Source organism: Zonotrichia leucophrys, chromosome 4 (assembly GCF_028769735.1).
Source record: "Zonotrichia leucophrys gambelii isolate GWCS_2022_RI chromosome 4, RI_Zleu_2.0, whole genome shotgun sequence".
Taxonomy (NCBI): domain Eukaryota; kingdom Metazoa; phylum Chordata; class Aves; order Passeriformes; family Passerellidae; genus Zonotrichia; species Zonotrichia leucophrys.
In genome coordinates this window covers 24,507,551-24,614,570 of record NC_088173.1, presented here as the reverse complement: position 1 = coordinate 24,614,570, position 107,020 = coordinate 24,507,551, and the positions used below count along the sequence as shown (strand labels likewise).

The 107,020-nt window shown below is 39.6% G+C and overlaps 1 protein-coding gene across 15 annotated transcripts; it reads left to right on the top strand.

The window, feature by feature from the left end:
- Positions 1-16,733: 16,733 nt before the first annotated feature.
- On the top strand, positions 16,734-104,453 carry TRIM2 (tripartite motif containing 2). 15 transcript variants are annotated; one of them, XM_064710824.1, is made up of 13 exons: positions 16,798-16,988; positions 65,413-65,470; positions 66,284-66,462; positions 68,593-68,830; positions 75,058-75,209; positions 75,895-76,075; positions 79,096-79,819; positions 86,530-86,633; positions 87,733-87,900; positions 94,676-94,856; positions 96,490-96,560; positions 98,923-99,063; positions 100,058-104,453. In XM_064710824.1, the coding sequence occupies exons 3-13, from the start codon at positions 66,329-66,331 to the stop codon at positions 100,208-100,210; spliced, it is 2,247 nt and encodes a 748-aa protein (XP_064566894.1). In that variant the 5' UTR covers positions 16,798-16,988; positions 65,413-65,470; positions 66,284-66,328; the 3' UTR covers positions 100,211-104,453. The 15 variants fall into 15 exon arrangements, with proteins under 15 accessions (XP_064566906.1, XP_064566901.1, XP_064566894.1 ...); XM_064710822.1 differs by having other exon boundaries at positions 66,281-66,462; XM_064710828.1 differs by lacking the exon at positions 16,798-16,988 and adding an exon at positions 17,534-17,670 and having other exon boundaries at positions 66,281-66,462.
- The last annotated feature ends 2,567 nt before the right edge of the window (positions 104,454-107,020 follow it).

The window sequence follows — 107,020 nt, the reverse complement described above, 5'->3', positions numbered from 1 at the left end:
GAATGCAAAACTATAAAGAATTGGGTATTTTGACTAGCTTAAGGCAAAGCACAAGTTCTGGCAACAAGGGAAATGAAATTCTTTAGAAGAAGGAAAAAGTAGATTTTCAAATCGAATAGAACTGACACAGATTTGGAGTTAATTTCGAGTGTTATTCTATTGAAAGTTGGTTGATCAGATATTTTACTAAAATACTTATATTTGATACTCCTGGGAAGCAAAATCATGGAGAAGCTTGCTGTAATTTTTTAATAGCTTTTTCTACAAAGGTCTGATGTTTTCATTATCGCTACTGGATGATATGGTGAATGATCCAGAGAGCTGACACCCAAAGGTTTGTATTTTCCTCAATATGGATATGCCTGCATCATAAAGGAAAGATGCCCCAGACAACCTGAGGCAGGCTGAATGTAGGTGTTGTATAGTGGTTGAAGCAGCACAAGACTGTGTTCTGCATGTGCCTGAGTAATGTCAGAGCTGAAGCCTCTGCTGTTGTCATTGCTCTTCTTTCATGCATACATCACGGCAGTCAGGTGCACAACTGTGGTGCAGATATGTCAGGATTGGACCTCAGAGATGTCACAACAATGTCAACACTTACAGTAATGAAAAACATTCAGTGTTCTATGTACTGGCTTCTGCTTTTCTACCCACTGACACAGCTTTCAGTCTCACTAGTCCTGATTACTGCTAAGAAATTAAATGCCAGAGGCAAACACTCCATTTTAGCAGGGATGGCTACTGAAAGCCTTCACTCAGTTTAAATGGGTGCTCTAATTTTTGCTGGCAGGAACAAGGTTACAGTTAGATGATAATCCTATTCTCCAGCACAGTGAAGGCCATAGAAAGAATGGTTTTGGAAATGGCTTCCTCTGTTGCTAGCTGAAAAATGAAATTTCTTTAGAAGAGGAGTTGCTTTTTCAGATAAGTTTTCATTGAGACCAAAAGATTTCTTTTACTCATACATCTTAGCATAAATGGTTATGAAAAGACCTTTTCAGAACAAGACTTGCAATATAACAATATTGTTTTAAGTAAAAAGGTAAAACTCCAGTTTAGTCCTTCATGAGTGTGGTAAGTGGTGTTTCAAATTTTTAAAGTAACTTTCTTAGAGTATCTTATCCTCATGCAGGAAAATAAACCCTGTCAATTCAAACTGGTACTGACCTCCTTTCAGGCAGTTGTAGTGGGAAGTAAGGTCATCCTTGAGCCTCCTTTTCTCCAGACTAAGCAACCCCAGCTCCCTCAGCTGCTCCTCATAGGACTTATTCTCTAGACCCTTCTCCATCTCCATTGCCCTTCTCTGGACATGAAAAGTGATAAAAGTAAGATGATTTCTGCTTGTGTGCTCAATTCCTAACAATGCAGTTGCTGGCAAATTAAAAGCCAGGTAGAGTATGGGAAAAAGACATGCTCTGGGAGGAGGTATAAGATGAAATATCCAATAGAGCCTGCTGGAGCACTCCAGACATGTGAAATAATAGGGCTGAGATAATGTGTAAGAAATTGCACAGACCCTGTGTAGTGGGATGTTTCTTAAATTATACACAACTTTATCCATAGGCACTCATAGGTATCACTTTGGGTATTGAAACCCCAGTGCCGATATTCATTACCAAATAGAACTTTCTATGATGTTATGGTTTTTGTAATTCACTCTGTTTTTTTTAATAGAGACTGTGGAAGTGACATGTTAATAGGATAAAACAAATACACAGATATTGGAAGCTAGAGTGCTTTCACCATACAGGATGTTCACCACTGTGTAAGCATGGAACAAAAATTTGCATATCCCAGACAGGGCTGTTCTGTTTCTTCTTTGAATGTTTCATTGCTTGGCTAAGTTAATTGAACACAAGCACAGCATGATCTTCCCTAGCTGCTTCCTTTCGAGCTGAGAGAAAACACTTGATAAAGGACAAAAAGACTAGTTTGCAGCAGATCAGTCAAAGTAAATCCCTTTTTAATTGGAAAATGTAGAGCCATTTATTCTTATTTAGTCATGTTGCCAGCCAAATATTGCCTTCTATCTCCAGCCACTTCAGCACAAGTCTCTTTAACGTTCTTTGTGTGTATGTTTAGTAATGGAAAAGTTTGTGTTTATTTTTCATACTGCAGAGTTACTGAACTGCTTTAGCTTAGATTTGATACTTATCTTTTTACTTTAGCTGGAAATTACCACCTTGAAATGTGAGTTTCAAAGGTGCTCACAAACTGGAGAGTTATCAGGAGATAAGGAGAGATGAAAGGAACTTTCAAGAGAATGTTTATTAATTTTGCTTCTTACCTTTGATTATTAGTTACTTATAAGGACTCTTTCCATAGGACACTATGCTAGCATTTTGGACATCTCCAGACTGTTGTCCCTGAATAGTATTCTGTCAGTAACTTCCAGTGGCTTACTTGTCTTTTATTTACTGGAAACTACCTTACCTTTACTTGTGTGGCTGACTTGAAACCTTCTGGGAAACATTGAATTTAAAAATGAAATAAAATATGTTCACGCTCCACTAGGGCCAACCCTTTTTGCAAATCCATTTTGGAGTGCAGTTTCATGAGTTGCTGGATTGTGCAGGATATAAACCTCTGTCATGTGGATGTAGCTGTGAGAGGCAGAGCTAGGAACCTGTGCCAGTGGATATTCTGTTAAAGGAGCAATGACAAGGAGCAACTGCCTGAATATACAGATTCTCTTTAGAATTAAAAGTATAGTATTCGTGCCATTTCTGCAGAGGGTCCTCTATGTGTTTTTTCTCTGATTATATTAAAGGAGATAAAATTACATAAAAAAGGGACTAAGTTCCAATTTTACTAAGAGTGTGTTCTATGTGCCCTGCATGTCCTGAAGGAGTTGAACTGGTTGTACTTAAATTTGGAAGAGAATGCATAAATAGATGGTGCTTGTTCTTTTAGCATCTGATTCAAAGATCTTTTAAATGTAGTAGAAGGTCATGGCCAACCTCAGTGAACACGATACGGTCATTGCAGGACTGTAATCAAGTGGATACCGATCATCTCATGGCTCAGCCTGACTTCTTATCTCGGCTCCCTCATCAGCATGACTGCTTTCATCTTTTTGCCTAGCTTTGCAATAGCCTGAAGCCTCAGAAAATCCCTCAACTCTATGCCCTTTGTTACATATAAGTGTATTCTTTGACAGACTGCCTGGAAACAGACACACTTCAGCTAGTATTGAAGTCTATGTAAATAGGAGTGTTTTGAGGTTCTTTGTTGCTGTTGTTTTTGTTTTGTGTAGGAGGTTGGTATGTTTTGTTGATTTAAGATGTTTCGGGAATTTCAGAGACCACTTTTTAGTGGTGCATTTGGTGTTTGAAAGCAGCTGGATTATTTTCTCTCTAAACTTGCCAAATGGAATTTATTCCACAAACCCTTTGGCATTTTCCAGAATATGGTGTCAACCCTGATGTTCTAAAATAACTGTAGCTTTCTTCCCTTATGCTGTCATCTTGTTTTCCAGGTATTTTTGGTATAGAATAATAGCTTGAAAGCATATGCATAAGGTGGGCACATTTCAAAAAGAAGTTTGAGTTTTTGAAGAAAAATGGGATGAGAGACAAAGGCATATCTTTTGCGCAGACCTGCCAGGCAGGCAGGATCAAATGTAGATCATCTCTTTCATGCTGTGGCGTGTAGGGAAATCTCAGAATTCACTTGTAGCTGGTAACGGAGCATGCAAAAAGTGTTTCTGTGAAAATGAAAACTCATGAAATATTGCTGTCCATGCAATGAACACTGGTATTTTGTGGATCACTTTTCTATGCAAATGATTTTTATTTTGCTTGTATTGGTCTTTTCAACAGGAGTCTAATATAGAGTTCTTATTGAAATAGGAAGGAGTACTCATTTTGAGCACTTTCAAATGTCACCACAAATATTTCTGCTGAGTAATGTAAATGGAAAGTCCAAAACTATTAGAAAAGACTTCTCTAATCAAACATGAGACAGAGTATACAGCTGCAACTCATGAAGCCTACAACATATAACTTTACAAAACTTTATTTTTGTCTGAATGCTTGTACTGTATTGAAAAAATCTTAGGAAAGAACAGTGATGATAAATAAGCAAGCTAATAATGCCCCTAAAGAAGCTATGCATGGGAAATTGTTGCCTGCTTTGCAGTCTTGTCCTACATTGGAGTTAGGAGTGCTAACTACTCTTTCAGAGAGAGAAGTATCTCTTGTCATTGGTGAGCAAGGAACAGGAACATTCAGTCTCAGGGGATGTGCCAAACATTTCTGATGCAGTTTAGGAGTGTACATGTACATATCAGGTTCTTGCTTAGTGCTGCCTGGCCCAGATAGAGTAATTTGTCATGAATCATTGATGAGGTTTGATTCATGGTCCTGGCATTCTCCCTACAGGTCTCTTGCATGCTGGGATATCTCCAGCCAGTGCTAATCTTTGGGAATGACATTTTCTCCACACTAACACTGGATTGCCAGCTTCCCAGCAGGCAGAACAGCTTAGAAAAAGGAAATCCTCCTAACTTTTTCTTGACTCAGTATGATTAATAGTGGTGGGGACTGGGCACTTTGAAAATGGCTCCAATACCCATGTCTTAATGATCATCCACACCCATCAGAGCAGAATGTTGTATTTATTGCCAGTTAACCTAAATCCCTCATAAGATAAATCAAAGGATAATATATTTACATAAGCCAAATATGGACAGCAAACTTAGTAGGTGCATCAGCAAACCAGAAGAAATAAAAGCAATTCTTGATATCCACCTTTACTTAAGCTCATCTTCAGCTAGCAAGCAGTCAGAATACTTTGGTGCTTTATGGCTGGGATCTAATTCTTGGACAAAGCCCACTACTTTGCATTTCAATGTCACTGAAAAACCCCCTATATTTATGGGTTACAGGCATGTGGTAAGTAGCCAAACTTTTCTTGGAATTCTGTTCAGATTCAAGCATTCTGTCTCTTTTCCTTAATGTTTTCCTGTAATTCATCACTTTCTTTGGGGTCAGTTTAAATATTCTCATACAGGACATGTAACCATTCACCTTATTGTAGAAATGTTGATGTATTTCACATGTTAGCTAGACAGTATTCTCCTTTCCAGATGACATTCAGGCTGGTTCCTTCACTGGGGTCTTACAAATCATTATCTCATTACGAGATAAGCATTCTTTCATCTGACTGATGATGCACAAACCTCAGTACGTGGCTTTTCACAAAGCCATATCCTTATACCAGCAGTACTACCAGGTACAGGCATGTAAGAGAGATCAAAAGTTAGGTCCATTTCCTATTCTTGAGGTTCGTCATGTCAATAACCTTCATCTTTGGTAAAACAGTAGATTTGAGATAAAGGGTTCCCAGGCCTTGAGAGATCCAGTGACAAGTTATTTTCTGAACCAGCAGATGGAAAGGATTTACTACACTGATCAACTTTTTAGGTGCTGTGTACAACTAAAGAAACATTGTTACTAGTTACAGAAAAGCTATTTTTCATGCTCTATTTATAGATACCCAGGATAAAAGTGGATTCTGTGTAATTTAAGGGAGTCATGTGGGAGAGAAGGAGTGCTTTCATTGCTACTGAGGAGTATGGAATATACAAGATGCTTTTGGATAAAAAGTGATGTTGTTGAATTATTTAGCAGTGATGCATTCCCTCCATCCAGCAGGAATAAGTGCTGAGTCTGTGCCCTGGTTTTCCAGTGTGAGGGAGCTGGGTACTTCAGTACTGTGGTATATGATCTCCTACAGAGGGTCTAACTCAAAGATCAGAATGAAAAGTCACTGTGACACCCCTCACCACTATTTTGTAAGTTCAATAACATTACGTGTGAGAACAAAAAGAGGTCTTTGAATTAGTACCTCTACTCTGTTCTTTATTACCCTATGTAATTCTAGCAACCCACATGGGAATGAGTATTAGTGGATCTATGCTTGTGGGAGAAGGGAATGGAAAACAGCACCTCTCTTGACTTTTTTAGCCTATGTACATGTATGTACTGTTTTCCAATTTCTTTGCGTATGTACATTGATAAATTGATTGAGAGTTGCTTAAAAACTGCGTACAGCATGGCATAATTGATAGGGGGGAAAAAATCTTACCAAAAACTTTGATTTTACCCATTAGTGTTAATTGTGACCTTTTTGTTTGTAATGGAAAAAAACCCCAAACTTTTCTACTTTCTCCTTTCCTCTTCCTCAGACCACAGCCCCTTTTCTTAAATATTAGGTATGAAAGCCCAAATCCATGGAGCCCTTTAGCAAATATCCCATTGGCTTCTCTGAAACCAAAATTTTTCCTGAATTTATAAAATGGCTAAACACTACTAAGCCACACATGCCATAATGCACACCCAAAATGCCAGTGGTTTCTTTTCAGAGACTGGCAAAAACGCTGTTGTTAGATCACAGGGTATTAAACCAGTGTTTCTGTTGTCAGATATCCAGCAGAACCATTGTTGCTATGCAGAGGAATGTTATTAAACACTCCACTCCCCAAACTGTTCTTAATGTCAAAAGGAAGGTGTACCTTTTAACTTATTGCTTTGGATTTTAAATATGTTTGCTTATTTGCAGTGCTTTGGAATTTACCTTTTATAAATACATGAAATGCATCTGTAATTGCATATAAATATCAGTATTGTCTTTTAACTCTGCTTCAAAATATCCCAATTTTGTGTACAAGCACTGAGTAGGATAACCAACCTCTGAATACCTCTTATGAGCATCTCCAAAGTGTTTTTGATTTGTTCCAGAAGAACTTTGTCTAGGCATAGAAATGTAAGAATCCTTGGTTCTAAGACTTTCAGTAAGGACAGTTAACTGTTTCGGTACGAAACCTCCCTAGGAACTGTAATAATTTTGCATAGATCACTGTACATTTCCATAAGTGGTACTGTCTGTCACTTCTGAATGGCTGTAGATATAAACTGCTCAATGATCATCGAGTCTGTATTTAATACCAACTTCAATCTGTACTGATCTGCCCAAGAAGTGAGCACATTGTAGTCCAGGCTGGAAGTGCCAAAAGAAACATGGAGCTGTCATAATGGGCTGCTTCCAAGCAGTTTGCTAGGACATGTGACATGGACACAGATGCACCAGAGCCGACACATATAAGACTGTTAATGTATTTTTTCTTGGGTATACATAGATTGCCCAAAATTAGGGGCCTTCTTAAGAATATATTCAAACCAGATTGCTTTTTTTAAAGGACTTTGCTCACACACTACAATGTTTATCTTGTGTCTTCACATTTAAATGGATTTTATGTTTCATTCACTGGATGAAAGATTACTTTCTGCAGGGACTTAATATACAAGGGAGGCTTCCTAAAGGTGTAGTTCTCCTTACAGTCAAAAGATGGTGGTACAATTTCTGTTCCAAGCGGCCCAGCAACACAGAGTAATAGCTATGTATGCATTGCTTGCACTTATAAAAAGAGATAAGGCAAGAAAAGAAAGGTGGGGCTCTGTAGATGAGATCCTAGCAGTCAGGCATTGGTTATGACCATGACTTTCTCTGGCAGTCAGTAATCCTGAATGTGGCCAAGATGGCCAGGTTTAATTGACTCTAGTACAGCCATCAAGCCACCTGGTGCCAGAATGGACATCTGTAGTGAAGGGATTATTGCAAGGCTTAGGGGGTTGAGAGAGCATGAAATGAAAGTGTCCTTATCATCTCTGATGTTTTTTATAAAGTCTCTAAAAGCAACAACTTATGTAATTAAAGTAAAAAGTTTAATTAGACCTAACTATTGATTAGTTCAGTGTAAATCTCAAAGTATTTTATGCTGAGGTGCAGATAGTTCATAGCAAGAAAATGATGCTTCTCTGGAAAATAGAACTAGAGTTTCCTTAATTTAAAAAGGAGAGAAGTTGCCACTAACTGCTCAAAACAGAGATTTAATATGGGCTGTTACCTGACAAATGTGTATTCTTCCCAGCACATCTAATTTTCTAGGAATACAAAGCAAATAAGATGCTCATGCTGAATAAAATGGAGTTTGTTTTTTTCCACTAATCAACAATGGAATTTCAATCTCATTTTGTCTGTAATGAGTCCTGTTAGAGCAGTTGTTTGCTTGGGCAGACTGCTGATTGTAGCAGAATCAGGGAAACTAATTTTACACAGAGGATACACGATGTTCTTCAGCAAAGTAGCATCAGTAAGGATCTAATATTCCTAGGACATGGATATTTAGATGCATATGGTGCTACATCTGAGCTGAGAAAGCAGAAACATGTCTGCATGTGGCATGTGCAAAGATTGTACATGGAAAATTTATATCCTTGAGTAAGGATATAAATATACAGTGTTTCTGTGTACACTGAAATGCTGCTGTGAATCTGCTTAGAGGTAAGACAAATAATTTGAGACAAGTGCTCAAATATCAATACAAGTGCTCTGCTTTTAGGTGTGTAATATCTGTTTCAGGAATTCCAGTTCTGCCAGTGCCTGTAAAAATTGTGCTTGGTCCTAACAAGTTAAGTTCAGGCACCAGTATTAGGCACTGTATGGGGTCAGTGAAGTGCCTTCAGGCTCAACATAGAAGTAGCCAAAAGAAAACAGTGAGTGTAGGAGCTTGTCAAAATTTTCTTGCTTTTAGGAACCAAGGTACAGTTGAAAGCCACACATTATCACATTTTTCTACCAAGGACTCCCTTATGGATGTCATCCACTGCACTAGGACTGTATTTGGGGAAGGCAGAACAAGTAGTGGTATTTTTCAATTCTCTGGCTTCAGATTGAAGAACACAATGAGAGGTATTGCCAAAAAAAAAAAAAAAAAAAAAAAAAAAGAAAATACTTGCAGATAAGGCAGAATCCTATCTCTGGAGTGGACATGAGAGCATTATGCTGCAAACCCAAGTATTTACTTTCTGTTCCCTGATTTCAGGCTCAACCTGGGAACGGGAGGAAGTTTGTGATTTTTAAGAATTGAAATTTTAGTTTCAGGCACTGAGGTTATCTGAGATGCGTCTAAATAATTATCTCTATTCTCTGTATTATCTCTAGGAAATTATTGTAGAAGCAGACTGACATTTTTGGTTAATTCCCACCAATCTAGGGCCCATTTGCCCCTAGAAATCAAGGTGCATGGAGAATGACTTCTGCAAAGCCTGAAAGAGATAAAAGATACTGCTAACATAGATCTTGCAGCTCTTTCTTCCCTCTTGCAACAATCTTTGTCTTAATTCAGTGGTTTCTGAAGCATTCTAGTTATCTCTAGGAATTTATTTTTTAGGCATGACATAGTGTGTGGTTCCTAAATTATAAGTAATCCACTGAAATAGATGATTTGGACTGGACTACTGGAAAAGATTGCTGATGAATGTTTTGAATGAGTGCTTTTATAAATTCCATTACCCTTGGAACCCTTACGTGCCCAGAAAGTTGCTCAACTCATTCTAAATTGGAAGTAAAGCCATAAAAAAGTGTAACTAGCTGGATGTGTCATTTGCATTGGAATATAATTGTCTTAGTAGATAGTTTTGGGTTGTGTGTTTTGTTTCCTTGTATTTAACAATTATAAAGACATTGCAAATAAGCAGTGCTGTAGGAGTTCCCTCTGGGTGTCCCTGGAGTCTGGCGACATCCATTTCAGTTCAGAACTTCTAGGGCACAAATGGTGTCAGAGCAAATGACAAGCTGTCTCCATGCTGAGTTGATGAAGCAGGAGACATAAAGGTAACTATTTCTTGTTCTTTTTTGGGCTCCCTGGTCTGAAAGGGTTAAGTGGAGAAGTTGTGAATACTGGTTATGGTGATAAAGTAAATGCAGGGAGGATGGGGACAGTGGACAACTCTGACTTCCCTTGTACAGGTCCACCTTTCCCTGTGTATAGCAGCAGCTCAGTTTCACCTGCTGCCTCTTACTATGTCCTGCTGTAACTGTAGCAAACCAAACCATTTTATTTAATAATAAAGGCAGGATAGACCACTTCAAACAGGACATTGCATGTACTGTGTTGAAGAGACTCTTGCTAGATATAATGGCTTTTCCAGATGTGGTTGAAGTCACTAATGGATGTTAAAGGCAGAACCTGCAGCACTGAAAAACAGGTCTTCCATGAGACAGCTTAGAAGCCATGCTGTGCCTCTTGGTTGCAGTGCTCTCTGGCCATGAGACACATTTTTCACTCTTCCAAAATTATGTCAGGTCTTATCAGAGAAACATGGAAATTCATATAATTTTCTGCTGGAATTAGAAACTGTCTGTTCTATGGGAGCTTGCAGAATTGTTTCAACTTTTTGATTATAATGCTGGTGATTATGTATCTGGATTTCCTGCCTTTCTGGATAAAGTAGTGAGGCACAGATGAGGTTATTACTTTTCATTTCAATGGGTCAAGGCCACCTGTATGAGTTTCAGTTGTGCAAACTGCTGAGTCTGCACTTCATTCACAGCAACCTGAGGCAGTGCTACAGGTTATGGGCAGAGTGGCTGGAAAGCTGCCTGATGGTGAATGACCTGGAGATGTTGGTCCCTGGTCAGATGTGTTCCCAGGTGGCTAAGAAGTTCAGTGATATCCTGGTCTGTATCAGCAATAGTGTGGCCAGCAGGAGCAGGGCAGGGATTGTCCCTCTGTGCTCATCGCTGGTGAGGCTGCACCTCAAATCCTGTGTTCAGTTCTGGGCCCCTCACTGCAGAGAGGACATTGAGGGGCTGGAGCATGTCCAGAGAAGGGAAATGAGGCTGATAAAGGCTCTGGAGCACAGGTCCTGTGAGGAGCAGCTGAGGGAGGTGAGGGTGTTTAGCCTGGAGAAAAGGAGACTTAAGGGGTAATATCAGTCTCTACAACTGCTTGAAAGGAGGCTGTAGAGAGGTGGGAGTTGATCTCTTCTCTCAGGCAACCAGTGACAGGAAAAGAGGAAATAGCCTCAAGTTTTGCCATGAGAGGTTTGGTTGGGTATTAGAAAAAATTTCTTCACTGAAAGGGTTTAAGCATTGGAACAGGCTCCCCAGGGAAGTGGTAGAGTCACTATCTCTAGAAATAATTAAAAAACAGGTAGACTTAGTGCTATTGGTTTAGTGGTCATGGTGCTATTTGGTCAAAGGTTGGACTTGGGGCCTTGAAGATCTTTTCCAGCCTTTGTGATTCTATGATTTCTATACTGCTAGAATTCTAATTTCAGATGCTCAGTGACAAATTTGACTCTTCTGGGTATCATTATCTTAATGCAGCCTCCTCTCCTGTGTATAGAACCAGTGAATCTTCTTTCTACTCTACCTACTCTGGATCTACAAAGAAAGATTGATGGATAACATCATTTTGATGTTAAGTGGTAACTTTTCTAGTAGGAACAATTTATTTGGTGATGCAAAAAAAAACTCTGAAAGTGTTTGGAATATTATGGATTGAAAAGGGAAATGCAGTCATGCAATTTTGTCATTAGAAGCTTCCAAACCCACCATCCTGGCAGAGCAAGAAAAATCATGAGGTTACTAGAAGACAGTAGAACTAGGAGACCATTCAAGACAACCTTGCCATAAGCACAGACAACTCAGAGACTTCTTGACATTCTGATATAATAGTGTTTGATCATTCTGAAATATTTCTTGAAAAAAAAAATCCTAAATTATGAGAGCTGTGGTGTTTGCATAGGAAAAAAGGCAAGATATCCTATCTGGGATAGACTGTTAAATTCCTGTGTTGGCCTTTTGCAGGTCTGTTGATTCTTTTTCTACATTGCTTAGCCATCTTTGCAATAGACAGGCTTTTCTTTAGCTAGTCACAAGGTTTACTTGAGGTGAAGCACCTTGTTCAAAGATGGTGCTTTGTATCTTACACTGTTGTACCATGTAATTTCACAGAGTAGTCTCTGGTCCACTCTCCAGGCAGTTGAACATCATCTCTGGTTCTCACCCTAGGGAGTGACTAGTTCATTGGCCATGTCATGCAATCATATCACAAAAACCTTGGGGACTGTCAATGTTTAATCTGCCCTTAACGAAGCCTGCCAGATCAGCTTACGCTATTTGTCACTATTTTCTGGCCTGGCTGCCAAAGTCTTGGCAATGATTTGTGCTTCTAAAACAAGGAAAGAAATAGGAAGGCTTACAGTTGTAAGTGTTAACTAAAATTGAAATCCATGAAAAACCCAGGCAGAAATCCACCTTTTATGTGTTTCCTGTGTGTTCTAGGCTAGATGAAATCAGTTTGGTTTTAATCCCCATAATGACTATTCCTTGGCTGAACTCAGGCAAGATCCATGCGGGGACTGAGGCCAGATGTAGGGACTGAGGCCAGATGTAGGGCCTGCTTACTCTCTGGGGTAGACTAGAGTTCAGGAACCCTCAATCTGGAACAGTTACAATGGAGTGCAGGCTTGTGCACAGCACAAAGGCTTGTTAGTGGCCATGCACAGAGCCAGATTGTGTGTTTGTGCACTGAGCTCCCTGGCATTTCTGTTTTATGAGTCACTATGCAGATCCCTGCCAGCTCAGGTGGCCCTGCACCCACATTTATAGACACGGCCTTAAATGCCTAATGGCCACCTTAAATACTTCAGGCAGGAATGTCAGCCTTCAAAACCTGCCACGTAACCCAGGTGTCTGGAGATGCTAAGCAGCAGCAAGGGCTGAGCAGCTGGGCATCTCCATCATACTTAGGCACAGAAGACACTGTGCCTGTCCTCTCTGAAGCATTTAGTCTGACAGAGCTCAGAAAGCACCTGTTGAACCCCAGCAAAACAGCTCCTGCCGTCGGGGACACAGAAACCTGATTCTACGCCTAATGAACAGCCAATTACCGAGGCAGAGATTGGACTTTCAAGGTTAGTGCCTTAAACAACAGCCTGACTACACGCTATGCAGTGGTCTTTGTTCCCTCCCACATTCCCTTTGCTATTTGCTAATAGCAAGACAGCAGCTTTAGGAGGAATCCAAAGTTACAATAACCTAAAAAGATACAATTAAATAAGGGAATGTTGGTTATGCTTTTATCTGGCTGCTAGGAGATTTGAGCCCAAATCTGTCATCCCTTGAGTTCAGTAACTGGCTCTCATCTCTTCCCCAGTCAGCTTTTTTAAGAAAGGGAACTTAAAAGAATGAGTATGAATGTATGAATCCCATTTGGTCATGGGCATTTTCCTGCAGTCCAGATGAGGACACCAAGTTCATGGAGAGAATTTAATATCTTGCCATTCACAGTAGCCAAGTTAGACAGCTCTGTGCTAATGTGCTGGCTTTTGTGGGTGTCATTCCTGTGGATTGCTTAAGCACAGATATCTTGGCAGGAGGATCTGCAGACTGCAAGGCACCTTGTGGTTAGGAGCTGACACCCCTGCCTGTGCCTCTTTGTGAATCTGTCTCTTCCTTTGTTTACTGCTAAGATTTCTTTTCTTCATCCAAAGCACGTCAATTGAAGTAGATGGGGAGTGGGACTTTTTCACTATAATATGACCATGAAAGAGAGGAGACTGTAGTATGAAAAGCAGCGCAAATCTGATGAGCAGTCAGTGCCCTAGAAATAGAAGTAACCTGTCTGTGTAAAAGCCTGGTATGGAGTTAACTGAGGTGGTGTGACAACAAGAGATTCCCTTTGGAATGAGTGATGTAATATTGTACAAAGGGTTTCTATTGACACTTCTATCTCTGACCAAAGTCATATATTATATTGTGTTGTTAATATATTTTTTCATAGACCTGATGTAATGGCATGGGAAAAGATGTGGAAAACATAATAAATACTGATGGAATTGATAAAAGACATTTAAAATAACATTTTAAATAACCACTGAAAGTCTGCCTTTCTCAGCTGTATGGTAGACTGTAGAGCTGCTATCATGTTCCATGAGGTGTGCCAAACAATGTGCAGATCATAACAACTCAATTATTTTTTTTCTGATTCTATTTGCTGAGAGGCCATTTTTGCAGATCTTAGGCTGTCAAGAGAAGCTTGAGCTCCTAGAGTGATCTAACTCCCTGCTGGAAGGAAACTAACAGCAAGTTCACAGGTTACAGCTGCATCTTTGTGTGTCTGAGTCCTGCTATGAATGCAGATCTTTCTTTTTGTTAGTCTAACTGCCTTCTCAGCAGTATCTCAGCCAGGTCCCTTACAGCATGATTGGAGTTTGAGCTAAGAAGCGTAAGTGCTGGATGTTAACTTACTGGAAGCACAGTGGCACCAGTGAAATGTCCCCTTCTGAGCTGTGTGCCCTGTCCTTTGCCTGAGGAAGCCACAGGTGCCCACGAGTTGGATACTCACAGACTGTCAACACAGATAAAGGAGAGGACTCCAAGTTCATGTTGCTTCCACACTGCAAGTTGGGTAGATGTTGCTGAGCTCAATCCAGAAGTCATGTAACCATGTTGGCTCTGTGCTGTGGTTTTTTGTGTTGGAAGACTTGGCACAGCTATAAAACATAGTTGAGCCTTCTCATTCTATGTCAGATGTTTTCTGCTTTTTAAAAAATAAGCTATTAGGTTCATTGCTTTACCTTGTTGTAATATTCATTTCTCAATTTGTCCCTGTTGCTGTCTTTGTGTAATGTACTCTTTGAAGTTCAAGGTTTTACATAGCAAAATGTCAGAACTACATGAGTTTAGGTGACAGCTTAGCTCTTTCTAATCTGCTTAAGGAATCTTTTCATTTTATTGCTTTTCTTTTTGAATATATTGACTTTCCTAGAGCCACTAAATATATATTTCACTAGAAATTGTCTAATTATTCTTTAATTTTGTATATAAGATTAATTCAGAAATTGATGCAGACATTTTGTTGCAAATATTTTCCAATTTTTTTTTTTTAATTTTAAAAAGGAAGAGATTGATTGTAATGCTTTGTGGTTGTATGTCCTGTGGATAGAACATGAGAGCCCTAGGGTTTAAAAGTGAAATGCCAGAGAGGCCTGACTCCTGTGTAATGTTTGTCTAGGAATGTGATACTTGATAAATCATAAAATTTTCAGTCATGTAAATTTTAGACTGTATCCTGCTGATGCTGAACTTCCTCAAACCCAATTGAACTTAACACAATGCATCAAATCTTCCATTTTCTGTGTAAAGAAGAGAGAATGTTTAATGGTTTCACATCTTCATACAACCCCTGAGTTTCACAGACAAAAATGTGTTTGTGTGCACAGCCTCTGGTAAAATACTGCTCTGTGTGATTGTCAGAGTAAATCTCCTGTATAGGGCAGTTTGGGTGTTCAGTGCAATTTTTGGAACAGTTTTCTTCTTTAATTTATAAGTCCAGTGTCTTTTGCCTATTGCAGTGAAACCTTTTTGAGGGATTTTGTATTACAATATGTCCGATCACTTGTGGCACCAGCAAGTTTTTTGTGAAACCCTGGCCTTGAACACCTGTTTGGAGAAGCCACATCCCAAACAACACTTCACCTTCAGGCAGTATGAGTCTCTTTTGTAAAAGTAGGTCCACCACACAAGAAAGATAAAGGCTGTGAGCTTTGAAGCAATGCTTCATGCCTGCTTTGTCCCACCTGGAGAGGCTCCTTTGCACTGCAGAATGTAGGAAGGAGGACCTTGCTTAAGTTTTGGGAAAATGTTCTGTAGGCCAGGTGCTCTCTCTTGTTCATCTTCTGAATAGAAGGAGGGAAGAAAAATCAATCTTCTGTGTGTATTAATGTGGTTCATGCTAATAACAGTTGCTAGGCTGACAGGTCAGGAGAGATACCAATCCACTGAGTCACTACACAGATATTGCCAAGGTAGTATTCTAGCAAAGTTTCCCCAACAGTGTTGTTCAAGCTGAAATCACCAGTTTTATGTCATGTTGATCTGGTAGCTTTGCCTTCTTAACCATTTGACTTTTGATTAGTGTAACCAGGATAAGGGTTATCTGCAAGGGTTGCTGCAGGTAGAGGAGGGATGGGAGACATCTACCTACCTGTTTCACCAGGGTCACAAAACATTGATGTCCTCCCCAGCCAGGCAGATCTTTACTTGCTGGCTTAGGAGGCTCACCCTGCCCAGCCCCATTGCTGGGGCCCTAACATTCCCCTGTCCCTAATATCATCTGACAGACCTGCCCTGCCCTCCCCACCAGGGCTGTGCGTCTCTGAGCTGAGAAGAAAGTCATATAAACAGCAGTGTGCCTTCTCTTTTCTGCTGTACTGCTCGCTACACCTCACTGACTCACACAGTTCCTTTCAGGCACTTCCTCGAGTTTTGACGTAGTATGATTTCATAGTGTAGGGTAAGTGACTTTGAAGCTGATATTTCAGTTTTGAGTGGGGTGGATGTAAGCAGTATTTGGGCTTACATCATTAAATGAGGTCCTGGTTACTGGAAGAATAAACATAGAGAGAAAATTTTGACTCTGCAAGATGCAATATTGATTGCTGCAGTGAGCCATGATGTCAAGTATATGCTTCCCTTCCTCCTTGCTTCCCACAAGTGCTAAATAATAGACTTGTTTACTGGCATTTGCAAATTATTTTGCCTTTGTGAATGATGCAATAACATGCCCTCTATACTCTCATTTAATTTGTAACACCATTTGGATTTTTTTTATCCTACATTTCTAATGGAATTTTTAAATAACTGTATTTCCTGCCCCCCAGACAAATCAGCTCCAATTTTATAATGAGAATTTCAGGGTTAGAATATTTTTAAAAGAATCTAGGCCATATACATTATGTAAGGTTACCATAGTAACAGTTTCTCCGAGGGGAAAACCGACTGTCCGTAGTTTCCACAGAAACCACTCCCTGCTGAGAAGGTGCCTCCAAGGGAAGTGAAAGGAATATAAATGAGAGAGAGAAAAAGACGCGCACAGATGTCATATGACCTCTGCGGCATCCCTGCACTGTTGCAGATCCAACCCAGCGTTTCTGGGTTTGTTTTCAGTTTGTTGTTTTTGACTGCATGAGTGGCACCTTCTCTTGTCATGTAAAGTCTGGCTGCCCTTCCCTGGCGTGGAACTGGTTTTACAGCTGGAGGTACGGCGATGCTCCACCTTGGCAGTGAACTGACCACAGCCGATACTAAAGTCCAGTGCTCTAGGAACCACTGTGCATGGGAGAATTTAAATGGTAAAAGAGAATTTCCCCTCTTTTTTATTAACTTTTTTTTTGCCTGAAAGAAGTCAGCAAAGACAAACAGGTATGGAAATGCTTCCTTCCAGAGAGAAACAGGAGAGAAGGGAAGCTCAACTAATTTGTCAGTTAATGGTTTTGTTCTTTTGGGGTACGAGCATACACTGCTAGGAAAAATGTATTCTGAAAGGAATAAAAAACCCTCAAGTCCTAGGATTTGTTAACTGATAGGGGAAAAAAAAGGTGAAATGTCTTTAATGTACTTTAATATCATGGGGGCAAGTATGGACTAACATTTATGAAATCCTTTTGCTCTTATTTTTTTCACAAACAGCATTGATTTGTTTTGGTTTTTTTTCTTCAAAGGCAATAAAACTGTGACATTCATTCAAGGCTTAGTGCAGCCATAACTACAGATTAACGCTCTGGCTACTTCATCCTGTCATCTCTCTGCTGCTTTCTGGGGAAAGCAGGCTGACATGGTTATTAAATCTGGCAGCTGTGTTGTATGCACATGGGAAGCAAGTAGAGCACAGCATATAGAAAATGAGTAGCTTTCAGATAGCAGCCTTCATTTCACTGCTGCAAGACTTGAAAGGCAGCCTAAAAAGCTCTTTCTCTTCTTTGTAATCACCAGTCGCTGGATCAGTGCGCAAATATCACAAATACAGTTGCAAATGTAAGTATTCCTTGCCTGTGTGGTGCTTTCAGATTGCTAATTAAGGTTTCTACCTTAGTCTTCTGCTTGAAAAAGCAGAGAGATGAAAGCTGAAAACATCCTGACAGGGGAAGCTTTTCTGCAGTATTGTTCTGGCTTTCAGTGGAAGAGCTGCTGAGGGAAAGGGATGCTTGAAAGCTTTCCAGAACAAGTAGTTTGCAGTTGTGTTTGTTGATTTTGGGGATGTCTGCTTGCTATTTTTTCTGTGAGGGGAGAAGTCCAGCAAATGCTGGTACTTATAGAGAGATGTTTTTCTGCTTAGAATAGATATACAACAAGAAAGATACTTTAGCAGGAATAGATAGTTTGGGAGTACATAGAAGAAAAATTTTCCACAGTATTTTTCACTTGGAATATTTTTTAAAAAAATCCATAAATGCCGACCCGGACTTCTCATTAAGGAACTCAACAGTACCTTATTTTCAGAAGCAGAAACAAATAGTCATCATAAGGGGCACCAGTAAGTCTGCATCTGACCTGATAAGAACAATGAACATAGCACGGTGAGCAATGCATGTTTTTCACCCATCTCATTCTGTCTGTACATGAAACGATCTTTATCTGCCACAGTGGCATCAAGACAGGATAGAAAGGTGGTTGGGAATCAGTGGAGCTGAAGGTTTCTCAGTAATGTGGTGATATTGTAAGGAAGAAAATTGATACTTGTCAGTTTATTTTTGGTCTCATAGTGCTGAAGAAGTAGTATGTTGGTTTTTATTCTCCTTTCTAATTCAAAGCTTCTGTATTGCCATTGTCCTATCGAGTTTATGGCTAATGAATTCTTACTGTGCTGTGCACGAAATCTGCTTCTTGAAAACAGCCTGTGATCATTACCAATTATAAATAGTAGTCAGATAACTACACAAGAAATGCAGGCTGTAGGAAATTTGTTTCAATTGCTATGTCATGTTTCTTGCTTTATTTACAGTTTTTGTCATTTCCTGGGGACCAGTGGCACTGTCAGTTTTTCATGAGCCATGTGAGAATGCCGCTTGCACAGTTAACAGGTGACTGCCATTAAGTGAATAGGGAGAGAATATGTGTGTAGTTTGCTGCAATAGAGGACTAAACATATTCATGGTATAACCCATAATGATGCTGTAACACAGGTATTTGGTGACTGTTGTGTTATAAGCTGCTTTTGAAATATTTCAGCCTCATCTTACAGATGTATATGTATAAATGTCTGTCTTCACTGTAGCAAGTAAAAGCTGATTTTGAAGCTTCCTTTTCCTTCCTCTTGTCTCCTTTTTCCCCTCACAGACATAAATTCATAGCTTCTCTGAAACTTAGTTGTGAAGATGGTCATTTTTAATGACAGCTGCGGAGCTCAGCTCCCCGAGCCTCAGTGGCAGCCAGCCAGCTGCTGAGACAAGTGGTGACCTTTCAGGACAATGTCTCTCACAAAAATGTCAAAATATTAAAATGGCAGACATCAAATGCCATGTGTGTGGAGAAGGGCAGTCTCTGGCAGGCTTTCAGCTGAAGACAGTTAATCCACTGCTTGTTTGGATTATACATTGAAAGCCCCTGCCTAAGTCTCTCAAATATAGAGAAATTATTCATATGTGTCCTGAATAATTTCAGAAATTTTTCTGGGAAGATTTGGGACATGGATGGAAAATTTCAGAGCTGTTTTATTTAAAACCTATTCAGGCATCTTCCTGACAGATATCCTGAAAAGAAGGTTTTGGCCTTTAACTTTGCTCTTTACATCATACGCCAGTTTTGCTCCCCAATCTCTTATCCAGAATGTAAATGGATCCTGATGAAGCTTAAGCAAAGTTCATTGATGTGCACAGGATGCTGAAATTCTGATAGCATGTGCACTGACTTTTTAGGCATATGCTCACCGAATATTAGCAATCCCCTGCAGTTTTTGGTGCTGCAGCCCTGAGCTGAAATCTCATTTGCTACTACATGCATCAATGCTTTGTAACTTTCTCTGAAGGCACTGAGGTGTGAGCGCTCCCGTGCTCACTGGTGTGTCAGATTCTCAGATACCTTTACCCCTGGTAACAGATCAGTGACACTGATAGGGTACCTCAGTGGTTTCAGCCCTGCTGCATAAATATTTCTGGGAGGTGTGAAACCTTGGCCTGTAGGAAAGGCAGGCAGAGTGCATGGCTGATCAGGGAACAAACCTGTTCACCTTGTGTTGACCTCTCTTGGAGAGTAGGAAGGGGAACACCAGTAACTGCTCCAGACAAGTCTTGTCCAGCCGGTTTGCAACTGGCCACAGTTCAAGAGAATTTTCAGTATTCTCCTTGCAAAGCACAGGGTGAGCTGCCAACACGGATAACCCCTGCAAAGCATTAAATATTTAGATTTAATAGTGCCAAATCCATTGCTACTTACCAAGACACCGAAAAGGAAAATAGTTTTTTCCAGTATTTCTTTCCTTTTTTCCTCCTGTTTCAAGGTAGGAGTTCTATGTCACGCCAAGTTTTTTGTCTTACTACAAGCAAGCAGCTTTTTTAAATTTTGGTTTAGTGTTCTTCCCTTCTATTCATAGATGAAGTGTTTCCTCCCCCCTCTGCTCTTTAAAACTGGGAACACTGCATTCCATGATCACCTTCTCTCTACTGTAGTATAGGAAAGGCTGTGTATCTGTGTTGGTCTTTTCTTTCCAGTTAGTATTCTGTGATCCCTTCTCTTTTCTCCTAATTCTCTACAAGAAGAATTCTGAGGCAAATGAACTAGGTAAGGACAAATTCCCATAAACATCTTACAGTAGTTAACTCCTCCTTCCCTTCCTTTCTTCTTTCCCTTTTCTTCCAAATTTTACCTGCTTTCATACAAACATTTCTGTTATTTGAGAATTACTAAGATATAAAAATCTGTTAGGAAGAACAACACTATGCTCATTTAGTTGAGGAATAAAAAGTGAGCTAAGGCATCAGTTAATGTAACTTAACATAGCTCAGATACCTAGACTGAGTTTTGGATTTTGATTTTCAAATGAGAAGCCACACGTAAGCCCAATCTATTTAATAATCTGATAATGTTAAAGAAAAAAATAAATAGGGGTGCTGCTATTTTCTGTGAGCTTTGCTTGAAGAAAAAATCTGAGAAAAATAACTGCAGCAGCCATAATTTCTTTTAAATCAAATTATTCAGGACTTGGTTGTTTCCCAAGAACTGTGCAGTGTCAAATTGATTCAGTGTAGTTCATTAAACATCTGTCAGTATACCTCATATGAAATTCTCACTTGCATCAATTGCATTATCATTTCATTCTGCATTTATTTTACAATTACTTTTTTCTATTTCTGCAGCATCTAGGGGTACTGATTTTTGTTACTGAGCTAGGTATTGTACAGAAACAGAAGGTAATCCTTGCTCCCAGACTGCTTACAAGCTCTATTACAAATAAATTGAAACCTTCTTTGCACTCACTTACTACCTTTCTTATTTGGCTCTTTATCTGCATTCAGAACACAGATGTTGGTACTGTGTTATCTGAACTGATCTTTAGGATACCAGAATTTGCTTAGACATAGGCTTGAAATTACAAGTAATTAAAATTAGGGAATGACATACACTTACTGTGACCTTATTTTAAAGCTGTCATACTGGTTCACTGAAAGTATCTCCCTTAGGCTGTTAGTATTTAGGTATTAAGTTAATGAATTATATTAATTGAAATTAACTCAACTGACCAAAACATGGTTATAATTGCAAAATATTTCTGGACCACCAACAAAGATTTTCCTTAAAATTAAGATGCTATTGCCAATTACTAAGTTAATAAGATTCATTATAAACTTAATTACTAAGGTAATAATATTCATTATTAAGTTTAATGAAGTATGTTTACTTTTGATTATTTACAGAATCTTAATTTCAATGTTGATTATTCACATGAAATAGCAGCAGCATGAAACATGACCATCACACACTAATTGACTCATGGAAGATGTACTGTGATTTGGGGTGGACAGTGAGGTTCACAATATGGGTGAGATGAGAGTCTCACAGATGAGAATCTTCATTTGCATTTTCTGTAAGACCAATTCTCCCCATCACTCTACTTCTTATCCATCTTACAAGTAGATTTCAGGAGCAGTCACACATCTGTTAACATCACCTTTTCTACTACCTTTTGTTTGAATGATATGGTGTAAGGTATTCACTAGTTTTTATACTCATAAACTAGGACTAAACTGCCATCTGAAATCAGTCAGGAACAACTCTGTAGTTCACAAAGCCCCATTAAAACACACTATTTCATGCTGAAGGTACTTTATGTGTTCAATTTGTACTCTCTTCAGATCATCTTTCACAAAGCGAGGCTGTAGCATGTGAATACAAGCTGTAACTTAACTGAGTAATGTAATCAACATATCTGAGCCCAAAGGCAAATTTATTCTTTCTGGAAATGTGTATCACATAAACCACTATGATTTCTAAGAGTAATTTTTATTTTGAGGTGATAAACCTAGTTGTATTTGCAGGAATAAAAAATCTGAAGGATCCAAGAGGGCCAAATCACAGTTGAAAAGATATTCTACTTTGAATTTCCTAGGATTTTTATATTTCATTTTGAAATTATAATTCATGATATCTCTTTTTGCACTGACACCACAATTTGTATCACTTTAGTGACATATTAAAAATGAAATTTAAATTTATTCTGACAGTGTCACTGTTGTTCCTTCCATAAAGCAGTTGAAAGGATTTACACAAATGCAAGCTAACAAACATGAAGGGATGTTGTACTCCTCAACTGACTTTTTCTTTTTTCATACAGGGAATGATGAATAAAAGTCTGAAAGATTATTTCCAAGCATGCAATTAATCATAAATCCAGCTTGATCTGGATGGATAAAACAGTAGTATTTCAATCTGGTTAGTATTTTAAAAGGATTTTGCGGAACTCATTAGGCTAGGAATATTAGGATGGGTACCTCTTTTCTTATGAGACAATAATGTGATTCCCAAAGAGATAAACTAGAAGGTCAAAGACAAAACAGTTTATCCCTAGGAATGGTATGGATTACTGTTAAGAACATTCTGAAATCCTCTCCTGCCATTCATTTATTTCAAAGCATTCCTAAAAGTAATGACCTAATTTTAAAGATAGTAAATCAGAAATAACCAAATTACTAAAGCTTGTTTGTCTTTTTGAAACACGGGTTGTCTTAATTTAAAGGCTTCAGTACTTTTGAGTCTCCTTTACCTAACTAGAGGAGCAATTGAAAAATGGGTTTTTTCTGGTTTTTGCTATTCTGTTTTCCCCCTACTCTTCAATTCAGTGGGAATCAAAGGGCCCTTTTTAAGAAAGTAGAGAGTTTGCAGACTGATCTTGAGCTACCTCTGTTGAATACTTTGTAATCAACCAGCTTCTGTTGTTATTTGGAAATAGGTTCACTGAAATATGTGATTTTAGCAGAATGCAGAGTAGATCCTGCTGGATGTCATGGCTACATTTCTGAAAGAGGAAGTTGACATCAACTCCCTTGGCATTCTGAGTGTTGCCCTACTGACGTACCTGAAATCCATAGGTTGCCACAGCTTTGTTACAGTATGTGTGGCCCTCAGATTTTTAATTAGTCAGTAGTAATTGCTATGTAAAAGTAAAGCAATGAGGCTGAAAATTGATTAAAGAGTTAGATAACTAACAGCCAAATTATTTTAGTATGTTTGGAGTTCCCAGGACAATATGCTTACTAACCTTGGGCCAAGATATAGCCATCCTAAAAGTGAATGCAACTCATACTGCATATTCCCATGGCAAAATTTTACCCCAAATGGGCTTCCAGCCATCAGTGTCCCTACTAGGTGGATTGGCCAAAGTACTCTTTTTCTCTATGAAATTAATAGTGTATGCTTTAAAATGAGAAATCGAGAATTTGTTCAGCTTTTCTTTTGTTTTCGAGAACATGTTGAGAGTAAACATATAGATGCCATTGTATAATGCTTATAATGAATAACATGCTATGACATCAGAGGTCTTCTAGGAATCAATAATTATTGATGAGGAAATAAGTAATTATTTTCACTGTAATTATCAGGAGACACGTGATGATTTGCTTTGGTTCTGACCTTGATTGTTTATGCACTGAAATCATATTTGCAGTTAATTACTTCTTTTCCAGAAATGTTCATAGCTTGTTCAGCATCAGAGAGTGTAGGTAGGGGAGGACCACCATGTAAAATACTTCTGTTTTTTGGGAAGTGTGAGTTTGTCCTTTTGGGAAAACAAAAGGCCTCACCATTGGGTTACAGTAATGCTTTTTAAAATTGTTCTGTGCTTGAAATGTTTTCTGAAAGGTTTTTTTTTTTGCTTTATTCTTGAAGATGTGAGGGCAGATAGACACATCTGAGTGCAAGTGCTATGGAGAGCAGAAAGCAAAAATCTCTATTTGATGTTCCTTGATGCTCAGCCAGCTAACTCTAGCAGAAACCAGAGCTGATGTTATGATTTATGGAGCTGGGAAAAAGTAGCTTAGATCCTTGAGCAACAGAGACCCCACCCTACTCTGATCCTATCATATAGAAAGCATTTTCCTGTAAATATTTTTCCCCCCTGTCACTGAGGAAAGTTTGAGTGTTGTCAAAGCAACAAGTGGTACAACATCACTATGTCATTTGGGATTCTGATGAACTATCTAAATAAAGGTGTTAATATAGTGCCTTTATAAAGAGATCCCTTCAGCTGATTGCTTTTATCAGATATGAGGATTAAAAGTAGGTATAGGGCTGCCTGTCACTGTCAGGGCAATTCCCTAGGTCAGTGGGTCACTGTCTCTTCACAGGACTGTTTGTCAGTGGGTATGTGTAATACCATAGTCCATAGCACTTTGTTTATCTGATTCAGAACAGATGCTCAAATCACACAATTTCCATGAAGGAGGAATTGACAAAGAGTGCAGCTGGGGTGAGGATGGTACAAGAAACTCCATCCATCATTCCCCAAGAGGCACAATGAATGGCTTAATTGTTGCTGCTAACAATTGTTGGCCATTTTTATTTGCTGTAGCCAAAGTATGATCCCACTAAGAGCCAGCTTGGGGAAATATAGTGACAGGGCAGTCTCTTTGTTCTGTTCACTTGGCAGCATTCACTGAATAGATTCCACTGGCTTTATCTGGACCAAGACCTTCTACTAGTGCTCACCTGCAAAGCATGCTGCTTGACCACAGTGAGGTCTTGAGCTGGCTACCATAGTTGAAATTAGGATGGAACAGTGAGGAAATAGTACAGTATGCAATAAAACCAGCAATATTTCATACTGGGGAGTTTCTGTAAGACAGTATGTCTTCTGAGAATGCTGCCCATGGGAATACTTCTCATACCAGAGTTCCCTTCAGTGCCTTGTGAATTTAGTCTTTCATTGAAGTGGATTGGATGTATGTGGTTTAATATCTTCCTCTATTGCAAGGTTTGTATTTAAGAGATGCTACACAAGCACTAGGAAAGGACAGAAAGCAGGCTGCCTGTATCACCAAAAAAATCATCTCCCAAGTGAGTATGCATTGGGTCATAGTGAGGTTAATGTGCATATTCATGTGATGTTAAAAAAATCATTGTCTGGGTTAAAGCCTCTCCCTATTGTTTAGTATCCTACTGAAAAGCTGAGGATTTTCATAGTTCTCAAATAAAGACACCTGAATTTTTGTCACACAAAGTGACCTGATTTTTCTTAATCTTTTTCTCAGAAACAACTCAATTATTTTGGCTGATTTTTTTTAATGAGGCAAACATCCAGCACGAAAAATTTAATGCTAGCCAGTAAAGGCTGTCAGTCTCTTAAAAGCTGAAATAGGGTCACTTAATGGAGAAATATAAAATTACCATGTTTATAGATTATAGTATTAAAATGCACAATCAACAAAAAATTCTGCTCTGGGCAAACATCCATGGTATTCAGTACCTCTGTGTATCAAGGAAGTTCCTAAGTGTAGCTGCAACAAGACTTCTTAGAAAAACACCCCAAATGGTAATTTGTTCTGTTGAGGATGATATTAAATATCTTTTTGGGCTCTTCCCCTTCTCAAAAGTGACATTGGAACTTATTGTGGAGTCTGAAATTGCTATGGAGGAGGAAAGAAGGGAAAGGAAAAAAGACTGGACCATCTTCAGTTGAAATGCTGCTGAGAAGGTTTAACTTTTTTCCTCATTCACAAGTTAAACAGATTTTTGACTCTGCAGAATATTTGCTTTTCAGAATGCATGTGACCTGTATTGTAGACACCAGTGTTCTTGAATCCTCTGGAATATCAAGGGGTTTTAGATGTCATCATATCTATGGATGCCAGTGGGATGAATTCAAGATAAGATTCTGGCTGACTTGTAATTTTTTGTGTCTTTGACCTGACCTTAAAATGACCAAGAAATATAGCTTTAAAATAACTGCATGAATGTGAGCAATTGCTGAATTTTAGCAATTACAATGCAATAATCACTGCCTCCTTCTGTGAGGTCTCTCTCAGCTTGATCTTGAGTCAGAAAGCAACCAGGAGCAAACAAAATCCTTTCAATGCAAGAAGCCTCCTTTAAATGTGCCATGTTGCTGACCCTGACAAGCAGGCAGAAAAGCACAAGTGAATGCACACAAAGTTTCAAGGCCTGCTGTTCATCCATACCCTGGGTCCTGTGCAGTATTACCTCACACAGATTTTGTTCCTTGCATGCAAAGTCGAATCACAGTGTGTGAGCTATAATTTAATCCATGTTGTAGCCTGGGTGAACACAGAGGCCCTAGTGGAACACTGTGGTGCAGTTGGGCAGCTCTGGCTGTTTTAACAGGATACTTGCTCAAGGAATGAGGCAGAATAGAGCAATAAGAAGAATACATGCTGGAAGAAGTGACACTTTTTTTTTTTTTTTATAAAAAGCTCTGTTAAATAGGAAGAAAAACCCCCAGACTGACATGGAACTGATTTCATAATACTAAAAAAATACCAGAGTGATGCTGGATGCAGGTTATAGAAATTATAATTTAATTTCATGCTACATATCTTCAGGAAACCCTTACTAATTTGGGTAGCATTTGCATTGCTTTTGCATATACACTTTTATTTATTTGCTTGAGCTAGAATATACAGTATCTCCAAGCTTCTTTGCTGGCTAGGTAATATTTCAAAAGATTTTCTTCTCCCCAGTTAACATTTGCAAGTAACGTATCTAGAATGTTTTGTTTTTAATTAAAAAATTGTGTATTTTGGTTGATTTTATACTCACATTGTATACTCATAATAATAAATAATTAAATGATATGTCCTTTATACTTTCATATTAATTAAAAGCATGTTCTTATGTAGATTTCTCCCTGTAATTTACAGTTGCTATATAAACATACAATCTCATATAAATACTTTCTTATGGAGAATCTGTTTTAAATATGTGTAGAACTCATACAAAAATATGTATTTCTGAAAAGTTTTAGAATTCTGTTAATTCCATTTCTTTTCAAATCAGTGAGCAGCTATTGACCAGAGCTCCATCCTTTCAGTATGCATTAGTTTTGTAAGTTTGCTTGAATTCTGTAGACCATACAGAGTTTTTTTTGGTAGGTGCTGTCACTCTGAAGTGAGCCATTTGTCTATGAACTTCTTTGTTGTTGTTCTTACCTTTAATTAGAATCTTTGTATGCTCAGTCTGCTGATGTTGTCTGTTATCCATTCTTACCCAGGTTCTTATATGTGTGACTGACTGAAGAATTATTCTAGGATTATTTGACCCCCAGTTCCATTTTCTTAGGCTGCTGTAAAATGGCACGGCATAATTAAATCCAGACGTGGGTGTGGTTTGGTTCTGATTACATGACAGGTTTAGCCTTTTTACTACTTGGATCAAGGGGTAAAAGATAAAAGTTTTAGCTTTTAATTGAGTTCTCCTGCATGGCTGAGGTTTGTAGTATCTTTAAAATTAAAGTCTTCTTTTCCTCTCCTGCTGCTCAGAATACCTTTATAACAGAGCTTTACTAGAGATCTAGTATGTCCCTGTTTTTTGGGGGGGATGGGTTGTCACAAGGAACTTGACTTGAGAGCACCTGGAATTCATTAAAATTCCTCTTACTAGCTTTTTATATGAGAATACTGAAAACTTGGCCTGTTGTGTTTGCTTGCAGGCTTATATAGGACACACCACCTTCTCTCTGGATTTCTGTGTCCAAATGAATGATTCTGACCTTTGTTGGGCCTCTGCAGTTTCAAGCAGTTAAATTATTTCGGTGTTTCCACCTGCTTGGTAACTGGCACGCTTTGTCTAGGCTTGCTGGGTAGAAAGGGAAATAGAAGTAAGTTAGGTATAGCAGTTTTTTTGTACCCCAGTCACTCTTATTCAGCAAGAAGGCATAAAATGCATCAGTAGTGTCATTCAAGGAGAGGTAAACTCCTGATCCACACTGGGAGAGGGGAGGGACAAGTCACATCTGCACCACTGGGCACAGACCACTCTGGCCATTATTCAGGGGGTGTGTATGTGTGAAGGGAGTTAATTCCTTTTAGTTCCTGAATAAATCCGTGGCTGACCTCATTGATGTGACAGTGAAATCAGCAGGAGTTCTCATATGCTTGACAGAAAGGCATGTATTAAAGTGCTTTCTTTGAACCAAGGTCACTGCATCGCTAATCTGAGCATTTTTCCTGTGATGGGCAAATCCCTCTTGGTCTCTGAGCATCCTTTGCTCTAGTTGATGCAGGAATTTGGTTCTGTGCCAAAGAAGCAAGTGGAATATTTACTGCTGAGTTCACGATGAATAGGGTTTCTTATGGGAGCAGGAACCACAGCTATCTTGAAGGCAGTCTTCTAATTAATGCTGTTTGTTGTATAACAGCAAGGTCTTCACAAAAGAGTTCTTTTGGAAATTTCCCTTGTGTTCTTCTGTCTGAGCAAGAACACCGCCCACAGAGGGGTGAGAAACTGGAGAGGTGATATTTTTCTTGTGACAAAGGCCATACATAATAAGAAATTTGTCAGTTCCAAAAATACCACTGGAAATGTTTATACTGTTATATAGAAAAGCATTCCTTGGAGACAAGTTATCTTGTAATTTGAAATTAGGATGGATGTGTGTGCTGCTGGGTCTGTGCCTATTTTTTGGCTCTTTGTCAGCATACCTGACACTCTGAACATAGATCTGCTCCAAAGCCAAAGCATCTGTCCTTCTGAAATATATTTTTTTATTCTAAACGTAATCAGAGATAAGGAATGTTTCAGCATGATTTGCAAAACACTTTTAGAAGTGCATGAATCGCCCCATAACAACAGTGAAATTTAAATGTTGAGTCTAGACTAATTCACAGAATTTAACTGAGAAATGCCTGCAGTGTAGTATAGCAAGGCTTAAGGTAGCTTATAGCCAGCTTGAATATAGAAGCCAGTTATGGCAGCATGGTGCCCAAGACAGGCTAATTTGCTTTGCTTCTTGACTGAGTTTTCTCCTGCTTTACCAGCATGTACATTAGACAGATATTTCAGAAGTAGCTTTGACACTTCTTGCTACCTTGCTGTCACAGATCCGCCTATAAAAACCTTAAGGCTCAAAAGCTCTGACTACCCAAATGCCAGGTGAGATGAGAACTGAGGCCATTGGTCTGCAAATAAGGTAGAGCACAACTGAATGGGAAATGAAGGGCATGTGCAAAGAGTAGTTTGTACTTGAAAGGCCTCCTCTGAACTCTGGGACAACTGAGGCCTGTGAAACATCTCTCACCAGGAAATGGGACACGAAGCTAGGCAGAAAACTTGCTTAGATGGACTTTAAACTTGTAGGTTTACTGTGCTCTACAGTGCCAAAGTTAATTTTTACCCACAGTGCATGCATTTTTGGAGGTGCATCTTCTTTTATTAGTGCATTTGAGTTGTGTTTTGAATGAGTGACCTTTGAGGTGGTAGGAAATTTTTAAAAACACTTATCTTGCCAAAGTAGTTATCCTGTTTATTTGCTTTCAAAGGATATATTTCTTAAGTCAGCTGTGAAAATAAAAAGTTTGTATGTCTGAAATGTCTTCAGTGAGAGCCTCAAAGAACTGTAAATTGTATGCACACAGAACTTCTATGAAATAGGTAAGACATACTATTACCACATTACAAGGGGATATAAAAAAATGAAATCACTGGTGCAGATCTAACTAGAACGCCAGTGATAATCATGACAGCTGTTGATGTACATCAGCTGTATAGCCTTAGTTTCTTTCCACACAGCTTCTTATGTTAGAATTGTGTTTTTAGTTACAGTTACTCTGCTGCTTTTCCACTCCTGTTAAGCAGAGAAGAGGTCTCTTGGTTCAGTGTGGTGTTATTTACACTATTAAGTTGCTGCAGGTATCTGTTTGATCTGATCCTTGGTGTGGCATTACTGATGAGGTTGAAGGAACTATTCTGTCTTGAAGACAGGCAGATTCTGGATGGAAAGCTGGCACATTAGGGAGAGATTCCAGCAATCATTCAGCAGCACAGGAAGGAGTAGTTGTAAGCCTGACCTTTCTGTGTAGGGAGCCATGGAAAGAGGTGCTGACAGCAGTTGTTTCACTTAGTCTATTTGGAGTATAGGGATAGATCCTGTAGTCTTTGTGGCTTCCAGGGGTTGGACACATCCCCAGAGTCTCTTCTTAGCTTTTGCTACACCTCAGGAGGCACTACCAAAGGGTTAATCGTTCCACAGTGTGTCTGTCACTTGCTCTCTAATTAGGAAGTGGTCCAAGAGCTCAAAGTTCAAAATGCACATGGTCTGAGCTGGGACTAAACCCAAGTTCCCACTGATTGCAGATTCATATGTTAGTGTGGTGCGTCTGGGCATGATATCTTCCCCTTCCCATTTCTGCCTTTTGCTTTCGTTTTTAACAGGAAAGAGACATTTCAGCTACACAGTTTCACTTCTTTTGTCACTATCTGAAGTCTTCCATTGCTTAAGCTGGTGTGTTTTCTGGGAATAACTCCTTTTATAACTGAAAGCAGGCCAGTAAAACATGAGAAAAACCTCACTCCATTCCGCAGCATCTGTGGCTTCTGCTGGAGAATCAGGGCAGGTCTCCTCCCAGCAGCAATGTAGACAGAAACTGGACAGCCTGAGCCTCAGGGGGCCTGAGGTTCCTTGTTGGCCCCAAAGGGAGATGCAAAGAACAGGCAAAATAGCATCCAGCTGAGCTTGTTTTCAGAAGAAAGGGCAGAGTGAGGGTGGGCTGAGGCCGCAAAATAGTAAAAAACACGCCAGTTTTGGAAAGCAAACAATAAATAATAGGAGCCAGATGCATGGATGGTAAAATGAAAGGGACAGAATCAAAATGTCACCCTTGGAGTCTGCAGCAGAGGGAGTGGGCAAAGTTCTGCTGAATCACATCATAGAATCACAAAATATGCTGAGCTGGAAGGAACTCATCAGATTTTGGGATCCTGTGTTTGGTGAATGGTGTGGGTTTGGGGGTCGTGGTTTTAGGTTTCACCCCAGGATAGATGGTAGCTTCTTGGGGATGACAGCCATCTTTTGCATATGAAAAATAAGATGGTGATTCTGGTCTCCACCTTTTGCCCTCTCTATCTAAAACATGTTTACTGTTTCCCTCCACTGGCACTTCAGGTGCCTAACATGGCAGGGATATTGAGTCAGACCATTAACCTGTCTGAAAGACATATCCAGCAAGACAAATGTGGGCTGTGAGCTTTCACACTGTTCCTGCAACACTGTGTGAGAGAGATACAGGCCTGTGCAACTGGGAATGGCAGTAAAGAGAGAGGGATAACCTTTTTGATAAAAGTAAATTATTAAATCGGCTTGGCCATCACTATTAGCTGGTGCTGGGTTAGTATTGTTGGCAGTGCTGGTAACACTTTTCCTGTGTCATGCCAGGCTTAAGGACAAAGAGGCAGCTTCATCCTTGGCATAATGCTATGATTGAAGTCACAGGAGTTGTACCCAGGGTGACTTTGTCTAAAGTGTGCCTTTTCAACAAAGTCCACTAAATCAGCTCATTCTTGCTCTTTCTTTTGTTTCTTTATTTGTGGCTACACTGAATTAGCATCTTAAATAAATTTCCATGGGAATCAGAGATGCAATAGCTAGCTTGCTTTCTCTTGTGCATCTACAAACAGTCTTTTCATAGCAGTCTTTTCACAATCTCGTGTACAGTGTTTGGGCACTTGATCCATATCCAAACCAGGCTTTTAAGCCTATCCTGTTCCATAAAAAAATCTAACAGTGTAAGGTGCAGTAACATGCAGGTATATAGTTGATGGTAGAAGATTTGCAGCGCATATATTTTATATACTCTGATGAAACATCTCTCTTTCTGGAATGACTTTTCACCTACTCTCACTCTGATACATTATTTCTATATTTTGTGACGTAGATTGTAGAAGAGAAAGAAAAGTAGGTAATTTGATTTGATGAAGCAGGGCATTCTCTGCATAGAAGAAAAGGTAAGAAAAGAGAGCTTTGTAAGGAAGAGAGAAAGCTGAAAAGCCAGGCTTTGTGATGAAGAGAGATGTGGGAGTGGATCAGTAAGAAAGAAGAAATTCTGAAAAGGCCTTGAAGCTCAGGACATGAAAGCACGGCTTTCATGGAGGTGCAGGCAATGTGGCTGTGGTATGGAACAAAAGATTACCTCAGTTGCTGAATTTTTTGTGGAAAGCAATGCAGGTGCATTGGGAATAAGTTCTAGGCTCAAGAATCAAAATAATGAATCATATACTGTGATCACATGGTGGACCTGGGCAGAGATTTACAGGTTAAAAATACTGGAAAAGAGCTATGGTAAAATAATGGTATTGGTGTGGATAGCACAGACTGAGTGAGAAATCCGGCAAAAGAAGGGGCAGTATATGTTATGTCCCTGGGTGGCAGCTGATGGAGCTGTGCAATTGTGTCAGAATATGAGTTGTCATTGAAGAACATGTCTAGTATGTCTCACTGTGAAGAAAAACTTGCAAACGTGACCTGAGCACATTGTGATGCAGAGCTTTGTGCCAGAGCTCTCGTGCAGCCTGTCAGCAGAAGGCAGAGAGCTCAGCTACGATACCCCGCCTGTCTGAGCGAGGTGCTAACTCCAGCATCTGCTGCTGCAGCGAGTTCAGCTCCTTTAGCAAAGCAGAGAGGGAGAGAAACGACTTGTGCCAAGACTACAGGAATGTAGTGTGATTGCACCGCTTTAATTCGACCCCAGAAAAAGGATCTTAAAATTAAAAGCTGTCAGGGCATTTAATACAATATGCCTAAAACACAGGGTGAAATATAAGACTGGAGAAAAGCATAAAGCTAAACAATACAAATGAATGCTCGTAAATCACTGACATGAGTCAGTGGCACAGGAGCCTGCACAAGCAAATAGTAAAAGCTGGATAGAATGTAACAAGAAGTATGGTGCCTTTGGGAGTGTGAGAGAGGGAGGAGTAGATGCTGAGAGAAGAATTAATCAGAAAAGTCAGAGAAAAAAACAGTGAAAGCCAAAAAGATGGCATGGTTTTTGAGGAGGATAGCAAAAAAGAGCTCAAAGAGCCTGAGGCTTGAAGCACAAAGCATGATTTTATGCAGGGAGTTATTATAGAACACTTAATGAGACAGATTTTGGTGGCAGACAGGCCTCACAGCCAAACTAGAGGCATAAGAAAGTAGGACAGAGCTGGGATGAAACGGGATCAGCAGCTGTAAGCAGGGTATTCAATTAACTAGGAACAATTCAATTCAAACAACAAAGGGAGAGAGGAACCTGGGCAGACAGGTGGGAACATAGATGACTCAGGCAAGATCAGAAGGAGCTTAAATTTCAGGGAGTATTTACTCCATGCAGTACCTCTTTTGTCTCTGTGTTAAGATTAGTAAACTGACTGAGAAGCATTTGCTTCTGTGCCACACTGCCTTTCTTGAATGATGGGGGGACAGACAAGAAGGGCACAGTGTGGTGCTGAAGAGAAGGCAGACGTAGCACCTCCCCTTTTGATAGCAATAGTTTGCTAGATCAATTTGGTTGTCTCACAGAACCTTACTGTAAGGTGTCTCTGTTGTGACCCTGCTCTTTTCGGGAGATCAGGACCCAAAGAACAAGCAGTTAAGATGGAGGTGAAGAGAAGCAATCATAGGGGGATCAATAGAGGTTGGGGGGTCAGGTCAAGAAGGTCAGGGTAAGACATTTGTGACAGAGAAGTGAGAAATGCCACTGTCAGCAAATAAAGCAGATAAAGCATGTTAGGAAGGATGAGAATAAGAAAAAGGATGGAGAGAACTAAAATTAGAGACTTTACAAGTGAAACTTCTATACAGTGAATATGAACTAAATTTAATTTAGAGGTCTTTTGTTTGCTTGTATGTTTGACTGACCTAAAAGAAAGTGTGCCTTGGAGATGCCTGCAGGCTCCCTAGAAGTGTTTATATGAATACACAGCAAATATGTGCTTTTCCCAAAGTGATCTATTGATTTTTGTTTTTCCTTCTACCTTAAGCATTTTAATGCCTAGCAGTAAACTGTCAAGCCTTAGCCCTTCCCGGTCAGTCCCTCTTGTTCCCCTGCTTAAGAATGAAACCCAATATCTTGAACACCCAGAATGCGGAGAAGGAGCTAATCATTGGCTCGCATTGTGGCTGGCAGGGCTGGCCCGCCTCTTTGGCTTGTGCTGACAAGCTGTTTATGTTTGTGCACGGCCACCCTTTAACTCAGCCGCCCGATGGCCCTAATGGGACCAACTGCCTGAATGCTGCAGGCAGCTAAATCTTCTCATCAGAGGCACAGTGAATTTCAGCCTCCGATTCTCCCGCCTGGACTCTATGGAACATTAGTAAGTAGCCTTCTGTCTTGTTGGGGCTTTTCACGTAAGACTAAGGGCATGTTTTAGCAAGGCAGGTAGGTGCTGTCATTCAGAGAGGCAGCTATTAAAGCATTTTCCTCTGTCTGAAGTAAAAGAACAGCTACTTTGTATGCAGTGTCATGACTGCGAGGACCACACGATTTCAATGCCAAATGAGACCTTCCTGAAGACAAAAGGGAAGAAGTTAATAAGGACATAATCCATTTAAACTTACTAAGTTGTTGAGGTTTTTTGTACACACACACACATACACACATATATATACTCACAACTTAAATTAATCTGCATCTGGTTCTTATTTTTAGATGCATTTACAGTATTTGATCATCCAGTCTCACTTTAAACAGCAGCAATTTTTGCAAGGTCATGAGTAGTGTGGTTTGGAAAAGTGTGAAATGGCTGGAAATTAAATACTGTAAAATGAATGCTTCCCAAAATGCTGATAGGTGCTGTCATGTTTGAAGATATATACCTAGCAGTAGAAAAAGAAAGTCATGGTCAGAGATTTCAGTCCTCTTTGTTTACTGGGAATTGTTATTGGGAATTGTTCACAGCTCCACAGAGCAAAAGATTGTAGAGATGGAATGAGCATGACTTCTTGCATATTTAGTATACCCTTTCTAATTTTCAGAATTTGAACTCAAATATTGCCTTTTTGGGCAGTATTCTTCAACTTATACCTGCACTGCATATATTTATGGACTTTTTAGACTTTCTCTTTTACCATTTACACCAGCAAATAAAGTTTTAATGTCCGTGTCAGAGCTGGCCATCATGCAGAATCTCAGAGGTAGTCTGCTGCTGAAGTATAGGCAAGTCTGTGTGTAGGTTTCATGTGATAACTGGGGCTCAGTGAGTTCAAGATACCTCAGGGGGAGAAAGGTGCCTGTCATTGTAAATGAGCATGTTCATTATTCCTCTATTTAAAATCACAGGAAATAAGTTGCAATCAGATCTTCATTAGCTTTGGCTCATGCCAAAAAAAATAAATTAAAAGCAAATCCAAAGCAAGGCCTGATGCCATGTTCCTTTCAGCTTGTTTAGCTTGCCCCCTGTGGATGTACTCAGTAGGGGAATCTCTGGGGTTGGGCCTTTGTCTCTGCTGTGCTGCTTGTGTTTTAGGCAGTGCACAGCTTCCACAGACAGCCCTGGTGCAGCCTGGAAACTTTTGGCTCAACAATCCTACTCACCTATAGGATCTTAATGATTGCATCATTCAATGTGCTGTGGATTGCAGAGTGCCACTCAAGCAATATTATGTTTAGGAAGCAGTGGCTAAGAGACAGGTGGACAGAAACTTTATAGTAACACAGATCAAATGATAGGCAGCTGTTGTACTTAGTACATTTAGGTGGGTCTTGATGCTGATGGTTGTTCAGCTCTGAGTCTGAGCCTTCTCTACAGCAGTACAGTGCACGTGTGGTAGTGTATGAATTAAAGCTAATTACTGCAATAAGCTGCTTCTGTGCCAGGCTGTGAATACAAGCCAGAGTGTTTCAGTCAGTTACACTAAGGAGCAGATAGATACTAAGCCTTGATTAGTAAAGATGGTTTTTGTCTATAGATTAAGAAAGCAGGATCTCAGAACCTAAATGAAAGCCATGAGATACACCACACACCTAGGAATTGTTGCTGTGCCCTTGCAATACATAATTAGGAGGAATCAATATGCTCACCACATTGTCTGTCTCTTGACTAAAGAAAGAAATCCCTTGTGCATCACGAGCTCAGCACAACATGGCTGGCTCTGAAGGGGCAGACTGTGCCTGTTTGATTTGCATTGGGGTAAACAGGCAGAAAATTAAAATTGATTTTTTTTTTCCTCCCAGAGAGATAATTTTGAAGATGTATTTACAGGGCTTGCTAAAACAAGGTGCTGAATCAACATCCTTCATAAAAGAACTACTCTGAACTGAATAAGCTATAATTGCACTTTTTGATTCTGAGCTAGTAGGCAGTTTGTGAAAACAGAGTTATTTACTAATACTCATTAACAAAGCTTTCAGATGGCCTGGCAAGCAGAGAAGCATATCATGCTCAATCTACAAAAGGAGATAAAATCTGCAAGGAAGCTGGAAATAGAGCTGCTTACTGTGGCTCATTTTCTTCTCATTTGCTTCCTCTGCTCTGGTGCATTTGCCAGCAATTTCCTGTGGCTGAGTATTTGGTCTGCAGGCACATTTGTAATATAGCTATTGTTCAGTTGTTCAGAACTTAATGAAAGGTATTCATTTGCGGTTGACTGAAACCCTGACTTCTTACCAGTATTTCCCAAATATACTCATGGTAACCAGATTATTAGATCCACTGTACTTCCCCTACACTGCCCTTGAGAATGTCAGACCAGCTCCCAAAATGGATCAATATCTTGGGAAGGAACAGCTCTCTAAATTACGAAGGATTTTGAGTTATTGGAGCTCTAATTCATGACACTGGGAATTTGAATTTTTAGTGAAAACAGAAGGGTTTAAGGGTACTTTTTTGCCTCAGGGTTTATTATTAGCAGGTGCTTTGCTAATATGTCTTATATGCTTGACACACATCAATTAAGGTTATGATAAGGAACACCCTGTAAGTGAAATATTGCATGTCTCCCTCCCATCAGCTGTTCGAGTCTGACCAGGAAACTGAACTGTCAGGTAACAGGAAACAGTCTGAGGGTCTGAAAGAAGCAATGGCAGCCTTCTGTCAGGTTTGGATGGATTTTCTTGTAAAATCACACACTGTCAGAACTCAGGTCTCCATGGGGATAAAGGCTGAAATTTGCCTCCTCAGCCGCCTTGCGTAAGTTGTCTTCTGTCTTAGATCTGAACCCTCTGACTAATATCCTCAGATTTTACCTATGCCTATAAAAGCTCTTGAAAGCTTTCATTGTGGCCTTTTTTTTTTATCTCCAGATCCCTTTTGCTAGGTATTAGATGCTAGGTAAGGGATGTTGTTGCCACTAAAGTGGAACATGCTGGTTGGTTCTGAAAAAATGAAAAACTCTAAGCATGCAGCCTTTTCTATTACAAAAGCAGCAGGGCTGTAGTACCCAGATCTCACTCATGCATTAGGAGCAGAGGATCTTCCTCTAGTGTGTGCATTTTAATTTGGTGGTGTTACCTGGAGAAGTTACCTGCTCTTAGGAAAGAAAAGGATTGCTAGGCAAGTTTATGTGCAAAATTCACCCCAGGAGAAGAGAGGAAGTCTCTCAGCCAGGTATTTGCCACAGATCTCATTCTGTAGGGTGGCCTGCCTGAAATATAATGGAAAATTTGGGTCAAGACAGGAAAAAGGGATTAGTTCATACCTTCTTTGCCTGTGACAGAGAGTGAATGGCAGGGAAAGGCTGTGCTGCCTTTAAATCATCAGTACCTACCAGTTTCCACTGGTTCCTTTGACTCATCTCCCTCCTGTCTGACATATGTGGCCTCTGTGCTAGCCAGCAATGCTGAAAGAAACAACCTTCAGTGGCATTCCAGCCCTTGCACTGGCTATGCTCTGCTCTCATGCTGGGAAGATGTTTCCTTGGACTCCACTGGCAAGCTCTAAACTTTCTTCTTATTGGAATTACTGGCTTACAGAACAGGCTCTCTGCATTGCTGCTTTGCTCTGATAGTGTGTAAAAGGCACATTTGTGCAAACTACCATCTTTTAGGGTACACACAGGACTGGTATATTAATTGTAGCTTCCAGATGGCTCATTTCTCTCTCTAGCTCACCTCTCTCTGGCCCAGAAAACAAATTGTGTCCCTCTATGTGCTCAAGTAGGCAGGAAATACAATAGACGCCATGGTTTCTTCTACCATGAAGAAGCTTTTAAGTATTTCAGTTTTCTTCTTTCAGCCTGTGTAGCTGCCCAAAGGTCTAATAAAGCAGCAATTTTAGTTTGTAGCATAAAATGCTCCTAATTAAGGACGTATTCTTCTGCTGTGTTCTTCTTCCTTGCTTCTGTCTAAAGAAATTATCACGGCTGTCATCAGCCTTTTCCTCTTATCACGGCTCGTTCACAGCATGTGAAACTGAGAAGCATTGTATCCGTTAAAATTCAAGGAGTGCACTGCAGTTTCTCTCACTAAATGAAATCATACTGTGGCTTGTTTTCTTCTTGACATCTTTCATCTTATGCAGCATCTTCAGTTGACACTTTACCTCATGCTCCCTAATGTAATCCCTTAATGTGCTGTCAGAAGTTAACATTTTTTATACTGATATCCTGGCATGGAATTCTGCAGGTCTTATTCTGGCAAAACTCTTGCTGAAGGTGATAGAGAGGCTGGTTACTTAAAGACTGAAATGGGACTGTGAGAATTACAATCTTTTCCCATATGTGTGATTTAATTTCTGTTTCTGACTGGGATGTTTAACTTCAGCATGATACCTTTGGCCTTCTTTTCAATTAGTTTTCAAATGTGTAAGAACAAGCTGATAAGTATTTGATGAGGTTAATGTCAACTCCAGCATTGCAGTGACTGAACCTTCAGCACTTTTCAGACATTGCCTTCTTGAGACCGTCTGTCCGAAGAGATGTCTCTTCCTCTCTATTTCTCCTGTAATTTTCTCCTGATACCCATTCCTCTCTTTCACTTTGAAATCTATGCTTAACTCTCATATACAGTTTGGGATCCAGAGCTACAGCAAAACATTTCCTTGGATCATACTGGCTATAGAAAATGTTACACTGTCACACTCCAATACATAGATGAAAAAATGTGAGCCAGGGCTGATGTGGCTCTGGCTGCAAAAGAGAGGATGCAGGAGTGGGAAGAGGTGTTCATGTGGATGGAGCAGGGACAGCATCTTTTATATGCATACAGGTATGTAGATAAGGGTAGTTTCAGTAGAGAAAGCCTTGTTCCCTGCCTGCCCCAAAGCTCTGCTCAGCTTCAAGCCTGTCAGCCTTTCACTCTGGCTTGTAGTGTCTTCTGGCCCCTCATCCTTAGTCCAAGTCTCCAGCTCATGCCTGTGTAGGGAGAGCATGTAGCTTTTCCCTGTCATCCGTGCCCCTTGCCTCACTCACAAAATTGACAGGCTCATAATATTTCTGCCACAACTCTTTTCCTATCCTAGAGGCAACTCTTTTCCTATCCTAGAGGCACCTCTTTTCCTGGCCTCCTGTGTCCCACCCTCCTGAACCTCGGTATTCCATGCCATTTAAGATGCTTGTCCTCCCTGCCTCTCAGTCCTTAAGAGCTTCCCCAGAGCTTTTTGCTCCTGCTGTATTCTCTTCCTACTCTCTGTTTCTCACTACAGCCTAGTGCTTGCTGTCTGAGAGACAGGGGGCTCTTTGTTCTCCCCTGGAGTCTCAGGTTCTTCAGTGCAAAGGTCTCAACATGCTTGCTTTATTCTCTTTATTGTACTTGAAGGCAGGAAAGTAGGACAGGTCCAGGGTGAACCAGACACATACTAGTTTTTGTGTGCTGTAAAGGGGGATAGCTCCAGGCAAGGTCAGAGAGAGCCTAAGCCAAGAAATATATAAGCATGGGGGTATTTTTTAGAAAATACAGCCTTTTCTATTTTTCTTGGCAAACAAAGTGTCCAGTGTTCAACAGATATCTTGTGAACCAACTTCAGGCCCAGAGCTGCTTTTGAACTGTTTGCTGTGATTCTTCATGTGCTCATTTCTTTGTGTTACCAGTCACATGGTAACATTTCTGATTCTTGGATGAATGATGTTTTCAAACAAAAAGAGGGATTTGGACACATTACTTTTGGTTCAGAACTTTTCATGAATGCAGACATATGAAAATGTTTTACACCAGTGTTTCCAGGATACTTGCTTTTGAAAGGAAGTTTGCATGAATGGAAGTTTGTGGAAAACAGTAATACTGAGACAGTACAATTTTACAGGAGCCTCAGAGTAGCAAACTATGATTCGGAGCAGTGCAGAGCAGAAGCGTGAGCTGGGCACAAATATTTAAGGGATGTGATTGCCACAAAAGTGTGGCTGAAGACCTTGAAGTCGGACTACAGTCAGGAGGAGTGTGGGGCTTTCCTGATGTATACATGGTGTATTTTTATAAGAAGTTTGAGCATTTGGTTGCAATTGTCTTTCTTCCCCTGCTCCAGTCCGTAATGTCTGCAGCTCTAGTGGACACTGAGGAGTTCATTCACCTCTCTCAGGTTGCAGCAAATAGATGCATTTTTTCACAGGGCAGTTTTGTGTCAGGCACTGAACTGTGTCTGTTCACTGGGAGTTCAGCAAGTGCCTCAGTGTGAGGTAAAAAGTGTGAGGGTGCACTCAGAGGTGAACAGGGGCCTTTGAAAACAGGCTAATGTTTGTCTTTTGAAATTATGTTCTTCTAATATTTGATTGAAACAACTGATGAAAACAACTGGGGCATATGCACTGCATAGTTGTTTAAAGAATATGAAGTATCTGGATAACTCCTGTTCTGTGGATTTCCAAGTGGGAAAAAGGAATCATCATTTCATCTCACTTAGAAGGGAACAGGCTGTGTATGTCTCCATAACCAATGTGCTCCGAATAAGTTCATGTGCCCCAGGCAAGCCCAGATCCCTGCAGTCACAGATGTGATACTTGATGGGACAAGTGGCTTAGTTGTGCTTATTCTCCCTTTTTCTTTCCTGGGGACCGTCAGGGGCTACTGCAGGCAGTAGTGAAAACAGAAGCAGCCATGGGGCTTCTCCAATGATGACATCAAGGTTATCATGCATTGAGGTTTGGCTGAGCTGCATTTTTCTTTCTGTGGAAGAGAAGTGATACATTATAAAGCAAAACACATACATCATGAAAAAAATACCAAAAGCACTGAAACAGCCCCATTCTCATCTAAGAGTTGCAGCTGGCAGCAAAGGATTATCACATGATATCTGTTTGGAAGACCAGCAAACAATTATGTGTCTTTCTGGAGGGAGACAGGCTTTTGCCAAACTCAAGTCACTGCGCACCAAGCTGAAGTGCTATGATAAAATACTTGAGGCCAGACCTACTGAATAGAAGTTTAGCATTTGAACCCAGACCCAAGGCAGCTGTTCCATGTGCTGGCTTTAAATGGTGGTGATAAATGATTTATAATGTCACAGCTAATTTGTCTTTTAAAAATTAGTTACCATCAGTGCCAAAATCTATGTTGTTTTATTCCATTAAGTGAACTGAAACTTCACCTTGAACTCCTCCATGGATAGTTTTGTTTCAGTTTATCAGACCTGTGGTTTTTCAGTCAGTACAATGCCTGCCAGCTTGTTTGCATCAGAAGACTCATCTAGAACTTCAGTTGTGACTGACTAGAAATCTGCATAAACATATTTGAAATCCTACACCAAGTGGTCTAGTGTTAAAACCAAAGGTGGCCATATACCTTTGGTGAGACCCAGGCTTGTTGATCTACCATTCTGAGCTTCTATCATTTAGATAATTTCACAGATTCAAATTAAATGGAAAGTGCATCCTCTACCAAACCAAGACCTTTCACTTGTCACTTTCTCAATATTTAAGCTGGAAAAAACTAGTTGGAAACCAGATTGGTTTCAACTATACCTTTGCAATGCAGTGTTTCCAATACATCCACATTAGACTAGATGGGAGCAGAGTTCAGACCAAGAGAGATACATATTCTGCCATCTCCTGTGTGTCACAACCTGTCTGTCACTGGCTTAGGAGGAGCACTTTTCCCTTGATTTAAGGTGTTTGAAAAAACCTTTCAAGCATCTACATATAAAGATACATAATCAGCATAATCAGTATCTAAGCTGCATCCTATTCCACTCTTGTCCTACTAGTATTGGTAACATAGTTGATCTTGGTGAAAATAACAGGGTAGTTTTGTACAGGCATTTGAAAATATCCCAAATGGAAGCTGCCATTTTTCTGAGAATACAAATTGCTCCTAGAAAGTTGTTTTTCCTATCTGATCTGTTCTTTGTTGCAGTCTTTCCTAGATTAAGCTTTCTAGAGTAAATTTTCTTACCATCAAAGTGATGAATATTTTCCATCTCCATTTCTCCAGAAAGCCAAGATCCCTGTGCTCAATAGGAACATGGGGCTTGACTGCCCCAAAATTCACAAAGTGTGAGAATGTGAGCATCAAACAATGCCTTGGATCCAGGCAATAGTGGGGAGACATACAGCTGGCCTGCCTGGAGGCAGGAGCTGTGTATGGACAGTAGGATACTGGGACCTCATAAGGATGAGATAAAAGACGAAATGAAAAATGAAAAAAAAAAGGAGATAAAGTTAGTGAGTAAGGATGATCCTCAGAGCCTGAAAAATGAAGATCAATTTAAAATTGATCTACTGTTTTTGAATCTTGAATTTTCTTGAGGTTTTCTTGAGGAATTGCTGTTTGTGAAAGCTACCTTTGATGCAAATGAACTGTTTTTTTGAGAGAACAGATATCTTGAAGACCACCTGAGAAATCAGTGTGAATTAATACATTTGCTCCTTTGGTAGAAAAAACATTCAGTCAGCAAAAGCACCACAAACTGAAAGTGGTTATTACCATGTCTCACCAGAAAAAGTGTTCTTATTCCAAAGATAACAGTCATTCAGCTTGTCCTTGTACAGTGGGGAGAGACCTACATGCTCAGAAAACCACACAAAGACTGCTCTGCTGTGGCCCATGAAATAACTTCTGTCCCCAAGCCTGTAAGTCTGCTCTACAAGGATCAGGCATGGGAAATATCAGTAAGAACAGGAGGTAGTCAGTTCACCCCACTTGTTTATTACTAAATGGGAGAATAACTCAACTTTACCAAACCCTATTGCTGTTTCAAACAATACTATTTTTTGCTTCAGCTGACATCTGTGCATTTTGTGTGTTTTGCTGCTTTCTACCTTGACAAGAGAACAGAAGAGAGGAAAAATGCTAGAATATAGGCAAAGTTGTCCAACTTTGGTAGCAGCTGAGCCATAGGGCACATGAAATCTATTCTCATAGGCTTCTTGTTTGTGTGGGGTGCCCTGGTGTCTAATAGTACAGCTGAGTTCATGTGTGGCCTCTTGGATCACTGGATTGTATTTCACTCATCTGGCCAGCTGCCTTTTTTTTCACAAAAGCTGTAGGAATATAATACCTTTGGGGTCTCTACCTGATGTGACTGAAATTATTCAATGAGTAACACAACTACTGGAAGGAATTGTGACGGCACAGGCAGAACACAAAAAATTAATTCATAATTTCCTCCTTTGCTTCTACTGATTACACAGCCTTGTTTTTTGGGCTTGGTGTTGTTGTTTGCTTGTTTGTTTGGGGGATTTTTTTTTTAATCATTCACCTGCTTTTGGCTTTAACAGTCCAGTTGTGTCAGTCCTGGATCCAGGTACAAATGAGTAGACAATCAGCACAGTCCTGATTGTACTAAGATGAAAAACTGAGCAAGTGACAAGGCTCAGGACTTTTAGTCAGAGCGTTTACAATGGTGTTTTTATTTTGTTAATGACTCACTGTACTGATTCACCGATGCTTTAGTGAAAGCTGCCTTGTTCAGAGTCTCATTGTTCAAGCAGAGTAAATTGTTCCCAGTAGAAAAGCTTGAAAAAGTCCTCTGCTTAAACTAACAACTAAATAAAACTTGTTATTTTAAAGAACATACGGATAAAACTTTAATTTTAAGCAATAGCAAAACTTTTTTTATCCACCATTTTTTTTGCTTGATTTTTTTATTGGGAAAAGAATCTTATTCTGTCCTGATGCAAAAGCCATGAAGTATCCAAAAATATAGGTGACTCCTCAAACCTTTGGTACTTGAATCAGGGCACTAGACGTTTAAATAGATGAAAATAGAGGCTGAAGGTGACTTGGGGGCTTTGAGGCATGGACTGTCATGGGGTGCATATCAAAACTTTGCTTCTGTTACTTTTGGTAAAATGTTCATTCTGGTATGGAATGGCTTGAACCACCCTAGAAGGTCCCTGTTCAGCAACTGTCCACTGACTCTGAGTTGCCTCAGTAGGAAAAAAAAAAACCACAAAAAACCCCCAAAACAAACAAACAAAAAAAAACAAAACAAAACTTTGCAACACATTAGATTTGCTTCCCACCTGGAAGCATTTAGAGGATGTAAGGGGGTGAGCCTTCGCCTATCTGTTATAACAACCAGGCTGTTGTGAATGACTTGCTGAACTGTTGCCGGTTCCATGCGCCGCTCTGGCTTTCCCTGCCCTTTCCAGCAGGCTGTTTGCGGAGCCGGGGAGGGCTGCAGGGCCGCTTCGTCTCCGCAGGGGGAGCGCGGGGCCCGGAGCCGTGCCCCGAGCGTGGGTGGCGCTCCGGGCTGCCGGGGGAGCCCTCGGGCGTCTGCGGACGGGCCCCCATCCCGGCACGGGGCCCGCTGTTTGCTTTCAAAGCCTTTGTATACCCCAGGTTACTTGTAAGGCCGGTGCTTGGGGAGTTCTGCTGAGCTGGACCGTGTACGTTCCCTGGCTTGCCTGTAATTTGCAGTTTATGAGAACCAGATGGATGACTGAGCGCTCCGCGAGTTAGGGTAGGAATGGGATCTTCGGACATAAGAGCAGCTTTTACAGAAAACATTGAGTTAAGAAGATTCAGGCTCAAGCTAGATTGCTTCTTCCCTCCCCCCCACTTTTGTCTATTTTTACTGCATCATTGGTATGTGTCCAAGGAAAGTCGGCCATATCATTCGGAAATACAAGGGGATAAACTTTTGACTGTCGGATCTCTTCAGGCTGAGGGACTCCAGAGTAAATGAACTGGGAGAGAGAGAATTAAAAGGAGGGATTTCTTTAGATGAACTTTTTCGGTTGTCTGCTGTGCCGAGAGCAGTGTAAAATAACGAAGAAACTGCAGCAGCCCTTTCCCACTGTCTTTCTAAATAATGTAAGTTACCCTTTCACACTCATCTCTAAATGTTTGTGTGCTGTTTCTGCTTTCGAGTATTTTGTGAGAGCAGTGGTTTTACAGCCAGTGAGCTCTTGCCAGGAGCTCTGCTGTGTGAGTGAGTGAATTGTTTTGTCTTTCTTTTTCTTTCTTAAGTCAGGGTGGTAGCGGGGAAGCCGAGCAGTTTGACACCGCCTTTCTTTGACAGTCGTGTTAACTCGGCTTTAGCTCGGCTGTCGGAACCTTTAAACCTTTTCAGTGTTTGTGCAGAAATTTGTTTGTAGCTGGCAGAAGACAATAGCAAATGTTTTGATTGAACTGTGCATGTCAGCTTGCCGTAAGAGCAGGCGTTTCAAAGGGGACTGTGTGATGCTATGTAAAGAAGACAGGATGTGACAAGGGAAAACAAATGTTTCCTGTTCTTTAATATTTAAAAGAAATAATTGAAACAGAGCCAAGGAGTTTGCCTAGGAAAGAAATAGTGATGTTTATTGAAAGCAAAATAATGACTCTGTAAATCTGAGAGGACAATGCCAAGGTCTAATTAGGAGAGACAGTTTACTTTTCCCAGTGGTTCATTTTTTGAAGCTGGAAGTTGGCATTAATGTTGTTATATTCTGTGGTGCTTTTGTGAAGTGTAACTTGAGCCATTACCTGATTCATAGCTCTCCATAGGTTAGTGATGTAGGTTGATTACTCTCCCCTTAGTTCATTTTGCTATTTTCAAAATTCAGTCTAGGCAGACTGTCAGGCAGATTGATAGGTTGAAGTAAAAAAAAAGAGGCATAATTATAGATAATATACTAGGTAGTATACTAAGAATGAAGCAAGAAACAGACCAAGAAAATCATCCTGAACTCAAATATTTATCAGGCCAAAGCAATGACGTAAATGTTAATTTACAGGGGGACAAATAAGAAAATTGTTGTGAAAGTACAATGACTAAATAAATATTACTTAGATAAGGATGTAGCTTAAGAAATGTTGCTTTCTGTTCCAGCCTTGGATTTTTTGTTTTTGTGGGCAAGGAATTTATTATCTAGATAATAGTCTATGGCCAACTATTGTGATGTAATAGTCAGAAGTTTTTTCCCTCAAAATTCCACATTGCTGCTTGTGTGAAAACAAATGACATTGACTAGAAATACTAATGAGAGCTTCTAGACAATGTGAATATTTTTAATAAACTTGGAAATATAAACTGTAGGGTTTGAAAAGCATATTAAAAGGTTTGTTTTGTTAAAATCTGTATGAATTTGTTTATTTTCAGGTTAGTCCCGTAATTTTATGGATGATAGCTAAAGCGTGGTTCTAGAGAGAAGGTACTGGAAAGCTGCTGTACCTGGTCTTGGGATTGCATCATCCTGCTCAAAAACACAGGCAGCAGAAAGAGGAGGTTGTTCCCTGTTTCCAGAGACTTTGGGGGAGGAATCAGTCTGTTAGCTCCTAACAAAATGAACTAAGGCTTCTGTGCTTTGGCCCTAATCCAGAACTGCTTACCATAAACCAAAGGTTTCCTCAAACATCTCAGCAAAGCATTTTACAAACTTGAGTGGTGAAGACACTCCCATGTCTGACCTGGACCTGCAGTGCCCACAATTTGGTTATAAAGAACAGGTTTGTGTTTTCTTCGTGGAGGGTTCATTTCAGTTCTTGAGATTCATCCTTTTTCATGAGAAATGGCTTTGATAGGCCTTTAATAATTACATCTTTCTTCAGGGAGAAGGCTAAAGAGATCTTTGGTTCAAGGAGCATGTGTAAGACTGCTTGAGGGCCAGAAGGAAATTTTAATTGGGTTTTATGACAGAACCAATTCTAGATTTGATTATAGGGTTTCTGGGAAGAGGGAAGGATAAAAACCATGCAAACAATTATTTCAGTCAAGATATTTCAGGGAAATATCTTTTGATTTCTTTATGTAATTTGCAAAGGGAGACAGGGAATGCATCCTTCTCGACACAGAATAAAAATTAGAAGTATGTATACATTTAAAGCTTTGGAGAAGTGGTGGAGGTATGTGTGTCTTAAAAGTTCATCCTTTTCATGGCATCGATATTTGATGAAATCTTGTGTTTGTGGCTAGATTTGAGACAAGCAGTGTCCATGATCTGGTGGCACATGCAAGTGCTGTCTGAATTCTGCTATGTCCAGCAGCATGCACAATGTTTGGAGCATTCGACCATGCCTGGACCAAGATGGTAATTCTGCTGGGGGATTTCCCCAGCCCGTGATACTGTTCTTTCTCTGACAGGCCTGGTTTTAGCTTGAAGCTCAAGTTGTTTACTGGAAAATCCCAGATAATTGGTGCTTGAAGCCATCATGAAAGCATTCTGGGCCTGTCTTTGCCTGATAATGGAATTTCATTAATTCATAACAAAACTAGAATTTGGACAGCTTATGCAAACACAGTGATGCTCCTGATTCCTTTGAGGAAAACTGAGGAATTCAATTAACTGGAAAGGTACTGGGTGTTCTAATCCAGAGAACAAAGTGTGGTACGTTACTATACTGAAGCTGAAATTTAATCATCTGCATGAAGTATTAAACATACACAGTTTTGCAGAAACATGTAGTACTGTGTCTAGACATATGAACTATTTTTATAAAAACAAAGGCACAAGGTATAGTAGGTTAGGACAAATCCTTGGTAGTAGGTTGGGATAAATCCTTGAGCCACATGTAAAAGCATTTGATTTGATCTGCTGGCAAGCACGTTGTCTCATCAGAATTAAATGTGTCTGAAGATACAGGTGTAGCTAGTTTGTACTATTTTTTTATACACAGCAGCAAGCATATATTACTGCAAATAATAAGTTCAGTTTATAAAGAATGTTCTTTAACACAATGGCATTATATAAGGGAATAACACTTCAGATTTAATCAGTTGTTTACAGACAATGCAGTATTCTGTATTATAAAATGCCACTAATTCCAAAGCCCTAAAAAATTTCTCCTGGAATTCTGCCCATCCATATTTTGCAGGGTAACATATATAAATGCTCCCTTTTCAGTTATTAAAGAACTCCAGTGACTGCCAGATTGCAATCCACTGTAGCAAATGCTACACTTGGCTGACACCTTCAACCAAAATTATAATTCTCTATAATTATATGCTATTTCCAGAGACTGCAGGGGTTTCTTTTGTTTTCTGTAATGTTTCCTGGTAAAAATAACAAAGGTGGGGAGAGCTAGCCATGTGCAATGTGTGGCATGGGCTGTTAAAAAAACTAGACTGAAAACAAGAATCAATATTTGTTGGAAGAAATCAATATAGGAAAGAAAATAATGACTATTTAGAGGTTTTTAAAATACTGAAGGGACACAAGCAGGGCTTAGCAGTCACATAAATGTACTTCACCTCTCTATATCTCAATTTTTGATAAATTACTTACTTTTCAAGACTTCTGATCCTTCTGTTAGAGTTGGACTTGCTTTTCTGTTTGTTATGTGACATGAATGGATTGCAGGCAGTCCCTTGGTGTGCTGTAAGGTTTGTGTTAACATGTCTGTAAGGGAAAGAGCTGCTTGGTGGCAAACACTTAACAAATGAAATTTGGAAGAATTCCTGTTTTGTGCACTAGATCGTTTTTCTTGCTTTTTATTTTTGATCAACTGAAATAAAGAATGCCTTCCACTGAACAAAGCTCAGGCTGACCTTTGGAGAAATGAAAATGGCATTTCATGTCAAACTTTCTGAATGGTTTTATTTCTGTCAAGACCATGTTTTATTTCTGTGGTTTAAATAGATAAATATTTATTGTATGAATTGTAATGTTAAAGGTATTTGCCTTGGTTTTCTACCACAGGCTGTCTAAACATTTTCTGTCCACAATCTGTGGACATATTGCATGTCACTCCTTCTAATAATTGGGGTGCCTGGTTATATGTGGATTGGGCATCACTTATTTTGAAAGGTAATTTTAGCTGGAAGTCAGTAATTTAGCTTGATAACAGTTTATAACTGGAATACCATACCATGAAACAAATGATGGAACATGTCACTAATGTTCTCTGTGGGGACAGCCAAGGATCTAGTCAGCTGAGAAGTCTGCTGGCAACCAGGCAGCCTTCCTACTTGCTAGCTGGACTTTAGGGCAAAAACTCAGAGGCAAATCCCGTTCAAAAGGAAAAACTGAAATTGGAAATGCAAATGACATATAGTTCTTGAGGTACTGAACAGGTGGATGTAGCAGGTAGATGTTGGCTGGCTCTATCCATCTGTCTAGTTGCAGTAGGGTTAAAAGAGGCCCAGCTAAATTAAGAAGAGACCAATCATAGACACGTGAAAAATGTTAGCAGCTTGTATTCTGGCACTTCTTACATTACATGGTGACCCTGCTAGCACAAGCATCAAAAGAAACTCATGCTGAAATGGCTATGATGGTTTATTGCTAAATAGTAAACCTAGGTGGCAATAACATAAGAATATGCCCTGCCACTAGAGAAGAGAAATGACTTAAAAAATTTACTGTAATCCTGTATATACTTAATATTCCCCTGGAAGAACTCCAAACAACTCTGCTTTTTGTGGTCAGTACTATTGCTCGTGTGTAAAAGTATTATTCATTCTGTCGCACTTTAAAACCATCTGAATATTATCAATTTTAGATACATTGTAGGAGTGGTTAATTACATGGATGGTGATTTTCAGTCCTTATGCCAGGGTGGATGCTCTTTGTGAAAGAGACATAAGGATTGAAGCAGACGCAATTATATTTGATCAGATTTTAAATGCTTGAGATGACTGTTCAGCAATTTGCTTGCTCCTAATCCAGTATGGATTTATTTGTCTAAGTGTTATTAGGCTGCCTAAATATGTGTATGATCAGTTTATTTATGGGTGACTTTCTGTTCTTTTGTCATGGAAAGCTATTTGTTTTGTGCTGCCATGAGCTTCTGTTCTTGATTTTTTTTCTTGTAGTTCTTGAGACAAAGAATGACAATCCCACTTCTTCTTTTCTTTTTTCCTTTTTTTTCCTTTTTTTCTTTTTTTCCCTTTTTTTCTTTTTTTCTTTTTCCTCCCTTCCCTTTCTCCCTTCCCTTTCTCCCTTCCCTTCCTCTCTTTCTCTCTCTCTCTCTCTCTCTCTTTCTGCTACTTTTGAGGATACTTCTTCAGCAGATGTGTAATTCGGAAATTTGTCATGTCTGGACTGATGGCTTAAAAAGAGCTATAGTCCTTATGATGATGTGTACTGTGTCTGCCTCATTCTACATCAAAGTTCCGCAGAACCTGGTTATTTGTGAGCCTGAAGGTGTGTGATATCTACCAGTGTGTTTTGTGAAGTGCTCAGGAGTTGATTTAGCAAGGGAAGAACAGTGCCTGTATTATTTTGCACTACAGAACTCTGAATAGTATGAAAACATGATAGTGCAAAATGCTCTTGCACCTTTTACAGAGCAAAAGCCCTCTGAAGTAGTGATGGAATCTTGAGAAAATGTGCTTTACTTACAATTACTTGCAGAACAACAACAGATTGCATCAAAAGATTGTGCTGAACTTGGAAATGTTCTTGAAAAGATCCCAACAATTATGGGTTTTGTGTGCCTCTGAATGCATTAATCTCTGTAGTGGTCCTTGGAGAGACAGTAAGTGTCCCATATTTAGCCCCAACCATATTTGCCCCATGATCTGTACTATTTGAGAACTTGCATATTTTGTGAGAAATGGGACTTCCAAAAGAGCAGGTGTCAGCAGTTTCAATGATGTCTTTGGGGCCCCCTGGTTCTTCTGTGAACAGCTGTAAGTTGCAAATACTGTAAATCCCTCTACTTAAAAATTCTTTAGGAACTAAAATGACCCCCAGGAATGAAAATGCAGGACTGAGGAGCAAGCCATTTACAACATACATAAACTCATGAAGAGGAAAAGCTGCCATGTTTCTCTGCATTCACACAGGTTTTTTGATTTGGTTTTGCTTTTTCTGTTCCTTTTCCAGTAAGGAAACAGTATTCATGAAATTCCCTTCTACAACTTTCTCTCCTGTAATCCCTCTACTGGTGGAAGTGTTAATGTAAACCTTCAGGGATTAACTCCCACAAGATAAACCTCTGCAGGTGCTGGTTTGTATACTGTTTCTAGGTTATTTTGGTGGGTTTTTTTGTTGTTGTTGCTTTGTTGTTTTTGTTTTTATCTTGAAAGCAGATTAAATTTGATATCTAGAACTCAAGTAATTGCACTGTGCTGAAGTTAGGAAGCCTAGGGCCAACATGTTAAGTAGTGCCACAGATTATTTCATAGCATCTGATGGTGGTTTTTTCTCCTGAGTGTTACTCTGACATAGTACTACAATATGGGTTAATATGTGGTCTTTCCAAAGTGCTTCTAAGTTTTACTGGATCCTCTTCGAAGAACTGGTTCTTCTCTTATTACATAATTCTTAGTCTGCTCTGAGTAGTTTTGGGAGCAGCAGATCTTTGTGCATCTCAGCTCAGAAAATATAAGAAAGATAAAATTAAGTGTTGTGCCATGAATATTTGTCTTTATGAAATAAGCAGTGATAACTTTTTGTCTTGCATCTAAAGCAGCTGGAAATAAATTTTGATTGTAAAATACAGACATGTTCTGAGATACTTAGTTCCTAATTAAAGACAAATAATTTTTCATTAGTTTACAAAAGTAATCCTTTACTTAAAATCTCTCAGTGGAGATAAATGCAACCCTTTATTACACAGAAAAGGAAGACGTTTATTATTGGAGGATTGTTCTATAAGAATTGCACTATATGTTCTGTGTAGGCAGAGAATCCCCTCATCCCTTAGCTTCCTCATTTTAATTAGGTTTTACTATTCCATCCTATAAAACTTAGTAAAAACCAGATTACATTAGAGCATGCAAAAATGTTTGTATAGTAAGGTGGATTTGCAAAAAAAAGAAAAAAAGAGTAGTTCCATTTCCTTTGTTGGCACAGTTTAAAATTTGTTTGTCTTATCGGAAGCTGACATATTACACGGTCTTGAATACAGTTAATTGTAAAAGCAGGAAGATTTCTTCCCATATTTAACTTTTGGGATGGGTTTTTATCTGTGCTCCTGTATGGTGGCCTTTATCCTCTGAACAGCCTGCTCTGAAGATGTGCACAGTCTGAAGGGACCTCTGATGATGAAGGTGTGCAGCTTTTAAACGAGAAGAACCAGGACAGTGATCAAGGCATCATTTCCCCAAGCTCTATGACATTGCTTAATACATTAATAATACAGAGTACCTATGCAGAGAAACCAGAAAAAGGAAATATCACTGGAAGTCTCTTTTTTTCTTTTTTTTTTTTTCTTAAGGATGAAGTAAATTTGAAAAGGTAAGAGGAAGAGGGAAAAGAAGTGCTAGGTTATTATTATATTCACTATAAAAGGTTCTCTGCTTGGGGTGATGCTTAGTCATTCACCATTGTTGGGAGTCTTGTTTGTGTTACTTGTAATGGGTAAATGAAATGCTAAAGGCCCTGAGTGGCAGTTCTCATGCAACAGTGGTGTAATAAGGCAAATGTCTGAGGGATTCTTTTCACCTGACATCCCTAAATGGCCCAGCTTTGCAAAGTGGCCCTCTTTTTGCAAAGAAGCAGCCCTGTAAAGCCATTCATGGCAATTAACTATGCCAAAAAGGAGTGGCTACTATGAGGCTTCTGTGATGCCTGCTCTGAGTAATTTGAAGGTTTGTCTGGGTCAAATCAAAGGTAAATCTAGCCTAGCCTTATAATTTGGATGGTTGCTGACAGTAGATGCCTACAGAAGAGCACAAGAATGGATCAGAGATATCGTGGTACTCTTCAAAATGATCTTCTGCATTCAATAATTTGTGCTTCCAGTTCTGCTCCTGGTAGAGGTGGTGTCTTTAATAAATTTATTCACCAGGAATTTGTCCCACTCTCCTGGAATGCCTGTAAAATATTAACAACTGTAGCACCCTGGACAATGGGTTTCACAGCTCACAGGGTGAATTATCCAGCACATTACTGGTATCTGCAAAAGAGGCTTCTCTTCTGTGGACTGTAAAAAGGAATAGTCAGAAGCAATAGATACAAACAGTGAAAAAACAATACATTGTGAATAAAATTTAACTCAAGTGGACTCCACCTGCCAAAAACCTAATGACTACTGTTTCATCAACCTTCCAAAAGCATTTAAGTTATTTGGAATACGTCCTAAAAGCCACACACTGTGGAATCTGAGTTAGAGAAGTTATGTACCTGAGGCAGGGCTGTCTCCATGTCCTGTTTGTAACTGGCTTTCCACTAGGATTTCTCAATTCCTTGTAATATCAGTGCTTATATCCGGTTACTCTGCATACACCTCTCATGGGTTTTATCACTTAGGAAAACTACATGGAGAATCTGTTTCAGTAACAACATGGTGCATCTTGTCATAGTTATCACAAGGACTATTTCTAAAATCTCAGGCAGTTCTTATATCCACTTACAGAGTTTGCAAAGGAAAGAGGATGCTAAGATCTGCCCCTATTCCTGACTGCAAGAGTTTCATACTATATGAGCCACTCTCTTGCACCTCTTTCTTTACAAAGACACTCCTTATCTAAATTGATGGCTGGCTATGCAGACTTACATCCTAGTTTAGAAAGTGCTTAGTGTCACAGATACAGTCACATAGCAACAGTCTAACTGTGTTTGGCCTTAAGATACGGGTTACCTATGTTTGCAAGGGAGCTTGTGTGCTGTGTAGCAGGTGCCTATCACACCAGAATTCTGGTACTTGAAAGAGATTCCAGGGGCTATCACAATCCAAGTAATAATGGGGTTGATTTAAGACGATATTGTTCTTATCTCTCCTGATGCCAGATTTTTTTCCAAGGGCTTTTTTTTTGTTTAACAGACAGATGCATTCACATGGTTATTATATTATAGTTTCTGATACTGTCTCCTAATTTGCTTTTGCATACACAAAAATGTAGTTGGCTTCCTGTAACGTAAAATGGATGTGTTTTCTTGTAGAAATGAATGTCCTGTATTTCCCAGTTCAGCTTGGGAGAGTCTTAAAATTGTGCATATGAGTGGTTCTGCTTTATTCCTCTTTCATTAGTTGTTGCTTCTTAAGTTGTGATGCCAGTTGAAAAGACTCACATTCATGCAGGAGTGTATGAACAAGGTCTCCTGAGAATGTCATTTTTGCAGAAATCTAACCTACATCAGTGCTGAGCATTTGCTTATGAGCAGCCTGGCAATGGCTCATAAGGGCCTTTGGGCATCTGGCCTGAACCTGCAAGAGATGTCTAAGAGGAAGCTTAGGAGAGTTGTTTTTGGAGATGAAGGGTAAAGGTAGACAGCTTTGTGTCATGTATAAAACCTTTCACTTCAGGGAGAAGGCTTGGGGAAAGCCTGGGCTGAGCCAGAGTGGCTGCTTGCTAGGACTGTCTGGGGATCCTGCCCATCCAGGGGTTTGATGGACTTTGCAGGCAGATAACACATGTTACTGTGGCTGTGGTAGAACTCTGCTGTGGAAGCACATGCTGGGAATTGATGCATTCCTCCAGGCAAGGCACAAGGTGCAGGGAGCACTTAATCCCTGCTGTGGAAAGGTTTCAGCTATTTCCAATAACAACAGTTCTTTAAATAGGAGCGCTGGCAGGCAATCAGCAAATGAGTGTCCTTGCTGAGGACTGGAAGGACATGTTTACTGGGTGAAGTTCAGCCATTGGGTGTTTCCAGGTTTTGAACTGCTGGAACTGACTGCTGGAAAGTCAAATAGAGTGTCCCTGTGAGTGTGGAGGTGGAGGACACAGCGTCACAGCTGGCACACTCGAGCTCTGAGCACTTTGAGCTCCCACCGAGCTGTAGGTGCTTTTTGCTATGGTTGTTTGGGCTGTTCAGCTCCTGTGCCCACAACCATTGTTCAAACCCACAGAGCTCCTTTTGCCAAGGTTGTCCTGACATTGTTTCTCACTACTGCCTGTGCTGCCAGACTACCTGCTGCACATAGCTATGTGTTTACCTACTTGCTGTGAAAGCTCAGCATTGCACTTTTGCCAACATAAAGAGCCTGCCTGGGTAAACTTCTGCCTGCCACCTAACGCTTGAGCAAGGTTTTCTCTGAACCCAACAACCATATACATGTTTAGACTTATTGCTGTGTTTTTGAAAGATATTTTGGTTCAGAAGATTTGGCAGATATAAAAGTTAACATCGTTGCTGGGCTGTGGACAAGAAAATGAGGTGGGTACTGTTCAACAGCTAAGGTAAATATGGAGGTGCAGCAACCAATATTTTGTGTTTAAACAATATAAATGTTACAAAGCATGTGAACCTGATTTCAGGCTGCTCACATGCTGGAGAGGAGCTCTTTTTTCTCCCTCCTTCTTAGTCCTTATTCCAATATGTGCTTTTGTGCTAAGATGATAATTCCTTCCCTTTCTGCCTCCATTTTTGCTTTTTTTAATACTTAGATTCTATCTCCTGTTTCTTGCTCTGAGACACCTAAGGTGGTTTGCGTTTCTTTACCTCCTAGGTTGTGTTTCATGTGTTATATTTGATGGGAAGTGGGAGTTTTGAAAGCTGCAAGAAAAACAATCTAAAGGGTTGGCACTCTCTTAAGTTAATTTTGTGAAGAGGTTACATGGCTTGTAATGATTGCTGAGTGCAGCCTTCTCCCTTGCTGATTTGAACTTCATGCTAGTTCACCAAAATCCTACTGAATTGAATGGAAACAACAGAGTAACTTTTTGGTGGTTATCAGAGAATATGTGACTAAACTCCAGCACCTGCAATGTGTCATCTCCCCTAAAGTGAGAGCTGCAGTGGACATGCAGTGTGGCACAGATGCCGTCTCAGGAGGGAGTGGAGGGGATGGTCTCTACAATTTTCACCGTACAGCTCAGTACCAAAAGCATTGAACATTTTCTGCTTGCATTTATTGTTTTTTTTCTTGTTGCTCAGCAACTCTGAAGAAAATGCCTAGAGCATTTTTCAACATATCTTATATCTAATAGTACATAGAAAAGACCAAGGACCTCTTTTCAAATATATTCCTGATCAGCCTCCTTCTTTTTGCTCTATTGCGTGTTTTCCTGCTCCTGGAAGTGTTAACAGTAATTAGTGTGGAGTCTTCATGGAGCACTTTTATTTCAAGTAACATTTCCCAGCAGATGTTTATGGAAGCAGCAGTGTTTTCATGTGCACTTTTAATTATTTGTCAGTTCAGCTTGGTTTTATTTGTTCCTGTGTACCTATAAAGGCTGAACAGAGACCTGTCAGTGTTCACAAAATAGGTAGACCTAGAGAGTCAAAAATGTGTAAATATAAGGGTGATGGTAACAGTACTGGTAGTCAGGGAAGAGTTTTTTTAAGTAGAGATGCTCTTACTGCTTTGGATGGCAAGTATAAAATTTAAAATTCTTTTACTTATGACTGCATAACATCTAGTTCCTGAAATAATTACTTTGACATACCTTACTGCAGATTTTTTTAGAGCTCACCTGAGAGTATGACATTCTGTTAAACATGGAAAGGGCCCTAAGTTACAATTCTGATGCTGTAATTTAATCTGATACTTTTATCCTTTTCTTTCCCTTGATGTGTCCTTCCTATTCATTTCCTATCCCTTCTCTTTGAAATCTCCTTTTTGAGAATTTGGGGTATTTGGTTGAGGATTCATGGATGCCCATCCATGCGTTGTTGTCTCATGTGCAGTAAATTTAGTGTGTTCCAGCTGTTTTGGAATTCATTGTGCAAGACCCTGACTGAAAAAGAGGTACTGAACACCTCAGACAAATAACCTCTCAGTTGGTGATGACTGTGTGATCACACGAGCTCTTACCTGCCAGACTTGTCCCTTGGTGTGTGCTGTGCAGCCACCAGTAGGTCCCCTCTCCATCCAAAGACAGGACAGCTGGGAGATAGGGTCTCTGGGGATAGAAGCAGGACTATTCACCTCCAAAGTGGGGTGGAGAAGGGCTACTGCAGAGGCACAAGTTGTGGGGCTGAGGAGAGAATAAATGTGGGTATTAGATGCCAGCCCTATCCTTCCCTGCACAAACTGCAGTGTAAAGCATTAGTATGGTGATGTCTTAAGAGGTCCACCCCCATTTCAGGGGCTCACCCTTTTGTGAGCTTTGATTACAGGATGGGGAAAGGAGGAAGAAAAAAGAATAAATCATTAAACATGTAACACTATTAAGCAAGGCTTTAATTTGTAGCAATGGCTTCTATTCCTGTTATTCCTGTGCCTTCAGCAGCTGAAAACTATTTTAAAAAAATCTAATTCATGACATCTGTATCTGACAGTGATACTGAAGTTCAGCCCATTGCTGTGCAGAAGGAATGCCAGAATACAGAGATTGTTTCTGGTGACTGCAGTGCCACCTCAATGGCAACAGGGGGAAAAGAAAGAATAATTCGGAGGGGAGGAAAGCAGATTGTGTCTGGTGCTGCCTGACTTGCAACTTCAGTGGTGGAGAGAGGCAGGAAGTGCAGTCCTGCCAGGAAGGCTCAGGCTGGCTGAGCAGGGAGGCCAGGCTGTCCCAGCCGTGCTGCAGTTGTGCTGCAAAAGCCGCAACCTTGGCAAGCTGAACCAGGCATAAGCAGAAGGTAAAAGGAAATAAAATAAGGTGGCAAAGTCATAGGAGGATGGGTGCTGGGCTGCTGGGAAAGTTTCCAGCATTACATCCCAGGCAAACCTTTCAAGTTGTTTGCCTCCCAGGCTTTGACAAATCCCTTGTGTTGTATCACAAGCTTTGAGAAAAAGCATCTGCTCTGCTGGATCATAAGATGAGGGAGTGACCATGGCTCATGGCTGTGGCTGGTGGGGAGGAACCAGGACCTAGCAGAGCTTCTTTTGGGGCAGACATGCTCTCTGGCTACAAAGCCACAGTGGGAGGAAGCTCTTGCTGTTCTCAGAGGGTGTGAGCTACAGCCTGCACTACTGGAGGATGTGGAGTGAGGGCTGGAAATTGCACTTGCTCTCTGGAAGCTGCTGGGTCTGCATGGGTTCACAACTGCAGCAGTGAAAGGTAAAGGCCATCGGCTCATAAGGGAGAATTAGGCCCCTTGATTCCTGGTTGTGGGCATGGCTCCACAATGACAAAACTTTGCTGTTTCACCCCACTTGCTCTCCTGGCACCAGAGTCAAATTAGGGGTGTGTGGAGCTGTGTGATGGCTGTAACAGCCCTATGCTATATTTGTGTTCCTAATCTAATCCTCATTTCCAGCATGTTGGCTTTGGGTTATTGATTTCTGGTCTCTCACATCTCTTACTTTTCAGTCAGCCTTAATTGCCAGGACTGTATTAGCTGGTCATTTAGTTTGAACTAACCCAATATTTTTTTTTCTGCTGACCTTAAAATCTCTTGTACAGCAGGGTGAGCTAGACTGCTCTCATTCAGTCAGTTTATAGTATAGGCTTCAGTGCAGACCATTAGTCTTAACTTGAAGTGTTTGGATGACTTATTTAATATTATCAATATCTACCTATGACCTGTAAGTTAACTTTGAGGTTTTTTTGTTTTTAATAATCATGGCCTCCTTAAGAATATGAATTCAGGTTGTATTTGTGACAGGGGAAACAATAAGTTATTCAAAACTCAGGACATTTACAGGGGATGACAAGAGAAGCTAGATCACTCTTCCATGGCACTACAAAGATGGCATGTACTATGTATTTTGTTCTCCAGAATCTTCTTCAATAGTCAGCAGTGACACAGATAAGTCAACAGCAACAATGAAATGCAGCAATTTTCTGAGGGAAAGTAGCCTATTCTTTTTAAAATAAAAACAGAAAAACAACAAACAAAACAAAGCATATAATGACCACCCCCACCCTCATCTCCCAGCACAAAAGACATACACATACAATAAACCTATTTGAATGAGTCTGGTTGTAACTGCTATGGGGGTAAAGTGCAAGATTGAATCAATTTCCTCTTCACTAAGGAGAAGGAACCCACGTATCAACACATAACAAGAAAAATCTCAGAGAAATGCTGTGCCTTTTGTCTCAACTTCCTTGCCACAGTAGCACATTTTTGTTCTGTTGAAGAAGCAGGATAATTTGTGGAGTATCAGCTCATTGTCAGCAGGCAACTTTTCAGAGTTAATTTTAAGAGAACAGGACTTTGAAGGAATCTCTCTTTTGGAAGTGTATTTCCCTATCAGAGTGGCTGCAGCTGTGGCTCCAGCAGTCTCCTTTGGCCATGAGGTATGTTATGGGATCTGTTCAGAGTGGTATGTAGTCCTTACTGCTGACCATAAATGGAAATAGTAATTTGAGTGATATTGGTCATTCTGTTTTAGCGTATGTAAATGCAGTGTTAGAAATGAGCAAGCAACTAAGTTGTGCCTGCACGCTTCTGCCCGACAGTCTTCAGTTCTGGGGGTGCCGCTCCTGAACTTTATCACTTCATTTTTGTTATAAGTGTCTTGTTCCACTGGCAGAAATAAAAAAGGCCTTGGATCTTCTTGTTGTGGGAGTGAAACCTTTTGCTAGTTCTTTGCTATACAAATTCCTCAGAGAGTTTAAAAAGAAAACCAAAAACCTCCCCGAACAAAAGATTAAAAAAAACTATGTCTCCAAAAACATGCCTGAAATCTCTGGCCTTCTTTTAAACTGTGAATCCTGCTGTCCAGATGCCTGCTGCTCTTAAATGTTGGAGCTAAAATGAAACATACCTTGTGCTCTCTCTTTGATTGAGTTCAGCACATGTTAAGGGAGTTAGAGGAGCAGTATTTTGGCACAGGCACCCCAAACCCTGATACATGCACACACGCTGCCTGATGTTTCATTTCGGGTTATAAACTGGATTACAACATGCCTTCTCCCTGTGGGCATATTGTCCAGGGAAACCAGGCTGGATCTGTCGGATGCATAAAATGATCTGGCTAAATGATCATTAAGTGGAAAGTAAAGAATGTGTGCAGAATTTGTATTTTCAACAGGAATTTAGATTACATTTCAGTCACACTAAATGATTTTTAATACTGCTTAACTCATCAATTCAAGAGTGGAATAAAATGGAAACCGTGCTTAAAGAGCTTGGGACAACATTTTAAACTTCTAAAATAGCTGTATCTGTCCTAATTAAGTCGGGGTGGCAGAGAGAGTATTTAAGCCCCACGTGTTTTCTTATTGATGCAAATGGTGCTTTGTGTTCTTTTATTTGTGGGAAGCTTTGTTAGCCTCAGTTAGCTGAAATACTTGCATATGATTTGGTTTTTTCAAAAGAAAAGATACACTGTATTTAGAGATGCAAATACTACCTTGTCTGCAAAACCCACCAGCTGTTACACTGGAAGACAAAACTAATTCTATGTTGCTTTACTTCAGTAGTGTCTGCATAGTCACAAGCAGCTTTTTAACAACCTTCTCTGCTTAGCTGAAAAATTGCAGGCACCAATTTTTTTTTATTTCTTTGGTAACAGCCTAGTAAAATCAGAGTTGATCTGTGAAATTTTAAAAAATGTAAGCAAGTAAATAGATTAACTATGATAATAATAATACACATTTTCATTAATGTTTATAGAAAAGTTGAACACTCTGTTAGCTTTGATTCCCAAATTCCTTGAATATGGGTTTACTACTTGCTGCCTTGAATATTTGACTTGAGACTGAGTCAGGTCAAATATATGGCTCTGTAATAGAAGTTGCTGCTGGTTTGTGTGTCAGTAGCACAGTTTTCCGGAGAGGCTCTTTGCTTCTGCTTTAAACATCTGGAGAGAGACTAAGAGCGTTTTGGGGTCTTTTGTTGCTTCTTAAAGTTGAAGCAGGGAAGAATTACGTTCCAAGAAATACTCAGAATCCTGGAAAAATCCGAGTGGAATCATTAAATGTTAAACTTTATCTTCTTTATAAACGAAAGTGCTTTCGCTTTATCTCTGGCAGCTGTCCTGGTAATGGGTGTTATGTAATACTTACTCTCTCCTTCGGCGTTAAATCCTTTTTCCGATTTGTGAGTAGTATTTGCATATGTATTTCTTAGCTGCATTGACATGCCAGATGCACAGTGGTAGCTGTCTCCGCCTGCTAATCCTGTAATAACATTCTGGTGACCAAATTCAATGGCCGAGCGCGGAGCCTCGGAACAGCTGATTGCTGAGTAGGGAGGAAAAAAAAGAGCCCAGCGAATCTGGTTGCAGCTCTCTGCTGCATCCCCATCCCACAATGCCTTGCACCATTTGCTGCAGTCTTTCTACACAGGCTGAGTGAGAAAAAGATGTGCTAAATAAAGATTGATTGGTTTGAATCCTGAAGGGGTCTCCCACTTGTAAATGACCCAGGGAGAAAAAAAAAATTCATGACGACTTCACTGGGCCTCCTCTTATTCTTCCATTTTTCTTTCCACCTGTCCTCTTCATGGAATGGAGCGTCATTCCTTAGAGCACAAAATCTCTTGTGCATCTAATAATGATTGTGCTGTGATAGGGACTCCTTAGCAGTCTTAGGCGTGAGGCTTGAAATATTAACAGATGATGGTTTGTTCGTTTGGATTACTGCGGAACTGCAGCTCCGTCCCTGCAAGGATTTTATCCTCAGCACTGCACTGATTAAGCTATTTTTCTACAAAGATGGGTAGGTCTGAAATGCTCGAGTTTGCTCAGTGTTATTCCTGGTGGCTGCTGCTGGGATGCTCCTGTTTTAGTCCCTGATTGTTCATTACATTTCTGCATGCTGTAAGAATGAAGAGGGTTGCTGTGTTTTAAACAAGGCACTAAGCTGATTGCAAGAGTGGGAGAGAAAGGAATGCAAATTTAGCTTATCAAGCCTTTTACACAAGTGGACTGTGTGGCGGTTCTGATTATTAATTTGCTCAGTGTGTTCTGTATTGGCTAATCTGGGGGCTGCTGCTAGAAATGGCTTGAATCTGTTCTTTATTCCTACAGACTGTGGACAGGTGATCTATCTGTTTTAAGGACTTTAAAGCCTCTGCTCTCCCAGTCCTTGAAGCAACATTATTGAGGTTCCCCACCCTTTCTTATGGCTCTGGAGGCCTAACTGTTCCTTTGGAAACGTTGCCATTGGAAACCTATTCATTCATAGTACATGAATAGACCCTGTAGGTTGTGAATACCATTGATAAGAAGAGGATGAATAAGCTGTAAGCAATTTGTTCTCCTCAGGCTGTACTTTCAAGCTAGTTGCAGCTCTGGCTGGGTGGATTTCAGAGACAGCAGTGTATTGTAACACAGAATTCTGCTCTTTTAGGAATAAAATCCTGTGAAGTGAACAGTTACTTGATTCCTCAATGTCTTTTCTCGGCTGGGAAACTAATAGAGAATTTTCAGGAGTTCCAGAGCTCATTTGAGGATACCTGCAGAAAGGATGCATTTTTCTGTTACATGTCTCTATTTACCTGAAACAACTCTTCTGGAACTGTTATTTGCTATACCGAACGTGATTTTTTTTTCTTTTCCTCCTTTTCCAGTGCTATAGGAAGTTCCTTTCATATGGGTGGGGCCGCACCCTGGCTTTCCTGAAGGCATGCATGCATAGCGGGGCAAAGCTTTCCACTAGCTTAGAGAGCCATTGTTTTCTCCTTTCTTGCTGTTCAGTATATTTTAAATGAAAATCGTATCTCCAAGCAGAAGGAAAAAGAGTAATGCTGTTTTTGGGGTGGCTGGGAAGATAGCGATCCTTGAGCCTCAAAAGGGCGACAAAGGGAGTAAATTTCAGAACCCTTTACTGCACTTGGTTTAGCAAACCTGAATTTGGTTTTGAGTGTGTGTGTGTGTGAGAGATAAATGGGTGGGGGCTTATGTCTTGTTTGGTGCAATGTTTCCTAGTGCTTTAGCTTTGCATATTTAAATTACGAAGTGTAACCTCATGGAGAAGTAATAGCCCCGTTTTCGAAGCTCATGCTTTAGCTGCTCTATTTTGATTGTGAGACATAATAAACCTCTGAAAAGCACTCTGGCAGTTCTTGAGCTCAAAAGATGCTACTTAAAAAAATAACATTTTTCATGTAAAAGTAGTGTTACTTTGCAAAATCTCACACTGCTAATACATTTAAAACTTACATTGCTGCAAGCATAGCAGTAAGTCAGAAAAAATACTGTTGGGTGAAATTCAAAAATGTTGTCTAAAATCTTCAGATTTTCTTCAAAGACTCTTTGATTGTACAGTTGCTTTCATTGAGTGAATGAGCAAAATCATCCTTCTCATAGCTACATTACTTTCATCAAGATTACATCAAAGGTGGAATTGCCTTAGAGAGGCTGCAGAATCCTGCAAATGCCATACTCAAATCCCATACTCATTTTTAAAGGGACTGTTAGTGTGAGAAGTTGTACCAGGCAGTGGCTGAAGCTTGAAATGTACAGGTGAAATTCTATTTCCAGGTGCATGTTTTAAATCTGATTTATGTGAACACAGGGGATAAATGACAGTCATAGCCTGCTGCATTTCAGATAGAATACAGAGTATTAAAAGCACTTATTTCTGAATCATGGTTTCTTTTGTTGACAAAGCTTAAAGGATGAGCATTTGAAAAATAAAGTAGCTGGCATGAGATTTGTTTATGAAATGCTAAGAATTACTTGATTTTGTGGTGACATTGGAGGAATGTGAAAAACTAAGATGAAAAACAGGTTAAATCAATTTTTTTTTTCAGCCAGCAGCAGATTTTCTTGTGTAACCACTATGTGCTGTTGTAGCTTTACTTGATAAGGGAAAGATGAAGTGCAGAAAATACCTGGCTGCTAGAGAACTTTCTTCTGTTAAATGACAGGCAGCATTCACTGGAGACCTATTCTTTCATATCTTAAGTACAGCTTTTTCCAGTAGTTTATGTTCAGTCTATAACAAAAAAAATATACTGTTGGTGTGTCCAATTTGGAAACCATGCTTTTGATAAGAAATCCTCCTGCTTCTGATTATCTTCCCTGTTTTATTTGAGTCCCTGCCTCTAACATTTGGGGAGGGAGGGTGGGAGGCAAACACAGCTGTGTGAGTGGTAGAATGAATTTTCCTTTTGAAACATGTCGCTGATGTTCTGCATGTTAAGCTGCCAAATGTATGAATACGTTAATGGGAATTTGATTGTCTGGTCTTTCTACTCTGTTTTGTAAAAGCCAGATATTTTGGTTCCATTTCTTGTAAAGCCACCTTTAACTCAAGCTTTTTAAAAGTAATGTGGTTTGCTAATTGATCTCCTAAGGTTAATTCTCTGTGATTTTTGGCATTTAAATAGGAAAAAATAATTTGTGTTTACGTAATACATTTTATCTTACTATGGGGAAAGAATTTTTTTAATATTAAAAAATATGAAAAAGACATGCAAATATTATCAATCCTGAAATAATGCATTTTGGGGTCATGAGCAAACATGATATTTTATGAGTACTAGAGCAATTTTTATAATTGCAGTTTCCCCTTCCCTGGTATAAAAGGAAACAAAAGGACCTGCCATAAGTGTTTTCCATTGAATGAAATGTCAGTTACTGCTGTTGGGTATTTGAACTGTGAATAACTTCATGCTGCTGAATTTGCTAACACCGAGGCGATGCCCCAGGAACTTGTTATCAGGGAAGCCAGCAGAGCTGACTTATGATCCATAATCACTGTCATTATCCTAGAAATAGCCCCTTGCTCAGTGCAGTAAGTAAAACATAGCAGTATGGCTAAGTACACAGCTCAGGAAGAGCTGCATGGGTTCAGCTGACAGTCTAGTGTGCTGTTCATTCAAGCACAGGAAGAAGACCTAATATAACACTAACAATAAAATGCTACACAGGTCATGCAAAGCATTCTGCTTTGCATGACCTTTGAGCATGATCAGCAGAGGGCTTGTTGTTTCTGTCTTGGAAAGACTGGACTGCCCTCAAGCTAGATCTCAAATTGTCTGAAATGGGTGAGTAAAAAGGGGTAGAACTGGTTCAGGAAGCAGTTAGACCCCTCAGGAGTGTGCCTGCAGAGAAGAAGGCCTGCAGCTCAGAGAGAAGAGGAGCCAGCTCTGCTGTGGGTGCGGGAGGTCTGGCAGAGCTCGGTGCTGCGGCACTCGCGCCTGCACCTCCTGGCACTTCAGCCTGCTAGAAATGCTGATGGACAGGAGTTCCTGCTGGGCCACCCTGCCAGGGACGCTGCTTGCTAGGTTTCCCTAAACTATTTTAGCTGGCAGTTTACTTTTTTCTGTGGTTGCTTCCATCCTTTTCCTCCTGTCTTCTGTTTTCACAATTTATTCTATTATTGGCTATAATCTGTATCTCCAGCTGAAAAGAACCTACGTTTTTCTCTCCCTGTGCCTTGTTCCAGGACAGGAGGCGTTCCAAGCCTGCTGCCATCTCTTTAACCTGCGATTTTAATTCTAACAGTTAGTAGACTTTTTTCTTAGCCTTTTATTTCATGCTTTGTGTGCCAGATTATGAAGAATCCTCAGTCCTAGAAACATGATTCTTACTACTAGTTCTGCCTAGAATGACATTTTTATTGCATTTATTATTTGGATGTGCTTCACATATCCTTCACCCTGCCATTGCTGATTCTCAGTGGCTATCAGTTGCCTCTTCTTTGATCTGTTTCTTTTATCATGAGGATTTTCATTGTGTCTACCTCATCCCTACTGGTGATGCAGAATTTGAGCATTCCTTCCCAGGGGCTGTCTGGTTTGGGGGCTTCCTGAAGTCAAAATCTGCGATATTTTTGGCAATACCAGCACCAACAAGGGAAAAAAATTGTTAGGTGAACAATTTTCAAACTCGGTCTGTGATGCAGCCATTTGACTGGCTGGTGCAGTTCCAGTTTGAGCATTTTGCCAGCAGTACTGTAGATGTAAGAAATCCGATGTTTGTTAGCACTGGCTGAACCTATTGGCACAAGAATGTTTTCATCATGGGTTTTCTTTAAAACCAGACAGCCCCGTAACTCTTTCAGTCCAGAGGCAGCATGCCTTTCCAGAATGCTGAGGCAGAGGTGTTGTAGATGTTGCTGACTGTTTCCGTGGCTGTCATCAGTGATAAACCATTTTAGAAGTTTAATTCTTTCTTGTTTTGGTTTTGGAAGTATGAATTCCTGCACAAGGATAAAACATGAGTGGAATTGTCAATGATTTTGTTATTTCATTTAGTTTATAAGCCATTTTTCTTCTTTTTTTTCTTTTCTTCTTTTTCCCACCCTACTCCAGCAGTGTGCAGGGTAGAAGGGAACAGGACCCATATGTCAGTGGTCTAGGATGGCCAGTGAAGGCTCCAACATCCCAAGTCCTGTGGTGCGTCAGATTGACAAGCAGTTTCTGATTTGCAGCATATGCCTGGACCGTTACAAGAACCCCAAAGTACTTCCCTGCCTGCACACTTTCTGTGAGAGGTAAGTCCTTTCCTCATGCTGGTAACTCAGGATTTGTGTCGTTCTGCAAGCACAGGACGAGGCATCCTTTAGTGGAACAGGACTTTCCCCTTTACTTGTACATGTCCTGTTAAGGCATGATAAAGTCTGGGAAGGCTGGAGAGGCAGAGATGTAGGAAAACATATTTGTGTCATGCAGGAAGAAGAGACAGTGGCATATTTGGAATACAATCCCTTTATGCGAGAGTAAACAAAAAGTAAATCCAATTAAACTAATGAATGTGGTTACTACAGTGTGAAAGGTGATGATAGCCAGAATTTGGACCTCAAGTTAATGGTCTCAAATTTATTCTGATTATCGTGTAATTAGAAGCAAGAAAAAAAATATTTGTTGATTTAATAAGTCAATAAGTAATTATCCCATCCTTTTAATGTCCAAGAGTTTTACATGATATATACATTATTAATAACCCAAGATTAAATGTCTTCATTATTCTGCAGTTTGGTTGACTGAAGCGGGAAAACTCTCTGGAAAGAGATGTGATAAACCAACCTGCCTTTTACTGTCTTTGGCTGAATGAACTGCATATGCATAATGATACTTTAATGTTGCATTATCCATCAAATTGTGAAAAATACAGGCCTGCAGAAAAGTCAGGTGAAGAATTAATGGTTAGTTCTTAATCTGATGATGAGATGCAACTCTGGATTGTATATTGAATGGCAGTAGAATGTTTATAAACGGTATATAGCGGTGTGAACACATTTAATTTAGGAGATTTCCACCTTTTAGGAAGAATTGTGGTGTGAATCTCTAATTTTGCACAGGGTGAAAGAAAAATTGTGGATCTCTGCCTGTGTCAGATGAACCGATCTTTTGTAGAACAATAGGAAATCGCAGCATTAAAAAAGGCTGCACTGAGACTCTTACTGAAGTCAGTGAGACAAGATTTTCACCATCATGTGTTAAGTTTCCTGACTTCTGTTCATGTGTAAAGCCTAAGGTTAGCTTCTGGTTTTCACTGTAATCCTCTTAGGCTGATCTGGTTATGGAGAGAAGCTGGAAGAACTCTTCCAGTGAAGTGCTGATGTGCAAAGCCTGAGCTCTCCTTTCATGGAGCCACTTCTGGGGGGTCAGGAGGAGGGCTGCCAGGGGAAGATGAAGAGTGGTGCAACCAAAACCCTTGTAAAAGGCTTGTGGAGCTGTGTGAGGTCACACTTTCTCAGTTGGCATCCCAGGAGGAGTTTGGTGTAGCACTGCTCCCCTTAAGAACTGCATTCTGCAGAGCTTCTTCTGCTTACAGGACCATACGGAATATAGGATATTGCATGCAACTGTATATTGCATGCCCAGGCAGGTGTTAACTTCATTTCCAAGGCCAAAAGTGGCCTTAAGTCTCACCTGGGCCAGCCTGGTGCATATTGTGTTGATTACTGAACTTTTGTGTCAGGTTTATACTCTGCGAAATTTATTTTTTCTGAAAAACACCAACACTGCCCTCCCAATCAAACACAAACAAAAATTTCCTCCAGAACTCCCCTTAACATAAACTGTGATAACATAGCAGGTAGTTCCCCATGTCAAAGAAAGCTCTGTTGATTTTGGGGAGCTGCCAAATAACTTTCCAAATTGAAATACATGAAAAAATTTCCTTTGATTTTATTGGAACCATGTTTTACCTCTGAAACACTAAACCCACAAACACAAGTTATTAAAGGAGTTTGTGTTGGAAAGACAAGGGTCAAGCACCAGTTAGTCAGTTAAAGGCACAGGCTCAAATACTTGATGCAACTTCATGTCTGTCAGACTTTATCAGATAAATTCAAAATTTTTACTGCATAAAGCATCCTGTGAGCAGCATGCAGTAGGCATCTGAAAGCATGATCAACTGCATGCATATCCCAAAAAAGGCATGTAACTCTTTTAATTATGTCTGCTTATTGAACCTATTTTTTTCATGTGGCAGAGTAAAAAAGGTTTAAATGAAAAATTATTCCCCATAATCACTTTTGCTTCAGAAGCCTGTTTGATGTACTTTTATAAGTAGGGGTAGCACTATTTCAAACTAGCTCTTTAACTGATGAAAGGGCTTTTTTCCCTCTTTGATGATACTTTCCCTTTCTTTCTCCTTCCACCTTCCTTCCCCATAGGTGTTTACAGAATTACATTCCAGCCCATAGCTTAACCCTTTCCTGCCCCGTGTGCCGCCAGACCTCCATTCTGCCAGAGAAAGGGGTTTCTGCACTCCAGAACAACTTCTTTATCACCAACCTGATGGATGTCCTGCAGCGAACGCCGGACAACAGCATTGAGGAGTCCTCCATCTTGGAGACTGTCACTGCTGTTGCTGCAGGCAAACCACTGTCCTGCCCCAATCATGATGGAAATGTAAGTGAGACAGCCGCCTGTGCTGTGTGCAGGTATTGATATGTGCTGACTTGTCTGGGTTTCATGGGTGTCTTTTTCTAAAGAGAAAGCAGGGGAAGTGGAATCATACTATTTCTTTGATTTTATGATATATCAGCAAAACACAATTGATTCTTCAAATTAACTCAAATGTTTTCAGTGGAGCATCTTGAAGTAGTCAGGATGTTATTTTATCTTACCAATCATCTGGGATGATGATGTCTTTTGGCACATTTGGTCAGAATTATTGTCCTGCAAGTACTGAACCTTGTGCCTTTACTTCTTTGGGTTGGGTTTCCTTAGCCCTTGTAGCATCAGCTGTTGCTGTGGGTAGCTGTGTGTTTGTCTGGCAATATGTGACAAGGACCTTATGAGTTTTACTGACCTGCACACTGGGACAGTACCAAAAGGTATGTGAACATATTAACATAGAACCAAATAAAAGTGAGTCCTAGCTTAGGATGCTTTGGATCAGCACAGGCTAGAAACAGAGCACATCTGTTTATCTGCAGTGTTTTGTGGATCTCTTATATCAGTTCTTGGAGGCTGCTTTGTTTTTTCCCTTCGCCTACTCTTTTTACCTAGCATATCCTCACACACATCCTCAAGTCATATCAGTGTAGTCATTGGCAAGTACTCCCAGATGAGTTAATATTCACACATTACTGCAGGGACAGCTCTAACTCTGCTTACTTCACAGTTTTCAGTGTTAACCTGTGTAACTTCATGATAGGCATATGAGCTCCTGATTCATAGCTAAGCTTATGCAAATATGTAAATAGAGACTGCAAAACTCAGCAACACTGTATTGTAAACTGAATGTTGTGTTTCTGTGCAGGCTAAGAAACATGCCAGTAGTTTAAGACAACTTTCTGGGGACTGTTTTATTTGATACTCAGTGAAGGTACATTGGTTGTGTAGGAGTAATTCAGCTGATAGGTAATGATTACTGTAATAGAGGAATAGCTCAGTTCCTTCTCTCTTGGAATTAGGTGGACTTGTAGAACTGATGTTGGACTCTGATTAATGAATAACTGGTGAAACTTTTTTAAATGTGTACTATACTAATGTGTGTGTAGTGGTTACTGATTAATATATTCCTAGGTTTTGTTTGCATTTTATTTGCCCTCTTTAGAATGAATCATAGCTGTTTTCTGACATAGCCATTTTGATAGGAGCCTTTTGATTGAGAAATGCAGAAAAAGGTCAAAATTAAGGTATTATTTGTTTTGTGTTTTAAATTATCAGCTGATTATTCTTTGGGTATGTTTAAAAAAACCTGGCTTGTCTACAATCAAAAACATGCCACCTTATACCTCTCTGATAACTCCTTTATAAGGAAAGGTGCATTTGTAAGTCCTCTAAACCAACTTGGCTTGCCTTGAAACACAGCATGCCATTTAGGATGTCGAGTAGTGTGTGATGGGAACATCCTCTCGCTTCAGTAGCTATCTGGGAGGGTTGGGGATAGCCTGAGGGTGACTCCAATTTAAAGCTTTGTGAAGCTAAGAAATGAAAAGCTAAGTGCACACATTAGTCCTTGAGATGGGAGGAGCTGAGGTAAGATTTGGAGAGAGCTGCTTGAGGCTGGCCATGTGGGTCTGGCTGCAAGGGTGCACAGGGCAAGGTGCTGGGCACCTTAAGCCTCACTGAGGAAATGGGATTCTGCTGGCTTTATAGGTTCAGGACACAAGAGCACTGTGTGGCAAATAGGTTAGATATTAGGAAATATCTAAAACATCTTCATCCAGAATGTCTTCCCTGGAATGTGATTCCCAGGGCAGTGGTCACAGCACCAAGCCTGCCAGAGTTCAAGAAGCACTTGGACAATGCTTTTAGGCATATGGTGTGACTCTTGGGGTGGTCCTTGGCAGGGCCAGGAGTTTGATTTCAATGATCCTTTTAGGTCCCTTCCAGCTCAGGGTATTCTATGATTCTAAGTGCCTGGCTGCTGGTAACTTTACTGGGGGCTTCAGGAAGTGAAAAAGGATTGAGCTGGCAGCTGGAGGAGAATGCCTTTACAGAACCAGCAGTCATTCTGCACTAAATCCAGTCACCATTAATTTTTACATATTGTTTCGGGTGGGGTCAGACCCATTGTATTTTTACTATTTGCATCAACTATATTTCTTTTAATTATTACCAGTTTTTCTTCATATTAGCTTGGAAATAAGTTTCTGATTAAACAAGGTTTTTTTTCTATCATTTCAGCCATCCTGGACTTAAACCTCTCTGATTAAGATAGAAACTGATGCAGGGATACTTTCTCATTTGCTTGCCTGTCTGCTTGGAACTTAGCCTTCCTCAGGCCATGTGGATTAGATACTTTCCCTTCCCAGTTGGTCACCTATTCCCATCACTCATATTTTCCATATGTGTATGTTTACTTTATACCTTCTGTGCACATTCTCCCATCCTCTCTTGTGGCAGCTTTGTTCTGTGTCTTCTTATGAAGAATGAAACTTAGTTTGTAGTATCTTAACCAACTTTTGTATTAAGATCTTTTGTATTACCTGTGCCTGAACTATAAAAAAACGCTTCCTCATTTTGACCCACCATGGAGCACAAGTGTATGTTCCTGTAAAATCAGGGTTATAGGGCACATATGGAAATTTTGAACCAGTAGGAGATTCTTATCTTCTGCCTACACATTAAAATAAAATTGGCTTTATTCTCAGGTGTGAAACACCTGCAGCTCTTATGTATGAAAGCATTCTGGATTTGAAACCTTGATCTACAATCATTTAGGGACAGTACAAAAGCCAGGATAGGGAAAGCTATGAAATTCTAACTCCATTGTATGTAATGAGTTGTGTAGCCTCTGAAATGTCTATACTTGGGTTTTTTTGAATTTGAACTGAAAACCAGCTCAGAGTGAAGGATCCATGTTTTTACAATGTAGAAGGTGGGACAATGTATTTTCTGCCTCTAGAGTGTAACAAGAGAGGATACACAGTATTAAATTAAACGCTTTTAACGAGAGAGAATGCCTTATCTCTGACTAGCTTTTTCTCAAAAGATCATAGCATAGCTTGGCAACTTGACAGGCATAAGATCTTTCCTTCAAAAACACTTCCTGAACTTGTGGAGCTGTTGCTTACTGCCTGTATGCTTCTCTAAGAAAAATAACAAATCACCTATCCTTGATATTCTGATGAAGTGACTTCATATCTTGCCTTTTAAACCCTTGCTTTTTCTCCTCACCTCTGTACTTCCCACCATGTCACTTACTCATGTATCCCATTAAAGTGTAATCTGTGGGTAGGGCAAAAGCTAACACACATTCTCATTCTAAGTTTTATCAGGTAGCTCAGAGGTGCCCTCAGGTAATTCAAACTTACATTCTTCAGAAAGCGAAAGCACACAAAGCTAAGGTGCACTTTAGCCCTGGGACAGAGGAATTAAGCATGTGTGTGTGACATGAGGAAGGTGGGTGGCAAAGAGCAGACTCATCCTTTTTCTGTAGACTGCTCTTTTAATTCAAACATATAGAAAGCAGAGGCTGAGCAATGTGATTTTACAAATGTGATTTTAGAGAAGAGGGGCTTGTGATTGGTGAGAGCTTTTTCCTCAAGACCTGAACTTTGAAGGGCTGAAATTAGTGTATCTTGGCTTTGTGAAATCTAGTTCAGAAGTACTTGGATCCTTGATTATGCAATTTTAAAAGTTTCTGTAAATTCAGTTGAATTATAGCAGTGAAGATGTGCATGGGTCTCTAGTTACATCATTGTGCTGAAATATGCTGGTCTGGTTTAAGGTAGGAATTACTGGATGGGATTTCAGAACTGGTGGGTATTAATTCACATTTCATTACAGCTAATGGGAATGTTCTCGTTGAATTTGTGGAAATACAGCTGAAGCCAGTGCTGCATGCTACGGTATATCCTGTACAAGAGTTCTCTAGAATTTGGAAAGTAGAGGCAAATGTCCTTTTTGGAGATATTTTGTAGGGCAAACCTGTCATAATGAAAATTTTTTTTGGAGATTCACAAAATGTGATGCTCACATTGGGCATGGAGGGGAGAAATGAAAAGTCAGTGATACTTGTCTGTCTGTAGTTAGAATTCAGTCTTGCCTGATTAAGAGATGCTAGGAAAAAATAGGAAATTAGCCTATCTAGACTGTTGAAGGTTGAATTGTATTATGAGGTTTTCCTTCTCCTTCATCTATGCACAATACAAAAATTATAGTGGGAAATGAAAGCTGCTTCTCTTGAGACATTTTGAATTTGAGTCAAAGACACCTTTTTCTACATAGAGATACACATTAGGTCTTTGTGATTTGTTTGCTATTATCATTTGAACTTCTGTGTTTCCCTGATGCTTAAATAAAGAGGAGGAAAGTTGTTTAGGCTGAACAACTTTAATGCTAATGAGATGCTTCCTTTCTTCTATATGTGGCTGCAAATATAATGATGTTTATTATGGGGTGGTTAGTAGAAAACAGAAATATTAAATTATTCTAATCACTGTATCCAAAGATTAAAGTACTGAATAAATAAAGGGTGTTTTGAAATATCTTGAACCTAAGCATTAAATTTTTGAGAGGCAGAAAGTTGAATTTAGGACACTCATGCAAAAGAAATGAATTAATTTTTTTGGTCATATAAGAAGATTTCAGAGTTACCTAATAAAATATTATTCCTTTTGACTGCTTCTGATTGCAGACTTTTGAAGCCTTTGAAAAGAACTTAAATCCTAAACTCTGTTTAACTGGTTTCCTCTATGCACTGTAAGAATGCATCACATCACAGTGCCTACCAAAGTAACTATCAGGCGTCGGAGATCTACTACAATGAGACTGCTAAATTCACAATGACTGGGGTAGTGTTCATGAGGGTTGACATTGTTTTCAAGGTCTACTTTTTTTTCCCTGTTGTTGATCTATTTGATGTTACACAGATTATTTGGATCAACTTTTAAATTTTCTGAGCTTACGTGAGTGGCTGACAAATGACTAAACCCTCACTGCACGTGAATCCCGTATCTTGTGAATTGAGATAAGAGGGAAGAATGGGAATAGGACAGAAAGGAGCTTATCAGAGGAAAATCCTGTTAATGCTAACAGCCACATGCAAAACATGGTCATTGCATCCCCCTCCTTAATTCTCAAGATGCCTTGGAGCAGCCTGGTATTTTGCACGGTGCTGTTACAAATCCCTCTGCTCACCTGAAAACAGCTGGTTCTACACAACCATCTCATCAACCAACAAATCCAGCACCACCATTTTTGTGCAAGATGTCTGAGTGCCAGAAGCATCAGCTGAATTATTCAAGATTCTGATGCTGTGCTCTGAATGCAAAGGAGCTGCCAATGTCTTGCTTTGAAGCATATACTACAAACTTCCTCATATCCTTTTTAATAAGCCTAAAAGGCTTTGTGCCCAAGGACTTACTAGCTGTGAAAGAAAGTCTCATGCCAAATTTGCATATATGTGCATTATTTTGACTAACATGTGATTTTGGGCACAGGACTTCTCTGTTTCTTTCCCTTCATGAATATATTCAGAATTTGGGTTATCTATTACATGTAAAGATCTATTTTTATCTCTAAAGAGCATCTTGCTGGGTACTTAAGAGGTTGAAACAATCTCCTCCTCTTTCAAGTGTAGATCAGCATTCCAATTACAATCTCAGATATGAGGTTTTAATGGTTTTAAGGGATTAGTAATGGGATATGGAGATTTTTCCTTGCTGCATGTAGATTCATTTAGGGTGCTTTCCTCCAGCAAATAAACTTGTTGTTTGGTGATTTCCACTGAGTTTGTGTTTCAAGAGTGACCCTGTTATGAAAAACAGCCTAAGTTTACACTTTCTTTAGCAAACCTTATGAGAAGACTAAGGATTGAGTTAATGAGGGCAGTTGAATGCCTGGTTTTTTTGAGTTGTTTCATAGAGTCCATAAGAGAAACCCCAAAACTTACTATTACACAGTACAAAGATGATGTTAGGACCAGCAATGATGTTCAGTGTTGTTCACAGGCTGCTGTTCTGACACTTTATGATAGAATCAAGTGCTTTTAAATTAACATTTTAATATAAAATATGTAGGAATAACAGCCATCTTTTAGGCAGTAAATTATTTGTGCATAAGAAAACAGAAGCTTTGTCTCAGAGCTTGGCTAATAAACGAGTTCAAGACTCAGTAAGATGTGCTTTGAGTTATGTTCCTGCTGCCATGTTTGAGTGCAGAGTTGTGCACTTTTCCAGGTGATGGAGTTTTACTGCCAGTCCTGTGAGACAGCCATGTGCCGGGAGTGCACCGAGGGAGAGCATGCAGAGCATCCCACGGTACCACTCAAGGATGTGGTGGAGCAACACAAGGCTTCCCTCCAAGTCCAGTTGGATGCTGTCAACAAAAGGTATGGAGACTCCACTGACTGTTTTCCATTTTCAGTTTGATCACTGCCTTCCTGTGCTGACTGGGGTAGATGTTTTAATGTGCTGGTTCCATGGATATTTACCTAGGAAATGGGGATAGTGAGGCTAGCATAAGGACAAAAAATCCATTGAGTGGGATGTACTGAGGGGTTAGCAAAAAGAGCAAAAGATTCCTGTCTGTCTTTTACAAAAGAGAGGCCATTAGAAATGCAAGTGTCGTGCAAAGAAGGGGCATAAAATGCTAAGGAGGAAACTGCTGTCCAGTCATGAATTTAATGATAGCTAACTAAATAATGCTGGTTGTTAAAAAGACAGGTACAAACACTACGGTGGTAAAATGGCTTAAAAAAAAAAAAAAAGAAAAAGTGGGATAATCTAGTTATATCTTCTCGAGTAGATATACAGCATAAAGGACAGGATCCAAGGCCTCATTGTTGGCAATGCTTAACGTCTAATGGGTTTGCACAGGGAAGGACTGGGGCTTAGCCTTATTTTATCAGACCAGACCCACTGTGTGGTTATAAAAGAAACGAACTTACTTCTGGGAAATGACCAAATTTAAAGACAGCCTGCTGATGAGAGGGTTTAATCAAAAGATACCAGGGCAAGGGCCAATGTTTAATGACTTTTGAAACAGCAATCTTTGTAATTTAATTCCTCCCTCAGGCTTCCAGAGATTGACTCAGCACTTCATTTTATATCTGAAATCATACACCAGTTAACCAACCAAAAGGCTAGCATCGTAGATGACATTCATTCCACTTTTGATGAACTCCAGAAGACTTTAAATGTGCGAAAGAGCGTGCTGCTCATGGAGCTGGAAGTGAATTATGGCCTTAAACACAAAGTAAGAGGTATTTTTTGTTTCAGTGAAAAGCTGTTACTTTAATCAGCCAGTTTTTACAAATGATGCAGGACGCCAGTTTGACAAATCGTGTCTGAGATCCATAGAACTTTGTTTTCCCAAAATCATATGCTGCAGAGCCTTGCTTGTGGGTGCTCAGCCTTATAAGAAGACCATGAAGATACAGGCCAAACAGTTTATTCTGAAGAACTGAGTAAGGCTGCCTGTTTTACTTCAAAGCACTGTTTTCCTTTCCAGTGCTTGGTAACCTATTTCATGTCAGATGTCACCTGTTGGAATACAAAACGATTAGAGGAACATCTCACTTTCTTGGGAGAATGAGGAGAGTAACAGGTTGCAGAGCTGCATTCATTCTTTTACTGCCTATCTGGATGATTGATTCTGGGGGTTTTCCCCCTATATTGTAGACCAAGCTTCAGAGGAAGAAAACAGAAAACTGTACTTTTACAAAGCAAAGCCCGTAACATGGTGGGTAGAGATTTTATTGAGGATTATTAGGTCTGAATCAGGATAATTAAAGAATTTAGTCCTTATTTTCCTGTGCATCAGTTCTCTGCTTTATAAAGAAAGATTTCTCCCTGAAAATTACCATTAAGAGAAAATATCATCAATAACTGGAGTTTCAAGAATGCCATTAATGAGCAGCTTGAGCATCTCCAGATGTCTGAAGTGGAGGAATGCTGTGTTTCTGGATGTAGAATAGGCTTGAAAACATCATTAGAAAGGTGCTGAACTGCTGAGCCTGTGGAAATGGAGGACTGCTAACATATGCACAAGATACATACTTTTAGAAACATAGGGAGCCCAAAACCATTGGGGCACAGACTTTAGTCATCTCCAGAGCTAAGCAGCAGCTTACAGAAGTTTATGGAGCATCAATAATGTTAACTTAGATCCCAGGTTCATCTAAATGTCTTCCAAGATTTCACATTTACTTCCATAGCAAGCAAATACATTCTGTATGTGTACAGAGTCTACACAAAATAGAATACGATCTTAAATTATCTTATTATTGTTCAAAGAGATTTAAAATAATTTAATAACTGTGAGCATTAGATAATCAAATTTTTATGAAATTGTACATAAGCAGTAAAAGAGGCATCTACCCTGTTTGTATAAAAAAAACCCAACTGAAATTGGATTTTACTTTTGTATGACTAGTAGTCCTATAAAATATAACCATTCTGATTATATACTTTTAAAAAATGAAAAAAATGCAATGGCTACATTTTACAAAGAAAAAGTTGGCAGTTCAGTTTGTTGTCCAATGGACTGAAAGAGTGTAAAAGGTAAAATACTCTATGTGGGTTTAGAATAGTATTTATGTTAGGAATTAATATTTTTCATTTTTGTAATGAAAGAAAACTGTCTTGAGAAAGTATTTTAAAAAATAGCTGGAAATGGTCTTTCTTTTAGTTTGTGATCTGTTAGCTGAAGCATATGGGGTTTTGTTATCCTGGGACCTTGTTGGCTATGCTGTCTTTTAACTTCTTATGTCTTTGAATGAAGACCAAACAGATTAGAAATGCCTTGTATTGCATCCTGAGATGTTTCTATGTGCCTAGAAAAGCAGACGACTTGAAATTTCAGAGTGGTCTTGAAATTTGTTCATTCTAAAAGATTTTATGTTGCTATTACTTTCCTATATCAGTAACACATGAGCCTGGATTTTCTCCAGTGAACTTTCCAAAGTTCAAAGCTTTAGAAAATTCAGAAAAAAATACCTTTAGAATTCAGTGTCATTACATAGAATGTCTCTGCAAGGGAAGAATATTTTGTAGCAATAAATACATCCAGTCTTAAAGTTTACTTTACATCAGTTGAAATGTTTCAAAAATATTTACTTTACAATGATGGTCAACAAAATAACTTCTCTAATTCACAGTCATGTCTGTGCCATAGTTCTTCTATGTAGGAAAAACATAGCAACTGTGTGACTGGATACCTTCATTTAGGGATTTTATCAGTGGAGATGGTGAGGGGCAGCTGCAGTGTTATCTTAACTATCATGAATGTCTCTGCTAGGTTGTCATAATTCAGGGATCCATTTCCAATTCATTGCAAATTTGTTTTTTTTTTTTAAATTGTTAGCCCTGTTCCCAGCCCACACCTAGCAATTTTGAGGCCAATACTGTTTTAAGGATTTTAGGCTGAGGGCCAGAACTGACCCTTTAATAGAAGCTCTTTCATAGTCTTAAATACTGAGTGGCCACTTGCTGCCCACCAATATTTCTGGCTACTCTCTCCAGCTCTTTCCACTATCCACAACCCATTCTGTATATTTTGCTTTCCTGCCTGCTGAAAGTGAGGAATCAATTTACCTTCTGCTGGGGAGACTTTTCCTTTCCTCATTCATTTAGTTCAGGAATCCCACTTTTCCTCAGGATGGATGAGCATCCAGGTGTTGAGGCCGCCTTGTCCATGTCCACAGAGGATTAACCCCCAGATTCCCTTGTCTCTGAAGAAACAGTATCAAGAAATTTCTTTCAGCCTCTCTTATTAATCGACCTCATGACTCCAAAATAGCTCTGCTTCTGTGAACATAACTCAGTTCCAGTAATTATCTCATTAGCTGTGACTGCTGAGAGTTAGATGCGGCAGGGTTCAAACCTCTACATTTGTTGCTGGGTTTTTGCTCAAAAAATACCGAAACTGAACAACAACAACAACAAAAACCCAAAACAAAACAGAAAAAAAAAAAAAAAAAGCAAAAGCAAAAAACCCAAAACCAAACAAGACAAGATATGTGGGGCAATAATTCAATCTAGTGTGACAGTGGGTCTGTAAAGTCTTGAATCCCCAAACCCGGGTATTGTTTTGTGTTGCACCATTGTATTCCAAATACAGGTTGGCGATCAGTGTGCTACTTCTAAAATGAATGTTTAAATTAAACTGTAAAATAAGGCATTATAAATTTGGTGTCTACAAAGACCTTTAGATGCTACATCTTCCTGGGATAGCTAGTAACATGATGCTAATCTGGTGTTTGGTAATGCACACAGGTTCTCCAGGCACAGCTGGATACCTTACTAGAAGGACAGGAAAGCATTAAAAGCTGCAGCAACTTTACAGCCCAAGCCCTCAACCATGGCACTGAAACCGAAGTGCTGCTGGTGAAGAAGCAGATGAGTGACAAGCTGAACGAACTGGCCGAGAGGGACTTCCCGCTGCAGCCCCGAGAAAACGATCAGTTGGACTTCATAGTGGAAACAGAAGGCCTGAAGAAGTCCATTCACAACCTGGGCACTATTTTAACCACCAACGCTGTTGCCTCTGAAACAGTTGCCACTGGTGAGGGACTGAGGCAGACGGTGATCGGACAGCCCATGTCCGTTACCATCACAACCAAGGACAAGGATGGGGAGCTCTGTAAATCTGGGAATGCTTACCTCACTGCTGAACTGAGCACGCCTGATGGGAGCGTGGCGGATGGAGAAATACTTGACAACAAAAACGGCACTTACGAATTTTTATATACTGTTCAGAAAGAAGGGGACTTCACTTTGTCACTGAGACTTTACGATCAACATATCAAGGGCAGCCCGTTCAAACTTAAAGTGGTCAGGTCAGCAGATGTGTCTCCTACCACTGAAGGGGTTAAGAGACGTGTTAAATCTCCAGGCAGTGGTCATGTGAAGCAGAAAGCTGTGAAAAGACCTGCGAGCATGTACAGCACTGGCAAAAGAAAAGAGAATCCCATTGAAGATGATTTGATCTTCAGAATAGGTAGGTGACTCAGCTGCCTGTTGACATACTTAAAAATAGTTCAGGGAAACTGAATGAAAAAGTTTAGTTATTGTAAAACTAAAGCTGTGAGTAGAGCAACCTGATAATACCATTAGACCTCTTGACTTTTGTTTATATGTACATTTTGGAAGTACACACTTCCAAAAATAGTTTGCAGCAAATATTTAATTGGGTTATCAGTTGAGAAATGCATACATTTGATTTGGGATATTTTAAAAATTGTTAATATTCATATTGCAAAGCTTTTGGTATGGAATAAAGTAATTTCAGCTTGTAATTTCAGCTTCTGTATCCCTTGCTTCTAGTGAGCATTTCTGGCTTGACTACCAAATAGTGGTATAGTTTTCTTGGTAGTGGTGCTGTTTGTTAGGTGCTTTTTGCTTTTTTTTAAACTACTCTCTCTAACACACCGTAAACTCTAGAAGTCTTAAATGTTTTCCCAGAAGTGCAGAGCCTTTTAGTACTGTTGAGATGCAACCATGACCATGTGCTTTATTTTTGAGTTCTACCTTCTTCACCACTCAAAACAGGAAGATGTATTTCATTAGAACAAGAGCTATATATGGCTCAGAGCTTTTTTTCCGTGAAATCTCTTGGAATGTCCACATTTGGCATATATGGATCACTATTTTATAGAAAAAACAGAGCTGAGAGTAATATTTTGTGTTCAGTTTTCAGCCACTCATTTCACAGAATAACCCTACATAGATATATTCTTCTAGGCTCCTGTATGCTTTGTCGAAAGGTCACAGGTGTAACGCTCTAGGGTTTTACATTCTTCCAAGTTATGCAAAATTATTGAGACAGGTAAAACTTCTGATGTTTTCACAAGGATTGCTTTCATGGAGTTAATTTACTTCCAGTTTCAGCTCACTTTAAAAAGTTAAGGTTTGGTTCATTTGTTGATGAGGTAATGTAAAGAGCTTATCACTGTTCTCCAACACTACTGTCTATCTCTGTTTTGAACCCATTGTTGAATTCCTCCAATGGCTCTTGCCAAATCTGGATCTGAATTTCTAGCTGGCTAAGATAAATCTTCTGTTTAGCCTGCCAGAAGCTTGTACAGCTGTGTTGGAGAATCACACTGTAATATTCCTCTGGGCATCCAAGTCTGTGCAGTGTGCTGTTGTATGTATGCTGATGTATGGGCTTTTATGCACAAGTAAATTGATCAGCTGCTAGCAGGGGATTGTTCTCCTGCTAGTACTAACAAGAGACAGCATTAATGCAACATTAGTGCATTTTGTTCGTGGGGATGTGTGCATTGTATCATCTGCCAATGCTGTGTTAGTTGTGGCTTTTAAAATGGCATGTGGATCTCTTCAGACATTCCAAGGTCAAATTACTAACTACACATTCATACATTTATACATTCATGTAATTTATTATTTAAAAGAGCAGAGTATTTTCTGCATTCTCTTTTTCTCTCTCAATAATATATATCCTGAACTTATTATTCTTTTTAAACAGGTGTAATCTCTAAGAGTGTGTCCATGCAGATCTGCATAGGATGTCCTTAGTCTATACAAATGCAAACAAGAATGATGTTCTTATGATAATCTAGAAAATAATTGCTGCCCAATGGTTTTTCTACCTCTACAACTACAACTGGTAGGAAGCACTAAAGTGAGAGGGAAGTCTTTCTTTCATTACCCTGCTTTTGTGCCTTACACTCATGCTGAGCAGAGGTGAGGGATGTTCACAGTGTCATTCCACCAGTGCCACTTCCACCTCCCCTGGTAAATCTCTTCCATGTCCTTCAAAGAAGGGTTGAGAGGCATGGTTGTCATCAGCTGCTCTGTCCAGGACCCCATCTTGTGTTCTAGGTCTGCCATGCTGTGCTGTGTGCCTTAGTATTTTTTCCTTCTGGCACTTTTCATAATTGGGTTCTTTGACACCATTTAGCAGTAGTGGTGCTATTTCCTACTTTAACTGCTTTTTCCTCTTCATTTACTTATATTTGGAATTGGCATCAGATACAGCCAGATGGAGAGTTGGCCCTCTGCTAGAAAGTTCAATTTTCCAATTTTCCTTATCCTCAGACGGTTTAGTTGTCTGTTCAGTCATGTAACTGAGCATCTAAGTTTAGCTGGTACATTAGCGTGTAAAAAAAAAAATCGCCTTTAACAGAACTTCTGTCAGCATCCTTACTAGGTGTGAATGTCATCTTCTGGTCTGTTATAAATGCTGAAAGCAAATAGAAGCCTTACTGTGCATTTATTCCACAAAAAAAAAATCACAAACAAGCTCTATGTAATCATAGCTTTAGTGCAGTTTAAAAGCAGGCTTAGAGGTAGCAAAGGGATTCTTGATCGGGCGTTTCACAGAATCACAAAAGAAATAAGGTTGGAAGGGCCCACACTGGGTCACCTGGTCCAGCCTTCCTGCTGTAGAAATAGGAATACCTAGTAAAGGGAAAATAGACTTTCCTTTTCCCATTTATTAGCTTCAGTCCCTCTGATGCTCATTGTGAGCTCTATGGAGATGTGATGGTCAGTGTGGAATTTTGCCAGGCCTCCATTGCATTGCATTGCAGTCATACCTGTACTGGACAGGGAGGGCAGAGCTCTCGGTACCACATTGCTGGCAAAGCCCCCAGTGTAGTTCTGATGTGCTGACAACAGACCCCTGGCCTGGATTTGGCTCTTGTTATTTGAGGTTTGGCTGCTGTGGCAGCAAAGAATTTCTGATTTGTGCTTACCCCTAGGTTTGTGCACACCTGTCTGTGGTGACAGAGTCTCTGTTTCATGAGCAGGGCTTGGAGGTGGTCCTGGCCAGGCTTTTAGGGCAGGTGCTGTGTAAAGCAAATTAACACAAACCAGTCCATCTTCACTACCAACAGTGTGTGGGCATATCTGCCAGAGTTCCTACTGAATTACTCATTCCTCTTTAAAGGTTATAAACAATGTGCCTTCAACAACAGACTGACTGATTTTAAAACTTAAGGTTATTTGGGAACTTGAATTAGAAAGACATTAATTGTACAGCAAACACATAGGGTTAACAATTCAGTGCAGTTTTACTACAGAGACTTTTGTGCTTCAGCTGCATCTATTATGAGAGGAGACATCACAGCCTCATAACGTGTAAGATTTGACTAAATATCTTTTGGCACTCTGAAGAAAAAAAGAAAGGAAGCTGGGAAAAAAGAAAGCTCCTTGATACCTGTCTTTGCAGTATGTATGCAGACCTTTCCATGCTGTTTCGTTTTGCCCTTTTTTTTTTTTCTGTACCACATAGGAAGGAGTACAAGAAGAATTACTCGAAGTGCTGTAGGCAGGAAAGAAATGGTACCTACACGACAGGTTGTGGCCACTCACAACCTCTTAAGTCTTCCCAATTATCTGTAATATTTCTGCAGTTTGATTTTGTCTCTCTGAATCTATCCCCTTCCTGCTGGAGGCACTGACATGTTTTTCTTTGTGTTTTAGGAAGCTGGGGAATCTAAGTTAGCAAGCAGGGGGGTTGCTATTCATATTAGTAAAACCTGGAAATCAAAAAACACTCCTTCTCTTACTATGAGCATCAAAAATATACATTATACAAGTTTCTTCAGATTCCCAGGACTTAAACAGCAGATTCTTACTACAGTTACGTGATGTTATTTTAACATCTCCTGTCAGTGTTAATGGGCTTTTAGATTAGTTTTTCTTCTTTTTGGTGAGACTCAGTATAACATCTGTTGCTCAAGAGTAAAAGATTGGAATTATGAAGCATTTTATGTGTGCTAGAATCATCTTGAGCAGAAAATGCGCACTTTCTTTGTTGAAAGCTAAATTAATTGGTGTGTGCAGTCTATGCTCAGTAATTCCAGAAGGAATTAGATAGGGTTAAAACAAATCTGATCATTACCTGTATACAAAAATGGTATAAAAGGAGATATTCCACAGGCCACAGATCTGCTTCCCAATAACTGGGTTCAGTCTTCTCCTTTTGAAATCTCTCCTGTTTTTCCCTGTCCCCAGCAGCTTGCAGTAAAATCTCTGTCTTTTCCTCCTTTGTGCCCTGCAGTAGCTCAGAACAGCAGGGAGATAAAGCTGGGAAACGATGGGCACAAAAGGTGCAGCCTCTCATCTATTAACCAGGCTGCTTGGGAAACTCTGGAATGAGGCTCCTACTGGTTCCAGCCTTGTGCAATTGAAATGTTGATGCCTCCCTAAGCTAAGGAGAGATGGGTGACTGCCCATGATGGAGAGAAGACAAAATATGAAATGCCGTGATACAGAAGGGTGGTATCTTGCAGTAAGAGATTTGCTGAAGACTCTCTCTTAGGCAGGTATGTTCATAAGGAAGGAATTTCTGCTTACAGAGGGGAGCTATCATCCTTTGGTATTGCAGAGTCAGTAGCAAAAGCCTGCTTTTCCAGAGGCTGACATGCTTTCCTACAGGCTTTCCTCTCATCATCTGAAATGCTTGTGCTTGGCTTCAGATCTCTGCTGGCATAGTGAATTATTCAAAATGGAAAGTTCAAAGCTATCTGATTTCCTCTTGAACATATATGAGGAAGTAAGCTTTCTTCTGCAGGGGAATTTCTGCCATTGCAGAGGGGACTGTCTAAGGGCCTGTATGCAGATTAGGAGCTAGGTAATAGGTTTAATAGCTGCAAAGTGCTAGTTACAGGGACATTGCAGGAGCTGAATTTCATCTACACACTGTGCTAATACATTGCTATTTCTTATACTTACTGTGAAACGTGACTATGACATTCCTGGGTAATTTTTTCAGTTTTTCCTTTGATGTATATTTACAAGGTTCCACTGAAGAATGCTCTGAGTAACTTTTTATATAGGTGTCTCTTAGATTTAAAAACAAAATTCCTCGACTTTCAAGAACATTTTTCTACGGCTAAAGAGCATACATTCCATAAAGTTCATGTTAGTTAGTTCCAGATGCTCTAGCTTATGCCTCCTCTTTTCTAACAAATGTTTTCCCTTTACTCTCAGTAGTAAAGGGAATGTTTCTCTCTTTTCATCCATTCTCTTTGGCTAAAAAGCAAGAAGGAAACTTATCATTAGCATATGGTGGAAAAAAATTGCTGCATGCATCCCTCAGGCACTGCTTATTAAAAGAATAAACAGAAATGGCTCAAGTATGGGTAATGTAATTGGTATGTAGCTCACTATTCCCTGAATATGTACTTTTCCCTTGCAGTACAAAAACTGAGAAGCATTTGCCTTGTTTAGAGGATGAAGTGGGTGGAGTTGAAGAAAATAAGTCTTGAAACAAAGGAACATTCCTGCAGCACTGAGTGCAGAGAAATTAAATGTTACTTGTTAGCTAGTGACAGGAAATATGCATCCCACAGCCATCAGCACAGAAGAAAGAAGGGTTGTTACAAGCATTCACATCCCTGATGAAAGCTAAATACAAATTAGAGCTGATATATATGTCTTAAATTAAGCATCACAGTCAGAACAGTTTAATCACTGCGCTCCAGAATATTTTGGACTGACTAAAATTAAATACAAGTTTTTCAGTTAAAACCATCTGTTGGAACCAATTAATGCCAGATACACAGCCAGTGAATGCTTGTAAAAATATTTCACCAGGAAAAAGAGCACTGCATCTATGTCTTGGAAAGGACAGCTTATAGAGTTGGTTGTTGTTTGCTGGGCTTTTTTTTTTTTTTTTTTTTGCTTCATTTATTATTAATAACCTTGGAGTCCAAGATCATAGCTGAAGTATTTTCTAAGGACCCCTGAGCCTCCTTTACAAACAAATCAGGAATTTGCTTCCTGTTCCTGTGTTCCAGGTGTAATTTGGACCAGCCGCTTTGGAGCTGATCTTTACTGAAAGACAGTAATGATGTTGTAGGTTTCAGAAATCACAATTTGCTCTGTGATTCCCCTTGGAATGTGTCAGAACAAACATCTAATGAACCACCTAAACTTTATGAACTTTAGTGGAAAAATTGACATTTTACAAACTCCTTATCACCTTAAGCCACTGGGGAAAAGACTTACAGTTCTATGTAACACAGAAGTGCATTTATGGGTTAAAATGTGTGGGGACACTGCTTTATGAGAACAATCCAAGGTCTCTCCAGAAGCATTCAGTCTCCAGGGGCTGTTCTTCATTGGCTCACAAGTCCAATTCATTCAAAGCTAGTTCTTCATCTGAATCTCCCTGCTAAAGGAATCTTTGAAGCCTATGACTACAAACTATATATAAGGGAATAGGAAACTTCCCTGTCTTGAAACAGCTCCATCCAAAGTGATATGTTCTATCCCACCTTTATGATTTCACTGAGGAGACTTAGCTAAAACCATGTCATCTGTCCAGGTTCTTAGCCCCTCTCTGTGTGTTCCCACGTACTCACCCTTTCAGTAGAATAAAAATCTGCAGTTTAAAGAAGTTCATTACTTATATAAAAACCTGTTACTACTTTCCTCATGCAAGAGGCAATTTGTGAGCACTGATTTAGGAAGGCTGAAGAGGCAATTAAAGTTGATGGGGGCTTGGGTGACACATGATGAAGAGTGAGAACAGTCCCTTAAACAATCCTGTCTTGTCAGTAGAATTGTCTGTCTGTTACTGAGAGGGTTCTTTGAAGTTGTAGAAGTGAGAAGAACTCTTCAAAATAGAAATCCTTTGATCAGAAATGTAATAATTGCATATGTTGGCATTTGGGTCCTAACTGATTAGTCCTGTCTAACCTGATTTCTTATGTGCTTTGTGTTCAATTTTAGGCACCAAAGGAAGAAACAAAGGGGAATTTACAAATCTTCAAGGTGTAGCTGCATCTACAAATGGAAAAATATTAATAGCAGACAGTAACAACCAGTGTGTGCAGGTATGAGAATATTTCAGTGTTTTTCTCCTTGCCCCCACACCTCTCCCTTTTTTGTAGCCTCAGAAAGACACATTTTGTACAATTCAGTTGATGTAGAAAATACAAGGGAAATGTAATTTATTATCCATTTACTTTCCATCTTCTTGACCTGCAGCTATCTTTTTCAGATCTATACTATATCTAGTATATCATCAGGGTTTATTTCCCTTCCTTATGATGTTTGGCAATGAATGAAAAAAAAGTTGTGCAATAATCTGGAAAAATACCCTTCTGTAAATATAATTTTACATTGTAAATTTTATCACTCTCATGTTTTCAAATGTAAAAATTCATCTAGAGCATGGTGCCACAAATATAATTTTTTAGGAAGTACAAATAGAAAAAAAAATATAGATATAATTTTCAAGTGGCTGTTAGTCTATTTAACTGACTTCTCTTTCTGATATCGTAATCAAATCTTTTCTGTGGTAGCACCCTGACACCCATAATTTCTTGGCTTCTCTAAAGAATTGTGAAAATCAAGGTATTTTTTCTTTTGCTTGCCATCTATCCTTTTTGCCATTACCAATTTGTCATCACTCTCCAGGCTGCCCATGTGGTAGCAATGAACACGGCAGCAGCAGCAGCGTATCGCTTGTTCTTGTGTGGGAGAAGCAGCAAGGCACATGCCATGAGAACTCATTTCCAGGCTTTTTCAAAGAGACAGAATCAAATATTCATCAGCACCCTCATGCTTTGTAATATGCTGCCTCTTCAGAGGAACTTCAGTGTTTAGTTACCTGGCTTGGGGACACAAGGATATATTCCTATGTTTTCCACAGACTTAGTGCTCGGTGCCTCAGTTTCCTCATTTCTAGTAAGGAAATAATACCATTCCCTCACTGAAAAAACAGTGCAATGAGATTTTCTTTTTTTTGAACTTAGCGTTTTCTAAAATTAGATATATTACTTTCAAATATGGACTGTGTAAAAGTGGTTCACGTTCCCAGCTCTCTTCCTGATTATAGTGTTGATTAGTGACTTGCTAAAATCTAAGCTCCAAGAAATAGGTGATGGTCATATGTGGACATAATTTTAAAATCCCTGTTTTCTATTACAGATATTTTCCAATGATGGTCAGTTCAAAAGCCGTTTTGGCATACGAGGAAGGTCTCCTGGCCAGCTGCAGCGGCCAACAGGAGTGGCTGTGCATCCCAGTGGTGACATCATTATTGCAGACTATGATAACAAATGGGTTAGCATATTCTCATCAGATGGAAAATTTAAGGTACAAGTTACTATGTGAACTCTCCTGAGCTTTCTCTGTCTTTCAAAGGAATGCAAAGTAACATTATTTTTCAAGAAACTACATAGTTTGGCTGTAGTTTAGTCTAAATTCCATTGTTGTGACGTGACCTGACCCAGCCACATGGCATAATTAATAGGAGGAGATCACAGCAGCAATGCTAATGTTACACCAAGCAGAGACAGCATGTTCCATACTGCGTGCTTAGATGTCTTTCTGTAACTTCTGGTCGAGCACAGCAAGTGCCAGCACGGCTAGTTGGACTAGCTCAACAACCTTCATATCGTTAGTACTCTGATTGTACAGAAGGGTGTGTGCAGATACATGTGTGCACACAGACAAACACAAAATCTTACAAGGAGTACATGAAGCTCTTCAGTGACATATGGAGGAGAAAAAGAAGGCAGCAGACTGATGATGACTTCCTCTTTTATTCCATACTTCTCAGCAAATATAGTGTATAATTTATGTATGATCCTGTTGGTAATATAAGCAAGGAAGAGTAACCCGGGGTGTTGTTTCAGTGCTACAGCATAAACAGGAGTGTTCTATCTGGTGTGTTGTGCACTGAAAAAACTGAAAGACAGTAATGATGTTGCAGGTTTCAGAAATCAGAAATTCTAAGGAAACAACTTGATATTTTCATAGCAACTCAGATCCCTTTAATGGGAGTAAAATAAGACAGCAGCTACTACACTACATTGATGATTTTTTTCCAGCCTGCAACATTTATTTCACTTGGGTTCAGGTGCAGTTCTAGAGAGAATTAAAGATTTCCTTGATTTGGTGCTGTTTTCTGAATGCATGATACCAAGTCTGGTGATGCACATTAGAGAGAGCCACCTCTGGCAGAGGTTAGCTGTACTCACTGGTCATAGGGATAATACACCTGGAGGGAAGTTTCTACCATAGTTACTTAGTTCTGGAGTCCTGCACTGGGCAGATATGGCCTGTTTGGCTAATCTTCTGGCAGCCTAGTGGCCAAAAAGCTCAGGTTCTGAGCCGCTCATGTGTGCAGCAAGAAATGGCCTTTCTCCAAATAGTTTTTGCAAAGTGGCAAAAGCAAATAGGTAATGGTACTTGCATAGTCCTCAGTGACCTCCATGTGAGAAACCAGTGCGTACCCTTCTAGAAGTATCCAGATCATGTATAGATTTCAAGCTAAAGTAAAAAAATACTAAAATGTAATGCAAGTTTAAAAAAAAAATACAAATTGTTTGCATTTGCAGAGAGGATGTGATTTTAGTTGTCAAGTAATTTTGAAAACGTATAGCTACAGAGGAAAACCTTGGTTTTGGCTGAAGTTCTTAAATTAGATGAAAACACCAAAACAAACCCAAAGAAATATGTAATTTAGTTAAGAATCCAAATATTCTGATTATCCTAGGTATGTTTTAAATAATTATTAACATCGTTAATCTGAACTGGACACAGAACATGGAGGGCTTGTTTTCCTGCCTTCTTAAGATATGCTCTAAGTCCAGCATTTTGGATGGTGCCAGTTCTGGAGGAAAAAGCTCTGGAGAAGCCAGAATGCTCTATGTGATATACTACCAGCAGGGAGACAGGTATTGGAAAAAAATAATTATTAATGTAGTTCCTCTGATGCAAAGCCTAGATTTGTTTTCTGTCAGTGTTTTCATTGGATTGCAAAAAATGCAAAAGCTGTGTGATGTTGGCAGTGTTTGCGTGGTTAATACAAATTAATGCATCAGACTTCATAGCTCTTGGGGCTAGAAAGATTAAATGAGAGATGCAACATCAATTGTATAAAATACTATTTTTAGATTGAATGCAATAAGCCATATTTATGAGAGGAAGAATAAATGTTTGTGGAAGTATTTTTTGATACAGAGGGTAGGCATAAGCACATAAGTGTAGGAGCTGGGTGGAGGGCAGGTGGCAGAGCATGTGCATGGGGACAGCAGGAGCGAGGCAGTGGGAACACTGGGATGGAGACATGGATGGGCACTGGGCACAGGGCCACACTGAGGAGCTCTAATGGGAGTAGGGGGTCCTGTATTGGTGCAGCACTGACTCAGGGGATCCTGTACTGCACAGTGTAGCTGGAGAGCTGGGCTGGGAGGAGGGGTGCAGGTGGGGTGAGCACAGGGCCTGGGGGAACTGTGGGGGGACACACACGGGGTTGGGAGGTCATGCCCACCGAGGGTGAGGCTGTGATATGGGGACGGTCAGTGCCATGAAGGGATGGGACTTGAATTGGGCCTGATGGTGTAGGACTGGGAGTTGGACTTGATGATCCTTCCAACTCAGGATATTATTCTTTGATGGGGTTAAATAAAATATAATGGAAGCACAGAACAAATAAAATATAATGGAAGCACAGAACATAGATGTAACAGATCTAGCCTGTGGGAATCTGGGCAAAGCCTTGTAATTTTTTGTGTGTTGGCAGTGGTAATTCTTACAGGGGCCTTGTCAGATTAAATTGGGCAGCACTTGCTAAAATAACAGAGAGAGAGAGAAAGGGAAAACGGCATTTGCCTTCAAAGGACTGTGCCTGCAAGTCATTGTGTAATTCCTCTGATGCAGGTGGCCTGCTAGCTGTTAACTCAGCACTCTCAGGGGACTGTTTTGAGCTTAATATAACTATTTTTGATGTTGTCCCCTTCCTTCTGTGTTTACTTACACTCACTCTCCCTTAGCAGAATTTTAATAGTCATGCGAGCCATAAGGCAAATTTCCCTGGAGCCAGGCCCAGGCATGTCCCTGATTACAGCACTGGACTGACTCCCCTTGGCAACCTCCACTGCCAGGCAGAAAAGTGTCACCTTCCTTAGTTCTGGCAGCAACAGAGTTCTGTTTCCTCAAGGCTGTAACTTACATAAATGCAGAGGTGGGCAAACTCTAATCTAAGGTTGCACCAAAATATGAGCTTCTTCACATGAAGAGCTGTACTATCCTGGATGTGATAAAGACTCAGATTGGGTCTTAGGATTTGGGGTTTCTGTTTCTGGCTATGCCACAGATCTCATGGATGACTAGTGATCTTCCATTTCACTTCCCAGTGCTTTATTTTCTTCATCTATAAGAGGTGGATAACAGTGCTGGCTTCCTCTGTCAAGTACTCTGAAATTGCTAAGAAAGCTGTTGCAGCAGATACAGCACTAGGCTAAGGAGAGAAAGCATGGTGAAGCAGCTGTACCAGCTCCTCACCAAGTGGTGCTCAAACCTAATGAAGGAACTGGACAACAGAGCCAAGACAATGATTCCTGTTCCTCTGAGGATTGTTTTCTTTCTAGTCTTGAAGAGCTGTATGTATGATGACAAGCTTGTTATCAACCAAACAGGGCTCTGCAAGTCAAGTTAAGATCAAGTTTAGATAAGTGGGAAAAGATTAGAGGAAATATTTTATATGTCAGACTTCTTCCTTGTCTCACTAGTAGAATTAAGGAAAGAGCTGTCTGAAGCTGGTTCCATGTACCAATGGGAATGGGTAGTATGGTTAAATGGTCACAGTTGAATTTTGACAGTCAGATGAATGATAAATCCACTTATTGAGTGATATTGCAAAGTGTGACAAAGTTGTATCTCCTTAATAGAGAAGTTCTCAAACAGCAAAAGATGGTTTGTTGAAAGTTTTTAATTAATCCCTGACAATCTTGAACCTTTCAGACAGCAACAAGCATGGTAAAGTTAAACTTAGCCCTAACATGCTTACTTCTACAGTGGAAAAGTATTCATAAATTTTTATGTAGGCTAATCGGGTTTTTTTGTTTGTTTGTTTTTTTTTTTTTTTTTTTTTTTTTTTTTTTGTTTTGTTTTGTTTTGTTTTGTTTTTTTTTTTTACCTCTAGGAATATCCCCCAGTAGAATATTTTCCAACCTGGTAGGGTGACTTTATAAACACATGTTTGAAAACCAGTCTAAATTCCTTAGAGCCTATAAAATAAGGGACATAATGTCCCTGACTGAATTAAATTAAACACATTATTTGTATTAAGGGTTTACGTGATTCATTATACTGTATTCATTTCTAATGGAAAAAAAGCCTGAAAGTATTTCCATTCATACACTTAATGAGAGTGACTGAGTTTCATAATGTTCTGCTCTAAATAATCAAACCTATAATTCTAAGAAATTTTCTGAAATAAAAATATTCAAAGAATATGTTCAGCCAGATCCAGTAATGTGTCATCAGCATATTTTGATCTAAACTGGGAACAGATTTTTAGTAAAAAGCGTTGCAAGCTCTAGCTGGGCATACTTTATTGCTGCTTGCAAATTATATTTTAAACCGGGCCCAAGAGTAGTGATTTTTATTACTCTTCTCAGCACTGAGTGCCCATTAATGTAGTATATGATTTATTTGTTATATTTTTCCATATGTGTTTATATGGGCATTAAGACACTGTACTCATGAGTCTGAGTCATTTTCCTAGGAATCCTGGAAAGATGGTAAGGAGTGGTGCAATGCTCAAGCGGACAACCGCATGGCCATCCCAAAGGAAGGAGGGGAATATGATTTAATCACCCCAAAGGAAATACTTCTACAGATTTGCATTTGATTTATGATTTTGCTGCTTTGTCGTTATGCAAACTGAGTACATTTTGTAGGTCTGCTGATATCTTTCCCCTGGTGAACACAAAATAAATTTTAATAGTTTTTCCTGGGGATATTTTAGCATATTCAATTAGATAGATTTTGCCTAAATATTTTGCAGTTTCTAACAGTATATGTACAGGAACATAAAACTGACACAAGATTATTGCATGTTGGCTAAGCATAGTCTTGCAGCTGCAAGATTTGCTCCCTGGAATTTTCTTCACTGGAGACTGAAAAAAATTGTGTAGTGGCTTAGTAGCAGCCATCCTCAGGGTCCCCAGGTGGCTTTATTTTAGGATCAATCCTATTTTTTATCTGCAACCCCAATCCTACCTAAGAATGTACCATGCAATAGGAGCATGGGACTTAGTAAGGATAGGAGAGCTCCTTCTGTTTGCTTTGAAAACATCAGGGACATGAGGAAAATGAGTTAGGCAATGGATTTTCTCAATGCCTTGTAATCTGTCCCACAGCTACTCACCAATTGCAGGAGGGAGGGGAGAGCAGCAGAGAAGTCAGAAGTAGATGTGGTAGTTGTGAACATGGTTTAATGATAAATATGACAGTGTTAGGTTAATGCTTGGACTCAAGCCTAGAGGTCTTTTCCAACCTAAATGATTCTATGACTCCCAGCATTGCTGGTTTTAGGGGATGATCTGTCTTACTCTGCAAAGGCAGTAAGGTGAAAGATGGCCTTGTTTCATAAATAAGATGAACATCTTAGTATATATTTCATTTAAATTCCAATGCAAACAGAAAAGTATGTTCTTCACCAAGATATGAATTTCAGTTTGCAGGATGTGTCTGTCACAAATTACTATAGAATCTGAAAGTTCTGGAACTCATCATTTCAACAAAGCTTCTCTGGTGGACTCTCTGTCCAGTGCAGACTTTTGAAACCAGCCTGAATAAGTGCTTTCAAGTCTGTCTATCAATTAAAAAAAGGTCTATAAGCAGGATGCAAGTTGCTCCATTCCAACGCAAACAATTGAGTATTTACAACCTTTTTAAACGGAAAGGTCAAAAACCAACTGATTTTATGTAGATTAAAACAGTTTCTAGAATCCCAGCCTAAGAAAAAGCTGAATGGTGAAGAATGCAGAATGGATTGTGAGGTAATCCTAAGTCTTCTTGTATATGCCCAGGTAGCTCATGGTTTCTTTGAAGGCTTGGTCTCAATTTCTGCTTGCTCTGTTGCTTAGATCCTCTTTTAAGAATCCCTTCCTTTTAAACCTACCAAAGCATGCTTCTGGCATTTTTGGATTTGACAGCTCTCTAGCCTTTCCAAGTAATTTACTGTTATGAGATCCATCTCATCTCCACTGAACGTTTTTCCAGTGAAACACTGTATACAATTCCCCTCCTGTTGCTGATTATGCCGGCAGATGGTTTTGGTAGTCACAAGGCCTATTTAAAATTATGGAAATCATTTTATTTACCTAAGACAGGACAGGAATAAGCTTTGATTTGTTTAGTGTTTCAAAGATTGCTTCATTTGCTGTTTGGCAACATGATCCTCTCCCCTTTGCAGTTTTCAGCCGACACTTCATGAGTCTAAGCAGCAAGTGGAGCAATCTCATGTGGAATCTGGTGGAAGATAGAGAGGTTAGCCTGAGCTTTAGCTCTGCTCAGATTTTTCTGAGAGCACTCAGAAGGTGCTGTTGTTTTACTAGCCCAAGAAAGGCAACAGAGGACATCATAGCCTACATCCCACCCAGCCCTGATGCTCCAAGAACTCTGACTTCTTTGATGCAGGCAGTGATAAAGATGTCTCCTGTCCATCAAGGTGGTTGTTGGACTCAGAAACAGCACACAATGGGAGATAGAAGTCCTTTCTGCTTGTCTGCCTATCCTGCTGCTACCCTAATGCTGGATATACAGACATTTCTGACAGGTTTATCAAGTCACACACAAATCTGATGACTGTATTTCTTATGACTTATATATTTGGATTCAGTTGCTGAGGTGGCAGATTTTTCAGTCTAGAAAAGACATACAGAAAGCACACTATTTTCAACTGAAGAAAAAAATCATGAAGTACATGGTAAGAGCTGATAATAACTATTGTTTCCAACTTCTGATTAAGAAAAGCCTCTCTGTTCTACTCTGTGCCTGTAATACAAGCTTTAAACAGTACTAACTAATTTCTATTGTGCCAACATATTTTCCTGTTTTGTGTTTTCCCATTTAGGCCAAAATTGGGTCTGGAAAGCTCATGGGCCCCAAAGGTGTTTCGGTGGATCGTAATGGACACATCATTGTGGTGGACAATAAAGCATGCTGTGTCTTCATCTTCCAGCCAAATGGCAAAATAGTCACCAGGTTCGGAAGTCGAGGAAATGGTGACAAGCAGTTTGCAGGTACACTTGATGGTAATATGTAAATCCCCTTTTCTTGCCTCTTCTGCTCACATTTGCATGATGTTTGAGCATGTTGAAGATGCTGTATCCTACCCCTTTATCCTCCAGGGGAGAGGTTCTGCTAGACATACAGCTCCTATTTGCTTGATTGCTCAGGCAGACTGCAACATCTGTTCTGCTAATGTAATTGTAACCAGATTGTTTCATCTACCTCCCTATGCCTGGAAACATTTCAGATCAGTGACCCAAGAAAGACTGATCTTAACTAGTGTTTTATAAGTGCTTTGTAATTGCCACACTAAGCTGTTCAGCACAATCAACTCAGATGCTGTGCTTTGTGTTTCCAGTCATCAGACACACAAACCCCAATGCCCTAAATAGTATCTCTTAGAAAATGAGTGTAATGGGGTAGTGTTAAGATTGAGATCAGGAAGGCAGAGTTATGGAATAGCCAGTGTAAGTTTGGGGAAATTGCCATTTATACTCAACTGACTGCTTGCACATGCTGTCTTTCAAGTAGAACATGCGTTTAAGTTTAAAAAACAGAACAACCCCATTGATATATTTTAAGTGAATAGGCATTCTTTCAAAATTTGAAATGAAGTTGCCAAATTAGGTATGCAGGTCGTTTTACAGGTGTTGGGTCATTTTTAGTATGTAGGTTCATTGGTCTGATGTTTTGACTGGTTCACAGTGAAAGGCAGGAATAACATCAATGTGTTTTTATCCTATGATCTCTTGCAATGTGTTATGGCATAATATATATAATTTATGAGAGCTTGTGCTCTAACACAGCTAAATTTTCTGGGTATCTCAATTTCTTTTCATTTGAAAATTTGCAAAAACATGTCCTGAAAATAAGTAGGCAAATACTTTCTAACAGTGCATTTGAGAAATATATCACCTCTTCTGGCTGATAGGCTACAGAAAACAAGTAAGTTGACAATAATTTAATGTTTTCATTGCAAAATTTTTCACTTTTGTTATAGTTTACCCTGATATACTGTGAAAACTGAAACTGAGTTTTGTTCTCTTTAATAACGCAAAATAGTGCCAAGTGTTTTAATTTGGGTACTTGCCTGTTTTCAAACTACCATTTGTTTTTTACTCAAATTTTAATACCCAATCTAAAGCAAAAAATGCCCTTTTTTCCCTGACAGTGGTCTTCTAAGTAACTTTTTTATTTACCCTAAAACTTGTTAGCTCAAATGCTTGTAAGATGTGAACACACAGAGCATAAAATACTTCAATTAAGAATTTACAGGAACGTTTCTGATGAAAATTTTCAGTGTATGCACAACTTTACGCTTAAGCACTTCATGTTTTGTCTTGTTAATAAGCCCATAAATCTCTGCATAGTCATATGTATACAAGAGAGGGAGAAATCAACAATGCTTATTGGGAACAATAACAACTGACAACTGGTTGAAAAAGAAATTATTTGTGTTTACAAAAAGCATGCTGAGCTTTTAAAGAAACCATGAAGTAAAATTACTCTTAATTTGAAATTGGTATTCCCACTTGTACTACTGTTGCTCAGAGGCCAAACATAACACGCTGGCAGGCTGATTTTTTTTTTTTTTATTTACCCATATTTTTTATTTTAATGGTATTACTATTTTTTTCCTCTTTTTCTGCATTGCAGGTCCTCATTTTGCAGCTGTAAACAGCAACAATGAAATTATCATTACAGATTTTCATAACCATTCTGTCAAGGTACTGTCAATGGCAACTTTCCAAGTTGCCACTTTAATTTTATTATGATATTTTTTTGGGGAAAGAACGTATTGTTAAAACCAAAGAGATCACATTCCATATAAGGAGTGTGATATAGCTCTGCTATAGAGACAGCATTTTCAGAGAACTCTGCATGCAGTGCATCACTTAGTGAAGATATAGTCCATTGCCTTTGGTGTCACTATAATGGTGTCTAACACAATTGCTTAAACATAGGTTGTATCTGAAATGAATAATTTCAACTTTACTTAATTTTAGTAGCCCTCTGCCAAACGTGTTAATGACCCTGTGTTCTGTCTTTTAAAAGTCTGACTTTTGAATTTCCCAGTAAAAGCTTTCCACAGTTCTAGTTGTAAAATTATAGCAAAGTAAAGATACATTACAGTCTTTAAATTCCATCCTATAAGCTTTAAGATTACTGGACCCATTTTACAACCTGATTCTCTTAAGACCCATGTTCCTATTGGTCTTTATTCAGTGCCTCCTGCACTGGGCAAACTGGCCACTAGTCTGTACACCCATGGCAATTCCTGACTCTCAGCCTGTTGAAGTCATGGTATGATAGGAAGTTTATTTGTTTGTCCCAGTAATAGACCAGACCAAGGAAACATGCTGAGTTGTGTTGGCAAATGTCTATGAAGGAGACACAGGCCACTTCAGAAATGCCTCACCTGTGTGTGATTGTTCTCAGGCATTCCCTTTCCCACACTTCCTGCGTGTGCTCTTGTGCCCTCCCTCTACAGGAGAGAGCAGCAGGAGGACAGAGGCAGGATGCTGTTCTACCTGGGCTCTCAGGACAGGTGTGTCAGTCCCACACACCAACAAAATAAAGTCCCTGGCATTTCATCTAATGCCTGTTTTGACTGAACATATAGTTGAACCCTCAGTCTAGGTCTTCACTATTTCTAATTGAAAAAATAAATGTTATGTATTCACCTGAAATTGGAGGTTGCTGCCTGAGCATAGACACCTTTGTGTCCTGAGCAGTGCTGAATCACCGAGGTCTGGAATAGCAGCCTTGCTTGCGCATCCTTTTGCAATTGGTGAGGAAGCAGCAGCTCGTGGTTTGGATTACAACACAAAAACCAAGACTGCTGCAGGAGCCCTAAAGCAGCAGGAGGCCTGTGACTTCATAAATTACCTCTCCACGAGCAAGGTTTGCCTGGTAACAAGAATGCCTGGAGAGGCTTAACAGCAAGGGGCAAACTGAAATGAAAAAAAGAAAGTGAAGAAATGTAAGAAGTGTGGCATCCTAGAGGATTTATAATTATTACATTTCTAATGAGAACAGAGTGTCCCATCTGTCTCTGGTGTGACTCAATGGGATACAAATGTTACTTGTTACAATTTGGTACTAACCAGAATAGATTCTTATTTCTGTAGTGTTCTCTAAATTGGTACATATAACTGGTGACACTCTGGAGAGTTTATAAGCTGAGAGCAGAGAGTACATCTTCTTTTAAACAATAAATGATAAATAACTAAATAAATTAATTTCATTCTTATGAGTCCCAAAAGCTGCTTTCTGCCACCAGTGTATTGAATTAAACAAGCTCACTCAGCAACATTTTTCTCTTGTCCCCATTAACCTTCAAGGATGTTCCTTCCCTCAGGCATCTTTTAGGGAAAATCCTGTGCAATGTAGGCTTCTCTCTCATTTGGTCACTTTAGCGCAGGGAGAGAGCAATATATCTTTGTCTATTTTTTCATTAGTTGGCTTTTTTTTATTATTATTTTATTTAATCCTCTGAGGCACTAACTTGGTACTTCATTAATTTCCTCCCCCAAAATGTTTTTTTCTCTGTTCACTGTGGGTGTTTGAGAACACAATAATTCCCTGACGTCTTCCACCTTCCAGCCACAGTCAGTCTCTAAGAACTCAGCTGGGCCTTGTGCTGTAGCTGGGCCTGGATCCAAAATGGATGAAAATATTTTAGAGATGGCTGTGGATGGTGTAAATGACGCATTTTGTATCTTGTTTGGTCCCATTGGTGCATCCAGGTCGCTGACAGAATAGTCATTGATCAGCTCCATCTTTCTGCTGTCTAAACCTGTTACCATCACAGAGAATTCAGTTGCTGACCTGTCTGCAGAGAGCAGCATGCCATCATTTGCAATGTGTGTTAGATTATGGAAGCAGAGAAGAGAGCATCTGCTCCATTGTGTTTTAGTTCCAAAGAAACAAAGCACCCAGTGCTGCATCTGTATTCAGCTCTTTTCAGTTCAAGATGCACAAGCTGCAGAAGAATACTGGGGCCCTTTGCCTCCATGTCTGAGATTAATCAGATCTTATAATTCTTGATATCATGCCATATTTAGGTTGTTGTTTTAACCCATACAGGTCTTTAACCAGGAGGGAGAGTTCATGCTGAAGTTTGGATCAAATGGAGAAGGAAATGGGCAATTTAATGCACCAACTGGAGTAGCAGTAGATTCTAATGGAAATATTATCGTAGCAGATTGGGGAAACAGCCGAATACAGGTAAAATTTCTCTATTTCAAAGGTGCTTGATTAAAAAAACTAATGGGTTGCTAACTCTGGCCTTCAGACTGCCCAAGAAACACCATCAGCATTAGAAGTGATGTGGTTTCTCACACCATCCTTTATATGCCTCATTGTCCACTTTCAGACCTGGTGGTGTTACACTGTGAGCTTTTCAGTGTGGCTGCTGGCAGCTCTGATGGCCATGGTGACCAAGGATTTTGGTGCCAAGTAGTTCCCCAAAAGTTTCTTGATGACTTAGGAGACTTGCAAGCATTGCTGAGATTATAGTAATTTATAATCACCATAACAGAAGATCAGAGACATAGTGGAAAATATGAAAAAGCAAATGAGCTGAATGCAGCAGATCTTTATCATCTTTTTTAAACATTGAGAAATTATTCTGCTTTCAAGTTATGAGAGTTGCAGTCTTTTTAAGTGCTAATCATAAGGTCTTCCTGTTTGCCAAAGAATACCTAATAAATAAGTGTATATATTATTTCCACTGACTATAAAACTGAGGGAGCTGCTTATGAGTTGTTCTCAGGGAGCACTCTCAACAGGGTAAACAAATTCCTGGTTTTCTCTGTGTGGGAACCTAAGAATCAGGCTAGCCGCAACAGTGATATATGTTAGGAAAACAAGGTGTTGGTTGAGTTCCCAATTAAGTTTGATTTATTGAAGTTGACTATTTTTAGAACAGGAACAGCTGAGGTTCTTATTTTTTATTACTATTCTTTTATTGTGTGTTAAATCTTGCCAAAGATTCTGGTGGCTATAATTAGTTCTTTTTAATAAGAACATACATTTGTATATAAACTTGCATATTATGAGATAACAGATTTTGCCCTTGTTTTTTCTATTGTATGTCCACTGTTTCAGAAATTAGAAGTATAACAGTATAAGAGAGACTTATAAGACAGCAGACTACTTTGTGTCCGCTACTTTCCTTTTTTATTCATAACATTTATTCTGTGCTTTCTCACCCTCAAAGGTTTTTGATGGAAGTGGATCATTTTTATCCTACATTAACACCTCTGCTGACCCCCTTTATGGTCCCCAAGGTCTGGCTCTTACTTCGGATGGCCACGTTGTAGTTGCAGACTCTGGAAATCACTGCTTCAAGGTCTACCGATACTTACAGTAGCAACGAGCTCTGGAGCTGGATAATCACCCACCCTTAAGAAAAGACTTGTCCTAGAGATCCAGTGCCGGATATCTCCTATTTTGTGTTTATTTTTAATAACAAAGGAGTCTCTTATGGACTTCTTGTGATTATTTCCAATCTTACCTTGTTTACATAGGACTTGCACCTCTTATGTTTCTCACTGAACTTTTTCTTGTGTTAATAAAAAAATCCTCTGTAACTGAATTCATAAAGACAATGTGAAATTAAACACAAACTGCATCCTATGAAACTGGAATTAACTAATAAGGCAAAAATTAGAAGTTTGGGAAAAGTCCCCAAAGCTTTTTGATGACTGCGAAGGATAGCTCCTGCTCAGAGCTTCCAAATTTAAAGAAGTATCATTCTTACACGTTATTTAACCCGGGGGTGACTCTGGGAATCTTCTAGATCTCATGATCATGGTAGGTATTACACTTCTAACATTCTTCAGTCTTACTGTGTAGAACAAGTAGGTCCTTTTAGTATAAGGTTAAGTCTCACAAAATCCGTCTAGCTCTAACCGTCAACACAGCTCAGTGTTTAGCACTATGAGAATCAATGCAAATTCCCTGCTCATGTGGAATTAATGAAGGATTGTTTCGTGCGGCCGTTGTTCACTCTTCCTCTCGCTCAATGTGCAGGAAGGACTTTGCAGAGACCTGACATTTCTAAAGCTCTGGAAAAACTTAATTGTAGCGATACATTAGTGGGAGAGGAATTTTCTGTATAACCACAGACCTTCTGACACCAAACTAGTTCATTAGGATCAGGGTTATTACAATGTCAAGTCAATTAACCTAATGTGTGCCACTCTTTCGTACGTGTTCATTGCCATGTTTCCTTACGGCAACTCATTGTATTAACCTCTAAAATAAGATGCAGCTTCACACAGGACAGAAAGCCAGAGACGTACCCTGTGGAGGACCTACGTTATACAACCAAAGGAACTGTGGTAAACAGAGGTTGTATAGGAAAGCCAAGGGTTACCAAAGCTATTTGTTTTTATGTGAGAAAAAATACGTTACAAATAAAAATGAATTTGAACCAATTCCTGAAGTCCTTCATCAAAGGGAATTTTGTTAGAGGACGAAACAAGGACTGTGAGATTTGTTCCAATTTGTTTGTATGTATGTATGTATGTATGACTGATTGACATAAAAATTAAAAAAAAGTAAATGTGGGTTATTTCAGCAAACTGGAATGTATGTATGATATTTGACAATGGCAGTACTCTGAAAAATGACCTTTCTTCCTCTGCCAGATCTCTCTGCTGTGTTCTTTGTTGAAGTGTTAATTTAACTGGAAATGCTTACAGGCATGGTTCTGTTTTTAATGTTTGGTTTGTTGGGGGTTTTTAAAGTATGACCTTGTCCTTTCTAAAGTAGCATTGGCTTTATTCTTATTTCTATATCCAGTGGTCAAAGGTTGAATTGCTACTGTAGCCTGATATAGATGGAGTGGTGCTCCCTGTCAGGTGTTGCCTGAGGAACTGTGAGCTTGCTGCCAATGCCTACAATGGCCTGGGAAGTGCTGTCTTTCCTTTCTCATTTTTAGGGCCTTGAAACAAAAGGGCATTGGGTCACAAACAAGGGAGTATTTTAAGCATGTTTGCAAAATGGAAAGAAATCTTTGATAAAATTTCTTGTTATAAGCATTTGTCTTATTTCTAAAACGTAAGGTGGTTGTTTCGATAAATTTGAGAAAAACGAATGGTTTTTTTTCTAAACTTGCATTTGACTTGTAAAAATACAGACCCCAAGGTTCTTAAATGGGGGGTTTGTCTGGTTTTTAATTACTGTTTCCTGAAGATATTTCCTCTTCTTTCCTTTGTTTAGTTTTTGCACATAGAATCAATTCAAAATTTCTCGTGCAAATACAAGTTTCTTTATTTCATTGGAATAAATATTTTGTGCATGAAGCTTAAGGACTGTATAACGAAGCTAAGAAACTGGTGGTAACATTTATGAATATTAAAACTCACATTTGTTATTACTAAGAGAACAAAATATCCTCTGCTTGAACTGAGTTTGTCCTAAAATTCTGAAGATGGTATCTCGATCATTACAAATAAACTGTCCTATCAAAATTTAACAAAGCTGTAGATCAGAATTTCATTCTAAGTGTCCTTATAACACTTTCTGACATTGGAAGACCCTTAAATAGCACATCAGTGAAGAAAAGGCATTTGAACTGTATTTAGTAATAAAGAGAAGGGGTTGTGATAAAGGGATTGAGATAAAGACTTTTAAAAATGTGCTGTGGCTGTCAGTTATCACACTTAGTTCCGAATATGGATTTTTAGAATACAATTTTACTAAGCTTACATGTTTACCCCTCAGAAAACATTGCCAAATCCTCTGTTGTCAGGTACTTTGAGAAGCATGACAATCAGATCCTAACCCATATAGCAAAATAGATACTTAAGACTGTGCTATTTCATGTATACACTTTCCTTCAAAAGCTTTTCAGTCCTTTGGTCCAGCATTGCTTAGTAGGATTTTAGATAACCCTTGCGAACCCAGTGCATCCTGATGAAATAAGTGAATTCTGCACATAACCCTCCTCACAACCCAGCTCAAAGCTATTAGGAGTTTTGTGGATTTTTTCTTAAAATTGAGTAGTTTTTTGGATTTTCAGACATTATCAGCAGAGCAGCACCTAAAGAATGTCATGAATTTGAAGTTATTTCTGATAGCAAATGCTGTCAACTTCAAATTTAGTGGCATAGGACATTCCCTTCCAAGGTCTGACCTTATCTGCCTGGCACCGGGAAACTGAGAAACACATTGCTTTTGCGGTGCTTCTAAGCCAATTTCGCTAAAATGCTTGGCTTACAAACCTTACAAAGACCAACCAAAGCAGAAATTCTGCACTTAAAAGCTGGCAGACTTTTTTTCTCATCCAATTAAGGGAAGGTCAGAATTGCACTACGTGATTTGCTGAGTTGTTAGCATTTATTAAAGGCTTTACAGGCATGCTGCTGCCAGATTTCAGGTATAACCAAATGTCCCCTTGACTTCCCTGGAATGCTAATTGAGTAGCAGCACAGCATGAATGGTGAAAATATGTGCTTCATTTAACAAATCTTCAACTCAAAAGTAATCTCAAAAGGTTATTAGATCTTGTGTCATATAGAGCATTTTAGGACAAACTAGCCAACTGCATTTTCATTGTTCAGTGAATAGAATAAAAAGATCTGTTCAGATAAATACAACATAAACAATAGAAGAGTTTTGCATAGGCTAAACCAGCACCAATGTACTGAAAAATAAAAGGAAAATGGTTTAGGCAAGCAATTGCCTCATGGAGTGCTACTTATTAGTAAATGCTCATCTGTTCTGTAAAAGCTAGAGGGTTTTTGATTTTATGTCAATATTTTTTATAATAAGGATCTAGTGTTGCCATAATGAGAACTATAAGTGCCCAATAAGTTGTGTTTTGTTATAAAGAAATGACCTTCAGTTGTGGGAGACAGCTTGTTATGAAATCATGATGTAAAGTCAAACTTTTCTTCAAGAATTCAAGCAGCAATTGTCTGACCTGTTTGTAGAAAGTGTACAAAAAGCATTTGTACTATGGAGTGGCAAGGTTCCTAACAGGTCATTGTATTTCTGACGAATGTACAGCACTTCAGTCGATGTTTGTGAGCAACACAGCCTTAACCCTGACACTTTTTCTTTGGCTTTATGACACGGGAATGTTCCCTAAGTTGTGTGTTGTATGGCAGCAGCCCCTGATAGAAATCTCTACCAGCTGATATGCTGCAGCTTTCCAGTTCTAGGAGTGTTTCCAGTTCTTTTTTCCATGTTTTTTTAAAACGTTTTTGTACATTCCATCTTTGTAATATATGTTTTGTGTATATGTAAGCCTTGTACTCTCTTGACACTCATAATGAAATATTCTTCTCACATGTTTTTTTGTTGTCGATGATGATGGTTTTGTTTGTGTTTTTTTTTAATCCCTATGACGCTAAATACAGACTTTTTCTCCTTAAGGTCAAGGATGAAAGATGCACATCAAAGTGTTTGTGTGTGCGTGCGTGCGTCCGTGCGTGTGTGTGTGTGTGTAGTTTTAGCTTCCTGTGTGCCATGGTATTCATAATGCTTTAGCTGACAAAAAAAATTACTCTGTCTTGAAAATGTAGGAAAACCAGAGTCAAATGTGTACCTTTACCACGCACAAAAATTTCAAATAATAAAAATAAAGCTTGTTTCCTCTGTTATTTTCATGGTTGAGGATTTATTTTTCATATGTCTCATGCTCACTTGTCCCTAAAAGTAACCCCATAATGCAGGAAGACAGCTAATTTTTTCCAGTTTTCTTCCCTGACACCACAGGTCACAAGCTAAGGAAACTGATTTTTTCATGGGTGTTAAATTTTTTATGTTGACACAGAGGAAAGACGGACTTGAGTTGTTCTTGAGAAGAAGGTGCAGAGTTGGAACTTCCTTGTTCCTCTCTTTTTTCCTCAGTACGGAAATCAAAATTAAGATTTTCATTGGTGGCAGTAAGATTAAGAGCTGTAAGCTTTTCTGCTTGCATCACAGAAGAACACAGTATCTTTTAGCTGAGGTGTGATATAATCTTTCAACAGTCTGTTGCAGAAAACCAAAATAAATTATTGTGGGGAACAGAAAATTTGCCTTAGGAGTTCAGTCTTACTCTGTTCCTGTAAGAACAAATTTCCAGCTTGTATTAACTTCAATTTCTCATAGTACCTATGTCTTCTTGGTCACTGGTGAACTCTCCAAACTGGAATAATTTGAGAACTCAGTGTGACTGGGAACTTGCTCACGAAGTAAGACAGAATCTTCAGATGCATCATTTGGCTTGGATGCAGCCTCAATGGAGGGGACTAGCAGGGTCGGTGAAACCCCCAGTGATGAGTGTTTGCTCAGTGGCAGGACAGTCAGAAATGAGACAGCTGAAATACTGAGCAGCTCTCCATTTTTGTGGCTCTTTCCCCCAAACCCTCTAGAGGAATATGTGTTTTATTCTTTCTTGCAAGTCACAGGGAGTGTCAGCAGCCATGTTTCGAGGCCTCATTTTTCTCCTAAAGACAAACTTAGTACAATGCAATGGATCAGTTTTGATTTTCTGTCAGTCTCCAGATGAATACACGCTCATAGACTCTTGGTGCTGAATGTACTTGTCTATCTGCCCTGAAATTCAGATGATTACCAAAGGCTTTATTTGTTTGCCAGCTAAAAGAACATCACATCTTGAAGCCGAGCAGTGTTGGATTGACTTTCAGAGTTGCAGAGCACTTGTTCCTTCCCATGTCAAAAAAGATTATGAAGAAGAGAAGCAATAGCACAGGATTTCCTGAAACCAGTGGGCTTAGTAGGTAAGATGCTTGTTACATTCCAAATCTTTTCTTATTGATAGGCTAGAAATGTTTTCTGTTCCCTGGATTACTACAGCAGAGGCTCTTCATCACTGAGCAAAATCAGACAGACAGGTTGAACACTAATACCAGAGAACACTTTTGTTTACCAGAAAATATCTGCAGTAAATGATCAACTTCCTCTTTGACCCTCTTGTGGTACTTATTAAAATACCTACATGAGGCAGGAGAATCTTTCAGGAGTTCTGTAAATAGGACTAGAGAATCCAGTCTCACCAACGAGTAACAATGTCAGGGAGAACAGGGCCAAAGTAGCTAAAGGAGCAGGTACTTTGGGCAGCCACCCTTAGCCAGGCTTTCTCTCTTTAGACTGGTACCCCTTAACATACCACTGCACATTCAAAAACGTTTCCTTGCTCCTTAGCCTGACATTGTCTCACCTCCAGCTGTGCTGCTCTGCAGTTAACTCTCCCCACAGTTTTACTGATAGTTCATGTGAATGCTCCCTAATTTGGACCAGACTGAACTATCTCAGTGGAGTGGAACAGTCAATGTCATTTCTGTGGACAGATGTTCTCCCTAGGCAGACCCCAGCTGTGGTGGTAGAGGAGATACCCAGCACTTGCTGCTCATTGCTACATGCAGTTGAAGGCTGCTGCCCTCAGGTTTGTTCTGAGCTAGGCACATGAATGCCTTGTTCCTTCAGAGAAATGCCTTGTGACCAAAATCCTATTGTTTGAGCTACTCACCTCGAGGATAATCGTAACGCTCACTTCTGCCTGGCAAAGTGTGGGAGCAGCAACTTTTGGGGGAGGGCCAGCTAGCATTTCTCACCAAGGGTTTTTCACTCAAGGGTTAAATGTTTGTAGGGAGAACATCTGCTTACAGTCCAAAAGCTCATTCAAGGATGAAATGAGGCAGCAGATGCTGCAGACTGGCCGGTATGGGATACTCATGGATCATATTGCTTCTGGATGTGTGGCCATGGCCCATGACAGACTGCTTGGACCCCAGAGAGTTGGTATCACCCCCCAGGGGTGAGCATCTCCTTGTCCTGCAAGCTCTACTGCTCTCAGTCATACAGGTGCTGTGGGAGGCAGCCACAGGACTCAAAAGGCTTGCTCTTACCCTTCTAGAAATAAACTGATCTGCTGTTGGAAAAGAATGAGAAGAACATGTCTTGACAAACAAACTGTGGGGCTGATACATAGATAAGGCCAGATACAGCAAGGTGAAAGAAGCAATGGGAGAAGCCATAAATTCCATAGGAATTCCACTAATTGACACAGACTGTTACTCACTCAAGACTCCACTAAATCTCTGGATTTAGAGAAAAAACCCAGAGACACAAAGAAAAAGAAAAATGGGAGTGGGGTTATACATTAGAAGGCGTATTAGGTGTTTCAGGGAGTCTGTAAGTCTCAAGTTCCTCAGCCAGTGTG

Excerpts from the sequence above, each read along its gene's own strand:
- TRIM2 (XM_064710831.1), top strand. The coding sequence starts at position 66,329 with ATGGCCAGTGAAGGCTCCAACATCCCAAGTCCTGTGGTGCGTCAGATT. Across the intron at positions 76,076-79,095 it reads ATTATGGCCTTAAACACAAA|GTTCTCCAGGCACAGCTGGA; the intron begins GTAAGAGGTATT and ends TAATGCACACAG. Across the intron at positions 99,064-100,057 it reads GGGGAAACAGCCGAATACAG|GTTTTTGATGGAAGTGGATC; the intron begins GTAAAATTTCTC and ends TCACCCTCAAAG.